Here is a 144,179-nt window from a genome sequence, read left to right as displayed (position 1 = left end):
TCAATCTGAGAGAGACCACATTACTGCCCCCAACCCTGTCACCCCACACACACACACACACAAACAAACACACACACACACACACACAATCACACGCCCACACACTCTGTCTCCCTTTCTCTGTCAAGCCTTGCCCAATCATCTCAGGCACTTTTTGCTGACCTGTATTTTCCCACACACGCATACCACGCACCTCTATTTGATATTCGTCGGCCTGTCATCACCTGTTGTGGCGGTGTCACGGTGGATGTGACAAATTGCTGGACCCCCCTGTAGAAATTCTGTTCTCTTTTTGACCTGTACTGCATGTTGTGAGCGGGGCTCTGGGCTTCCTGACAGGCTGTCACATGTTTGAGTGCAACAGATTGGCCTGCAGGTGTTTCCGTCCTGGCAGGAACCAAAAGGGAGGACAGCTGACCAAGCGGCTCCTCTATACTGTGCAAATGGACAGTAGAGGACATATTCAATTGACTCATTCACTCAAAACAACATGGCAACACGCGTGACATCTTGCCACTAATCAAATGCTCTGTGCCAGCTAGCGATTAGAGCAATATCAGTTTGCTGATATATTAAGCCAGTATTGCTTTTTATTGTTTTTTTTTTTATTTTTACTTTTTTTTTTCAATTTGTATTCATTGCAGACAGTACAAAATGCTGACAAGAATGCAGACAAGATGACATTAACACCGAGACAAAAATTACATAAACCCATTCTCAGAATGCATAAAATGTCACTACTATTAATATCCTGCTTCAGTGGAGAGATCCACTTAGTCCAGTGTAAATGGTCAAATTGAAAGAAAATGAATATGAGGACAAAGAAAAAGAGAAGGAAAAAGCAGAAAAAAGCCTTCCTGTGTGCGCCTTAAAAACCTCATGTTTGTTGAGCAACAGAGCAACAGAGCATTGTTTTTAATCCGGTTTGAGAAATGTGGAACCCACAGGCATTTGAACTACAATAACATGATGGAGAAGTTCACATGATTCTGTTTTCTGGCAAGTTCCATGAAACACCTGATGATGAAACCAACACCGTGGCCAGCGGTGTAAATGTCAGACACTGGAGTAGCACAGGCTGCCAGATGGAGATAAACTATCCTTTTCCAGTCTCCCTCTCTCTCTCGCGCGTACACACAGACACACACACACACACACACACACACATGCACGCACGCTTTGTAAGTCATCTTAGGCTTAGGTTGCTGCTGCCTTACATCATAGGGAAGAAAAGGTACGAAAAGTTCAGGACGAAAGGAGGGAAATGATGAATTACATTAGCTCTCCCTGTTATTACATTCAAGTAGCTTTTTGTGTATTTGGATTTTGTGAGGATGCTGTAAATAAAATGAATTTTACTTCTGTTTCTCTATATTGCAAATTGCAAATTGCGTCTAACAGATTACTGTAGGATCTCCATAAAAATTACCAAAGAAACTGGACCATCATGCTAATTCATGCTTTACTTGGTTGATTATTTTTCCTTTTTTTTTTTTTTTTTTTTTTTTTTGTTAGACCCTCAGTGGGTCTCTCCTCTCATTCCTTTTCATTGCACAGGAAGGCTCATGAACCCTCTTTTTTTCTGTGATAACACAGATCAAGCCATTACATGCCAGTGGATTATGCCAATATAACAAGTCCTGGTACCCACTTTTTGACTAAATTAAGCAGCCCTTTTTTCCTATTTAAATTGGAAAGTAGATACTCGCTCATGTCCCATACTGACCTTGACCTTTCACAGTGTTGAAAAAAACAGCGAAGGTCCTGATCTGACCCCCCCAACAGGTGTGACAAGGAGCAGGGGAGTTGGGGTGGGTGTGGTCTCATGGTCAATCACATGGCATCGCATCCAGTTTATTACATTCAGCCTCACTGAATAGTCGCAGTAACAGCAAAACACGCGAAAGTCAAGGCTCAATGCTAAAATGTATTGTTTTTACTCATGAACATGAAGTCAGCTGTCTGTCATTAGAAAAAAGAAACACAATGACTGTGTTGTATGCATCATTAACAGTAGCAGTAAAACACATAAAAAAAAACTCAGCAGTCAAATTTATTATTTTTGTTCATTCATGTGGGCTCTGGACATAACAGTGCCTGTCTGAGGGCAACACCAAATTAATGTTTCACAGCGATCAGTATTTAATGTTTCATTGGCCTATAACTCATCCAAACTTGGGTTTTGCATTTATTGTCTCTCTCTACTGTGACTATCAAATAAAGCAAATGCCAAAAAAAAAAAAATCATTAAAACAAACATTTTATTTCCGTGACAAAGAGGACAGGATTTGGGATTCGGGACAACTGCTCGTAATTCAGGACTGTTATGAGTTTTCTGGGACGTCTGGTCTCCCTAACTCCAGCCAACCTGCCAGGTGTGATCCGATAAAATCTGTCCAAAGTTATGTTGTGACACCCAAACTACAATGATTACGATACAGCCAGCCACTGAGCCCACTTGACATGGTGACAAAGTCTAGTAACAGGGGAAATGACAGTAACAAGGCTGAGGACAGTTGCATGCATGATGGGACACAAGTAATTAACAGAGCAGCGCCTTTCAGTGAGCCGGCCTTCACAACACCACGACCCGCGATCTGTCAGATTTAACTGGAGCAGAACTTTAAGTTATGTCAACACCTGTGTTAACCTGCTATCCATGTTAAAATGTAGGTCATTCTTTTGAACACAGGAGGATTTTATGGATGCTAACGGGCTGGTGACCCTCTTTTGCCATCTGGCCAACAAGATCACAGCACACTGTTTAAAGATCAGAAATGCTTAAAATGTATTCTACACACCGAATAGCCGTGACATCAGACTTTCAACAACAGCCACTTCCAGGTGGAAAAACGGCTATCCGTTTGAATTGCGGAGGCTTGTGACATCAGCAAATTTGATTGGTTCTTTGGTCAGAAGTCAGCCGTCATTGGTGGTCTGAAAAATCTGACATGATACAAAACATTTATATTAGTTTTGTGGTGTGGCTCTGCTCAAGTGATGCTTCAGAACGAATTTGAACAAGCATGACACAGACATAACTCCTCCAGACAGAGCCTAAGAGGGACATACTATTAAATAACAGACAAGAAGCCCCATCAAATGAACAAACATCCATCATCCTCACGGTGAAATCCTGAATGCTAATACATTAGAAGGCTCAGGAGGAGGGGGGGTTAAAATAATGGGATGTGGTAGCAACAGGCAGTGAGTGCCAACTCTGTTAATATGGACCACCCATTTGTTCGACATTGATCATGGTCATATCTGATTTTAGAAAACGTAAGTAAATGATTTCCATGCCTGCCTGAACTACTGCAATACAGTTGTCCCTCACTATAACGCGGTTCACCTTTCGTGGCCTCGCAGTTTCGCGGATTTTTTTAAATACAATTTTGCATGCTTTTTTTTTTTTTTTTTTTTAACAGTGCATTGCGTTCTGCGTCCTGATTGGCTAAGGGAGAACCTGCACATTGTATTCTGCGTCCCCATTGTCAATCAATCTCCTCCATGCCGTGTCTCCTGTACAGTACAGAATGCGTTCATTCTATAATACTGGACTAATTTTTCTACGAAGGTTTGAACTTTGAGAGTTTAAACAAGAGAGAAAAGTGAGAAAATGTTAATGCCTGTCTGAGAAAAGTGTATAAAGTTTGTAGTGAGGGGTTTTACAGCCTTTAAACATCTAGAATAATTGTAAAAAATAAAGCTGACTACTTCGCGGATTTCGCCTATTGCGGGTTATTTTTAGAATGTAACTCCTGCGATAAACGAGGGACCACTGTACTCCATATATTGTATCTTATTTTGTTCTGCTCAAGGGATTTATAAAGGTCAAACTGGCCATCATCCACATAAAGGTTGGTAAGCTTTGAAATAACATCTGCTTGGTGGAAACAGCACCATCTAATGGGGGGCGGGCTACCTGCTAGTTTAAGGTGCATTGTTTAAAGAGCAGGTTTTCTCTTCTCAGACAGAAATCAATAAAATGCGAACTCTCTCCACTCTTTACCGTACCTGATGCCCCCAAATAAAACGAGATTTCACCATTTTCCCTTGAGCTGGGATCACTTCTCAGCTAATTATTTTTTCACCCGCGTGTGCTCCGTGCCATTAAAGTTGAACGTTCGTGACGCAGAGGTTTTTCACCCTAAAGTTACTGTAAACAAACTTAGCTATTACATCTATGGAATACTATGCAAGAGGAGATGTTGGGTGAATGACAATTAGTTGCTTAATGTGCTTTTTAGTCGTTTATTTGTTGGTGCAGGTGCAAAATAATCTCGAGCCTGCAGAGAGGCTCCAGAAACAGTTATACATTTATCACGGTTGGTGTTTGCTTACTGAAACATTATCACCCTCAAATATATGACTGCCCTGCTGCCACTGTGAAATGTTATATTTAGCCCTGCATCTGTCTGTGTCTTTGTTTGCTCGCTTGCCCCATGCATGAAAGTTTGCTTTGAGATATCCATTTACTTGCTGTTCTTGAGGGAAGATGTTGCATGTGATGTATTATCATCGCATGCAACATTTTCAGAAAGTGTCATCAGACAATGAGACATGGACATTCATTTTAATTCTCTCTCAATGATCCCTGCCATATTATGCACAGGAGACAGTGGAAGTAAATCAAAAGTCAAACATAGTGGCTACATGTACAAGAACAAAACAGACGACAGAATGATTGAGCTGTTTTCCTCTGAAGCAACACTTTAACTCTTGGATTAATTTCCTTGTTTTTGCTGCCATGATAACTGATTATGTGGAAAATGATCAGTTTTTTAACTCTATGCCTTTCTGTTGTTTGTTGCTCTGCTTTAAAATTTAAGGGGCCAATCATAGGCATGATTACATGTCAAGCTAGCAAGAATGAAGTTTAATTGGAGAAAGAAAATCAGGTTTTGGTGTGAATCCCTCAGAAATCAAGAAGCAATGATGTCTTTCTAGACTCAATTCTCAGGGCAGAAGTACCAATTTTGAAGAATTTTCATGCAACTTGGTGGAAAGGCTGATCACGGGCCAGCAACAGAAGTGATTGACTTTTCAGGCCAATTGCCTTCAAGGGACCGTGGTGACTGGATTAGCACAAAGACTTTCTAAACATCATACAGCCTGGTGGGGAGGCTGATCGGGGTTCAGGCAGCACTGACTAACTTTCCATGCTGATTGGGGGTGAGGGAGGCGTGTCCTATGACAAGAGCAGTGCCGAAAAGGGGCAGGGCTAAGTACAAACACAGCTGCAACTTCCAGCTGAATGGATATCAGGGATATTTTTAGTTGGGATAGCGACCTGCATACTCTCATGGAGCGGCCAGGCTGGTAAACATGCTCTCTGCAGTTTACTGATGCAACATTACATGATTGCTGAGTACAGTTCAGCACATTTTTTGTCACTTGAATCTAAACGGTCCTCCTAAAGTTTGCATAGTGCACCTTTAAACTGGGTACATGCTCTGACTGGTCTCTATTAAAGCCAGTAAAATAAAGTAGTGTTTGTTAGAAATTGCTCTTGCTTGCTCTTACGGCTAATCTAATGGTAGTGACATAATCAGAATATAATGTTTACATGGTTAAGACCCAGTCTCTGCTGTACAGTTCATTGATCATGTGGACGATGACTGGACAGTATATGGCCTAAGGTTTGCTCAGGGATGTCCCGTCTCACAAATCAAACATGCTTCATTTCCTCCTTATTAGGGGCTATTAGTGGCCGAGGCCAGGGAGGCTGGATTTGTTGCCAGGGACAGCAGGAAGATCGATGTGCATTTCATGTTGATCCAGACAGACTAATGCTTCCCATTAACACTGAGACCTGTTTGCTCCACAGGACACCACCGCCAAAGTACACAATACTGTAGGAACAGGTGGAGGGGAAAGGTTAACTAAAATGGAAAAGGATGATCTAAGCAGGCAATGGGACTGTGAAATGAGGCCTGCCATTTAGGGATGGAGCTGATAACTTTAGAATAATGACAATAGTTAGAATTTGGAGAGCTTGGGAGAACTTTTGATTTGAATAACAGTAGCTACACAGACTTACAGTAACTGCTTCAGCATAGAGACCCCAGAGGTAACTTGTGTGATAATTTATTGTCATCCACAAAGCCCCAGGTGCACAACCATGTGTGCAGTTCCTGGAAAGAATTAGATTAATTAATAGGTAAGTACAGTGGATGAATGAATGAATGAATGAATGAATGAATGAATGAATGGAATAGAACAGACATTGAACTGTTTGTTGTGGTCATTGGCTGGTATAGAATAAAATGCCGATTTTGGTTAGTTGCTACAGTGACATCAGAAGAGCCATCAAGTGTGTCACACTAGCTTGAGAACTGAGAAGATATGCTGTGCTAGGGTTGCTTGCTGAAAGTTGTTATAAATTTAATAATCAACCACCAAATGGAATGCAGAAGTTAGCTTTGCAATGGCAATGAAGCATATAAAAATGGCCAACCATCCTATGTTGATTTGAATAGGAAATTCAGTTCTACCCCAATTTAAGTTCTGTGACTTTGAATTACCTCCTTGGTAACCTCAAGCTGAGTTCACAGTTCACAGTCCACAGTTGAGTTCTATTTTCAGAAAAGAATTAATCAACAGTTTCCCTACTTCAAACTTTATCCTCATACTACTTTGCAACACATTCTTATTCCCAGGTTGTCAAATACCACAGCTCAGTCACAAACCTTTTACATTTGATGCCGGCACCAAAGGCACCAGGCTGAGACACATCAGGCTGTCTCATTTTTATCACCGGTCACTCATGTTGTAATGTTAAGGCAACAAAACCACATGGTTAACGTTAGGGAAAGGTTTTGTTTAGTACCAACAAAATGAAAACTCGACAGTCTCAGTCACTCACAAAGTTCTCTCTGGAAATAGGAATCAACCTTTTTGCTTTAGACTACATCACCATCCCCTGCATCTCACCCTGTCACCAAAGGGTGCCTTTGCCTTCTAATTGGTGCCTTTGGTGTCAGTATCAAACACCGAGGGGCATAACAAAGATGTGGTATTTGACGCCCTGGCAATGGGAATGGCCTGCACTTTAATACTGTGTACTTTGATCTAGTTAAAATTGGTGTCAGCCTAAAGAGCTGAATAACTTTTGTTTCTGTGTTTGCCCTCCATTTCATCCCTGAATAAGTAAAACAAAAGGTGTTTTTGCATCTATATGTGCATGTATGTGCATGTATGTATTGAATTGCAGACATTTTGTTCTAACGGTCTGTACTGGACCCTGTGTGACCCCTGTCAAAGTTTCACCCACCACATTCACCCCACTGGCGTGTAAAACGTGAGCTGCGCTGTAAAGTCTTCGTCTTCATCACTTTGGTTTTATAGTGTCATCAATCTTCAGCAGGGTTTCTCTCAACACAGTGTCATCACTTTATTATGCTGCCTTGTCCTCACATTACAGAGGCCCTCTGGGCGAGGCTGTGGGGAGCGTTCGTACAACCAATCTGGGGCCATTTGTCGCCAGTATGAATTTGTGTTGCTACATCATCATTAGGGGGGCCAGGAGAAGAGATGACGAGATTTGGTAACCAATCCGGCATCCAGCGTCCACGTGAGGAGTCTCTGTGGGTGGTATGGCCATCAGCCCTTTTAACCCATATTTCACCAAGGTTATGTAACACGCTAAGGACCAAGAAAGATGAGCTAAAGTTTGACAGCCTGTGGCAGAGGCCTGTGTGGTCCAAAGGGCCACAAACCAGAAAGAGTGACAGATTGTGATGAGACTGCCTTGGAAAGCTGGGGCTACACTGTCACTGCAGTATGTAATCAGTATCAGTGGGCGTGCATGCAAAAACTGATGTACTCACTCAAACCATGTCAACTCATCAACTTGAATGCAAAATGTCACACACAATTCAGTTCTGTGCGTTTAATATTGTGGCTTGCCATGGCCAGTGTTTTAAAGGAACATTAAAGGACCGTACCAGTGATTTTGCAGGTTTAGCGCAACATCTACAAAATATGTATAGGACTCCAATATCATGTTTCTCCATTTTTTATCCAGTGATTGGTTCCCATTCATTCCACTATTCCAGTGCTATTACATTCAAAATCACTGGTATGGTCCCACTATTTAGTTTGTGACCACTAGTGGCACGACAGCGCAGGAAAACCAAGTCACTGTTTGGTTTACATAACATGCTCCTCTAGCACACCACCGTACACCTGCTGATGTAAGCAGTGCAACTTTCAAAATATTCTAAATTAAGTCTTTGCCAGTGGTGCAAATGCAACATATGTTGGGATCACTCGAATGGAAATTTCCAGGCTTATGTTTTGTTGCCAGTCTGTCTCTGCACCAAATTAGGTCTTGAATGAAATAAGGAGTTTCATCCCTTTTCTTTGCAAATGTGATTTGAGGAGGGAAATGCATCCAGCATGTTCATTAGGCCTCAAGGACGCAAACAATGTATTTTGGTGATACTTTTTTATTTATTTTTCTTTTATCCCAAACCAAGTCTGCTTAAAAGCCTTTACTAGGGGCCGTACAGTTTTGGGGCCATACATAAGCTCGCATTTTCAACTGCTCAAAGATGGAGGATCATGCTACAAGCAAGCGACTGGCCTTGCAGCACATTTTGTTTTCGGGCAATAAAGCCAATGACAAAGTTGTTTTACTACTCCAGTATTTAGCATGGTGATATATGGCCTCTTAACTAGATGTGTCTGTTGGATCTCCGCTCTATTTAGCTAGCATTCTCCCCCTTTACTTTGAAAATGTGACTTTTAGACATTTCTGTTCCTTTGCCGGCCACCAGACACCTGTTGCCCCAATCTCCGTGGTTGAAAAAAGTCATAGATTATTTAACGTCCGTCTTAGTGTGTGTGGTGACTCACAGTCACAGCTCAGCACGCTCCCAGTGCCCAGGCTAAAACAGGACCTGTGGCTATAAGTGCAACCATGTAGTTAAATCTAAATCCATGGACCTGTGTTTGCGTGGGCAGCATGTTTTATAACAAGAGGAAAGTGAAAGCATGGATTTGAGGAAAATGCCTGTTTTCGCCGGGGGAACGTTAATGATAGGCCAGCCGGTTGGAAGAGGGGATCATCCACGTTGCACGCCAACCTCAGGGACGCAGCGCGCCAGCCAAAAGTGCATGGTCAGATAAATGCGGGCCATGTAACATTACTTTGCTGTAACAAGCTTTTTTACATGCAATTACAGGCATGCTGAGTGGGTTTGCTCACTGTTAAGCGCTTTAGCAGGGTGCATTTTTAGGGCCTTATAGCATTCGGTCAAGTGACTGCCCCTGTCTTTCCTCCTAAGACTATTCTCGGGTTGGAAATGGCATTTTTCCACATAGAGCGTGACAAACGACCTCACAGCAACAGGTCTGCGTGCAGGAGAAAGGAAAATATACTGTGCATATGCTGGCATGGCCCACAATGTGCTGCGGTTAGAGAAACTTGTTTCCGGTACCTTTTGTTCTATCAGGCTGTCAGTATTTTTTTTTTTTTTTTTTTTTGCACCAGTGTATCCCTGTAAATAGCTGCATAATATCTCATAGATGGAGGTTTCAGCTGCCGGTTTTCTAGTGAAGGATATCAGGTCCTTTGGGATACAAAATCATGATTCTCTAAATTACTGAGAAACATGTTTTAGTTCAGAGTCCTTGCTTTCTTTTTTGGAATTTGGCCACAGAAATGTTACTGTTTGAATGTGGCCTTGCAGCACCCAGGTGGCGTGATCCCTCAGCTGACTGCATGTCCCTTGAGATTAGTGTTTGTCTGCTCTCATTGTACCCACTTTAATAAGGAAACAGACCACAATCAAACATCACCCTCAGGGAACAGCCTGAATTGTTTTAATTGTTTCATTTATTGGCAATTTGACCTTGGCAAGGCCAAACACCATTTATCATTCAGAATAACATCCTAGCCAACAGATGTTTCTATGCTGGCCCACGCCAACACTGAGCTGAGACATCGTATTGTGAAATCTTGACCTCCATATCTATGTGATATGATTTCAAAGCAGTTTTAAATGTTGTTTTAGCATGAATCTGTGCCGTTTTAAATTATGCGTTCGTTTGGATTGTCAAGCTCCTGCACGTCATTGTCCGTCAAATGCTTCTTAGCAGTCAATCATTATCAGCATTTTTCTCAAATGGAACATTCACTTTAACTTGCATGGTTAAACATTCTTTGTCCCTTCCGTTGCTTCTTTCTGCTGAGAGCCAGGCTCAGTTTGTCCTTTGTACAGCAAGGACCAGGCTTGGGATCATGACTCTATCAATTACCTCCACACTACTCTCATGACTGTGCTAAAATGCACTGGTTATTTTGGTTGAAGTTTTCATACCATGTGCAAGTTACCACAGTGTGGGTGGAGGCCCTGTGAGTGGATGGTCAGTCGAACAATCTCCCAAACTGAGCCACATCCCCTTTTCCATGTCCTTATGTGACCCAACGACCTCATTTGAGCCATCTTCCAGCACACACACACACACACACACACACACACACGCACACACACTCTGTCAGTCTTTCACAATGTAACACACACACCCACTGACCTCTAGCAGTTGTCCACGTCAGTCCTTGAATGTAGACAGAGTTCACTTCAGTTTAGTTAACATGAGGCGTATGCATTGTTGAAATTCAGCAGTAGGGAGAATCTGACACTATGATAAAAGCTGGATCAGACTACTTGATAGGATATCAGGTGGTACAATTAAAGAAATTAACAGGAATGTGTAGCACTTATAGGAGCAACAGATGTCTAGCTGAGCGCTGTTTGGCTTTATGAATAAATGTATGAGACATTGAATATTCCAGCATTTTTTGAGTGATTCCTTCAGTTTGGAGATTTATACATTCGTATGCATGATGCACAATGCACAGGGCAAAGCAGGCAGTAAGTGACAGGGTGCAGCCTGGATTTACTTTTAATTTGAGGCTGAAAAAGTGGCTTGTCATTCTGTTCCAGAGGAGGTAACAGAGAGAAGAAGTCATTGTTGCTGCAATGTTTTTTTTTTTTTTTTTTTTTTTTTTTCAAACTTTGTAGCTGCTTCAGTATGAGGGAAATGAGTGATGGCTGGTTGGAGCGGACTGTGCTGGAGTTCTTAAGTGAAGCTGATGGCAAACTTCAGAGTGAGTCATTTTATCTCTGCTCCCTGGGCGGTACTTTCTCACTATTGTGAACACACTGTACGAACTGCATGTACTCCATTGTACACCTGGATGATTCTGCTTGAGATCTGATCGCAGCGCCACTGCGATTCCTGCAGTGTGTGTGTTAATGCATTAACATCGATTTTTTCCACAGATAGAGCTGAGCCAAAGAACTGCGGGGTCGCTGGCAAAGACATAATGGACTAAAGGGCAATGAAAAAAGCCAACAAGCAAAAGAGGAGGTAGCTAAGTAGAAATGCACCGTGCATCCTGCAGAAGAAAATACAACATATCTGTAGTAAATGATCAAAGTTAGCTAGTTAGCCACTTCAAACTGGATAGAATTATCTTGCCCAAAATTATTTCAAGATACCAGTTGTCTCAATATGAGATTGAAACCGTAAAGAAGCACTACTGCTGGTGAACTTTCTTCTTCTCCTCTCCTGCAGTCCTGGCCATTCAGACTAACATAGCAGCAAATATGGCAACCATCCATGGCATGGGACTTGCACAGTGTAGATTAAAATATAAATTCTAAATATAAACTCTAAACCAATGCACTGAAAATGATCTAAACCATATATAAGGAGTTATTTATTTGATTTTAAGGTCTAAAAACTGCTTAGTGATACTTTAAAAACAGCACTGTAATGTGTACCAAAAAAAAAAAACAACAAAACAAAAAAAACTCATATTTGTCTATATTAGTTACTTTTTGAATATATTTTTATGTAATTCACTAGGTTATGCAACTGTAGAAGCTGAGAAGTTAGTTTCCAACCAAATTTATTTCCATTGCAGGCCACTATAACTGGTGGGCTGGCGTCATCCTTCTCTTGTTAACCTCATTAAACTAATATGTTGCAACATGTTAGTTTAATGAGGTTATTATAATGTGAATGATAGCCAGTGTTAGCAAAATCAACTGCAAGTAGCCCCTTCAGCAACAAACCAGGGGAAATTCAACCTTTGATTCATTGTTTGTTTGGAAAAAAAAAACTTCATCTACATTTTTTTTTTCAAAGTCATTATCCTTTCAAACTTGAGACCTCATTGTTTTTGATGAGTGGAATAGCTCCACTGTTGATTCGGCAGAGGATTTGACAGTGACGGTGACACTGATTTATTGCTCAGCCTGATTATCCCCAGCTTTAGCCATGACGTTCATGTGCTTATATATGACGCAGTTCACTGCCCAACAGGGGGCAGATAATAAGAAGACTCCCCCCTTTGAGAGAAAATAAAATATTAATGAGAAAGACCTGGGGCTTACATGTGTTAGTCAGCCTCTCGATAAATTACAGTGGCAGTTGTGGTGGTGTCACAGCTGCAATGTTTCAGTGTCTGCTGAGCTTCCAAGATCAACAATCCAAGCGTCATCAATGAATGGAAAACAAATTGTTGTATTTTTTTTTTTTATATTTTGACTAGAGTTTCTCTTTTGCCACTCAAGTTATCGGGTGGGGGGGTGCCTTTACTGGACAAAGCACAGTAGAGAAAGACAGGGGAGAAACTGGGAAACTAGAGTGTGTGACTTTTAACCAAGGTCCCATGCAGGCTAGATTCAAATGGAGAACATTATGGTTACATGGTATGTGCCTTAGATCACTGACTCATCAGGATGCCCAAGAGAAGCCTTTGATTAAGGCCAAGCCACATACTGTGGCTGATTTCTGGAACCAGGATTGCTTGGATCAGCCTCAGCTTCACAGAGGAGCCGCAGTGAGCTCTCTGCAAGTGAAGATGCCCAAGAACTATCATGGCTGAGGTGTTACTTGAATGGCTTACATTATAAAATGTCATGTAACATTTAGTCCAATGTGAGGCTCTCTGCTCCTGGATTCCCTCAGCTGTGGTAGCAACAACAAACAGGATGTGCCATTCAGCAGGCCCACAGCTCCTCCTTCTGGTCAACACAACAACCTAGACTGGGCTGGCTTGGTGTTGACAGGGATTTCATTGGATTTAATTACCCTCATGTTTACTGCACTTAATTTAAGCTGAAAACAACAAGCGGTCCAGAGGCACCACCAGTTGGTTGCAAAAGCTCCACCATAATTAGTGCAGAGGTTCTCCTTTTACTGGCTGCGAGCCACGGTTGGCATCAACAGGAACAGGGACCTATTCTGATCTGAGTTGTATGGGCTGGATATAAACCTAGTATGGAAGGCATGAATAACAATCCAACATGAAAACTTTAGGAAAATGAGGAATGAGGAAAATTGCCTACGCTGCAGCTGAAGGTACCCCAATGTAGATTTTTGTTTTTGTCCACTCACAAATCTGATGTTTTTTAATCAGTGTGATCAGTAAAAAAAAAAAAAAAAAAAAAACACTGGATTATTTGAGTTAATGTCAGAATCCAAGTGCATTCTGTTCGTCTGAGGTAACTGTTATAATTCAGTATAACACATATGACATCATTCAAATCTCCTGCCCCTTTTTTTTTTAAGTATTGGGTTGTGCACAGCTGATTTACTGTCTTTTTTTAAATTGTCTGTATGGTGATATTGTCAGAAAGGTGCCGATAAATAAAATATACTATTATTAATTCTGTCAGCTTGCATGAACTAACAATGAGACTGAATAATGGAAAAAAAAAAAGTGGATGGCTTCACTGGTGTTTGGGGAGATGCATCAAATCGGTCAAAAACTGACACAAACACAAAATGTGTTGGAAACAAATAGGGGAATCAATGCATAGGTACACAACAGAAGTGGCAACAATGGAGATATTACTCAATTTTATTTATTTTATTGATTTATATAGCCCAGAATCACAAATTACAAATGTGTCTCAAAGGGCTTTACAGGAAATACAACATCCTCTGTCCTTAGACCTTCACATCTGATGAGGAACAACTCCCTAAAAAAACCCTTTAACAGGGAGAAAAATAGGAAGAAACCTCAGGGGAACAACAGAGGAGGGATCCCTCCCCAGGACGGACAGATGTGCAATAGATGTTGTAAACACAGAAAACAAACAATAAAAGATATATATGTATAATGCAAAGGCACTAATGTAAAAAACAGTTGGCGGATGAGGGATGAGGATGCCAAGGGAAGCCAGATGCACCAGAGCAGCCAGGGACCCGAGCCACACAGCCACCAACACCATGAAGACCTGGATCTAAAATAGACAGAGCACGCACTCGGACAAACACATATCAACTATTCACACACACTCACACAGAGACAAAGGTGAAACATTAATTATCTGCAGAAGACTAATTGATAATTAGCTCCGAGAGAGCAATAATCTCGTCGGCAGGTGAGTGCTTGGGTTACTTCATTGAGACAGAGAACCAGCCCACCGTACCACTACCTGGCAACCAAGTTAGGCTGAAGAGATGAGTTTTTTAGCCTAGATTTAAAAGAATCAACAGATTCAGACTGCCTGACAACAGCAGGGAGGTTATTCCACAGCAGCGGAGCTCGATAGGAAAAAGCCCGGCCACCTGCTGACTTCTTCTTAACTCTAGGTAGGCAAAGCAGCCCCGCATTTTGAGAGCGGAGAGGCCTCGATGGAATGTAGGGTTTAAGGAGATCCAAAAGGTAAGATGGGGCAAACCCATTTAAGATGTTGTGTGTTAACTCGGCTTGTCTTTTCAATATCAAACACGAGGTCCTGTGGTGTGAGCTATGGCTTTATTTAGTGTTGGGGTGAGTGAATAAACATAGCCTTTGAGATCAATGTGGTTGTATTATGAATTACAGGACATTAGACAGCATTACTAAGACTGACTTTCCGTCAATCCATAGTGGGCTTTGATGGAAAATGAGCCTGACTGGCAGAAAAATCTTTGTCGATGTGGGTTGATGTGGCTAAAGAGGGAGGATCAGCAGACTGGACACTTGGTCCAACCTCGGCGAGGGGGAGGTGAGGATGTGGGAGGGTGGAATGTAACGGGATGAGACTGTGTATACGTTGGGGTCCTCTGTGGGATTACTTCAGCATTCACATACTTTGATCAGCAAGTAATCCAGCACTGGGTAGTGTTTCTTTGAAATCAACCCCAACCAGACTCAAAGGAGGTTTTACGGAGCTACAGTTTCAGAGGCGTACAGAGAGACACCAGGAGAGACACAGACACAGACAAACACAACAAAAAAAACAGAACTTTCATCAGTTCATTTATGATCAGCAAGTCTAACCATTCCCCTCCTGACAGTTTCTTGTCATACGCCTCTGTCTTCTGTATAACTGTGGATTTAAACACCATTCTGTTTCTTACTGATGCTGGGACACTTGGTGAAGAATGTGCCATAGACTGAAAAACTTACACCATCTCAAAACCAGGACAGAATTCACAGACTGAATTGCACAACAACAACCTTGAGTAATTTCTTTTTAAGGGTGATATTTTCCCCAACCGGCATCTATAATTAGTACAGTCAGATCCCGGCAGTTCCTTTATCTGGAGATTACAAGGAACCAACCGTTGTGAATGGAAACTGAATGATCGGAAAATGATCGGAAACTTCTGTACATGGAAATAGTACATTAACCTCGGAAAGAGTTCTCTTTATTTGTCATGTGTTGAACAGAACTACCTGGAAAATCAGAGATTTCCTTCTCATAATCACATGGGCTTTGAAGTATAATCCAGTTTTGCATCCAGTGATTCAAGCAATCTGACAAAAGAGTCATTGTTGTATCATCTTACATGACAATGACAGGTCAGCAGACCTGTCCTGAACTGAATTTTGTTTTGTGTTACTTTTGCTTTATTCTACATGTTATTATTCTATATGTTTTACTTTTGCTGTCAAAGGCTCTGTGTATATCATTTGAACCAAAACATCTTAATTTTGAAGACATTAGCAGGATGTCCGTAAACGAACAAAAGTAAAGTTGCTCGTCTAAACCAGCGGTTTTCAAACTGGGGTCCTTCAGGGACCTCCAGGGGTCCTCTGCAAAATGAAGAATAGTTCATTGTCACTATAATTTAATAAAACTCATGATACAAAAATGTATGAGTGATTATTTTAATATTGCATTTTAATCTTTATGACATCTAAATAATTTAATACTGAAAGGTGCACTATGGGTTGATTAACTTGAGGTCCCTTTAGACTGACCTGACAAAGAAGAAGGCAGAGACTATATGGTTCTCATCACTGTGTCAACTCCCTGATAAATTACATGCTCATTCCACAATTTTGTTTTTTTTTGTTTTTTCCCCCCTCAGTTGACATTAAAGGGTCCTTACTTAAATCACCCCTCAGAAATTTTGCAGAGGGCACTTTGGACACAAACCAAAATACCTTTCATATCAGGGTCCTTAGGGCAAAATCACTCCAAATGGTCGTCCACAGCTTAACAGACGACATGGATAAAGTGTGAAATGTATTCTACATGCGGAATGAACTGAACTGAACCACCATACTGATACCAACATATTGGTGTTGAAAGATGATTTCGGATGAAAGACGAAACATATAGGACCTTTATCGCACTCTTCAGCATCGTCATAGAGAAATGTTTTTTCTACTCTACACCGTGTCTACTCTCTACCCTTGTTGACTGCAGCACTGGGGAAATGGTCATGGAATGATTTGCAAAAAGTTTGAATTATTAAATTAGAAACATTTATGTCCATTTATGAATTTAAGGGCTTCATAAAGGATGTGGTGATGGAGGCATGTGGTTGTTTCTCTGAAAGGATACTAGGTTTGAATAGCTGTCTTTCTGTTTTGTTGTGAGTTTTTTTTTTATCTCAGTGGGAAAAAAGGTCAAATTAAATTAAACTAAATCCAATTCAATTCAATAAATAAAGAGAATTGATGCATTCCATGTTTCTGGCTTGTTTGGAATAAATGATAGAACTGGTGAGTTTACATGAGCAGTTATGGCACCATGGCTGAAAGGACTAAGAGAAGAGACCTCAAACTTAACAGAAAATCCATGGAAGAAGGCGTCCTAATATTGGATGTGCTGATGACTGACAGATGATCTCCAGGAGGTTCAGTGCAAGCTTAGCACCAAAGATGCAGCTAAAATGAATAAAAAAGAATTTTAACAGATTAGCACTTGGCTTCTGTGGGCCAAAAAATCTAACACGTGCATATTCAAACAAGACATGGGCTGACACTTTTGTGGCTGAACACAAATGGCAACAGGCACCCATTTGGTGGCAGTCATTCTTGGACTGGACCGAGAGGGAGGTGTGAGGCAGGCGACTGAGCAGATGACAACACATAAGAGATGTCTGCCTGGCTACTAATGTCAGCTGCCTCTCAATGACTTATTTTAGATGTTGTTTATCAAGGTTGGTTATTCTTGTCTCTCTCTCTCTCTCTCTCTCTCTCTCTCTCTCTCTCTCTCTCTCTCTCTCTCTCTCTCTCGCTCTCTCCCTCTCTCTCTCTCTTTCATTCCAATCTCATGCCATCTTTTCCTCAGAGGACAGGTTCTCATTTCCATGTGTCTCCACCTAGTACCGCTCCTCAGCTGAGAATGTCAGACTGCCGTCCTCTGTAGTGACATTGCCACGGCTCCTCTAGACTTCCGCAAAATACGTACGTGGAAATGTTGTTAAATTGGTAGGCAGTGGTCCAAGGTGACGTCTAGGTCATGAAAAAAAGGGCGACTGCAGCATGAACAGCTACACCTGCAGCTTTTCAAACGAGAATGAAAAGTAACACAGCGAAGGTTGACTTGACAGAGATAACAAAAAAAAAAAATGGTTTTGTAGGTTTCAAGAAAGATGGCATGTTGAAAGTCAAAGTTTAGAACATATCGCTTGATGTAAAAATATATTTAGCAAAGAGGAAAAGATTTAATTTTTGCCCAGCTGAGGTTGAGGTATCTTGCCTTTGTATGTGGAAACTGCACATTACTCTGGTTTGACAGTTCAAATCATAGATAGAGCAGTGGTTGTTTTTAGGTTCATTGGGAAATGATCCTTTGGGTTGAACTGGAGACGCTCCTGTTGGCGGTCAGAACAAAGACCCACATGGTCGTACGGGTTGGAGGCCTGGCGAACAAGACTGGCATGTTCCCCAACTCCTAACACAAAATTTAAGGATTAAAGGATGGATTTGCATGAAACTCTGTCAGCAGGTTGGTTATTGAACAAGTGGGGACTGATCAGTTTTCCACAGGGTAAGAAAAGGCCAACATTTTATTTTCAAACACATCGGGGACTCTGGAGAACTCAGCTCCAGTTTGCCAGTTTTTCCCAAACTTTGCACAGTGGTAGAGGGGCAGCCCTAGTAGCCAAGCTGAACAAATATAGTGCTGGTGCTGTGCTGTCCATGTGCTGTTGTTATAATGGCCTAAGATGCTTAAAATAACCATATCCAATTTCAGGGTGCAGTCATGAAAATGTGTGCATTTCCTGATGTTAATGAAGCTGGCAATGGGGCATGGAAGAAAATATTAACATTTTTGCTTTATTGGTTGCAAAAGGACATTTTGCTTAAAATCCACACAAGTGTTCATTAACATGTTCATTCACTCATTCTTCTTCTCCTTCTTCTTATCATTACTTCACTATTAGTAGAGGTAGCATACCGTATTTCCCCAATTAATCGCCCGGGCGTTTAATACGCAAAATCAACTTGGACCCCAGGCGTTTAAAAGAACCAGGCAGCTATTCACTGCAGGCCTTTATTTATTTTTGCACAGACCTGCACCAGGCCATTATCGTGATGACAGTTACTGTCCAACATATTTACAGTCGGTCGATTTAAGATTACGGTACACCCTTTTTTTCTAACGTTAGCTAGCTCTCTTATTTTGACAGAAAACGGAAGTGCCGCACAGTTATTGTGAAGCTAACTGTTTACTTCTGCAAAAAATAAGGTGAATAGCCTTATTTTGGGTTACCTCATTATGATGCAAATAATCGCCCCGGTGGTTATTCGGGTGGGCGTTTAATACACAAAATGGGTGCAGACCCCAGGCGTTTAAAAGAACCAGGCTGCTATTTGCGGCCGGGCTATTAATTGGTGAAATATGGTAATTATTATTACTATTAGTGTCAGCAGTGGCAGAAGTAGTGGTAGTGGTAGAGACTGTCCTATGTTGACAGGAATAAAATTCTGGGGAAACGATGAATACTTTGAAATTTCATTGTTTATTTATTGCATGAAAATGGTGATTTAAAAGGTGATTTAAATATTAGCAAAATAGGTTACTGACATTTAAGACATTTATATATGTGCCTTGGTATCAGCTATAGAATACAATATCAGTCAAATACAAGAGATTTCTGGCTTAGTCTGTAAACTGCAGTGGCCACTGCAATCAACAGAGTTAGGAGACTGGATATATGCCCTGTCTTTTAATTGTCCACAGGACCCTAATGACCGCTTGGCTGCAGTCATGTTGTGGAGATTATTTGAAATGTGAGTCATGGTAGATGGAAGCCAGATGGAGGGACACGGGGGAAAGTGCCTCTTGAAAGGACAGAGGGAACACCTTCTCCCACTGAGTTCTAACATGAATTACGTAAGACCTGTGTTTTTCCATAACAGGTCAACTGTTGATTTATTAGCCATGATTAAACTCTGCCACACCAGAGAGATTTCAGGCTCTAGGAGAATCATGTGACACACCTCCTCAGAAGTGTTTGATCTATGATGAAACAGGCCGAGGAATGCTCTCAGTAGGGCTAATTAAAAGAAAGTCAACTCTCCCATGTTACATGCATGCACAGTTTTTCAGTGTTTCACTAGATACATTTAGTTTGCATACACTCTCCATTCTCACTGCATGCTTTTGAAGTTTGCAAACTTGAGGAAAAACATTACAAGAAATTGGTTACAAAGTTAACATGACACTTTCACTTGGCAGCTAACCAGGCAATGAATACTTTTCCCATAAAGGGTTTGTGATGACTTTAATCTCACAAACATGAGCTTCAGTGTGAGCACAAAGGGCAAGTGACCACAAGATCCAAAAGTGGCTTTTGGCATGGTGCTACAGTTTGGTAGAGGTATGTCACTCTCTCTCTCTCTGGCGCTTCCAGATACCAGCAGATACCACTACTCACTAACATGCCGCTTAAAAACTGGTATGGCAATCTGTTCTACCAATGTATCATGTTAGTACCATCTAAAATTTACACCAAAAAATTAAAATTACAAACAAAAAACATCAGAAATCATAGACCTAGTGCTATTTATATGTTCAGAAAGCTAATACAACAATGTATACCAATAGCGTGATAGTGAACTTATATGGTTTGTTCAGGATTTTGGCTGAAGGAAACTTCCAAAAATTATTTCTTTCATTATTATTTTTTATCTTAATTATTAAGAAAAGCATAATGGCATGGCTTGATATTTCAAATAAAGTCTTTGTGATAGGCTGTGGCTCAGTGGCCAGCAGGCCTTATTAATGACATGTAATGTTGTATGGCATGATGGTCAGAGCGCTGTGCCACGCCACTCTGTACGTCATTGCCATTGAGCAATAATGTCAAGGCTTTACCATTTTCTGACTAGCTAAGCTACATTACCTTGTCTAAGTTAAAAAAAAAAAAAAAAAAAAAAAAATCATTTTTAATGGATTATAATCTGGCCTATATTATAACCTCTCAAAGGGGATAAGTGCCTGCAAATTGCAAAATGCCACCATGTGAAATGGTTCTCAAGTTTGCTCACGTACGCAGCGGCCACTTTGTGAAAGTTATGTTAAACATGTCCTTGTTATGCAGTTACAGTGTGCTCTAATGTAAGTATTTTTCTTCGTTTGCAAATATCTACATTTTCAATGGAGTTTCATTTAACTTGTGAGAATGACTGACCTGTAAAACTAACAACAAACTGTGTATAGGCTACACCATGTAAAATGAATTAAAAAAAAAAAAAAAAAAAAAAAAAACAGACACTAAAACATGATAAAGAGAGAGCACAGTTAAGCTGCACAACAAAATAGTTTAGGACGAGCAAACCCCCAAACCAAATGTTCATACACACAGACATGTATGAGTCTGTGCATGCACCATAAGTGTTTTCACCAGGATGGGATGAGCGCACCAATCAGCACCATGGACAGCACCCCAGCAGACGAAAAATAGTTTTGTCTCGCAAAATTCACCGAGACATATTTGTAGACTGTATAATAACACAAAACACAAGCAGTGGATTGGTGTTCATTCATTCATTCATCTTCCAGGCCGCTTGTCCTAATTGGGGATGCAGGATGCTGGAGCCTCTCCCAGTGCTCACTGGGTGGGAGGACAGGTCGCCAGTCCATCGCTGGGCAGACACACCCACAGCTCCGCACAGAGAGCACCTGGCCAGGAGCTGAACCCAGGACTTTCTTACTGCATGGTGACAGCACTAACCACCACACCCACCATACACTGGTTTAACATACACATAACATATGTATTGATCATCAGATACCTTTTAAAACAAAACACAAGATATTTCCCCTGTTTCACAAGCACAGGCTGCTGGTTAAATGGCTGACTGTGACACATTCCCTGCCAGCTATTTTTGCAACTGTATTGCCCCTGGCATAATTCCATTCAGCAGAAAACATTGAGCATTTCTGATGTATGGTATGTGTATATTCTTAATTGCAGTTGTAAATAGTGAACAGAGAGCTTGCTTAGGCTTCTGATGGTAGCTGCCGGCAAAACCTTTTTTAAACATGATGTTGCCGGTTTCAACAACTGCTACATCAAAAGTAGAAAAGGTTTGCTTTACACCTGCTAAATTCAGCAGAAGCTGCAGAATGTTTTGGTATATAATATGTGTATGTTTGGTTTGATAATCAGAACAATTTGGTTGTGAATGTTGAAAACCAGGACATTTTGGTGCTACAGATATTTGACTCAGGATACCCAGCTTGCAACCGGGACAATCTCGGACAAACCAGGACATCTGGCCACCGTATGCTACTGGGAAAGGTTGTTGAAAGTGACCTTAACCCTGGTGCTGCAGTCTGTAAGAGTCAAATTCAACCAAGACAACTAAAACTCCTGTATAGCTGGGTGCTCTAACTTCTAACTTTCTACACTTTAGCTGTGATTTTAATCATTCATAACCCTCTTTGTATGCAAATGACTTTTGATATCATGAGCAGGGTATCTCTGTATGTATGTAATAGCCCATGCTCGCTAATAAAACTGTGTTCTCCACAGGAAAAATGCAGCTAATCAAAGACACCTAATCAACTGGGGAGCCAGAGGGCTGAGACCATATTCAAAGAAAATGATCATTAATTAAACTGATTATTAATTATAACATTGCCAGAAGAGTGCTGTGGATTTACATGAAACAGAATTCGGAGAGAGAGACAGAGTGCTGAGATATTATAACGTTATAACCAGGATTGGTATGGTCCTGTGATGAGGTGGCATGATTATCTGGGAGTCTCAGGTTTCTTGTCATCACTTGTAGGTTCATGATCAGCCTTTGGGCTGGCCAGGAGGACACATCATCCTAATAGGCCTAAAGGTGGTGCATATCAGAGGTGTTAATGCGCTTACTCTTCCTCGACGCATCTCCCTGGGACTTGACATTCCCAGCCTGTCTGCGGTGGCTGCGGATGTTAACGTTGCCAGATCGGGCAGGTTGGATGGTGTTCAAGTGTCAGCTATCAAATTCTGTCATGCTTCTGTCATGCCAAGGCCTTGAACTTTAAGGGAGTCAAGTGTGTGTGAGTGTCTGGTGTGCAAATGACTTTTGTGTGAAGTGATTGTTGGGTGAAGAGCGCGTGTGGAGCAGACATCACTTTACCGTTGAATAGGTGAATAGGTCAGCCTGCTTTTAAGAGCTGCTAACCCATGTAAAGCAAGTACATTAGTCTGGGCTCCAGTGGAGAATTTTACTGTCCCGTTTTCCCACCTTGACAAGAATAGGTGTGGAATGCATTTATATATGTGTTTACAAGCACCATCCATAGAAATAATATTTAAAAACAAAAGTATAAGGGGGTGACCGCATATATTTCTATGGCCGGATACTGAAGCCAGTGTTTTTTTTTGTTTTTTTGGGCCAAATCCAACACGGTGACGTGTCATTTTATGGAACCATCAGTAGGATTATGGGAGAAAACTTACCAACAAGATTTTAACAACAAGAAAACAGTTTAGACCGATAAAATTCAAATTCATACGTTCTTAAAAGAATCTCTATCATTCAATCACATGCCGGACATGACTGTTTAGAGTTACCATGGCAACAACAGGGCTGCCATAAAAGCAGAATGTAGTAATCTTGCTTTTTCTTTGGCATGCGGGTAGCGCATGCATACCAGAACACCAGATATAGCCCACTCCCCATTCAAAGAGACTGGACTCTTATTGGTTGTGATCTCACTCCTCAAGGACATTTCAAAGACTGCAAAGAGGGGCCTTCCTCCTTTTATTATAGAAAGGTGTCTGCCCATACTAAGTGCTCATTTTAATGCTAATATATAAGAACAGACAATGCTGCACTGGCGGTCACTGCCACTTCAAGTGATGTCTTACAGTTTTTTTTGTTTTTTTTTAAATAGATTACAGAAGATTCTCTGTGATGGAGCACCAGCAACAGCCACCTCTGGATAGAAAACTGGTGGATCATTTCAATTGCAAGGCTTGTGAGATTGTCAGTTTTGATTTGATTTCTGTGGCCATTATTTAGACGCAACTTTAACATTCAAAGACATAAAGTTAAACAAGATAGTCTGAAAAAAATGCATATTTTGATGTGACTATTTTATGTTTCTGTATTGTGTGGCTGACATCTCTGATAAGCCAAAATGCACACAACAGCACCATCAGCAGTTTGCCAGCTGGGCCAACTTCTAGTTTAATGTAGTAACTCTTCACCATTACCTGACACCCTCGAACACAACAAGATGTCACCATTTTCTTTTGAGTTGAAATTTCATCTCAGCTGTGCCTTTGCCCCTGTTTGCTCCACACCATTTAACTTAAATGTGCATGATGCAGAGGTTTTCCAGCCACAAAGTATTGTAAATCAGAATTCTCAATCAGAATCAGAAATATTTTATTGATACCCGTGGAGATGCTGGGTAAACAAACATGAAGATTCAAGCCTCTTTTGGCGTCATTCCTGTCTCGCTCTGCAGGTTGATGTTGCAGTTGGATTTATATGCCATTTATAGTTTTCATGAGGTTTCTATGGCATGCACACGTGCAAACGCCCATACATGTTGCAGTGAGTGCATGTCAATCTGTCAATGACCTGAACTCTTAATCACCAAGGTCTATAGTCTGTGGAGTGGCTGTAGTTTAGCTCATCTGTCCTTGCTCTCAGTGCACTCCATGTACACTGACAGACAGGCCATGGAGGACATGGCTGCTTGTGGCCCTCTCTAGTAATATCAATCATATCTCTTTGCGGTTGGTTGATCCCTTTAAACATTAACCATGCAGCAGCTGCTTTTATCTCAAAGCCCTGTGAGGAATGTGTTGAGTGGAGTGCAGGTCAATAATGGTCCAGCGTTAGAACAATGTTAACGCCGTCGGCCTCAGTACTATGTGACACTGGAGAGTATGGTGCGCTCACGCCAACCAAAACGCGTTGCTTTCCATTTCGGTGAGTGTTGTTTTCTGTGTCACATGGTAACATAGCAGTCCAGTCAGCTCCTCCCCATTCCAGCTCCTCTGAACCAATCGCAGAGCTTTGAAGGCGCCTGTCAGGGAGGGCTGGCCAGTTAGACAGAGATGATATGGTTCATTAAGGGATGACCTTTGGGTGCCTCAAATGGAATCAGTGTCACTCCTGCTGCCCTTTAAGCCACAAAGGACTGACATGTGGGTGAAATTTCAAATGACCGACACTTGTCACTGTTTTATTGCTTAGACTGATGGTATATATAGAGTATCTCTAAAACCATTGCTGCTGTCTAAAATAAGATGCTTTATTTTGGCTGGATGGATTCCCCTTGTCCACATACAGTATACCCCATCGTGTTTGAGGCCCCTCTGACTCCAGCACTGTCATCCTGAGCCACAAGCTTTTTTATGCCTTTGTCTTCCTGTTTCTTAACTGGGACTCAAAGGACAGCTTTGGTATTTTTTAGCCTTGGCTGTACTTAAATGTTCATTCCCATCATTTATAATTGTACATAGCACAACCTCACTGACACCTTTGTTGCCAAGAAACTAACTATTCTGCTGCAGCTACTTGCTAGCCTTCAACACAGTCCAATAGGCCTTGAGACTCACAGCACAATCAGATTGTCCAACAGAAAAGAAAAGATTGCAAAACCTGCTTTTTAACAGTTTTTTTTTTTTTTTTTTTTTTTTTTTAGCTTCATATGCGCTGTTCTGCTGCTGACTCAGCTAACACTCTTCAGAGGACACACATCACGTCACAGCATCAAGCATTCATTCTACTTATTCCTTTCTACCTGTTTAATCTAATTGTCAAATACTTGATGCTGATGCTGCTTTGACCTGCTGTTGATGGAAGCACTGGTTCTATTTTTTGACACAATGCTAGAGTTTGTGGGAATTCCCACAAACCCTCAATGTTGGTTGGTTGAACAGCTGTTGGTGCTGCAATGACTAATCATACATGCAGGGGAGGCTGGAAGCTCAGACCTGACATGATGCTATATCTGAACAAGATGGAATGCTGCATTCACTTGAACTGGGATTCTGCAGAAACTGCAGCAAATTCGAAAGTTTCTTGTCGTTAAATCTAGCAGTGAGGTTATACTATGTAAGACTATAAATGATGGGAATGAACAGTTAATACAGCCTGGGTTGAAAAATACCAAATCTATCCTTCTAAACTGTGAGTGGATTTTAGACACCACCAGCTGTGTCAGACAAGTTGTCAAATGCAGAGTAAAAGATGTAAGTATGTAAGGCAATGTATAGATTATTCTGATAAACACTGCAGCAACAACAGCATTCAGACAAAGTTGCCACACCATCTGGAGCCAAAAAAGCACTTCTGCTCCTCCAGGTTTATTCATGTCAGCTTTGCGAGTTTTATTTTTACTGCATCCACTACTCGGTGGCTGCGGAGCCGCTGTCTGTTTATCTGAGTGTGTAAAGCGTCCCCCAAGCTGGCAAGAGAGATAGCTTTCCTATACTGACTCTGTCATCATGTAGACTTGTCAGACAACAAAAGTAGAGGCAAACACACTGTGGGAGGGTTTGGCCTCAGTCCACACACTGCTCCAACAGACATCGTGTCACTCACGGCCTTTGGTTTCCACACTGGGTCTCTTACTTCATGAAGGAATCATCTGAGACTTGTCCAAAAGCAAAAACATATATTGTGGTGAGCTTTCCCAACTGTAGTTGTTTCCCAACAGAGCTCAGAGAGTATGTTTGACTTGGAGAATTTGTGGATCCCTGGGAAAAAAATAAATGTCCTGAGCCTTTTTTGCAGCAGGTGAATAGAAATAGAAATCCTGACTGGATCTTGACTTTGAATAGATGTTGATTGGACAACCTGCATCAACCTTGAAAACCTGTGTAAATACAGGCTCTAAAAATCTGTCTGCTATTAGTTCAAACAGTTTCCTAAATCTGTTTTAATATGACTTTTTACTGTTCCATAATATACTGTGAGAATTTTTGTCCTCATTCGGGTTGATGGTGAACTTGCCCACCTCCTACACATCGCCATCTGTCAGACTGTTGTTCGGTGGTTATAATACTCCTTTATTCGAACGGTTCTGTGTCTGTTTGAGACCAAGTAACAGTTTTCATTTCTTGTGGAAATAGTGTAAGTGTTTTATGGTCTGGCCTCTCTTGAGTCATGACTGCATGATGAGCGGTTGGTTGGTGGACTTGTTCCTGTCTTGTGGTTCCAGTTGTGGTCACCAGGACGGAAGGATGTCATGCAGACAGACTTCAAACTAAAGATTACAGTTCACCGAATGAATAGAGGAAGAAAGCGAGTGGAAAACCTCAAAACACAATGTCTGCACACACTCACACTCACATCTGCACGTACTGACATGGAAGCATGTACACACAGGTACATTTTAACAAATGGGATATTTTTGGAAAGGCTAATGACTCTTGTTCCTTAAGCAGTTGTTTTACAGCTTACATACTGTCCTTCTAGACATGGGTGCACATTTAGGGGAGGTCAGAGGGGACAAGTCCCACCCAATATTTATAAAAGATAGATAGATATTTATAAAATTTATAATAGATATGTATAAAAATAAGAATTTCCTAGTAAACTGATGCATAAAAATGGTAAATGGGTGCATAAAAATCCACCAGAATGCAGGAAATTAAATGTAAGGGAGCCTCCAACCACCCCCTCCAATGTCTATGGGAAATTTGCGCTGTTGCTTCTAGATATCTGTGACACAGTGTTAACTAAAAAGATGGTCGACCATGGTCTCTAACTGGAGATTAACATAGCTGAGCCCAGGACATGGCGAGAGAAAATTGCTGCAACAATACTGTATGATAACAGATTCAACAGAGCGCTCCACATCAGCGACAGCCATCTTGGCTGTTTACGAAAAACAGTCATTGGTGCTGCTCTGTCAGTTACCATATCAAACCTGGACTACATCAGATAAATAGTTGTGATTGGCCTGACCCGGGCCAGATGGGGTGCAGATCTGCCTGAACGAGAGAGGGGCCAAACCAATCTGCCAGAGCAAATAAATGAAGAGCTGGCAGATTCGTCTGGCTTCCAGGCTCGCAGGCAATGAATGTTTGTTTGCAGAGGAACTGAGTAGTTAGCATGAGCAGTGACAGCCACCATGGCTGAACAGACAAAGAAAAGAGCGCCCCCTACAGAAACATGAATACAACATGAATATCTGGGAATGGTGAATTTCAACTTTGATGCATGTTATATATGTTTCTCACATTAATTGTATGTAAATTTAATTAAAATCTCAAACATATGACTGTAGGATTAAAGGCATATGTTAATGGCAAAACATTTTTTTGCCAGTGTTTGGGCTGACATTGGTCTTTAACAATTAAAAAACAAGAGAGAAGGGGTTCTGTGCGTCATCTTTGTTTCCCAGCTGGATGAGGTGCTTCAATCTAAAAACATTAGCCGTCAAAGAAGCACAACTCTACATAGCTGCCCTCTCTCCAAGACACACCAGACTGGAACAGCTACAGGCTTCTCCTACTGCTATAGGCTGTGTGGTTTCTTAATAGGCTCAGTGCGGTTCAGCTAGCATGCTTTCTGCTTTTCCCCTTAGCTGGTTTAGAGGCAGGTGGCTCTGACTTTGACCTACTCTCCACTGCCAGAAACCAGCTGATGACTTGGCATGGAGCCACCCAGAAACTTAAGCTGCTGCAACGTGCAGCCTGCCATGTAGTTCCCTGGCCACAGTCCCACAGAAGGGGCTTGGCTGGCAGACAGAGGAAGGGCCGGTGGTTGGAGGCTCCCTAAGGCTGTCGACACTGGTCAGGATCACTGCAGGTGAGCAAGCTCCTAAGCACTGAAGAGATGAGACTCGCACCAGTTTAAAGTGAAGAACTTCATGAAATAGAACAAAACAGAGGGTGAGATTGAGAAAAATAATGTTTTAAAGGACTATACCAGTGACTTTGAATGTTTGGCCTATTTATTACAATCAGCCCACATTTTACATAGGAATAAACCATTTTTCACATCATGCAGGAGTGTCAAAGACTCCACAACATACTCAAAATCCCTTGATCACTTGTACTTGTACAGCACTTTGGCCCCTGTTATAAATAAAGTTGGATTGGATTGGATAACTAAATATGAATTGTTGGTTGAAATAGCCATCTTATTGTGCTTCTGCAGCAAACAAAGTCACAGGCATTCATAAGCTACGAACACTCTGCCACATTTCAAGTCATCAAAACACAACAGTGCTGCTGCTTTTAGGAAAACTAATGGGGACGACTTTATTACAGCGATGGAATACTGGTGAGGGGAAAGCTTCAAGTCTCTGAAAGTTCATTTTCATATTGTAGTGGAATGAATGGAAACCAGTGGCTGGAGAAAAGGCAGGAAAATGATATCAGAGTTTTAAAATTGCTGCTGCAACTGCTTGCTGCATGGAAAAACTAGCAGAAATGGGAAGTTTATACATTTTGTGGATATTACGCTGAACATGCAGAATCCGGTGTGGTCCTTTAAATGATGAAGTGCCGTACCAAACTGCTCAGAGCGGTGAAAATAATATTTATAGAAAGAGCCAGCACATTTCAATCTCATGATCATTATCGGTGTCAAAACACAAAAACAATATTAACATGTGATGTAAACAAGACCAAGACCATGTGGACCAAATATTGCACTGAAGTGGGTGGGCAGCCTGAAGTAGTATTTGTAAGACTCCAGTGACAGATGCATAAAAAATGAAAATTTATTTTATAGTTTATAGTTTTCAAACTTATGTATGCTGTGTCCTTGTTGTAGCTATTGATATGCAAGACATCTAGGACACTCACATTTTGCCTCATATAAGGAGACAAGCTATGGTGTTATTAGGCATTTCAACTGGGCATGCCATGTGGTTACGTCTAGTTAAGCGTGTAAATGCATTGTGTAACCTAATTGATTATATAATGGGTCATTTGAAATGGGTAATTGGTTGGTTGTACGTGCCGACAGTCAAGTTCCAAGTGTTAGGTTGTGTCACTGGGTTCCTCTGTCAGGCCAAGTTACTGAGAAAGCATCAGACATTTGTCAAACCCAGATCACCCTGGTTGGTCTAACAGAAGGATTATGAAATATCGTCATTATCTGTTTCTGGTCGGAACAACAGAGAGCTAGCATCCAGAATGACGTCAAGATCCAAAGACCACAGATTATTCCAGCCAACAGTTAATTCCACTGATGAAAAGCACCTAAACCAACCCTCCAGCATCACGCAATACTGAACAAAAAACAAACAAATAGGCATTTCTTTTCTTTTTTTTTTTAAGCACAGAACTGCTGAAATGCATGTTGTTCTTCAGGAACAGGAACACTGAAATCATCTGCTGATGCACAAATGATGATGCAACATTTGGAGATTTGAGGAAGCTGCAGTTCCAAAAGATATGCACAAAAGTCACCACAGTTCAACACTTATAATGGTAGCATGACAATATGACTTCCCAAACATCTGAAACACCTTCAGCAGCCATTCCAGGTCCTTTCCTGTTTCACCTTTCACCTTCTTACGATGGGTAACCAGTCTGCAACAGGGCAGCCAATAACCAGGCCTCTTTAAAGTGTCCTGCGGAACGGCAGTCAGTCTTACGTGGAACTGTATGTCACGTCCGCAGCAGTGGGTCCTCGGAAAACCAGCATGAGAGCCTTTCATCTCACTGGTCCACCGTCTCATGGTGAATTTGACCCTTGACCCCCATCCCCGACGGTGGGTCAGTGGGGTCGGAGAGGGTCACAGGGTGGGGGCGCATTTGGGAGCTGCAGTATTAAGGGCAGTAAGTCAAAATAATGGGGTGGATTAGCGTGGACAGCAAGGTCACCCCCGGTAATCTCCTGCGGGAAGTTTTGGATCAGAACTCAATGATCCGGTAATCAACATTCAGCCGAGCAGACAGAGGCAGAAAGCATTAGAGTGCCACACAATGCATGAGCATGAAAACAAACAACCGCTGTGCTGCAAAAGAAATGTCCCTGTCATATAAACACCTGAGAAAAGGCCTCTCTCTCTTTGCATCAGTCTGTGTCCTCTTCAGAAGACAGCTTTGGGTTTGGGGCAACACTGCACCCCTTAGGGAGCCAGGAGCACTGCATCCATGACACTGTACTCACATCGCTTTAGATGAAAGGCAGCCTCTTGCTGCATCGAACCCCCCTAGTGTCTTGAGAAACACAGTAAACCACATGAGAAGAGGATCTTTCATTTATGATGGAGACCTCAGAAAGGATTATAGTCTTTGAAGAATATTGGATGTGATGTGGAAGCTTGAAAGCTACGGGACAAGATGAAATGCTCCCAACCCTGGAAGAAGACATGTTTATTTTCTCAAGGAGACATTCCTTATTGAAGTTGCCATTTTTCAAGACCCTTTAAACTTTAAAGGCCGAACAGTGGTCACTTGCCTACTGTTTTGAATTTTAGAACTGCGATGTTGCAAAATGTCCCTGCATGACTTTTCCTAAGTTCAGTGTTTGTACAATCCAGTGCTGTTGGATTTTCAGGATCATGTAAGAAAATGGTAATTATTGCTGTCCTCTCCTGCTGCATTTGAAGGCTTGTTTGCCCTCTCTTTAAATCGCAAACTCCAAAAGCCTTTCTAGCATTAAGGCTGTTATTTAGTTTATGCATACAAATCCATGCATGCACATGCACACACATACCCATGCAAATACCCACACAGCAATTCACTGTCTCCAGCTAAAATAACAGCAGGTTTACCCAACAGGGTATAGGAATTCCAGTAAAACAGCAGAAAGTCTTAGAAACACCCAAATCCTATTTGTGGAACAGTCTCCCAGGTTTATTTGAACAGATGACTTTCCTTTAGGGCTCTAAATAAACGCAGCACAGCATACAGTACTGTGATGCCAGACATCTGTGGGTAGCTAGCAGGAAAGGAGGCTTAGACATTGATAATAGGGTGGACTCATCTATCCTGAGTGTCTACTTACAGCATTGTAAGGATGTCTCGTTTCTATCAACACCAGCGTCGTGTGAGATTGAAAACTGGGCAGATGTTTTCATCCGCACTGTCACAGAGGACATGATTTACACGAGCCGCTTCAGTAGGTTCATGTAGAACCTGCTGCAGCTTTGCTTTCCTAGGCATATTAGTTTTTGTCAAGACCTAGCTTTTAGTTTCCACCTGGCACAGGATGAAAAAGAGAAAAAGAAAAAAGGCCAACAGGAGAGAGGGGGAGGGAGAGAGAGAGAGAGAGAGAGAGAGAGAGAGAGAGAATGAGAGCAAGTGAGAAAAGCAGCATGGGAGAGAGGCTACGTGATAACAGTCATGGATGAGTCTCTCAATCCCACTCTGTCTCGCTCCCTGACGTCTGCCATGCCCGTAGCAATCTGTCTTGTCCTCGCTGCAAATGAGACATGATGATGGGAGTATTGGTTTTCAGCACAGGGGATTGATTGCCATGTGATCGCTAATCAAATTCTCCACGTGACAAATGCCACCAGTGTGAAGTTGAGTGTGAATGCAACACACACACACACACACACACACACACATTCCTGCATCAAAGCCTCTTTATGACCTTAACAATAGCTGCTGCAACATTGAACTAGGATGCAAGATGACGCCATAGATGGGCAATCTATCTTTGAACACAATGGGAACCTCAAAGTCAAATAAATGCTCACAGAGTTTTAGTTTGCCTGGCAGCTGCATTTTGCCAAGCTCCAGTAGCTTTCTGCAGAATGACAATTGGCCCCTTCATCTGATCAGATGGGGTAGGAGGGACCATCCTCTTTCGCCAACAACAAAGCATTTCCACACAAGTCCTCAAAGCCAAATTATGTTGCCCTCCCTCTCCTGCGACATCAGCAAAATAGCTGCTCTATATTCCAGTCATTATCCAAATGCTTCTCAAGACACTGCCATGCTTGTTCCTGTCAAAACTCTTTTGGCTCCTAGTTCGTTTTTTCTTGCCGCATGGTTGGTAAACTGGGTCTGATTTGCTTTCATTTGATCTAGTGTGATCTCTTGATGCATGTCATTGAGGGCTTACACTGATCCGCTGTGCAAATGAGATGGCTCCATCAACAGAATCATCAGTGCTGTTGCGTTTGAAGCTTAGATGTTAGAGAAGCAGGTTTGAGACTGGAAGGTTGCCTGTTTGACTCCCCAGATTGTCTGGGAATATGTGGGTGGGGAAAGTAAATGACTGACACTATTCCTTCACTCAACAGACACTGTCAAGGTGCCCTGAAATCTGTGCTCAGTGGCTACCAGCGGATGATTGTAGTTGCAGCTTCCAGTGTGAATGTGTAAAACTAAATGAACATGAAGGAGGGTGTTCCTGGAAAAGAGCATGATCTCAGTTGTCTTTACCTGAAAAAATACACTGCAAAAACTCAAAATCTTACCAAGATTATTTGTCTTATTTCAAGTCAAAAATGTCTTATTCCTAGTCAAAATATCTCATTACACTTAAAATAAGACATGATCACCTCAGAAGTAACTTGTTTTTAGACAATTGTCTCTCGTTTCAAGTGAAAATTTGCTTGAAACAAGTGAAAATTTGATTGTTTCATTGGCAAAATTTGTTTCTTGTTTCTAGCTAATTTTCACTTATTTCAAGTGAATTTTCACTTTTTCCACTGGCAAATTTTCAAAGAAAACATAAATAACTCGGGGCGCCTGAGTAAACTTTTATGTGGACTCAGATGAGCCCACATAAAAATGAATTGGTTAAGAAGCTGAAAAGTTTGTGTGTATTACTCTAAAGATGGAGATGATGGGGAAATCCAAGAGCTTGCAGTGATCTGCCAAAGAAACAAAACTATTGCTTTCAATTTGGACATGAATTTCCTGAATTTCAGGTAAAGATGCAAAAAAAAAGTCAACTCGAAATTGCTGCACACTTGGTGAGGGCTGAGTTTATTAGACCCCAGGACTAAATTACACACAAGCTAAAAAAAAAAAAAAAGAAGGACCACAGAGACTCCAAAAAAGGACCCAGAGAAAAATGGGTCCGATGGGGTGATAGAGGGGAGGATTATGAACTCCTTGATGGGTCATAAACCAACAAACGAGCAGAGCCCAGCCACAGCGATGCTGGAGTGATCCAGTGGTGGCTCGGTCCAAGAATCCCGAACGGAACCAGTTCAAGAACCAGAACTGCTTTAGCTGAAAAATACTATTATTGCAGCGGCCTGCTTTTGAGTCAAGCTTGGGCCTTTTGCTGCATGTCCTTGCCCCTCTCAAAACAACCATAAACGGCTACTACCTTTTCTCACTCTTCTATCTGCCCTCACCTTGTCATAGTTTGGACTGCGCATAACCTCCTCCTGTTGGGTTTTGTCCTCTCCTGCTGGGCCCTTGTCATCCCACACAGGAACACCTTCGTGACTTCCTCGATGCAACATGAGACGTGGGAACCGCACGGCTCCTGTTTTATGGTGCTATAAAGAGCGGGCTGAGCGCGACGGGCCTCGGACCGCATGACGTTTGCTGTCATATGCTACACAGTGGCCCTGCAGCCCTGTGAGATCCAGTCCTGCTGGGAGGCATCTGCTGCATGACCTGCCGTTGTCGCTCCCTGCCAATTCAGGAGGATCTTGGTGGTGATGTATGGAGGAGCATCTGAAGGTCTTCGTCACATCCATGCTGCCATGTCCTGCAGACTGCCAATAAACCTCATCTCGTCATTGTAACTGATAGCAAGGAGGGAGAAATGTCATGAGGGACCTGTTTTTTGTGTGTGTGTGTACACAGAAAACTTAAAGGATGCAATGAATACATCTGTGAAGAGTATTTCATAACAGATCTTGAGCAGGGGAATAGTGGCTGATAAATGGAAAAATTAAGAGACCTTACCCCCTCGCCTGCATTTCCCACAGCTATTTGTGACGTTATGAAGTATACAGGATAGGGTAAATATTCTTTCTTTGGTGGTGTTTACAGTTTTCATTTGGACATTGAAAGAGGTTCTGTATGCCTGGTGTAACATTTAGGGCCACGCCAGTCAAGGAGGCCACTGAGGTTCCAGATTTGGGATGAATAGGTAAATCAAAAATTTTCCACCCCCACATTTTGATGCATGCATTATGACTCTCACTGAAGGTTTTTGTACAGGAGTTTCCTAATGTATCCAATACCCTATCATAAGCCTAGTGCTCTTCTTGGTTTGTTGATATAAAAGAGAAAAACTGCATTTGTAGAAACCAAACCCATCAAATAAAACTGTAGGCCATGAACTGAAGGCAATGAATTTGACTGTGCAATGTTTCAAAAATTGGTAAAAAAAAAAAAAAAAAAAAAAAAAAAAAAGAAGTATTTAAAGCAATTTGATGATTCTTTACAGCTACAAGGTGGGTCTAGCCATTTATAGGTTCCGTTTTAAAACGATATGTCATGGTACTGTCAATGTTAATGTGAATATGTATTAAAGTCACAACTACATCTTTTGTTTATTTACCATCTGCAGCCCACATATCATCCTGATCCTTTCCATCCTCGTCTCAGTTTCCCTATCGGTTCTGCTCAGTTACAAGCATTTCTTTGTTTCTATGTAATGCACCTGTACAGCATGCACCACATACCAGTATGCTTCCCTTAGGTGTCAAATAACATATTGAAAATAGTGTCATCATAAATAACGCAGAGAAAATTATCTGATTAACCCCCCACACCCCTTAATATTTGTGCCTCAAAATGCATTTGTTAAAAATGCAAAACGCCTGCACCCCTGCTCCTTCTACAATTTTGACTCAAAATACTTCTGTGGTTAGTGACTTGAGTAAACTCTTTTTTTGACAAGTGCTAAAAGCCTGAGCAGATCTGGGCCTCAGTCTTGTAAATATTTTTGTGTGTGTGTGAGCACACACAACATCTAAAGGACACGTGTGTGACTCTCAGCATGTTGGGTGTCTTCCTGGTGGATTCATCCGTAAGTGATGGCAGCTGGCAGAGGGGTGCTGACCCACACCGACCCCTGACTGACCAAAAGCGGGGTGCGTGGGAAAGACGTGGGTGGATATGGGCTGCTTCCCTTTGGGCTCAGTGGAGCCTGGGGCCAGAGGAAACTCCAGAGCCAGCTAGAGCCCAAGTGCAGCGCACCCACCATTCACAAACCCACCAATGATAAAAGCCACAAATGTGAATCTTTGTGTTACATAAAAACGACAGTGAATAAATCCTTTTGCATAAAATGGCTTGTCAGTGATGCAACATTTTAAGGAGTATATTATTTGCTATCAGGCATGCTGCATGGCAATGGCCAGCAGTGAGCTGACTGTGGCTATTAAAGTGAAGCTAGGAGCCACATAGCAGGCAAGTCATAACTAGAACAATGACGGAGAGGTGAAAAAAGACAAAACAGTTATGATTAACATTCAAATCACAGAGAACATCAGAGTTGCATTTTCATTGCAGATTAGCTGTGTTTGCAGTCTGCTTCTTCAGTGCCTGTTGGGGCTTTACAGATGCTGCTTACCCCAGCCTCATAATCCACAATACCACATTAGAACAAAGCAGATTATGGCAATATGAAAAATCAACAAGTCCCGGTGCCCTTTTTTCATGTAAATACGATTATTTGTGAAAGTAAGTATCAGGTCATTTCTTCATGGCACAATGCAATTTTTTTTTACACTGGCATAATCTACTTTTTTGAATACTTGTATGCTCTAAAAGTAGGCTATTATTTTGAGAGTGGTATTGGAACACAATGGAAGTGAATGGAGATACATAATACAGAAATACAACATTCTGAATTAGCATTTCAGGGGAGCAACTAATGAGGATATTTCACCACTATGTGGACTGATAACAGCTAGGAACTATAGAGCCATACACTCCAAGTTCAGATTTGCTTTAAGGAAATCTTCACACCCTCAATGTATGCTCTCAGCCTTGCTGGTCTAAGGACTTCCTTTAGGCGACATCCTGTTTTTGCAGAACAGATTGTAACATTTTAGATATTTTGCTTTTTTTCCCTATATGCTGCCTTCACATTCTTACAGACTACAAACTAAACAATTTCATCTAACAGACTGTAGTGACAGTTTGTCCATTCCTACGATCCATTGAAATGACTCTGCACCAGCTACCTTTACCTTATAGAAATGGAGTCAGAGAGTAGTAAAGGGTCAACCTGTGAAATCTCAAATTAGCCTGAGTTAGCCTTTTTATTCACTGGCATAGAACGGACCATTGATTTAGGGTGACATAAATCTTTGTAAGATTAGGGTTGTCCTAAATTTTAGAGTGTACAACATGGGAAGCAGCATCCAGATGATGTAAGTTATTGATGTATTTGTGAAAAGATTGTCACCTCATTTTATTTACCCTGACATCACTGAATAAGGTTAATCTTACCCTAATACCTACTTACACTGCAACTAATCTAAAGTCCCTGTAAAACCAGAGTATAGATTTAGAAGACTGAGCTCATGCTCCATCTGAAAACAGGCTTATGCCAATACCATACAAATGCACGGTGACCTATACTACACCATGACCTTGCACCACCCTGCACCAAAGGTGGGAGCTGCTAATCTGATCATGACTATGCTTGTCTCCACAGAAAAATATGCAGTCACAAGGTGGAATAGTTGCTTTTCAGTCTACACTGCCCCTCAGTGGCAGGCTCAAACACTACACAGCTATTGTCATCACTGTCCTTGAGATAACCAATCATCTGCAGCAGTTTAGCAGACTGAAAAAGATTTTTTTTAATGCTCAAAAGTGATTTTTTTTTCTTCAAACTTTTAAAATCCTTCAGTTGGGCTTTTTTTGTTAGATAAAGGTAAGATGGATTTTCCCTCAAATGTTTATTCTTGTCATTGTGACAAAACTCTGTAATTTTATTGAAAGATGCTGAAGCAAACTCAGATTAATAGGAATAATAAGAATGACAACATCAAGCAACAATACCACTACTACTGCTACTACTACTACTACTACTACTAATAATAATAATAATAATAATAACAATAACAGTAATAAAAAGTGCATCATATTTGCTGATGGACAACACTGACCGTCTGATTTTCAGTGAACGGCTCTTGATGTTCCTATTTATTGGTCTAACTGTATTCATCACTGCAGATTTTACAGATTACAGAAAATATTTTATTTTTCATGTTTAGTATCATGATAACATATACATCAGTGCAAAAAAGAGACATCCGTGTAGTGACAAAGAAAAATCATGTAGTAGCATTGCTTTGACTGGGGCAGTCATGCATCAAAAGATTCAATAAAATTACAGCCTGCTGTCTTTTATCCATAGCAGCTCATTCAGAGCACCTCAGGAGGCACAGCTTCCGCCTCGTCCACATGATATGTGGACAGCGTATGTTCCTTCCATGTGTTGTGGAATCTTTTGTGTTTAGTTGGATAGATGTACCACATGACCACACCAGACGGGTTGATGGAGACTTTAAGGTCTGTTGTGTGGGTCAACCCTGTCATCGTCCTGCCAGTGAACACATCATATGCCTGAGGGAGGGAAAAAAAAAAAAAAAATCACCAAGCTGATATCAAATGTAAGAGAATTCCATATGACAGTTCATTAAGATTTGTTAATTTGGCTCATATTTCAGTTCCAAGTTCCATGAAATTTGTATGTGTGCCTAACAGTGTTCATAATGCTACTAAGGTTTGACTGATATGAGTATTTTTTTGGAGTGATAATGACAATAGCTGATTTTTTTTTTTTTTTTGCCAACATTCAATGACCATTTATATATATATATATATATATATATATATATATATATATATATATATATATATATATATATATATATATATATTAGTATACATAAGCATTAGTATACATAAGCATAATACTAATACATTTATGTATACTAATCTATAGTGTTTGCCAGATTTTCTTTTTCTTGTGATATAGAAAAAACATCTAAAAAGATATTTAGATTATTTTAGGACTGTAAAACCAAAATAATGCTATTAATTTAAGGATTAATTGACTTCAAAATGTGATATTAGAGCCAATTCAGGTTGAAACAACCAGCGATGGTCAGCTCTACAATAAATACTGTATGTAAGCAAACAAGCTTCATCATAAATATCACACAGATGACACTGATATCTGATCACTTTCACCCCACACATGCTGTTCACAACTAATATCTATGAGAAATGTTCCATAATTAGCTTAGGTAACATTACACAGGACAAAGTGAAGGGGGGTGTGCAAACCTCATAGCTGCCAGGATCATAGTGGAGCTTAGCCAGAGAGGTATGGTAGAGGTATGGCATGTCCTGGCGATGACTCAGGAACACAAGAGCACTGGCTGAATTAGACAGGGGCCTCCAGTATACCTCAATATGACTCTTCTCCTATGCGACAAGAGACACAAAAACATGAAAACATAATGGAAGGTGGAAGATGGAAGGTTGTGAGGAGTCTAGAAATGACTGGCCATCATTAAGGTGCTACATGTAGCAAGGTCTTTTCAGCAATGGTCTTGTTTTTTATAGTAATTACAAGTGAGAAAATCGTTGTGGTTACATGATAACAGAAGACCAAGCAAAAGCAAGCAAAAAGAAGAGAGTTGACTGGTTGCTCTTAATAGCCAAACATAAATCACAAATACTCAGAGGGCTCTTATAAACAGGGAAGCAAAGTACTACAAACAGAAGGACATTCCCTATATAACTATTCCAGTAACCCCAATGAATAAGCACAACAACGAGGGAGGTAAATACAGGAAATCTTAAAAAGCTCTCATTTCAGTGGTGAAACCATTAAAAAGCCAAAGTGTTTTGTCCACTTCTAGATCTTTGTCAAAAACATTTGAGCTCACTGAGGAAGACTACACCTGTCTAATGCTTCAAGATGTCACAATGAAATCAACCAAGATCGGGTCCATTAAAAGCCTGCAGAAATTACAAGACAAGGAGACTATGAATAGAGAAAGGTCCTTTCTCTATTCATAGTCCTTTCATTATTCACTGGTGTAAAACACTAAATAAATGTTTATTCGTGGCACTAACAATCCAGGAAATATCATCCCAATCGGAGCAAAACCAAACCAGTGTCCAAATCAGTAAAACTTCAGCAACAACTCTTGAGTGAGTCACTAAACAAAGATGAGAATTCCTGTTTGTTAACCTTTCAATAAAGAAGAAGTTTGATCGGGATGCAAGGGACTATGAACAAGGGACAGCCTACAGGTGGCAACAAGGCTATGAATTCATACAATTGGACACCCTGACAGCTCTTCATTAGACCAAGGGGATCTAATGAAGAGCTGTTGTGCTTGAAATGTCACCTCTGTGCATTAAAGAATCTAAGGAGCCCTGGAATGTGCAAGCTATTTTTTTAACTACTGGTTCTACTGAGGATTTTCACTTCAGCACCTTCCCAAACAATGGGGTTGTATGTACATGAACCCTTTTTCTTTCCATTTGCGGTAATTACACTAATGTCTAAAAATTAATGTGGTAATGGTGGTTACCTGCAGCAGGCGTCTTCCCTGCATACCTCTGGGGTCTTGATTGATGGAGATGGCAACTTTGTTTTGCAGGATGGCCCTTGCGTCATTGCTTAGGGTTCGAAGGTCATTAGACATGATGAGAGGTGCAGCCATTATAGCCCACAGAGCCATCTGAGAGCGTGCTTGGTCAATGCTGAGGCCAAAGTTTCCAATGACAAGCTGAGGAGAGATATCAGAGAAGTGTGACAAGACTTCTGGGACCTGGCTCCTATATCTATCTCTATATCTTCTATATCAGGAACATAGTAAAGAAAGAGTAAAGACTTAGTGGGTCGAGTATGTCAAGGCTGTCTGGATTGGGTTATGCCCTCTGCCAGCTTTAGCTCATTTGGCTAAGAGAAGAAAACACCACTAAAATTCATGTTGCACCAAATAATTGCATCAAATAACTATACTTGAAAATAACTCAAAGAGAACTCTGGTACAGTTCATTAATCCAAAGGAACCACAGGAAATGATCCAAATCCAATAAATTTTATCAGCAGAAGGCAATGGATTTTGGTGAGTACAGTACTTACTCATGCTTCAAAAGCCTTAAGAAAATGAATCGAGGGCCAATTCTAATCTGGACTAATATTTCGTTCCATTTCTTAAGGTGCTCTTGAACTGGTATGACAGGTGAAGGTATATAATAACAAGAGTGCAAATCAATCATGCTTAGCTTAAGTTACAGAATTTGAGACAACCAAAGCTGTCTGATAAACAAGCTACTTGTGAGTCCATGTGACTTTGTTTACATGGTTTCCTTGTACTGTAATTGGACAGTGTGAACCTAAGATGTACCAAATGCAGAATGCAACAAAATGATCCTTTCTGGTGTGGTTTGGGTTAAGGGAAACCAGCGGTACATATGATCACATGTTGAGTGCTAACTGCTTAGGTTGGGGCTTTGATTCCCTCAAGAATCACTTCTAGTTCTGAAGGGTATAAGGGTAGACTTTGACATGTAAAGAAAACCTTCAGACCATATCCGGATCATTCCATCGTCCTGGTCCTGCAGCCGGTTGCAGAGCATCCTGGTTGTTAGAGAACCAGTCAACAATGTTTATCACACTGTCCCATGAGTCCTGAATATCATAATAATTCCTCCACAAGTGGCAAATTTCCCCCATTAGAGAGTAGTTCACCTGTTTGGAACAAAAAAAATATTAGGTGAAAGCAAAAATTTACAAAAGTGGACGATAATATCTCAAAAGCAGATGGTCAATTGACAAATCAGTTACCTTGTCTAAAATTATGTAGCTGTTGAAACATAGAGTAAAATTAAAGGCTTGGATTAGTCAATAATGTAATGATCATACTCACATTAGGTGGAAGTCCTCCAACATAGACAGGCCAACTACAGGAATAGGCTATAGGTCTACCTGTAGCATTCAAAGCCTTGGACATCCGAGGGTAACCTGTGTGACACATAATTTCCATGGATAAACTCTTTAGGTCTTCTTGCACTAAGAAACTGACATGTAAATGACTGCTTTCCATGTAAACCTGTCAACCACAATGCATTCTTACCTATCATTTGTTCTACAGGGTTTGAGTGACAACCATCAAACTTCAAATAGTCTACACCCCAGCTAGCAAAGGTTTGGGCATCAATTTCAATTTTATCCAGGGTGGTGCCGGGATAGCCCATACAGGTGTGAGTGCCCATGTCTGCATAGATGCCGAGCTTTAGTCCACGGTCATGGACGTACCTTGCCAGCTTTGCAATTCCCCCTGGGAACCTGGAAAAAAACAAGGAGAACATATTTGTTTCTGAAATAAATCCATGTACATTTATTGTTCCTGGGACAAAAAATGGTTCTGGAATAAAGGGATATTGAACCTGAGAGGGTCAGGTTGCAGCCTCCCATGTTCATCTCTCTGCTTGGACATCCAGCAATCATCTATGATTACATATTCATAGCCCAGCTCCCTCCATCCATCCTCAGCTAGTCGGTCAGCCATGTCTCTGAACAGATTCTCACTGTTGAAAACACAGAGAGTCTTTCAGCCATGCATCACATTTTTACAGAGCATCTGATTTTGGTTGTTTTAAAAGGCCATTTCACCTGTTAAAAAAAGTGATATTATTTCACTCCATCTAGCTGTTCTGTAGGACAGCAGTGGTGCTATCTTCCTCTTATTACTTACTGAGTGCTGGATACTGGCTGGAGGCTCCAGATGCTAACTGTTAGCCTCCTGCCATTGAGGTGGACTTCCCCCCAGCTAACACTCATAAAAATAACCACCTTAATTGTTCAATTTGTTAAGTTAGATGATGTATATCAGAACCATTACAGCCCAAAATGGCATAAAAAACTGTTTATCAATTATCAATGGTAGAACTATTTTCTTGCAGTGCATTCTACAATCTCTGTGCTAGTCCTCAATTACAGTGTCAAAGACAGTTAAACAGTTCTTCTTTGGATTCACATCTGTCGCACATTGTTGACCTTCTGGCAATCATCCTCATTCAGGTATTCACGATTTCTTAGTGAGCACTTGTTTCTTCCTTCTCATGAATTCCATTTTCCCCAATGTCTTTAAAATGGATAATGAGGGGTGAGCCACTGGTTTATGGTGTAAGAGGGTAGTAAAAATGTCTTTGAGTTCTGGAGCTCCTTGGAAATTTCTTTTGAGTGTGCCTGAAAGTTATCAAAGTATTCAGACAGTCAGCCTTATGATCCATTTTAAGTTGGTTAACTAAAGGGTTGATTACTTTTTTATTTGTTTATTAACACCAGAAGGCTGCATGTCTGGTCACCTGGTGTTTCGGACAAATGAGACACCAAACTTTTCCACTCAGCTAGTAAAAAAAAAAATAAATAAAAGATCTGACCAAATTCAAGGGGAAAGATGTGCAAAAATGCAGAAAATTAAAGAGAGAGCCACAACCACTGCTTTCTTAAGACAGTACAAACTCATACCATGCCACTATCAGTCACATCATTAGCAAGGAGATGAATTCCTCAGTACATCTGGATGAAGCATGTAGAGCTTTTGTGTACCTGATACAGTTCTTAGGGTCATCTTTACAGTCGACGTCACATCGAAACCGCTCCCACGCCATCCATCCCATAGGGGGCGTCCTCAGCAATCCATTGTCTAAGGCTGTAGTCACCGAGATTAAGGCCAGCAGCTGAGTTACTAGTAAGAACTCCATTTCTAAGAGGAAAACAGCAGATTTACTAAATTAACTCCACACTACTAGCATGCATGAGCAAAGAAGATTTTCAGATGAAAAGCCTGTGAAACTGACAAATGAAATTCCTTTACATGGGTTGACAGTTTGTTAAGGAAGGGTGAAGGAAATTCTAGCACACACACACACACACACACACACACACACACACACACTGACATATGCACATAAACAACAAAGCAAATACCAGCTCAAATAAAAGTATTTTTCATACATGAGTAACTTTTTTGCTTCATATTTCATAACTTCTCCTGATTTAATAGGGACAAGTGGATAAAGATAAAATTAAAATGATGATATGCTTTCAGTGTCCTGGACACATTTTGTATGCATCGTTTTTTCTTTAGGGTCAGTTTGATGCGGGCATTTTTAGCTGTAAAAAACATATAAGAAATATCATCATTTTACACAAATTAATTTTAGTTGTTTTGGATGTCTTTGATGGAACTATTATATTCCATTTAAAATCATCAAAAAAAAACTTCCCTCTGCTTTAGGGCCCTAACTGCACCAAACCATACCTGTATAATGCAAGAACCTCTGATAGTTCATATGACATTTGGGAGAGAAGTGACAGTAGTACTAACACCTGAATTTGGGTAACAATTTGTATTATAAATTACTGGGGTTAAATTGACCCTAACTGATAAAAAATGTTAGTAACTTTGAAGGTAACAGGAGACTAAAAGTATGTTTGTACAATGTTTAGACTACGACATGCCATCAAAGTATGAGGAAATAAATGAAATCAAGAAGTACGAGCATGTAAAGTTGATCCAAAGGAAACGTGTCTGTACTGCTTGTATGCAAATGCATAAAACTATCAACATGTAAACATATGTACACGTAGTTATTTTATTCATACATACTATATACACCAAAACTTACAAAAGCTCAGGCCACTATTTTTGCATATGCTTTATTATGACTGTCATCCTCGGCATTATTGTTCCTGGAGCAGCTTAGCATTAAAAACACTGTGACTGGGAGTGACTACATTCAGACTACTAGGACTGTGATAATGACCTTTTCTGAGCAAAATGAGATTCTCACCTGTTTACCTGAGGCTCCAGCTTGCAGAGGGCTGACCTAGATGATTGCCATTGTTGCTGTCACTGTTGCTGCAGGAGTACGACTGCCTCTTGCTCTTCCTGCTTCTCCTGAGCAGCAGCATTTATCTCTTCCTGGTAAGGTAAAGTGGTGTCATATGACTGCTTTTGGGTCACATGATCAGAAAACAGAAAATGCTGAAAGTACAAGTGGTAGTCGTTGAAGAGATATATTGCTATTTGTATTGTATATTTCTGTTATATGTTACCACAACAACCATCAGAAGAATATGAATAAGAATTTCCCTTATTTCATACTGGGCAGACTTTATATTGTTGGTATCAGTTACTAGTATGAAGAGAGGAACTCCCACCAGGAAATTAGGCACTATTCCTTAAAAAACAAGACAAGGCAAAGTTGATGGTCTGATGGAAGTCTTCTTATTTAATGAACATAATTGCAAAACCAAATAATGCATTGCAGGTGACAAAAAGAAAGAAAAACAAGCAAGCATTTCAGTCCCTCAGACTACCATCAGTGCTTGTGCTGTACAAACAAACAGGCTCTTTTGAAGGCAAGGGGCTGATTTGCTGTGAAGGATCAGCTGTGTCAGGTCAGGCACATGGTAACCAAGATCAAAATAATTGCATAATGTCAAGTATGACCGATTCTGAGTACAATATCATCCTGGCAAAAATAATGTGACAATCAACACAATAACAAGCTGCATGAAGAGTCGATAAGGTAAGACATCTAGAGGAAACAGTTCAGAACAATTCAAAGCTTTTTCTATGTTCTGGGGCCGTCTCCCGCGAAGGACGCCGTCTCCTCTCCTGTCCAGAGTGGGAAGAGTCAGTCTCTGTGTGTACCAACAGAATGGATGAATGAGGCACATCACACATCACATAAGAGTTCTTCACCAGCATCTGCAGACAGAATATAGGCCTACCTTTTTGCCACCTCACCTTATCTGCACATTATTTGTACACTTTTACAATTACACTACATTAAATATGAAGAGTTTCATCTAACATCAGCTCCATTCTGCCACGTTTTTTTAAATGATGACACTCATAAATATTTAAAAGGCATGACCTGTTATAAATTACTTAGAAATTTCTATCTCACAAAACATTAAAAAAGTAATGTACATCATGGTCATTGTTGTAACTAGGGTACACTTGGTGTTAGATAGCTCCAGTTGGAATGGTGAGTGAAGGTTCAGGCATGAAACAGTCATGAAAACAGGCCTTGCAGCATTGTAACTGTCACAAATACCACACATCACATGCAGGCACAGTTATCAGGCAGAAACACACACACACACACACACACGTACACAAACACACACACAGCCCCACAAAAAGTGCAAAGAAAAATATATTAATTAATGTCCATTATCTCGAGGAGTGGATTTATATACAGAATCATCTGCAAAGATAGCAATACTTTGAGAAAATGATACATTGAGAAAATGAACAAAATAATATAATGATAAAATAATAAGATAGATAGATAGATAGATATTTATAGATATTTTCTTTGCACTTAATGTGGGCTCACTTAAAGCTTTTGCAGTTGCAGCTAGCAAAGACAAAACCAGCAGGTGCTAAAGTTATGGCCACAGTAGCATCCAAACTTGAGGAGAAACACATGAGAGCAGATCATTTTCATTTTCATGAAACTTTTGAACTTTGAACTTTGAATGTCAATTTTACATGTCCTGTCCTACAGAACAGCTGGGGGAAAGTCAGATAATATCATATTTTTCAAAACACAGGTAAACTATCACTTTAAATTAGGATACCTGATACAAATAGGTATAGCTCCCATACATACTACTGCAAGCTAACAAGTTACAACTCTTCACAGTGCCTTGACAGCATGGGTTGACAGAATGCCTAAGTGTATCTGAAGCTGGTAAGTGCTCTGTTAAAATGGATTGACCATAGCAAAGACATAGGCCACAGGCACCTGCAGTCCAATGTTAACAAAATGCCACCTCCCCATGCTGAGCGCCCCCACCACCAGCCCTGTTATGGTTCCCAAAGTTCCTAACCACGAGGACCACCCTCCTGCCAGGGCTGCTGCTGCCCCGACCGATACCCCTGCTGCCCCTACTACCCCTAGCAATGCCCCAGCTTTCCCCCCATTCCCCAACACTGGGTCTAAAGCCTCCACTCCTGCTAATAAACCTCCTGCTACTAAAGCTGCCCCCACTATGACTTTCGCCTCTCCAGCTCCTCGCCTCACCAAAGGTCCCCCCACTGTAGCCCCTAAACCCAACTGGCACATCTTTGCCACAAAAAACCCTGCACTCAAGGCCTCCAGAGCTGACCGGTAGTTCATATGAGCACTGACGTCTTCTCTAGACCGGCCCTGTCCTGCTGCTCGCATTTTCATAGACGCTGCCACAACCTCCTGTCCGGCATGTAACGTGAGCACAGCGATGACAAAAGTGGCAAGCAGTCCCATGCACCCTGCCAACATCCAAAACTTAAAGTTGGTTGATTTCAATAAGATATAGGCTATGACTGTGACCAAAGCCAAAAGTGCTATGAACACAGATTGGTGGCCCCCGTAACCAAGAACCCCAAACACTGATGTGACTATGGCCAACAGTGTCATTGGTATCCCTGAAAACGCCAGGAAGTCCACGTGTTTCAGCACCACATCATTGATCCACTCTTGGATGGTTCTTTGCTCCATCTCTTCTTCTTCTTTCTCTCTCCGCTCCCTCTCTATCTCTGTTCTCAGCCTTTGCTCAGCCTTCCACATTGTGCCATCGTCCGTCCCGTATTCTGTTCCTCCCTTGTCCAGCATGAGGATCCTTTGCTCGATCTGCACAGCCACTCTTTCTCTCTGCTGCATCTCTCTGGCGTCTATCTCCTTCTGTTGTCTCTCTCTGATCAAAGCTACTGGTCTCTGAATGCAGCACGCTTCTCCTTGCTGCCAGATGATCTTAAGTAAGAAGTGGAGAGGCGGTTTGAGCATGGTGAAAATGCTCAATGCCAAAAGCAGTCCAACCATGCCAGAATTCATCACAATCCATTCAGTAGCGGCTCCCAGCGTGGCTCCACTGAGCGTGGTACCAAAGGCCCCTGCCAGTCCAGCTGACGCCCACAGTCCAATGTACTCTGTCTGGGAGGGAATGCAGCTCCTCGTGGCCACGAATATTGAAGCTACAGCTGCAGCCAGGATCACCCCAGCTACTACTGAGGTCATTGCCATGGTGAGCGCCGTGGCTCCCACCAGGGTGCCCAGTCCTAGAGCGCCCACAGTGTTGATTTCATCCGTCATTGGCTTCATCAGGCCCTGTGGCTCTGAGGTCATCACCGCCATGATCTTTTCCACTGGGTCCTCTGTGGCTCCCAGCATACAGCCTCCCACGGCTCCCAGTGCAAATCCCAGAGCTGCTTCCACTACGGGGGTCCTAGCTCCTGAAACATGTCAACAACAAAACTGCTAGAGGAATTGTTCATTGTGAAAAATGTGATATTATTTCACTTCCAGCACTCAGTAACAATGAGAGGAAGATAGCACCACTACTGTCCTACAGAACAGCTAAGGGGGAGTGAAATAATATCACTGTATTAACAGGTGAAATGTCCATTTAAAGCAACTGTAGCAACTGAATTCTATAATCTGCTTGCTTTCACAAAAGATTAGCAGAAACATCGCGTATATACATTTTGTAGATATAACGCTAAGCATGCAGAATCACTGGCATGGTCCTTGAAGACTCAATGACAAGTTACTGATTTTAGGAGGATGACTACTTTTTTGTAGAGGGATATTGGGTTCAATAAGAGTTCATGCAAAACTTTGCGAAAATGCAAAAATCAGACGCTCTGTAAAAATGTGATGCATGGCTGAAAGACTTTCTGTGTTTTCAACAGTGAGAATCTGTTCAGAGACATGGCTGAGGATGGGTGGAGGGAGCTGGGCTATGAATATGTAATGATAGATGATTGTTGGATGTCCATGCAGAGGGATGAAAAAGGGAGGCTGCAACCTGACCCTCTCAGGTTCTAAATCACTTTTTTTTCAGTAACAGCTAGGGGGGAAGTGAAATAATATCACCATTTTCAAAATGGGTGAAATATCCCTTTAATTACTAAATAAGAGGGAAAAGTGGATTTGATGCAACCACTATTTTGTAATGTGTAAAAATCTAAATGGGAATAAGTTTTACTGATTATAGTGTCAGATGCTGTAGGAGGAAGTATGACAGATAAAACACACTGTGGAAAACACACATAAAATGTTACTTTTCAAGTGTGTAGGGTCTGTAGTTTGCTTAGCACTCACTGCTGTGCTGCCTCTGCACTGCACTGCCCAGACATCACCTGTCAAAGAAGCAGTGTGTACAGTGCTGCATGTGATGTCTTTCTTCCTTGGATTTTCTCTATGTGGCCCTATTTCCTTTGCAAGAACTGCTCATGCCAGCTACCCAGGTTCTTCATCTATTTAGCCCAAACAAGCTGGACACATAAAATGGAACGGAGGAATTCTCTGAGGAAAGACTTTTAGGACATCACTATTGTGCTGTATCCACTGATGATAAACCCTTTCACCAAATGGACGTTTACTTATTTGAGAATGATTACTATGACAGCGTTCTTGTGTCCTTTGACACTGTGTTTGCTGCAGGGTTTGGATGTATAACTGAGGTGAGCCACCATGTGCTGTTTCATGCCTGAAGTCACCTGCAGCAGGTACTCACAGCAGACTGGTTGATCAGGTTCAACCAGCGGAAACAGCAAGAGACCAAGTGCAAATATTTTTCATCCTATTACTGCTCTATTCACCCGGTCAACAAATGTTTTTTTCTTCATTCTACTTTTTCATCTCGAATAATTTATGGAAATACTTATGTGGGAAAACACTTGAATGCAATTAAGTAAAAAAAGAAGTATAAACATTTCTGGTGAGTTTTGCATTGTGCAACAAAGTGCTCTCAAACAAAGTATTGACACACAACCCACCTCACATAATAACCATCAGTCATTCATACACATACGAGAGGAATAGAAAGTGGAGATGACTTTACCCAGTTTTGACCGTGCCATGTTGTTCTGTTGAGGGAAGCGGATGACAGACTCCTGTCCCACTGCAGATAAAAAGTCCTGTTTTTCCCAGGTTTGTTCCCAAGACGCTCCTCAGACTGTAAGGTGTTGTGTATCAATGAAAGGCAGTTGGAAAGGGCCTTTATATATAAAGCAGCCCTGACCGGTCACACCCGCTACCTGTTCCTCCAGATTCTATCATCCTTTCAGGTGATCCCCCAATAATCTCCTACATATCTACACCACATTGTACTCCGTGTGTCATGAGCAGCAGCGTTCCTGTATTATCTGGCATCTGCCCCGGTTCCTCCTTGTCCCGCCTTGCCTATCCCATCCTGTCAATCACTCTGCAGCACTAACTTGAGCAAGAACTGGTTTGAAGCACGTTGATGAATTATTAGACAACATTACACGCTGAGTCATACTCTCAAAGTCGATGGTACAAATCATTGTCTATATAATCAGCAAAAATATTTCACTGTTTGTTCAGAGCGATTTTAAAATGCTGGAATACTTTGAGGACATTGAGTCATGTATATGCAAATCCGCATGTCCTGTATTTAATTTATCCATGTGCTAAAACTGAATTATTAATAACTGAATACAGTGCATAAAGTGTTCATTTTTTTTTTTTTTTTTCAAATTTTGTCAAATGATCTCACCCAGGAGCTAAGAATCTCTCTGTTGCCAGATCCCTCCATTTTAGCTGCAGCCCCTGAAATTAAATGGAGCAACTTAACCTTGGGAAACTCAATATGCCTTAAAGGTGTGAACAAGACCACAAATTATCATATTTTATTTATTTTTATTTATTTATTTTGCCTTTATTTTGCCAGATAATTGTCACTGAGGTTAGGAATTTGGTTCCTGAGACACATTTGGCTTAGAAAATGGCACCCATGTTACAGAAAAACAAAAGTAATGTTTATGACATAGTTTAAATAATGAAAAGTAAAAGATGCATCACGCCAGTGTTATTACAGGTTAATAAATAAAGAGAACAAATATGACACAATGCGACATACAAATACAATAGCAGTATTTGCACATAATTCACTTTGATCCGTTTTATTTTTCCACATTAAGTTAAAATCTGTATTCATAAATGATAAGGCAGCAGATTTCCAAAGCTTTTTTTTTTTTTTTTTTTACATTGAATATATTAATTATACTTATAAAAGGACACATTTTCTTTTCTCTATATATGTGCTTGGCAACCATGCTAACTAAATAATGCCCAAGTTCTCTCATTATCTCCAATGTTCTGGGAGATAATGAACAAGATAACAATAGTGTGGACTTTTTCACTATTGAGAGATATTAATTGCTTTGATTACTGCCATGACAGCAGCTAGAATCACTCCATAAAAGCCCGCATCTCCCAGAGCAGCTGTGAGGAGGCCAGCGGCGCCCAGCACCATCGCTCCCATCATCACCACACCAAGAGCTGCGAAACTCTGAGCAGCCTCCAGTGACAAAAACACACTACTTCCGCTTTGGTGTTCGCTTGCAGCCTGTGTGCTTTTCACTGTCACAAGAGCTAACGCCAAAACCATAGACACCACAAAATTAGTGAGTGTGAATGACTCTTTGTAAAAGGCCCCAATGTCCAGTCCAAATACCAGCACTGCGTATTTCCAAAGTGAAAACGGTCCTGCTGATTGCACCGCACATCCCATAGAGACACCAGCAGCTCCAGCGAGGCCCAGCAGCAGTCCCACCTCTGCCCCTGTGCCGAGACACCGTCCAATCAGACCATGTAGTCCTGTGTCTGGCATGTCCACGTGTAGATTGTGCAGGATCACAGCTGCAGGGACAGATATCCACACAGATAACCCCTCAGCTGTGTTTTCCTGCAGTGCGCTCAGCGACATTGCCCCTAGAGCAGCACCAACCAGTCCAGTTAGAATCTCCACAATATACACCGCAGAACGAACTGAGTAAAATATTTTATAAAAGACTAGATATGGATAGTATCCTCCTTGGTACGCTCCTAGCCCGAGCAGGAGTCCTGATGCTGCTACCAGCAATCCAAAATTGCGCTGATGTTTCCCAAAGGCCTTTTCAGCCAAAGAGATCAGCACACCTGCTGCTGGCAGCAAAAGAATTACAATAAACAATAAGCTTGGGAGAATTGCTTTACAGGGACCAACGACCGTACACCCAGACATTCTCATGCCTAAAGACACACCAAGGAGCACTGTCATGAACACCAGAGCAAGAAAGGAGAGCATGGCTGTTGCAGTTGCCTTTGTTTGCTTTTGTTGCCGACTTATGAAGAGTAAGGTGAGGCTGAGGGTGAGCCCCATGACGAAGAGACCTCGAAGTCCCAATGCCACAAGGGTTACTGAGGTTGATCCAAGGAGTGCTCCTCCAAGTCCACATCCCACGAATATTGCTAGCCCAATGAAGCACCTTCCTACAACTGGTTTGACTTGTCTCTTTGTAACTATCACCACGCCACCAGATCCAGCTGCAGTTCCACAGGCTGCAGACAGGAAGGCCAGGCCAAGTCCAAAACAAGCCAAGAGAGATACCAGCCCGTCCAGTCCTGTGACGCTGACAAGGCTGTCGACTGTAGGATAGCAGGCCATCTCCACCACCTCTACTGCTTTTTCTGCAGCCAGGTTCAGGGAATAACTTGCCACAGTCATTTTCACCAGCACCCCTAAGGCTGACAATGTCTCTGTGGGGAAAAGAACAAAAATGTATCAGTAAATCCATCTCTTAATCTGTCTTTCTGTCCCCAGTCCCTCCTGGGGTGGCAGTCAGTGACCTACCCATCTCCTGTGGCTGCCAGAGGAGCTTCCGTCTGCCAGCAGTGAAGTTAAAAAGTGGCTCAACAAGTTGTAAGAAATCCAGTCAGGGCGTGGCATGATGGAAGAGAAACTGAAAGACAGGTGTTTATCTGTGACAGCTATTTTAAAGGGACATTATGAATGAAAACAAGAAACCAGATGAAGGAATGTAAGCTGAAATGTGTCGGCATTAATCCAGTGAAATGAGGGCATTTAAAAAAAATATTACAAAAATTTACTATGACAATGACTTTCTCTCTGTACTGCCACAACATTAACAAGAGGCTGTCTATCTATAGATAGATGGCTATATTTCCAGTTGATTATTTACACAAGTTTTGCAATAAATTCTAGTAGAATTGATCGTAAAACTTGTGTATCGTAAAATTCGAGTTCATTCATTTACTCATATGAATGACCGATGCGGAACTTCCCACTGTCTGGTAGTCGTTCTCTACGGAACCATTTTAGTGTTACTCCATGATGGCAGCTGTGGCAGAGACACATGTGGAGAGCCCTCCTGAGGTTTCAGGTAAAAACTACACATTCTGCGTCGTTGTCTGTGGGTTAAAAACGTTGAGACTGTTTTGCCGTCGGTGTTTCTTAGCAGAGATAGAGCTAACTCTGTGTTTTCACGCTTAACCTTAATGTGTAGCCCAGCATGCTAAGCTGAGCAGCAGTGTAATGTTAGCCAGTGTTGTATGTAGCTAGCCAACTAGAGTAAAGTTAACGGCACTCGTGTCAATTAGTGTTTGTGAGAGCAGGTTGACGTTTAGTTGTTCATGATACGAGTTAGCATAGAAAAGACACGAGGAGCTAAAATCTACTCTGGCGGAGTTAGCCTAGCCGGAAGAGGCTCCGCTCCCCAGTGTGGTGACGGTGTGCCAGACTCCGTTAAAAAAATCTGCCTCTTTCCGTTCGCTCACAGACAAAAGACACACGTTGCACAACTTGTCATAAGAAACCCTAAATAACATTATCAAATCCTCTGTATAATTCGGCGTATGTCATATATTAAAGCAATGCTTTCTTCGGTGCACTTTTCAACTTGTACGATTAGCCCCTCCGCCAAGCGTCCTCCAGCAAAATGCAGCGCTGAGAGTGGTAACACTGGCGAGCAACGTGTGCCAGTTGTGTATACGTTTATGAAATATGTTCTCCTTCATGTGCTGTATAAATGCTGAAATCACCAGAAGGCCCCACGGGTGTGTTAACAGTCTTTTCTCAACTTCTAAAAGGGTGGACGTTTGAACGATGTGGACAAAATATCTCGGTAGTGATACAGTACACTACTCACAAAAAGTTAGGGCTATTCGGCTTTCGGGTGAAATTTCAGGATGAACCTAAAATGCATTCTAACCTTTACAGGTGAACTTAATGTGACCTTCTGTAAACTTTTGAATGCACATGTCCAACTGTTCAATGTTTCAGTACTTTTTGCACAAGTTGCTGTTCTCTAACAAGGAGTTTAACGGCAAAATTCACATCAGGTGTTTGATGCTGCAGCTCATCGAGGTCGTATCATTAGGGAACAGCTGCTGGAGACTGGGGTACCTCAAATGGAGTGGCCTGCACTTTCTCAGACCTGAATCCCATAGAAAACCTATGGGATCAGCTGAGTCGCCGTGTAAAGGCTCGGAGCTCTGTACCCCAGAACCTCAATGTCCTGAGGGCCGCCCTTCAAGAAGAGTGGGATGCCATGCCTCAGCAGACAATAAGTCGACTTGTGAACAGCATGAGACGTCGTGGTCAAGCTGTAATTGATGCTCAAGGGCACATGACAAGTTATTGACACTGACATTTTTTGTTGTGGTATATCCACCACTGTTGTTGGCTTTTGTTTCAAGAAATTGTTTGAGATGAGGAAATCACCAGTGTATGCTTCTACTTAAATGCCCTACTTTCATGATATAATATCACTGTAACGTGAACTTTTTACATTTTCCATAAATTTCACCCAAAAGCCGAATATCCCTAACTTTTTGTGAGTAGTGTATATGTTATGACTACGGGTTCACACCTATTTGATAGTTTAAGTGCAGCAACAGTGAAAATTAAGCGTTCCTCAAAATTTTAATAATGATAATAATAATCCAAACTGGATGTAGAAAATACAGTCACTTCACAAAGTGTTTTATTGATCAGAACAGAGCAGTCAGTGTCTCAGGCTAACCCTAACCCTACATTGGATGGTGGTTGGGCTGCCACAGTCTAACTTGGCTCTGCACCATTTGAGAGCTAAGTGTGAGAAAGTAGTGCCAGCTGACAGAACCAATAATTTGCATTTGTCTGAATAACATGTAGGAGACGATGATGAGCCTCAGTATGACGACAGCAACGACGAGGGGGATTCTGACGGAGGCAGTGATGGAGAAGGGTCAGATGACCAAGGGAGTGACGGAGGAGAAGATGACAGGGACTCTAATGAAAGGACTGACGGGGAGGAGGCAGAGGATGAAGATGAAGGAGAGGATGGTAACGCCAACGCTGGGTGGGCAGAGGCCATGGCTAAAATTCTTGGAAAGAAAACCCCAGAAAGTAAATCCACCATACTGCTGAAGAACAAAGAGCTGGACAAGATCAAGGAGAAGGAGAAGCAGGAGCAGCTGGAGAAAAAGAAACAGGTAGTGAAAATGAAAATACTGTGAAATCATATTTATTTGACAGCTTTAAGATCACCTCACCTCATGCCTCATCAAGTCCCAATAAGAGACATCATGCCAAATTTCAAAATACTGCAGTCTTTTGTAACTACAAACATTACTTATCTTATAGAACATCAGTGAAGAGTCTCAAGGTGAAAAAATTAATAAGAAAGGAATATAAAACAGAGCAGATGCAAAAGTCTCATCACCCAAATTTTGCCTCTGCACAACAGATTGACAAGAAGCGAACATGGGAGATGATGTGCAGACAGAAACCTGACGTGGTAAAGGACCGTGAAGCTGAAAGGAATCTACAGAGGATAGCTACCAGGTATTTAGATGTATTTTCCACAAAGGTCCGTTACACGTTCGCAGAAACAAGTTGAATTTCTAACTGGTTGGTTTCATTCCCTGTTCTCTTCAGAGGGGTCGTTCAGCTGTTCAACGCCGTGAGAAAACACCAGAAAACCATAAATGACAAGGTGAAGGCAGTCGGCGGCTCAGAGAGGAAGAAAGCCAAGATCCTCTCGTCAGTCTCCAAGAAAGAATTCATTGACGTCCTGAGGAGGACAGAGGGTGGCAGCACGGTCGCCATCAAGAGCGAAAAGGAGACTGTGAGTTGCATACTGATATCATTCATGCATGAACGGTGCTCCACTGATGACACCACGGTGCTGGTTGTGCACAAGTTTTTGCAGATGTGTGTCTTTAGTGGCCAACCACAAGATGGTGAATCAAGATGTTTCTTTAAGAATGAAAAATAATAAAATATGTAGTGCACTTCACTTATAGTTCATTTGCATTGATCCAACTCAGGCGTGAAGTTTTTACTTTGTTGCATTTTTCACACGGTCGAGTTAGCATTCACAGAGCCCGGTGTTAGGATGTTTTCACACCTGCAGTTAGCTTGCTGTGGCTCCAGTCAGAATAGTTCATACTTTATCACACTGTTCATTTGGCTCAGTTTGGTTTCACTTGGCAAAAATTCACATGAACCAAAATCTATAAACAGAGGTCATATGGAGCTCATTGATAACGGTCAGATGGATATTGCTATCTTGAAAGGCAGAGAATGTAAATATTTCTTTACCTCTCATCTCATTGTAGAAACACGTTTGGCCCGTGCAGTATCAAACATGGCATGGGGTGCCATCAGCAGCTTTGGCATTTCTTACCATTGCAGAGCTTGTTTGGGCCATTTTCAGAAAGTTTCAGTGTTTTTCCTTGTTGCTCCATTCATTTTGTTCCTATGTTGCTAACTGCTTGTTGCTAATGCTGCTGAGGTGCCTCTCCCAGTTAGCAGTTGAGTCCATAATGTGCACAGGAGCTGCGTCAGCCCAAAACACATGATCGCTCAGGTAGTTGGGCTGAATCTCGCTCTGTTTATTTCCACAAAGCTTGTTTCAAAGTGTCTTAAGAGAGACCACCTCCTGAGACATGTTTTTTGATTCAGTCGGACTAAACAAAGCAGGTGTGAAAGCAAACCACAATTTGTTAACAAAGGACACACGGTCAAACAGTTCATCCACTGAACAGAAATTTTATGAGGGAAACAGAATATTGCAACAACAGAGCAGCTCCAGCTCAACATCACCTCAGTGTTTTTTATTTTTGTGTATTTTCACAAGCAATCATGACATGTTTTCGTCGGCTCATATTTGTAGAGGATCCTCACCTTTTCGTTACTCCCCGCATCATTTTGACCACACTAGCAACTTTGTCTGACAAGCAGCTCAGCGGTCAGCATCCACTTTCAACCCGCATTATACGGTGTCCTGGGTCAGTTGATGGTGATGATGATAGTTTATTTCAGTCTCAGTTACAATCAGTTGGCATTTTCAAAGACTAATAAATTAGTTCACAATGTTTGGTCTGCTGCAGAATCCAAATGTGTGTTCTCATCTCTCCAAATGAACCAAACTATCAGAGTACATGCACCATGGCTCAATTAAAACAGACTAAAACTTGTAGGTATGAAAGCCACCTCTTTGACCAGTATTCACCTGCATGGCTGCTTGGATGTTGCCCTTTGCTGTTGATATTCCAAGAACTTGATACTAAACTCCATCTAAGACACTGTTCTATCAATATTTGTCCTTTTTATCTGCCATTTCCATTGCTGCCATTTTACCATAGAACATCACACATGATATGTTAGATTAATATATTCATAGATCTTGAGAAGAAATGAACCAAGAGGCTCAAATCTAGACTTTTGTATTTTTCTGCTAGGCATTCCTTTGTCATACTTTTTTTTTTTCCCAGCTTCTGCCATATTAAGGTTATTGATTTATGAAGATCAGTGAGGGTAAAAGTACTCTCACTGAGGCTTCAGAGCTTCTAGCTGGCCTTGATTTAAAGAGGCAGTGTGGGACTGTATTTATTTTAACAAGTGAGCCAGTTACAAAAATTAGGTTTTTCTAGAAATAGGAGCTTAGTGAATTGTGTGCTAAATATACCATATATATAACCATGTATGTAATGTTACAGTTTATAGGGAGAGATTAAGGATAGGAGTAGTGGTAATGTTCTCTGTCACTGACTCTGTGGCACATGTTACTTTATACACCAAAGCAACACCTCCCTGCTACACCCAACAAAAGCAACCTGCCACATTCATGCATAAAATCAAAATGTGACAAATACACATTGAAGGTGCTGGACTGGAAAGTGTGAGTTTGTTATATGCTCACATGGTGGCACTGTTGCCCTTTTGGTGCTGTGAGACGTGAACAGGAGCTTGGATCTCAGGCTAGACCTGCCAGCACTAAGATAAAGCATGCTGAAGATCCTGTCAGCATTTAAAACCCTTATGAATCTTCAACTTTTCTGCTGGATTCTGAATTATCTTATCTATCATGTGTTTAGGCGGCTGCGGCAGAGGAGAAGCCGGCCTGGAGCGTTCTCCGAGACGACTTCATGATGGGAGCTTCAATGAAAGACTGGGACAAGGAGAGCGATGGAGAGGATGGAGAACCAGAGACGCAAGGTGGTGTTGAGGATAGTGATTCAGACTGATACCACCGCACATGATTTAGATGACTGTGTACATGTGACTGAGCCCACCGTACAGTGCCTTGAGGCTCCTGGGGATCAGTCTGGAGAATGGAGCTGGACCGTCCTGAACCATCATTGTACAAGGAAGTACAAGATGAACAGTTTCTCTGTCCTCAGGAGTCCTACAGGGTCTGGACATCTGGAGGTGAATTTGGCAATTCCCAGATTTTGATCAATTTGGGAACTATACAAAAGACACTTAAGTCTGACAAGATATTTCAATGTCCTGATATACGTACAAATTTTCTGAAATGTTAGACCGTCAACATCTCACGCTCTGATATGTTGCTGTGAAGAGTAGTCTTCCTCTATAGAAGGAAACATAAGGTAGTAGTGGGAAGGTGGCTGTAAATCACACCCCAGTCTGTACTGAATTCTAAAATCCTCAGAGCTGAGGACTGTACGTAGGTGAAATATTGAAGCTGTTGGAGCCCAGCTTCCTGTGTAAAGGCTCTCCTAGGTTCCTTAGCTCCAGAGGAACCAGAGAGGGTCTATACTGAGGTCCTACCTTCCCATCATGGATTCAATGTACATTTCTCCTGTTGCCAACTTGTCTCACTGTATAAACTCTCGGACTTCTGTGCTGAACATGTTTCTATTTTGACCTTGTAAATATGAATGCTTTGTAACTTATCTGTTTGATTAAATAGCCAGATAAAGGATCTTCTCATCGCCCATGTGCTCCATGGTTTTTGTGCAGGCTGTATTCCATTGCAGCATGCAGCCCTTTTAATATTTATGATGTAACAGATTTATTTACGACAACCTGGCCATAAATCTGCTCCAGACTGGACAGTCGTGCCCCCTAAGAAGAAATCTAAGTGAATTAGAATGTGTGTGCCAAACAGCAAGAGGTCAGCCAGTGTAACAGTGGCCTAGATATCATCCTGTACAAACCCTTTGGTCTGACAGTCCCCCTCTGAGGTGAGGTGACGTGGTGCTGACAGTTGTGTCGACTTCTCCCTTTCATTTGTTTCACTCTTCTTTCTTCCTGTGTCTGGCCCCTGCCATCGGCGGCGGCGACACCACCAGTGGAAATATTTGCAGAGAGCGTTATCGGCGGGGAGGAGGCGGGCGGTACGGCGCGGCAGAACCTGTCTGCACCTCGCTGGACGCTCGTCCATCATGGCAACACTGCGGCCTGACACTGTGGTATGCCGGCCTTTATCCTGGCCCTGTTGACACACAGCCCGGAGAATGGGCCACTCTGTCGCCTCATTTATTGCCTCTACCCGCTCTCTCTGACACCATTTCACTCTCTGCCTGTTTGCCCTGGCTCCTCCCTCTGCTCCCACGAGACCAACATGGCTCTGAGGTCTGTAACACTCTCTTAAAGCTCAGATTGTCACTTGCGGATCGTCTGTTGAATCCTGTAGTACTGAAAAATCCTCACACCTGCAGCCTCCATGGAGAAGGGCTGACAAGATTAGGGTTTGGCTGCTATCATGGCTGATATTTTTCAGTCAAACCCAATATTGTTTGTGCCCAATTCAATATTTTCATACTAAAATTCCAAACCCTAACATTCATATCAGAACACTAAAACTCTTCATTCAAAACAAGAATAATCAAAATGGGCAAACTTATGCAGAAACGATTCACTGACTGGATTAGATTTAATTTTCAATAATAAAAAAAGTCAATATCTGCCTCTTACTGGTCACACCCTAGCATGCGCCTCAAACAAGTCACATGTCTGGGTGTGTGTCTCATAGCAGTTCCATTAGCTGATCCGTCTGGCAAAACTGGATAGAGTTTCTTTGCAAGTGCACGTGGTCACAGAAATGCTGTAATAATCCCAGGGCCAGGGATGCAGGTGCACTGAAATAATGCTGCTTACATTCACTCCTAACAGAAATACACTCCCTGGGTCACATACAGTCTGCTCAGGTGCATACGTTTGCAAATAATAAAATGTTGAGTGTATGGTCTTCCTATATTCTGCTATAGCTGTTTCTCTTGTTGGGAACAGGTGTTGGACATGTAGCATGACACACACACACTCACACACACACACCTCTGCTGGCCTCACATCTGTCTGTGTGGGTACTGATTTAGTGACAACATCTGGTTTACACCAGCCGGCTGGATGCTGAGAGAGTTTCTGAGAGCCTGTCACTGCTGATGAATGGCTGGCTTGACTTGGGCAGGGCTGAGGGGGGCAGGCAAAAGGCCTTGGCAAATAATGAAAAAAGTGGGATTTTCGTTGGGGCGCAAGTGTAAATCAACCTGGCACACACAAGGCACCGAGACTGTGGGAGCAGCTAGGAGAGGAGGGAGGTAAAGGCAAGGGGGTGTCGGTGTTGTTGGGGAATATTTGACGCAATCCAATTGTGGACAGACGGGTGGAAGGAGAGGGGTAGCGTGTTTTCAGTCCCTGGTTCCCTCCTGTAAACTGGTTTGGATCTGAAGACGTGGGGGATGCTGTGGTGCACACAAGCATCTCCTGACCCCGTGCCTCCACAGACTCCAGCAGGGAATCATGTCAACATGGCTCATATACTCTTGTTCTTCCACACAAATCACATGAAGCCTGTCAGGGACACCAGAGATGCTGTCTTGTCCAATGTCTAATGAGCTGAATTGTAGATTTTCCCCACTTGCTGCTGATTTTCAGGTGATCAAACTTTCAAACAGATCTTCTGTTGCATCATAATTGCAGTTATACCCATCCTGTCAAACCATTTACCCTCCACCTAACTTGGAATGGATACGACAAGTGTAACACAATTAAATGTAGACTGGCTGAATGTTCAGATGTTTTGTAACATTTTCAGAAAATATTAGTTATTCATTTTACTCTGAAAATTTGCCCCAGTTATAAGAAAAAAAACATTTTTATATTGCTTGAGTAGGATTTGGAATAATAATAAAAAAACAATGTCCAAGGCATTCTGTCTCATTTCATAAAAGCCTTTATTAAGAATGGCACGGATTTAAAAAAAAAAATAAAAAATTGGCACACACAACCAAAGAGCACCTGTCCATTTTTTTTCTTACCCTAGTTATAATTTTTGTCTTTGAGGCATTTTGTTTTTGAGATAGTATGGTTTTGCTCACAACACCATGCTTCTATCAGAGGAGTTGCTGTAATGTGAAAGTGAATGACACATTTCATCAGAAAACCTCCTGCAGGCTGTCAGTTCTAGCATGTGAAGTGACTTAATTTTGTGAAAAGGTTTTAGGTAACTTTCGCACCACTCCCCTCTTGTCTGCAACAAAGGGGTCAGCTAACTATAATATCACACTCTCATGTTATATTGAGCCCTTATATATCAACTTTTTTGAGATGGAGAACCTGAAATAAGCTGTGGTTTTGTCCTTGACTTTCCCTGGTCTTCTGATTGAACTGATTCCTATGGAGATAATAAGAGCATGTGTTATCACAACACAATACATCTGGTCAGAGGCCTTTGTATTTACATTTGGCTGATTGGACCATGACTTTTCAGGACTTTTATTTAAAGTACTGGAGCACTAAACTCTGCAATGCACCAAAACACAATGCACTCATCATACACACTGGCCAATTTCCACTTTTTTTTTTTTTTGGCTTATATGTAAAATAAAAACATGCAGATACAAACAGAAACATAGCTGGATACATGCGGTACCATATTTCTACAGTTCTCTGTATCTGACCTTGACAAGCTTATTATGAGAGGATGATAATTTTAGATTAAACTAGTGGTTTCTAGGGGTTGCAGCAGAGGAGGATATAGGTAAAAATAGAACAAATGAGAAGTGAGGATAATATTACAACAGGAACACATGCCATCATAATATAAACAGATAGATAGATAGATAGATAGATAGATAGATAGATTCACTGATTTCCTTTATTAATTATTTTTGTACATTTCTCACAGATGTCAGAATATGAATGCTTTGTAAACCATCATAAACGCAGTCAAGCGCAGAGTATTGTGATAAATTATCAGATCGTTACATAATCAGCACAGTGTGACACGGTGTAAAACTGGATGTAATTTCCTGAGGTTTGTCTGATCGTCAGATTGTAAGAAAGCTTTATCTCTGCTTCTGATCTGCTGGGAATGAATCAAGCTGCGCTTCATGGAAAAAAACACAACTAGCAAAGACAGAGAAGCGAGACACCAAGTTTCCCTCGAAACTGGATAACCCCGTGAGCAGCCTTGGCTCCGGCTGGCTTTAGGACCCTGCGTCATGGCGCGCAAGGGGCCAGTGGGCCATTACCCGTTGAAGCGCTGTCCCAATGGGCACACTGAGCACTCATATTTACAATAAATCGTCTCGTAACGTGGAATTGAAGGGGTTTCCTGGTCTGCAAGTGATGACCACAACCTCGTTTTGAAGCAGGGGGGAGCACGTGGTAACGTTAGTCCCTTATAAATCTCCTACAAGCGGCCGAAGCTGTCCGCTTGGCACGCGTAAAGACGAGCCGTGCCCCAACTAGATGGGGTGAGGGAAGACGCGTAAAAACGCTCCGCTGTAACTGAGGGGAACCTCCGATTTGCTTGTTTTTGTTCTACCACCTTGCGTTTAAAGGAAGATCCCCTTTCACCGCAAAATCCAACTTTTGCATGGATTTTTTTCTCGCCGAAAACGCACCAGCCAAGAGTGAAAAAGTTCGCACCTTGCGCCTTGCGAGCGACAGTTTTGTTTTGTTTGTGCCTGTTTTTTCTAACGAGTTCCTGAACTGTTTGGGATGTAAATAAAGAGGCAATGAATCGCTTATCGAGACCCTGAAGCTTCACAGAGAGACATTTCGGAGCTCAGGCTGGTGTCGGGTGAAGCGCGGCGGTGCCGGCGGCCAGTTGGAGAGCTGGGAGCGCTCTGATGCGGTGGAGGTGTGCTCAGTCCCGCAGGCTACACGGCGGCGCGTCCACTTGGCCACAGTGACTTAGGTGATTCGTCGTTTTCGCAGAGATATTTGAAAACATTTTGAATGGCCGCGTGTCCGGCTTTGGTGACATTCTGCAGCACCTTTACGCACTCTTTGCGTGCGTTTATCAGACGGGCGTAGATCGGTGCGGTCCGCTCTGCCCGAATAACGGATTTTTTTCTCTGCATCGAGACAATTGAATGGATTTTCAGGTACAACTCAGAGATACTTTACTGAAACTGGGGACATAAAACATATTTTCGAACAACTCTTTTTGTTGGGGTGAAACTCGCTCATGCGCATAAATGCTTTCCCCTTCTTTTGAACCGTTTTGATATTTCCCTACGCAATGCGTTTACCCCGTCATATTTAAATTTACCCCCGGCCAACTTGTTCTCGATTTAATTTTGCTGTTTTTTTTTTTTTTTTTGTTAAATTTTTGTCACCGAGACTTCAACAAGCTGCTGGGGAAGATGAACCTGTATATTCTCAGCCTTCTCCTCACTTTGGATTTAGCCACGGTGGCGCTCAGTTTGTCCACATGCAGCACTCTGGACATGGATCAGTTCATGAAGAAGCGCATCGAGGCCATCCGGGGGCAGATCCTGAGCAAACTGAAGCTCACCAGCCCCCCGGAGGACTTCCCCGAGCCCGACGAGGTGTCCCGGGACATCATCGCCATCTACAACAGCACCCGGGACCTGCTGCAGGAGAAGGCGAACGAGCGGGCGGCGACGTGCGAGCGGCAGCGCAGCGAGGAGGAGTATTACGCCAAGGAGGTGCATAAGATCGACATGCAGCCCTCCAACCCATCTGAGAGTAAGTGTGTGTGAGTGTGTGTGTGTGTGTGCGTGAGAGAGAGAGGTGCATGAAATCATCACCCAGCCTTTAGCGCATGAACTGTGTGCGCAAGCCCCATTAGTCGCGCACGAATGTTACCTGGGTGTCAAAGTTTGCTGGCTGTGTCACACACACAGTTATGAGCAAGTGTTCTTTTTTTTTTTTTTTTTTTTTTTTTTGGTCACGTGTGTTTGTGATTGTTTTGGAAAATCCGTCCCATCATGCTCTGCTGGATCAGCACGAGGGGAAAACAGCCATAAAGCAGCAGAGAGTTGGAGCGCTCACACATCAGCAGCGCCTCAGCCTGACGTGAACTTGTGCTGCTCCTTGGAGAGATGGGGTGCTTCAAGCCCAAATTTCACCAGTGCGTCAGTGTTAGGAAAGAGGGATTTAAAAAAAATAAACATTCAATACTTTGCGCAAAAGTGTTCTGCAAGCTGAAATTGCATGTCAGCGTCGCCTCCAGAGAGTGTGAAGGTGCAGACTGGAATAGTTAACACTGCAATGTGCAGCTTCTTTCTTCCTTGGAGCAGGATGTGTTGTTAGTGCCCCACTCCTCCCCCTCATCTGGTCAAGGTCATGTTTGGACAAGCTCCACTTTTCACCCGTATGATGAACTCTGGGAGCTGATGTAGTGCTCCTAGCCAGCTATATCAAAAACACAACAGTCTACTACCTATAAAGCCCTAACAAGTCACATGCAATTTACCCACAAGGTGGAGTTCCATATCCAACACATTTTCTCCATGGGGAAAATATGTTGGCTTTTCACCAAATCATCCCTGTCTGTAATTTGAGATGCTGGGCATTTTTATCTGCATGTTTTTCTCTTAAAGAAATATTCCAACATTTTGGGCAGAACACATTTTCTCTGCCTTCCCCAGACTGAGACAAGTTGTTGGATACCATTTTCATTTCTGTCCAGTGGTTTGGTTCCTATGGGTAGCATTTTGTGTTAGCTTAGCATAAAGACTTGAAGTCTATGGGAGTCGTTAGCCTGGCTCTGTCAAAGTGAAAAAATAAACCTTTCAGCAGCTCTGAGGCTGTTGCTGAATTCTGCTGCCACTTTCAAACCAAAAGGAATTATTTTGCTAGCGAAAAGCTAACGCTGTGGCATATTAAATATGTAGCTAGCTGTCCGGTCACCAGCTTTAACCGACAAATTTATGAACAGAATCTTTCTAGCTTGCTGCTGAGCCAAAAAATGCCTATTTAACTAGCTAGCCATGTCTGTTTCTTTATCCAATCTGTTCTCCTTGTTCAAGGATGACGAGAAAAGTATTAAGAGAAGAATCTACAACTCCTTTGCGTGTAATGAGTCATTGTTTGCAATTTGTTCTTTAAAACTGCACAATAATGTTCAAATTAAAATGTTTAAAATTATTTTGAAGGAATTATGAAAACTTAATTCTCCCACAGACAATCTACTTTTTGACCCTGAAGTCTCAAAAAAGCTAACAAATCAGACACACGTGATGACATAACTTCTCAGGCTTATAGCAGTTTACAGTCCGGTCTGTTTCAGATCTTAGTCCTTATATCTCATTCAGATGGTAATCCTGATAGAGTCCGTGTTTCTTTAGAGGAAATTTGATCTTTGGCACAGTGTTGGTTGTTTAGTTATCAGGACGCAATACAAGTCCACATGGTGGTGAAATCTGAGCTCCCCTGGGCTGGTAACCCACAATACTGTGTTTGTATCTCTGCCATCCACTGCCTTAGCACAGTAAAACATCTTCCAAAATAACATGTTTAGTACATGTAAATGAATGCAAACCAAGTGGATTATTGCAGCATAAAAAACAACTAGTCCTGGTACCCACTTTTTGAGGAAATTAAATGGGCCTTGTCTTCTTATTTTCCTATTGGAAATGGAAAGTAGATCCGGCAGGTAGCACCTGCAGGAAACTTCTTCATAGTAACCTTGCACCAGGAAGAAACATCTTGATAGTACTTTCAGAAATACTTGTAATTACACTGAAAAAAAAGCTCTTTCCATTTCAATTCAGTTTGATTTTGCTTTAACATAGCTTCAGATTTCTTACTTCTATCCTCCATTTGTGTTTATGACTTCCTTTCTCTGTAGCTGATAGCTTCACCCTGATAGCCACAACCAGATCACTGGCTGCACCAATATAACAAACCTAGGCATGAACATAGAGACAAATGAAGATTATATCCTCTTTATTTACTTGTATTTTAATGTGAATAAAGTTGCATATTGCAGCTTTAAAGGAGGAAAAAGTAGTATTGGAACAGACAGAGTGTCATGTGGCTCTTGACAGTGAACTGCAGCAGTCAGAGCCTAACAACTGAAAACACAGAGCAGCATCCAACAGTCAGCACGCCTGGAACTGGATCCCAGTTCACCTGAACTTGTTGAACAACCGCTGCCAGGAGCCAAATATAGAACTATTTCACTGACAGGACTGACAAAGTCAGGCAGCCAACCTTGTTAAAATAAATTATAGTGGTTGGTCTGGGACACTGCTTTATGATTTTTCTTGTTTGCGGTGGTATTACAGTAGTATTGACTTTTTAGATTTCAAATATTATATTGGTGTTGAAGTTAAAATTGTGACATCGTGGCAGCCCCAGCCATGAGCAGTTGTTATTGTGTAGTTATGAGCAATCAGACGCAGACCACAATGAAACACTGATCCAAGACTTTTCCCTTAATTCCCTTTAAAAATGGCTGCATTGTGTGTGGGTGTGTGTGTGTGTGTGTGTGTGTGTGTGTGTGTGTGTGTGTGTAAGCAGGAAACCATCATCATCTTGAGTGAAGGATTCTTTTTTTCAGCCAGTGTGTTGTATGTTCAGGGATATAGAGGAAGGTAAACTCACCGAAGTGCAATAGAAACTGATGTAGACGACATATCTGGAGGTCGGAAGGTTGAGTGAAAAAAGCAGAAATGAATAGTTCCTGGAAATTACTATTAGTGTTGTTTATATTGGTAGTTTGTAGTTATTTACCCTCCTTTTGAACAACCACTGCCTCACTAATTGTATACATATGGATACTGTCTACAGTGATGTAGTGGAAAGTCATAAGGGAGTTAAACTATGACCTCCAGTCAGTGGTCATCATGAGCAACTAAAATGATGATAAAATATTAACTCTTTTAAGAAAAGTACTAAGCTACTCCCTTTTTGATGAATTTCGTATTACTTATTATGATAACTGTTCCTCATAAACATTTCTATCAGCCCTAAATAGACGGGTAAGTTAGGTTCAGGTGGTTTCACCCATCACAATTTCACCTTTGACTATGAGGCCCAATCCAATGGACCCTCCACCACAGTAACACATCCAACTAAAATGGGCATGTGCCACTCACAGGATGCTATCAAAAAACCTTTATCATACTTTAAAGCAAAATTGCACTTTGGTAGCGTGTTGGGTTCCCTGGGTGTGATATGAGTCCACATGGCGGTGAAATCTCCTCATTAGCTGCTCTGTGCTCCTGTCGGCTGCTAATCCACTGTACTGGATTTGTTTCTCTCCATTCACTTCCATAGAACAGCAAAAAGCACACAAAATAACACATTTAGCACATAAAGAAATGCCAGCAGAGTGGATTAGAAAACAGCAAATCATGGTACCCATTTCTTTAGATAATTAAATGGCTCTTGTTATTTTCCTTTGAGATGTAATGGAGATCCGGCAGGTAGCATCGACAGGAAACTTATTCACAGTAACCTTGCGTCAGGAAGAGAAGACCTGATAAATACACAAATAATTGTATTGACAAAAACAAAAAATGGGTACCAGGGCTTGTTGTTTTTTATATTGGCATACTGTGCTTCCTTTGTGTTTGTTTATGTAGTAAAAGTGTTATTTTTAGTCCTTTTTTGATTCAGTGTAGCAGAGAGCTGGCTACTGGTGGCTAGCAGCTATCACCTTGCCTAGTGGTTTCTAAAAGTTTAAAAAAGTATTTCTTGGTGTTTTGACTTAGCAGCTGCTTTGACTTTCCAGTTTTCACCACAGCAGCACAGCCTTAACCGAGCACTCTGCACATTCATCAACACCTACAACAAGAAATACGGGAAAAGTCACTGGCATAATCATAGTTCCTGTAGTCCCTGCTGTGGAAAATCACCCAATCTGGCAACATTGTTTGGGTGTAAATTTGTCCATCTCAGATTCAGTTATTTTCCACGTGTCAACCAATCAGGGGCCACCAGGAAAATACTGCTGTCTGGCAGGGAAAGTACGCCTTCGACACGCAAAGACTGTCCGCTGTACTTTTTCATTATTGTACATTATCAAATGTCTCTGTAATAATATCTAATGAGAGTATCAACTGAAATTTGCACACACAACAACAACGAAAATGATTTTTCACAAAAATATGTATTTCACAATCGGAACTGCAGCAAGGACACACATGCCACTGCAACCCAACACTCTACCAAAATGTCATTTTTTTACACTTTAGTGTGTAGTAAAGTGGATTGTGCTGCTGAAACCAACTATTTTCACACTTTGTTTTGTTTGTCTCCCACTTATTTAAAGTTTTATGCAGTTTTTCTCAACAGCGAACTCATTTCCAAAGGCAGTGGGATCCTTCAAGCAGAAGGTTCAGTCTCCTGCTGAAGTATTCATGAGCGAGACTCTGAATCCCTCCCAGCTCCAGGGCTGCTGCTCCGTAGCTAACCCTGACCTCTGACCTCCATGTGGAAATGATGAATTTCTCCATCAACAGATCAAAAGAATATCGCAGAAAAGGCATGGCTGTGTAAACACCAAAATAATATGAAATCAAACTACAGGGCCATTAACCCCAATATGCTTTTCCCCTTCAGATCAGAAATGTGAGTACATGCTACGAAGCAAAAATAAATTAGCAAGACATTTTGTAAGCCCCGAGGTGTATTTTGCATTAAATGTTATCCTTGGCCCTGCCTGCTGTATAAATACCCTAAATATGAATAGATCTGGCCCAGCGCCAAGTGCAGACAGGAAAGCATTTACAGGGTATAAATAATACTGAGTCAACATCCAGAGAGAAAAAAGGCCAGAATTTATTCCTATTCATCTTAACTTCTGACACTGGCCAGTTCTTTAGATGTGGAGACGGATGATGACAGGCAGCAGAGAGATGAACCACCAGTTAACCCCTCAGCTGATAGGCCTCCGCTTTTTTTTTTTTTTTTTCTCCTTCACTTGACATGTGGAGACTGTTTGTGTGTGATTCGGTGTGAAAGTGAATATCTTGCCAGCGCATGCACACACACACACACACACATACACACACACAAGGGTATCAGCCTTATTTGGTTGGGCGCCAGGAAGTCCTCGGAGGCAGCAACGCGGGGCACAACGGCACTGGAAGCCATACAAAAATGTTTCGGGGGAGGAAGGAGGGGGTTTAGGTGGGTAAGTGCGTGTGAGTGTGTGTGTGTGTGTGAGTGCGGAGGTGGGGGAGAAGGGGGCGGGGTGCAGGAGACACCGAGACAGGGCTCTGGCAGGGCCCACAGTGCACTATTTCAACCAGTAAGCTGCGAGGCATTGTGTGCAGCGGCTGCTATATGCCGCTGCTCTGTTCTGCTCTGCCACTTGCTCCATGGAAAATTCCAGCAGGAGAGCCACTGTTGCTGGGCTGTGGAGGGAGACCCCCTCCCCCTCCCCCTCCCCCTCCTCGCCTCCAAAACACACACATACGTACACACTCAAACCCCATCCCCATCCCCATCCCTCTCTTTCTCAATGCAATTCAATTCCGCTCCATTCCGTTGGAGCAACTGTGTATCGGAAACACAGCTGCCTCGGCGGTACACAAAATTGTTGATTTCTCAAAGCCGTTTATGCATTCCGATCATATTGCGATGATCGCTGATGATGGCTGACTTGGGTTTGAAAGCACGCATCGTGCATGGCGCATAATAATCGACAGGAAAAGGTTCCAAAATTGAGAACATCTAGTTATGTGAACCATTCAAATGCGAGTTAGAGCGTATCCAACACTGTGAGAACCATTATGTGTTTATCTGTGTATGTGAGGGTCATTATGCATGCATGTGTGTGTGTGTGTGTCCATGCGCGTGGAGCTCCAAACAAAATGTGGCGTCTTGGCTTGAGCTTTGTTTGAGAGAGTGTGGTTGTGTGTGTGTTTGTATATATTGATAACTCCTTGGATGGCAAGAGCTGCACTGTTTCCCTCCTCCTAGAAGCTCCATGCTCCCTGATCATCCTCTTATGTATGGATGTATGTATGGAAAGAGTGACACACCACACCCTTTTTGTGGTGGGTGCCCAGGTAGATGAGATCCAGTGGTCAGCATGGAGATGTGCACTTCCAAGTAAAAAACAGACTTATTAAGATCATAATGGTGAGGCCATGATCATGTAGCATACTCTTCTTCAAACCTGTCTTTCCTTTGGTTATCTTCTACATTTTGTTTGGAAAGGGGCATGTGCCTCATAGGCGGTTCTAGAAAAATGCCTTGCCACCCTAGTTGCCACCCCAATTTCAGTCAATTTATTTATTTATTTTTTAATTGTGGCTGTTCGGAAACTCGCTGTTACGAGACTCAAATGTCCGAGTGCAAGTAAATGCAGCAAAAGATGACACTCCCACTATTTAAGGGGTTGATAAATAAATAAATAAATAAATAAATATTTCTAATGCCACCTTTTGGTTTTCTATTCAATGCTTTACTCATGTACCACAATAATAGAATGTTTTTGAGTTAAAATATCCTCATTTGGGGGTTTTCCAAGCAAATACTGATATATGTGATCGTTTGGTATTAAATCAGCATATATATTTCTGCCACCCCTTAAAGTCTCCATGCCACCCTCTTGCCACCCCATGAATATTTGTCTAGATCCGCCCCTGATGTGCCTGCTGTTATGGAAGCAGCACATTTTCATGAACTCCTCTCCAAGTCGAACATGTCTCAGCCGTGCGTTCTGTCAGTGCCCTGAAACGGGCTCTATCCAGGCAGAGGGCTCGGGTGAGATGGGAAATCCGCACATGCTCTTTCCTCCCTGGGAGGACGCCAAGAACCCACGGCTACTGCTCATCCTCCTCTTGAAACACAAACAGAGACATTGCTCTGTTATTTTCAACAGCCATGTCCTTTGTTGCTGCAGGTTAGCAAGATAATGCTAATTGGATAGCTGGAAAATTGCTGTCTAACTTTCTGCTGCATCGCAGGAAGAATGATGCGACACATCCTTTGACCTCCTGACCTTGGCTGCTAGTCATGCTCACAGGTGTGCTCTGTGCTTGTGATCCGTTTGTTTCTTGGGAGGATTTTCTTTTGGACTATAGCCTTTGGATATACAGTATCTGCTCTAAAAAGGCCAAGGCAAAACTCAACTGGTTAGTGTTGGGCTTTATAGTTGAGTCCACCCATTTTTGAGGAGATTAAAGCACTATTTTCTTGTTATTTTCCTGTTTGAAATGGAAAGTAGATCAGGCATGTCACTTCTGCAGGTAACTTACATGAGGAAACAGGAAGCAGTCTGATTGTTCCTTCACAAATAACTGTAATTACACAGGAAAAAATGCGTACCAGGACCAGAATCTTTTTTATTTGCTCAAAGTGTTTTGTCAGCTGTGTTACCATGCTCCAAAGTGAATGGAGAGATATAAATACACTATTGTGGATTAGCAGCACGGGGGAGCACGGTGCAACAATAACACACTCATATAACACACATCCCAACACTCAACCAAGCTTCAATTTTGCTTAATGTAAATACGTACATTTTGAGTGTTGTAAAGGTCAAAGGTCATGGTTAAAGTTTATGACAATGATATACCTTCTACTTCTTTATCAGCCCTACATTTGTCAGTAATTTGAAGTGATTTTTCTCCGTTTACCCTCTGATGCAGTTACTGTTCTTTTCCTTTGTAGGACAGATATGTGTGCCTGCATGGCGTACCCCTGTCTGCCTCAGCTATAAAAGAGCCAGTCTCATGGTCTGGGCTGGTTGACACAATGTTTCCCTGTTTGCATGCCTGGTAGAAGAGCTGAGTGTACATAATTGCCTCTTTGGCGTGGCCTGTCTGCCCTCCAGGTTATTGTATGTCTCTGGTGTGCTATAGAGTTCCCTGGTTTCCCCAGCAGCCTGTGAACACACTGACCCCAGTGTGTGCTGCCTTCTGCTCTTATAGGTCTTTACTCCCCCCTCAACAGTATGTTGAAACTATGTGATGTATTCATGTTGCAACTACAAAAAGATGTCACAATTTGGCCTACTATATGAATGGTGTATGTATCTTTTTCACTTTATTTATTCAGGGAAAGTTAACTGAAATCTAGGTTGTTTGTGCAAGCAGCTTAGTATGACCTATAGTTATGTTTAAAGTCAATCATCCACTACTGTTTGTGTAAATAACAATAATGTGGTGTGACAAAATCCACACTGGGAGGTAGGTGGGGCGGTGGATGGGTCACCCCCATTAGAGAGTGGATACCTGACCGGAGCCCACTGGAACCCCTCAGGACCCGTCGGGACCTGATGGGTTGTGCGGCTTCGAACAAAAATTTATAAATTATATTCAGGTTTGGGTTGGGTTCAGTCACACAGTTATTTTAGTGAAACTCTAGTGTAAAATAAATAAAAAAGATGGACCTACTGTCTGTTCTGGGTAACTTCCTATATGGAGCTGGAGTTTACGTGATGACCCTGAAGGCAACACGTAGGCTATTTCAGGCGGTAAATGTAACCTTGTGATGGAGGACAAGCAAAATCTGGGGCTTGAGTCGGGATCAGACACAAAAAAAAGAATGTCAGGTTGGGGTCGGGCTCGGTTGCTGTGCTCTCGGGCTCAGGTTGGGTTCAGACAAAAATCTACAGCCCGATCTGCACTCTAACTTCTATACAAGACCTCCAAGCTGGATAGTGAAGTTCCAGCGTGAAGCAAGTCCGGTGTTTGTTTCTTGCTGTTTTGTTTCATTCGTTTCTGTGTGCTCATTATTGTCACCATGACGACAAAGATCCTTAACCTCAACCGTACCCTAAACTTAACCAACTTTTTTGGTGCCTAAACGTAACCAAACTGTGACTGTTTTGACACATGTGCACCGCAGCTTGTGTGATTTCTCCTGCCACTGGAAGGGGGCGCTAACTTAGAAAATGCTGCTGTTGGTCGAAGTGAAAATTCACTTGAAACAAGTGAAAATTTGCTTGTTTCATTGGCAAAATTTGCCAGTGGAAAAAGTGAAAATTCACTTGAAATAAGTGAAAATTAGCTAGAAACAAGAAACAAATTTTGCCAATGAAACAAGCAAATATTCACTTGAAACAAGAGACAATTGTCTATAAACAAGTTACTTCTGAGGCGATCATGTCTTATTTTAAGTGTAATGAGATATTTTGACTAGTAATAAGACATTTTTGACTTGAAATAAGACAAATAATCTTGGTAAGATTTTGAGTTTTTGCAGTGTGGAGGACTTGTCGAAGTTCTGCATTGGTTCAGCCACAGATTTGGAGAAAATAACTCATCTATGCTGCAACTGCAATAGAATCGTCCAATACAAGTTTATGTTTCATGCAAAGAAAAATCTGAGTTCCAAAAATTTGAGGGAGCACGTGCGCTCACTGATGGAGAGTGTTATTCATTCACTTTCCCCGCTCACATTTTCCCAGCCAGTGTGGGGATTTGAACCGTGCAAGCCTGCCTCGAGGCCACTACCACACCATCTACAGAACACTATTGTACTCAGTTTGTATAACATGTCAGGGTGCATGTTTTGCTCAGAGCATCATTCACACTCTAGCATATATTCCCGACGTTATCACACATTCTGCGAGATTTAAGCAGACCTTGATCTTTGCAGAATCTGTCAAAGTAGCAGAGCTCTGAAGTGGACGGCGGAGCACACAGCCTCACAGTGGGAGCTGTCCTTGAAAACAGACAAGCTACCCAGCAGGGCCGAACAGACTCCCGACTGTTTCGTTTAGTCGCTGATAAAACTTGCTCTTTCACCGTGAATGTTTATCTTTAATGATATGTGGCATCTGATTTGCTCGGGTGTTTGGTTTGGAGCCGCGCTGGAAACACGTGTACACACGCGCGCACGCATTGGAGCGCCGATCTACCATCAGCACATCTGACACTGACACGGAGCGCCCACCACTGTAAATCACCTGTCAAAACTCTATTAGGAGAATGTTTGGCGAGCATTTCAAACATCATTAAAGAGAGGTCATCTGTTATGGGGAGTGAACGCGGTGAGCCGAAGATTTACTTGTTATTTACAAAGTAAATGTGGACCACATGCTGCATTCTGATTTATTTAGTAATCTGAATTCAAAGGCACTAATTAGCTCACCGTCAGGCAACAGTTCACCACATAACACTTGGAACATTTTTTTAACATCAGGCATTTGTGTTGGCAAAATCACATGAAAAACTTTATGTGAGTGCTTTCTAACTGTTTGGATCCGGAGTGTTTTGTGGTGCCGTTTGCTCTCAAATAGGCACGGATCCGAACACACAAACAACCTGATAAAAATATATGAGATCAGTTGAACGTTCACAAGTGTGAGAGCTTGGGATCTGAGAGCTTAGCAAACTGTCCGTTCAGGCGTTTATCTGCTTCCCAAAGGTGAGCCGTGGCACCGGGAAGAGACATTCCTGTGGTGAGGAAAGGCTGAGGGGGCGTAAGAAAGAAGCTCTTGTTTGGCACGAGTTGCAGAGGTACAGAGCGGGCCTCTAATCAGGCCTTTAAAGTGTCTGCAGGAAGGATGTGTCACTTTTTTAATAGGAAGCAGAAAGCATTAGGCTGCAAGGAGTAGCTCACTTTATATGGAAATTTAATGCCCTGTGTCTGCAAGCATGTGTGTATATTTGTGTAAAACCCTTTGGACGGGTGGGATTGGACAGGACTTGGTGTGTTTTGAAATGAATGTGTAGGTATGAGCACCGTGCGCTTTGTTAGTTTGTATTGTGAACAGTTGTGTTTGTGTGTTCTGATGTGGCAGCTTGTTGAAAGCCCAGTGTGTGTGTGTGTGTGTGTGTTGTGCAGCCTCTGGTGCCTGCATGTGTGATGGATAGTGTTTAGTTAGTCTAAGTGAAACCTCTGGCCTATCTCCCCTGCACCTCTGTAAATAAACCGGGTCGTGTGGCGGCTGTTGGTTTGTGAAGGGAGTCTTGTAAAAACAGCCAAACACATGAACACAAACACGGCCCGCCAATCAGGCACGTTTCAGCGCCGGGGCTCAGAGCTCGCCGCCGCGATTGTGCGATGCAGATGACTTCACTCGAGCTGCTCGCGGTACCTTCACCAGCTGGCCACCAGCCCTCTGTCACCGGTGCAGGATGCTTTTCATTCTTGAACATTTATTGGTTCCCAAACCTGTCATCACATACAACATCTGCTATTTAGTGGACGCACTGAGCCCACATACAGTGCTCTGAATAATTCAGGTAACTTGGGTGAAAATATGAGTGCAAAGAACTCAACTCTACAACAGTGTGTATGGGTGTAAGAACGTAAAAAATTACAAATAGTGAATAAAAGTCTCCACGCCGTGACTTTAGAATTTAGAATATATTTTCAGAGTGCATGGATGTTTTTAGCAGAGCCCTTCTCAGCATGATTCATACATGTCAAACAACACCACACCATGTTGCAGGAGTCTGTAATTACAGCCTTTGGCAATTCACTTACAGTGCATTAAATGAGCACCCTAGTAGGGGTGGAAGACTGATATGAATGTATTGCATAAAAAGCGATAAAAAAGAATAATATAAGACGAAGAAATTCAAGATTACTTTGAGTGAAACAAACCACTGAAAAAGGTTCAACTATTGCAGGCAAGGCAATACACCTCCCAACAAGGGGAACTATACAAAGCTCAATGGCCTGCCTTGCCTCCACAAAGTGCATTAAAAGCCATTAAAACACACCTCAGGTGGCCATCCTGCCCATGGCCTGGCTAGCTGCCAACAATAAACAAGGACACACAGTGTCATGGATGCGACGCACCCTCTCGATGGCCTCTCTCTTCATTACCTCCATGCAACACCGACTAGTGATGCTGGCATCACCGAGATCAGTACACCAGACTGAGCCAGACCAAGTGTCAGCAGAACTTTCAGTGCGATACAGTTCTCTGTTAAAATGTCAGCAAAACGAGCAGGGGCATAAATAAGTAACAGGTAGAAGATAGCTGATAACTGAATGACTGGCTGCCCTCCAAAACCTGACCGGCACACACTGGTTTTGCCAGCCTGACCCTATTTTCATGCTCTGGATCCCTCCTTTTGTCCTCATGATTATAAACCAAAATAAAGTCCCTCAAGGACTCTTTTTTGGTGTCTGATATGTTGTAAAAGAACTGACGCTGATGCTGCATCACTGAGCTGATTAAATATCTAATTTTAATAATACTAAATAACATTTTCCTGTCATTTTTTTATTTTATATTTTTGCAAATTTGCATTTCTATTTTTATTTTTATTATTTATTATTTTTTCTGTGTGCAAATATTCTGAAGTTCTAGAGTTTTTTTTATGATTCATCTTTTCAATTTTCTTGATACGTATGTGTTTACAACTTATTTTATTATTTTATTATTATTATTATTATTATTATTTTTTTTTTTTTTAAATATTTTTTTTTTCTTTAATGAATTTCTTTTTAACTAATGTTCTGGTTGTTGATGAACTGGTGACTTCCCTTTTTTTTTTTTTTTTCTTAGTTGCCAAAGAATCTGCACAGGTTTTAAAGGGTTTTGTTTAGATGTCATACCTGAACCTTGACAAATCGTGGTGAGATTAAACCAAACAGAGGAAAATGTGAAAACGAGCCTTCACACATTTTCTGCCTTCTAACAATCTCCACTGAATTAAATTACAGTGAAATTAAAATGAAGTGAAATTAAACTTTTATTTTAAACTTTTTTTTTTTTTTTATTGGAAGCCCCTCAAGGACCCCTGGGGACCCCTGGACTCCACTACACTGCTGTAGCTTAATCATGATCAGATTGTGATATGATTACCATCACAATGCCCCCCCACCCCCTACTCCAAATGGAGGGCACCCATAGTTATCCATGGTCCCGTGACTTTTGCCCACAGCTCCTACAGATGCTAGAGTAAAGAGTAGTTATTTAGGGAGGGATATGTTTTGAATACTATGTTTGTTTCTCTATTACTATTCTTTTAATTACTGAGAGTGCCCGATCATTCATCATGAATGGTTCCACAGGTGGCCAGTTCCTAATGCAGTGCCAGTGGAGAGCCTAAAACGTTTGCATTGCAGTGGACGATTCAGTTCTTCCATCAAAACATACTCAAATAAGAGCAATATTCTTGGTGTCAAAAAGCCCTCAAAAGGTACAATAACACAAAAAAGCTGCTCAGCCACAGTGACGAGAGTAAACCTTCTTACCCTTGTGTTTTGACTCAGTTTATGCCGTTGTCACCATGATCAATCCTGCATTTTTCAGCGTAGCCATATGGGAATTACAGTCACGGTGTTGTTACTGCGTTGCTGCAAACAGACTGCATGGCAACTGACCATTAGTCTTTTACTTCGGTGAAGTGCCAACCTTCAGCTGCAAAGGTAGCAGCCCGGGACTGTTGTTTTTTTGTCTCTGATTCTGAACGAGGATCGTTGCGATTCAGTCATCCTCCGTGATGGAGTGATCAGAGAGAGAAACCAGCTGGAGGGAGGGCTGCAACGGCTGAAAACATAAGACCTCGGGGTATTCGCCTGAGTGACAGACCTCACCGCAGGGTTGTTGTTGAGAGCCCGGTTTCTGTTCACTTACGCAAGACCTGGACGTTGCTGCCATTTGAACTGCACAGCCACTGTGGCCAAGCGGTATTGCGTAACAGAGGGAGAGAAAGAGAGCGATTGAGTGAGAGAGCAAAAAGAATAACAACTTCTCCTCCAGCACTTTCTGTATTGTTTACAGCAACGGCACAAGTCCTGTGTAAGATGATAGTCTTAACAGGAGTGTAAAGCGAAGGGGAGTGAGATGATTGGCCGATGTGAACGCCACGCAGGTTTGGCTGCTTCAGCTCAGATGGTGGATGTGAGGTTGGACGGCGTTTTTGGCAGCCTCGCTCCCTCAGCCTGGTGTTATGTAACAGCATGGTCAAGTAGAACCTGGCGTAATTGTGGTCACGACGGTGTGTGTCATTCAGCGAGTAATGAGGCAAGGTTTGTCTGCGCTGTTGCTACTCTGCATGTGCACACACCGTGCATGTGGCTGAGTCACAGTGCGTCCGTCTCCGCCGCTGCCTCGCTGTCTAATTGCCTTGTTGCCATACAGCAAAAAAGTGGAAATGAGCCATCGCAGCAGGCATTTGACAGACTTCAACTTATAGGAGGTGGCCAAGTTCAACATCCACCGCAACAAGCACGGCACTTTCACAGTATGCTGTTACGGCACAATAAAAGTTCCTATTAAAAGAGATTTGGGAAGCTGTTTTGAACCGATACCAAGAAGATTTTTTGGTCATGATGCAAGTAACAGCTATGGATGTCTCAACTTTCATTTTGGTGCTGTATTTATATGGGTTTTCATCATCGGCGCAGGCCATCACATCAACATCGATTTGATGTCAGTTTTATTTATTTTTGCTTTTTGTCCAGTCAGAGAAGAAGGTGTGAACTGGTTTATTTATGACAACAAAGAGACTTGAGTGTCAGCGGTTTACAAAACTTTATTAATACCCCAAGGGGAAGTACATTTGCCACCTGACAAGAAATACATAAACACTCATCACACACATTAAAAATAGTTAAATACAATCAGAGACATGACATGATTATTAGCAGGAAAAGGCATCCCATCTAAAGCATCAGTCATTTATAGACTGCAACATCAAACCAGATGCAATCCAGGTTAAGTACAATTTACATTTCCCAGAAGCTACTGCTAATGTTCATTAAGGTATTTAAAGAAATTAACTGCAGCTGGAACAACTGCTAGGTCTGTGCTGGAAGAGGTTTTGCTTCAACAATGTGATTGTCAGTGGAGTGCTAAACCCAAAATCCAATGGACATATTCAAAAAATGTGAAAAGGTAGCACATCCCAAGTTTTTAAGCCAAGGAGCACAAAATATACATTTGACCCGTGTGTGTGGCTTACATCACACTAGGAAGACGTTTCCTCCTTAACTTGAAAATTTGGGATGTGCCACCTTTTCACATTTTTTGAATACGCCTCTTAAGTCTCTCTTACCTCTTTTTGACCAGAAGAGCTCTGGCTCTAGAACCAGTTCCACTCGCACTCTTGGAACCAAGGTACTGACTAACACACCTGTTGCACCAGTTTGGAGTGGAACCATTTCAGATCGCTGGGTCCCTGGCCACTGACTCCAGCACTGCTGTGTCTGAATTCAACTCAGTCTGCTGTTTGCTGCTTTAGGACCCAGCACACCGTCAAGGAGTTCATAATCCTGCCCCATATCAGCCCGTCCAGCACCAAGTTTCACCAAGTCCTTTTCTAGGGTCTCTGTACTCCTTCAGTTCTTTAACTTGTTGATAATTTGATCCTGGGCTCTAACAAACTCAGCCTTCACCCGCTCTTCAGCATTTTCAAGACACTTTTTGTAGCACTCCCTTCCATCTTTCCTTGAAATCAAGGAGATGTCCAAATTGAAAGGAATAATTTTATTTCCTCAGCAGATCACGGTTCTTTCTTCAATTTCCCTGCTGTCTCTGTCTGTCCCTGTACAATAATGCACGATCATGCTTGTTGTCATCTCGGTTCCCACTTCATCTCCAAAATATTTTTTGGTTCCAACTATTCAGCTTCTGAACCAATTTATTTTTGGTTGAACTGCTCAGAGTGGGTCACAGTCAGGTTAGCAGACCTGAACTGAACCAGCTGCATGTTGGTTGAAAAGGCCTGTCTGTAGAACATCACTGGGACATCACTTTTAAAAGCATCATAAATACAATGTAAAGAGTGGCCTGTAATGTAGAGTGGTCTAGAAAGAAGATAATCTGTATAAGACCTAGATTATACTGCACTGCAAAAATGCAAAATCTTACCAAGATTATTTGTCTTATTTCAAGTCAAAAATGTCTTATTTCTAGTCAAAAATCTCATTACACTTAAAATAAGACATGATCACCTCAGAAGTAACTTGTTTTTAGACAATTGTCTCTTGTTTCAAGTGAAAATTTGCTTGAAACAAGTGAAAATTTGCTTGTTTCATTGGCAAAATTTGTTTCTTGTTTCTAGCTAATTTTCACTTATTTCAAGTGAATTTTCACTTTTTCTACTGGCAAATTTTGCCAATGAAACAAGCAAATTTTTACTTGATTCAAGCGAATTTTCACTTGAAACAAGTGAAAATTGTCTAAAAACAATTTACTTCTGAGGTGATCCTGTCTTATTTTAAGTGTTATGAGATATTTTGACTAGAAATAAGACGTTTTTGACTTGAAATAAGACAAATAATCTTGGTAAGATTTTGAGTTTTTGCCGTGTGCACTGCAAAAACTCAAAATCTTACCAAGATTATTTGTCTTATTTCAAGTCAAAAATGTCTTATTTCTAGTCAAAATATCTCATTACACTTAAAATAAGACATGATCACCTCAGAGGTAACTTGTTTTTAGACATTTGTCTCTTGTTTCAAGTGAAAATTTGCTTGAAACAAGTGAAAATTTGCTTGTTTCATTGGCAAAATTTGTTTCTTGTTTCTAGCTAATTTTCACTTATTTCAAGTGAATTTTCGCTTTTTCCACTGGCAAATTTTGCCAATGAAACAAGCAAATTTTCACTTGTTTCAAGTGAATTTTCACTTGAAACAAGTGAAAATTGTCTAAAAACAATTTACCTCTGAGGTGATCATGTCTTATTTTAAGTGTAATGAGATATTTTGACTAGAAATAAGACATTTTGACTTGAAATAAGACAAATAATCTTGGTAAGATTTTGCGTTTTTGCAGTGTGTATATTATCAGTCAGTCAGCTCTACTAGGGAAAGTAGCTCTTGGCTGTTGAAAAGAATCGGCAGAAGTCATATTAAAATAACTGGAAACTGACTCAAGAAATTTAGGTCATGGCCCAACAGTGATATAGCCAGCAGCTATATAAGATCACTGATGTTGTCTTTACTTCAGATTTGGCACCGTCCTAACACAGGGTTTCAGCCCGTCACACCAACATCTGTCTATTCATATTGTTTGTTTGGATTTGTCTGCCGGGTGCCCCCCTCCTTACTTCACTGATCATGTCCCATCCCAGCATGCATGTGGTCTCTATAAACACGCATAAGACCATGTGCATGTGCATATCTGTGCTTCTGTTTGGGTGTTTTTATTCATGCCTGAGTGATTGCGATGTACATAAGTGCAAAAAAGAGTGCGCTTGCGTGTGCACATGTGCATCTGTGCTCTGTATATGTGTGTTTATCTGTTGCTGGGAATTGGGCCTTTGGAGACTGACAGGCCGTGGTGGATGGGGCTTCAAAGCGCCGGGTATTTTAGTTCCCAGGGATTATGTGCAGAGTTGTTTTCAATTTGCTATTGGCAGGTGAGCGGCTGGGCGGAGGCGTCTGCAGGGAACCAGACAGGCGGGAGCTCTCTTCCGTCTCACATTCCCCTGCTCTAGATCCTCTTCTTTTCTCCTCTCTGTCCCCTCTTATTCTCTGACTTTTCTTTTATTCTCTTACGCCCAACACTCGCCGCCCCCGCCGCCGTCCCCTCGCTGTTTCCTTCATTTCCTCTTTGGCCGCTGTGCGTCTGTTGCCGTCCACTCCTATCTCTTGCGCTCTTCATCATTCTTTCGTTCCTTCTCCTCTGCTTTGTCACTGTCGCTCTCTCAACTTGTCTGGGTTTCCTTTCCCATAAATCACCTTCATGGTTTCAGCTTCGGCGATGATGTGCCGTTACCACAGTGAGAATCATCCCTTCCTCCCAGATCAGTTTTCTATTAAGATTGTTTCCCTCTTTTGTCTTTTTCAGCCGTACGCACGCTCACCTTGTGTCCTAGCATTTGTCGCTGTGTGTGCTAATGCCTCTCTTTCTTCAGCTCTGCACCTCCTCAGCTCTCCACTATCCTTCTAATGCCCCATGAAAGAGAGCAGACTCTCCCTCCACAGATGAACCTCAGGGGGAATCCGAGTGCATGTCTTGCAGAAGTGAGAAATACTCAAAAGTAGGTCAAATACTTTTCCCTCAAGTCAGTCGCAGCATTTCATCCCTGCAAACCAATATTTGGTCCCTGTTTCCATTTTCAAATGGCAAATGTGATTCCGAAGTAGTAAACAGTTGCATCCGGTAATTTTACAAAGTAATAAATCAGATATTTTGGGAATTTGCACAAACAGAAATAATCATTGCACTGTTCCTGCAGTGAGAAAAAAAAAGAATATCTCCTCGTAAAATATATACCGCTTAATGTTATGTTTTATTAAAGCCACATGTAATATCATAAAGGTCTCCACGGTAACTGAAATGTTTTAATATTACACAAAACACCCCGTAATATCACCTTGTGTGTGTGTGTGTGTGTGTCTGTGAGAGAGAGATGATTATGGTGATGATGAAGGTGCCAGGGCCACTACCACTTCTGAGAGACACGTGTGTACATGTGGATTTGCTCATGCCAGTACATCTGCGAAAACAGTCGCAGCTGAATTCGTAACAGCTTGGGATCACAGTGTAATTAGTTCACAGCAAATGTTTTCGTTTAGACCGAGCGTCTCCCCCTGCCAGTTCAATCTATTATTGTTCAACTCGCGGCTGTGGCTGAATAATATGGCTTTCACCTGTTCGGGCCATGGCAGAGCTAGATTGAGGTTTGGAAAATAAAATGTGAAATGGCAAGAATCCTTTCATTGCCTAGCAAGAACAGTTGAAGTCAAAGTGTGGCAGCGTGCGTTGCCTCATTCCTCCCAAACCGACTCCAAATTAAACAGTTTTGGCTTAAATTGTTTCCCTCTGTCTCAGAGGTCAGATGTTTGCCCGCTGCAGGTGTCTCGCTCGTCCTCAGCCAAGACTATAACGACCCTTTCATGTTGCAACCTCCAACCCCCGGATGGTGTGTAAAGCAACTCTGTAAAGCAGAGGCCGGCCGCAGCTGAATCATTACATCTTTTCCTCACAAACCGTGTCCTGCAGCATGGAGTCCAGCTCCGCTCGTGTGAGAGTGGAAAGACTACAGAGTTTGGTCAGCTGCGGCCTGCAGTTAAGACCCCCTAAACTCAGGAAGTGTATTTATGGGCGGCGGGGGTCAGATGGTTGCTGGGAGGGGTGGTGTTGGCACATGGTCTTCTTCCACTGTTGTTTAGATAGTAGCAGCCGTCATGAGGTCATGACCTCAGCTCCACAAACTTGCCACATTATGATTAGTTACAATTACACTCTTAAAGGACCATACCAGTGATTTTGCATGTTTAGCTTTATATCTACAAAATGAATGTACTTCAACATTCTGCTGATCTTGTCCTGAAGCAAGCAGTCATATTTTAGTATTTGTTACCTTTTATTCAGCCACTGGTTTCCACTCATTTCACTACAATATAAAAAAACTTTCAGAGACTTCAAACTTTCTTCACAGCAGCATTCCATCACTGTAATAACGTTATCCACATTAGTTTTCCTAAAAGCAGCAGCACTGTTGTGTTTTGATGACATGAAATTGTGCAGAATGAACCACCAGAAAATAGTCCCCTGGGAAATGTTTGCTTTCCACAGCCAGTTATCAGTTCTGTGGTTTATGAATGGGGATGATTTTGTTTTCCACAGAAGCAGAACATTATAAGGTGAGTGTTCAACCTAAAATTCGAATTTGAAAATGAAGGGATTTTGATTATGTGCTGTGAAATCTTTAGTACCTCCAAATGACTTGCAAAATGGTTTGTTGTCATGTAAAATGTGGGTAAATAAATGGATGAGACATTAAAAATTACTGGTATGCTCCTTTAAGATGTAAAGTACGTAGCCACATCCAGTGTTGGGCAGTAGCGGCGTTACAAGTTTAACTTAATTTGTCAGTAGCGTGGTCGTAACGTTGCTGCTTTCTAAATCAAATAGCTTTTTAGTAGTGAAACTATTTTACTGATCAAATAGCGCAGTAGCGTCCACAGAAGCTACATTTTCCCAGGTATTTCTAAACCTTAAATGCAGCAGAGCTTTGCTGCGGTTTGAAATCTAACCGGGAGCAGCGAGTGACGTCACGCTGCTCCTGGACCTGTAGGTGCAGCTGACAGACGGACTCCTTTGTCCGTCACATACCTGTGCTAACTGTCTGCTGTACATGAGCACACAGGTGATGAAGATGACAGAGGAGGAGGAAGATGACGATGTTGTAAGACATCTCTCTCTCTCTCTCTCTCTCTCTCACGCACATACACACACACACACACACACACACCACGTTATTTTTTGCCAAGCTGTTACTGTTGGGAACACATTTCTTCTTTTGCTCCTGTGGTTTGAACCAACTTATTAAGTTTTAAGGTCATTTACACTTTGTCCTCCAAATGGGCCCTAATTTTAGTAGACATGCAAACACAGTTGCGCACGCACACACACACACACACACACACACACACACACACACTAACATATATCCACACCACCTGCTTTTTGTTCTTATGTGCAGCATGTGGTTTGTAGCAGTAAAAACACAGTTTCAACTATTGAACTGAACATTTTTTACCTGACTCTGTTTGCCTGACAGTTTTATTGATCACTAAGATAGCAGTGACTTGGAATGAAGTTGGTTCAATGTTAAAAAAAAAAAAAAAAAAAAAAAAAAAAGTAGCTTTGATGTAGTTAAGCTACATTTTGTCACTGTATTGTAGCTTAGCTTGCTGTATTTCTCTGGTGGGGAGCTTCAGTGTAGTGAAGCTTCATTTGATGTACAGTAACTGGTAGCTCAGCTCACTACATTTTCCAAAGAGCTTGCCCAACACTGGTCACATCCACCTTGAATAGGCACTGTGATGCATCAAGAAATGAAAATGGCTTAGAGGAAGGCACTCAGCTGTTCCATGGATGAAGCTGCGCTAACAGTGATAGTTCACAGTGAAGAGACTCAGAGACATGTGGGTTGACATGTAACAAGTGATTTGACCTCTGGATACAGTTATATGGTATGAAAATGTGCTGCCTCAACCACCAGGACAGCCTACATGGCAGTAACATAAATCAAAGTAATGGGTCAAGCTAGAGCGAACGATACTCTCTGTGAATAATATGCTTCAGGGACTGTAATACATCTGCTCTGGCAAAGTGCTACAATCAATATCCGTGCTGCCTCAGTGCTCTCAAAACTTTGAGGTGTTTCGGTTAAATCTGATCCCTGTTTTTGCCTGTTGAACGATGACTCATCACAGTCACTCTGAAGCAACAAAGATCTCTTTGCTGGATTCACAGTAAGGAAGAAAGCCATTCTTAGGCTTCAGTTTAATCCCAGTTTCTTTGTACATCACCACTGGAAAACGAGTAAAGCTAAATCTGCAGCAGATCCAGAGTAGACAGACATCACTCCATTTATGAGGCAGTTGCTAGGAAAGTCGGTTCCAAGGATACCTAGGGGCATCCATGAAAGGGTTTTAGTGATCCTTGCAGGGGTTCCGGGGGTCTTTGAGGAGGTTCAAATGGTATTTGGGGGGGATTCCAGTGATCTGTAAGGGGGTTCAGGACTTCTTGAGGGGGTTTCAGGGTTTCTTGAAGAGGTTACACTGATTTCTGAGAGAGTTCCAGGGGTTACTGAGCAGGTTTCAGGGGTCCTTGAAGGGGTTCCAGGACTTCTTGAGGAGGTTCCAGGAGTTTTGGAGGAGGATCCACAGGTCACAGAGTGCCATTGGTAATATCAGAGTGTTTCCTTTCACTAATATTTAATTCACTAGGAAATATCCCAATTAGCAGAAATGTAAGAATGACTTTTCTAATCTAAGAAGTAAGTGTGGACAGTTATACAATTTAACACTGTATTAGCAACGAAGATCTTCCCATAAGGGCCCCTCAGAATCAGTCCTATGCAATGGAGCTCCACAGCACAATGTGTACCTCATTTGGGGGCCTTCTAATTTTAAAATGATTATTATTAGTGTGGCATCATAATACAAACTTTAGAATTATGTGTATGCGTTATGTGTTCTGATTCAGTAGGTGAATTATGAATGAGTTTCTTTGTTCATCACCTTTTTTTTTTTTTTTTTTTTTTTTCAAAAAGAAAAAGTTAATCTGAGAAAATAGTGACAGGTTAGCCGGAGGTCCAGCACTCAAAGCGGTACTAACTCTGTCATTGGAGAGCGGAAGAGGCTCATGAAGCCAATCGTTTCTGCTGACAAAGCCTCTACTCACAGGCTATGCAGGCCAGAGAGCAGAGCGCAGCCAAGCCCAGCTCTCTAAGCCCTCTCTCCTCAGGAAGGAAGCCTGTGTTTGATGGATCCTGAGACAGGTTTCCTCCTCCGCCTATGAACTCTGAGGTCCTCCAGTCAGGAAGACGTTTGAGGTTTTATTATTTGAAATGGAATTGTCACTGACAGATGTGCCCCACTTCGCTCCTGGCTCGCTTATTTAAACTCTTCGTGATTTTTGCAAATGCCCTCCTGTGTCAAGGTCAGGTGAATGACACAAAGCATATTAGACCTTGAAAGATTTAGTGAGAAAATACTGAGAAAGTTTAACTTTTAGATGACATTGCACAAAATTACGCAACTGTTTGCACTGTGGCTAAGGAGGTAATAACAGACAGTGAAACTGATAATCAGTCATCTTCTTTACCCATTCCCTCTTGGTGCTCTCTTCTAGAGAGGAAAATGAGAGTGAAATTAAAGTATTGCTTGTTTATGCCAGTGTATGTTGACTGTACTTTGGGAACTACTTTCAGAGATGCCTTCTGTTGAGTGATAGAGAGGCTCAATGTACAACAACCTACAATATATACAGTATATATATCTATATCTACATATATCTATATATAGATATATATACACCACATTTAGCTATCTAGCTGATAAAAGTTCTCATTTTGTCACTTTTGACAATCTGCTAGTTTACTGGCATTCAACACAGTGTATGTTAAAGTGCTCCCATGAAGCCAGTGATGTCCCAGGGCCACACGGATGATTTCAGTGTGTCGGTTGTCATCACTCAGCTGAATTCACCAACGGGACAATCTCCCCCAAACCCACTCTATTCCTTTAAAGTACAACAGTGTTTTGTCCACACTGCACATGCTTTAGTGTTTTGCCATTGGCATGTGATGTAATGGGAGTGATGAGTAATGAAGTGACTGATTAGAGGGATCAGGCGCTGTGTGTCCACTGTGTGTGACAGCTCCCATGTGACATCAGCTTTCCTCTGGGAGGGAGGAAAGAGGCCTTCGTCTGCTTTCTGAGAGCACAGCACCCGCAAGTGTGTATGTGTGTGTATGGATGTGACATCACTTGCCTCACTCATGTCTTAGTTCCTTGACTGCGACAGGGTGATGCACGTGCACACACACACACACACACACACACACAGAGACCACAGCGGCGCCAGTTGTGGTAGATCATTTTCATGTCAAGTTCATATAAATCAGTGGTAATGTGGTCTGACTCTGCTTTATGCTGCCGAACCTTCAGGCAGTTTAGCAGTGGTTTGCTTATGCCCCCTCCCAGAATTCCCCAGTGGACCTTACATTACTAGAATACACAAATGTATGTATGTATGTATGTATTTGATGACAGGCAGTCTGCTTACTACACTGTTTGTAAGTATATGTGTGTGTACTGAGTATAATCTGTAATACAGTAGCATGTGCCTGTCAGTCCATAAGGGTTAGGCCATATAAAGGGCAATAATTGAATATCACATATCATTATTCCTCATTGCATTATTTCTGAGTGACCTTTATAAATGATTGATCTACATTCTTCATTATAACTATCTTCTTTTTTGTATCTGGCTTTCATTTTTATGCTTAATATCAAAAGTATAGTTTGCTCAGATATCTGTTCTTAGGAGATCAGGAGCTGTGTATCACATAGACTGGCATTTGTGTCTCTTTTTTATTCTCTGACAAATATGTCGTTCTATTTTGTTATAATTTTTGTCAACAGAGGTTCAGTTTTGTTTAGGCTTCCTCTCGTTTTCATCCAGGGACTCACTGATGAATATTTTTAGTCATAGTTGTAGGCAACAACATGAACACTGCCAATTATCCAGTCAGTGTTGTCCACTTCTAATATGATGGAGGTGCATCCTTGACCACCAGTCAATATGATTATTGTTCTTATTATTACTGTTATTGTTCACTCATTGATTTGACTTTGCTCAGCTATGCGTGCAGCTCGCCTCACTCTGCTTTAAGGAGCTGCAAAGAGAGGCTTTTCCATCCTGATGGTGAGAAACATTGAACACTGCATAAATTTTCATGCCAAAAAAATGAAAAATAGTTATTAAACATTGGCACAAAATATCAGCTGTCCAAATATCAGTATCAGCCTTCAAGAAGGCAATTTTCGCGGAACCCAAGTACTGAGCTGTATTTGTGAATGCCCAGCACTTACACTGGTTGTGTGTGTGCATGTATGTGTGTGTGTGTGTGTGTGTCCACTGTCCACAGCGTGTATCGGCTGTAGCCCTCCCCTGAACCTCTGGTCAATGCAGCCAGTGTTGTGTTCCAGCACAGCAGACTCATTCATGAGGCTGTGCAGCAGTTTGTGTAAACACTCCGCCTTAAGCTGGCCCGCTGGGAGCTGGAAGTGTGACTTTCTCTGTTGACGGATGGGAAGGAAACGAGCAAGAGCATCGTTAGTCTTGGCTCATCTGCCTCTTCTGGTCGCACTGTGCACCGGTTAGTGTTGGCCACCGGTCGCCCACCAGAGAGCAGAAAGATTAGAAGGATAATAATCAAACATATTCATGCGTCTGGAATTTGATCAAAGAACTGCATTACAGTCTATTCAGGTTAACGGCTTCCCACAGGCAACCGGTGTAGCACTGAATTGGCTTGATGCTCGCCATCAGTATCCATTTCCTGATATGCCTTATAGACTGCAGGATTTTCATGAGGTCCTTTTTGAGATTCCTGCATTAATAACTTTTCTTTACCAGCTGATGCCCCATTACGGCTCCTGCTGATACTAGTTTTCACCACAATTGTAATGGAAGGTTGAATTTTTTTTCCATTTTCTCTATAATTATGCTATGTTTTCGACTCTTTTATGCTTTTATCTTCTGTAAGGTGACCTTGGGTGACATGAAAGGCGCCTCCAAATAAAATGTATTATTATTATTATTATTATTATTATTATTATTATTATTATTATAATTCAGATAGCTTGTGTAAGTGTTTGACTGGCTAGAGCAACATTCACTTTAAATTCCCTTGGCTCCTGATAAGGTAGGTCTTGTCAGCTGACATCTGCAGATGGTTTGATTTTGAGTCTTACGTTGAGTTCTAAGTGATAGTTCATCTATTTTTAAAAGCTTTACATCATTCAACTTCCCCCCTAGCTGTTATGTAGGACAGTAGTGGTGCTGTCTTCCTTTGATTGTTACAGGAAGTGCAGAAGTTCTGTTGATAACAGGAAAAAAAACAGTTAAACAGAAACAAGAGCAAAACTGCACTTTGTGTGCACTCAGTAGTCGTATGTGCAATGGAGTTTTGTAAAGTGATATTAAACCTGCTTTGAGTGGATTAAGGTGGTTATTTTTAAGACTGTTAGCATGGGGGAAGTCCAGCTCAATGGCAGGAGGCTAACAGTTAGCATTTGGAGCATCCAGCCAGTATCCAGCACTCAGTAACAATGAGAGGAAGATAGCACCACTACTGTCCTACAGAACAGCTGAGGTGGGGAGTGAAATAGCATCACATTTTTCAGAATGGGTGAACTGTCCCTTTAAAAATTGCATATTGTTTGTTGGACGTCTTTGTTGTACGTTATCGATGTAAATTTAGTATAGTTGCCTATTATTTCCAAAGGAAATTAGCTGCTGGCTTCTCAAAAAGTTGCAGTATATTTACTTCAGTCTCCATGTGCTGTGGGGGGACAGAGCTGCAGTGCGTGTGGAAAGTGCTGTGATCATCAGACGATTTTAGATTAGACAGATTCAGCACATTAACATGGTTCGCCATCAGTCACAGAGTTGCTCGATTTGCTGATATTAACTTTTTTTTTTTTTTTTTTTTTTTTTTTTAGAAATAAAGTCATCAGTGGCCTGAAAAGTCCCAAAATATAGCAACAAATGCAGCTAGTGGCCAGGTTGCCTTGCATCATTTTATACCTTGTGTTGATGGTCACGATGTTTCTAATTTTGACACGTTGCTCCATACAGATAGATAGACAGATAGACAGACAGAGAGGCAGACAGACAGACAGAGAGGCTGCAGATGGCTGTGCTGAAACACAACACCAGCAGAGGTATTTCATAGGTGGTTGTGAGAGTCCAGAGTGTTGGCTGGACAAACAGGGTCAGAGGTTGAATTAGACACAGTAAAGCCTTCCACCGGATTTGCTTGGCTGCAGCGTGTTTCCTCTGTCTCGTCGCTCAGAATCCACTCTTCTTTTCTGTCTTTCGCTCTCCTTTGCTCTTTGGTCCAAAAAGAGGTGAAACTGGCATCGAGACACCGGCATCAGCTGTTTTCGTCGCTCTCCAAACGGCTGAGGGATACTCGCTCTGTTTCTCTCTCCCTTTTTCCCTCTCACCGTTTTCCCTCTCGCGCTCGCAAATCAACTCAATTACCAAACTGTCATGGCTGTTAATCAGAAACACTGTCACCAGAGCCATATATACAAAATACACACTCTCAAAAACACAACAAACACCAGTTTATGTATTCAAACCATATTGAGGTCATAACTTACTTGGTTTGAAAATATGCACTACACCATAAATCTCTCTCTCTCTCCCTCTCTCTCTCTCTCTCTCTCTCTCTCTCAGCTGGTCTCAGTCCATCTGTCTTGATGGTTGCTGTGGTTGTATACTCTCTCTAAACAAACCACGGTGTCTTGCTAATCCTGGGCTTCTGCCTTACGTTACAGCCATCAATTTAAGACCTCCGGGCCTCCTAATGCACCGTGGTGTGGGACACTGTCAAACACTGCTCCACCGCACACATGGTTTCCAGTATTACGTTTTGCATGTGTGTGTGTGTGTGTGTGTGTGTGTGTGCGCGAGTCTGTCAGACATGGCAACACACATAGCTGTCAGTGCTGAGTGTGTCACCCCAGTCCTACAGTGTAAGCTTCTGTCAAACACTTTCACACACATGGTTCTTGGTAGTGTGTGAGGATGACTTGTGCTGCTGCTACTGTGCATGGCGCTCGCTTCCACACTAAACACACTGCGAGAGTGTGTGGTCATTAGGGACTGGCAAAGGCTGATAGCACTGGGAATGTTTTGGGTTAAAGTGCCGGTAACAGCTGATACACTTGGCGGTAATCTTCAATCTCTTTAAATTAGATTCTTTTTACTTGCAAGTAAACAATATTTTTCCTCTTAGGAAACTCCTGCAATTCCTGTATCATTCCGCTTATTCTGAGGAGTGCTAGCTGGGGGGCAGCACATAACAGTTGGGGAGGAACTTTTCAAACGGGGTGGACTATCACTTTAAAGTTTAAAAAGAGACAAATATTGTTACGATACATTGGTCTAACCCTAATGCCTGTGTGAGTACACAATATTTCAAATGAGGTCATTATTACCACAGCTTTGCTGGCAAACAGAGTGAAATCAGTGTCTTTGTGTGGCTCTGAAATGACTGTTTTCACTTCTTGCGGCGAGTTACAGAGAATCCCTTCTTTCTCCCTCTCTCACATGATCTGTGGTTCCAGGAGTGCTGTTACGATCAGTCAGTAACTTTAACGATAAGTAAATTCATTAATCTACTAAGCAAATGTTTGCTTATGGAATGCAAAGACCAAATGTATTTTTTCCCCTATCAAAGCTTTTGTTTTTAACATTTCAGATAGATAGATAGATAGATAGATACTTTATTCATCCCGAAGGAAATTCACAGTTTTCAGCAGTATCCACAGAGTACAAGATTAAGTAAATCAAAAATAAAGAATAAGTAAATCAAAAATAAAGAATAAAAGATGACCCTCGAGATCTAAAGATCTAAGTACCCAATGTGCAAAAAAACAATGTGCAAAAAAACCAATAAAACCAGTGTGCATCGATGTATACAATGTGCATAGATGAAGGCAATGTGCAAATTTACAGTATAAACAGATGATAAATACATAAATAGCACCCAGATGATAAATAGATGATAAAAAACCCAAAAAAACAGTGTGCATCGATGTATACAATGTGCATAGATGAGGGCAATGTGCAAATTTACAGTATAAACAGATGATAAATAAATAGCACCCAGATGATAAACAGATGATAAAAAAAGGTATAGTTGGACATATGACATAGAGTAGGCATGACAGTTTCTTGACATGAAGGGCCCAGGACCTTCAGATTTATGCTCATCTACTGTAATGTGCCCATAATAAAATACATGATAAAAGAAACCCCACAAAAGTGAAAAGATGAAAAGTAGAGGAAATAGACAATTTCTGCATAATAAAATCATTATTAACATGACTTGATCAAATTCATAGTGATGATCCATCAGTTGTGATCAGTCAACCTTTGCACTACCCATGTTTGGTTTGGTTTCAGCTGGTGATAAATTCAAAATCCATCCCTCTACGGCGTGATCGCTTCCTGTCTGTGTCTCTTTCTCTCCCATTTATGTATGTACCTGGAGATGAACCAGTCTCCTTCCTTTGTTTCAGATGTCATCAACCCTACCCAGTACAACCCGTACTTCAGGCGGCTGACGTTCGACGTGTCCTCCATGGAGAAGAACGCCTCAAACCTGGTGAAGGCAGAGCTCAGGATCTTCCGTCTCCAAAACACCAAGGCCCAAGTGTCTGAGCAGCGCATTGAGCTCTACCAGGCAAGTACCCTTTCACCTGGACCTGCATCACCTTAAAAAAAAAAAAAACATGGAGGAATTACCAATTGGAGTCATTCTATGGATTTCCTTTGAGTCCCATACCCTTGAATTGTGTCATAGTAGTGCTGTATCCCTTTGAAATTTCACCTCATTCACCACTGAAACACGGGGGAAAGGCAATGAGCAAATTGAATGAAAAAAAGAAAAATAATGAAAAAAAAATTGTATAAAATTAGTAAAAAGGTACATGAAAACTAGCAAAACATTAGTTAAAAATGACATGAGAATTGTATTTATTATTATAAATATGCATTTAAATTAAATTGCAAAAAATATGATAAAACTAACCCAGAAAGCAAAAAACAGTAAAATTACCACGTATTACCACAAAATTACAGACATCTGTGAAAACATTTTTTAAAAAATTAAAAATTGTAAGAAAATTACAACAACAACAATAAAAAAAAATGTAAAGAAAAAAATATTGTTCACAGGGTGAAATACAACATTTCAAAGTAAAAATCTGATCATTGACTCCAGGGACTCAAAGGGTTAAATGTACAGAGGAAGCAGCTGACAGACTTTAAAGGCAGAGTCAGCGATTCTAGAGAAAGATTGCTGATATTTGAAATCAACGAATTCGTCTCCTCATGGTTCGCCATCTGTTCGCTGTGTGTCCGCTGAAAAAAATTAAAAACGGTGTTCGTTCAGAGCCCTCGGACCGGGCCGCACCACACTATTCCAGCCAGTCAGCAACAGGGGGCGCTGGTGGTCGTGCACAGGACAAGGGGAAGGGTAGAGGGCAGGGAGATGGGGGGAAAGAGGCGTTTCAAATGAGAGGAACACTAAATCTGGCTGGTGATCTCTCCAAAATCACCGACTCCACCCTTTAAATGGTGATTTGTAACAGTGCCATTTTAATAAATCTTCTTATAGCTGCCCTCTATTAACAGATGATGTAACAGAGCAGTGATACAGCCCGTAGACGGCTCATAGAAGCTCTGAATACTCAGTGACTCGTAGCTTCTTCTCAGGAAAAATGTTCTGGCGTACTGGAGGTGATATGTTTTACATTTCCGACAACAGCAGCAGCGGTTTGAAATAAACAGAAGAGGAAGTGGATGGTTCGCATCAGCAGTGGCCGCCAGCGAGGCTGAACAGACCTACAGAAGCCCAGACTTCAGACTCCATGGAAAAAGACATTGCAGTAGGACTGAACACTGTCTGGGTGACAAAGGTGATCTCTGGGAGGGGCAGGTCCAAAATAACAATGACAGCAATGGCCGCTTGGCACTGACGATTGACACAGAATCAAAAAGACAAGGATTTTGAGGATTTACTACTTTAATGCACACTCAAACACAGACACAGAGCCAGTCAAAGATTAATAGTTCATGTGAGCAGTCGTGGTGGGTGCTGTGGATCGAATCTGTGTTATTTGTTAGTGTAAAAGAGTGAAGAATTCAGGCTAGAGATTTATCCCTGTAGTCGCCCCGGGCTGTCTGTCTGTCAGCCTGTCCGCACCAGCCAGTTCCCATGCTGTGTTTACATCCAGACCAGGGGATGACAGCTGGGCTAAACACAGCTCCAAACAGGGGGATTTTCTCACGCAAACACAACGGCTATAAATGTGTGAGGGAGGCTGGACGGGCCGGTACAGAGAGGAAAGAGTTTGCTCGGAGGAGATGAAGACCTGATAACATCCACCTTGTAAACATCCATCACCTAGATGTCGCATTCACTCATTCGCATGTATACACAGCAAAACTTCACACCTCATATAAAAACGTCCAAACATTTCAGCTGTCGAGGATGATTCTGTTCCTTGCCGTAATGAATATCCTCAAAATTCACCTAAAGATTTTACCCTGAAACGATTTAATGGGGCATTAAAGGGCTAGCTCACCTTAAAAAATGATTTCACTTCATAGTGGTGCTATCTTCCTCTCATTGTTACTGAGTGCTGGATACTGGCTGGATGCTCCAAATGCTAACTGTTAGCCTCCTGACACTGAGGTGAACTTTCCCCCCAGCTAACACTCTCAAAAATAACCACCTTAATCCATTCAAAGATGCATATACGAGTCCACATGGATGATTACATTAGACTGCAGAAGAAAATAGTTTGCCATTGATCATTGTTTTAGTTCTGTCCTATATAACAGCTAGTGGGGTAGTGACATCATATCACATTTTTCAAAATGGGTGAACTATTCCTTTAAAGGGGAAATAACCAACAAATCGTCTTGGGACATGAGTAACTTGCTTTGAGTACTGTGCCACTGAAGAGCAGTTGAAAGTTTTCCAAAACAGAGTATGTCTTGGAAAGTTACCATATTTCCTCAAATAATCCGGTACACCAGGTCTCCAATAATGTCCTAGAGTGATGTTGACTCGAACAAATAAAGGCCTATACAGCCCTACAGGTGCTTACTGTATAATGTGTATGCCAGGTAAGCATAATGTGGTGAGCTAGGTTATCTATGGAACGATGACACTGCTTTCGCTGCTTTGGCATTAAGTCTTTTATTTTGAAGCAGTGCAAACCAGTAAATAACAACAAAAAAACTGTCTCAGCAGGAAAGAACTACACCATTCACAAAAGACACTCACGTGGCCCAGATAATTATTCTATTACTAGAATGAATAACACAACACACATACTAAATGATGAGCAATGCACATGCGAGTCTACTTGACACAATGCGAAAACAAACCACAATGAACTGGGGCTAGGCAACAGGCCATCGCCCGCAGGCATGCTAGGTAGCTCCGCCCACCTACCCCCAACATACTACAATAATGTACATTTCCAACTGCTTTAATCAAATTAACTCAACAGTATAGCCATGCTTTTTTTTTTTTTTTTTTTTTTTTTTTTTAACATGTTCTTGCTAAGTCGCTGCAGCTGTCTCGGTCAAACTGTATTTTGGAGTAACATACGAGTGCCACAAGATGGCACTAATTTTATTTGAAGTACTGTAAGGAGCCGTGAACGTCACTGAATTTTCCACAACACGTCTTCACAAATATTTCACAATAAAGGCATTTTCAAGAAATGAAGGGATTCTCTCTGAAGAGACACTACAGGGTTTTTAATTTGAAATGGATACATGAAGTGTTGAATTTGTATTAACAGCACAATGCAGTTACAGGGCTTTAACAGGGCAAACGGGAGTGGATCAGGAGGTATCGTACTAAAATATGAGCAAATATACTTCAAAGAGAGGGAATTAGAAATAAAGGCCTCTCTCAAATAAAGGTTTGTCTCCAAGAAAGGCCTGGTACCCTCTGCAGCCGAGGTAAAGGCCCCAGCCACTATTTGAGGAAATACAGTAATTCTGGAAACAAGAACTGTGATCAGCACCTGGCTAAATAATCAGTCACAAGTATTGATCAACAAAGCTATCGACCCTCCACAGATCTATTGATGTGATTTTGTGCTACAGGGTCATAAAAAAAAACTAATTTATTGCAACTTTAAAACTGCACTATGGAAGATTTTTTATGTAGAAATACTGTCATTATGCCAGTCTAAAACACAAAGTGGAGCTGGAATCCCAACCAGCAGAGTCTCACCCTGTTTGCCCATATAGCCTTGGCGTCTGGTTTGGTCACCAGTGGATAATCTTCACCACACAGAAAGTGAAACTTCAGACTTCCCAGGTGTCTCCTACACAGCAGTGAACAGCTCCATTCAGAGAACACTGGTCTCACCAACATTAGATCTTTTGCCACTCCTGTCCCTTTGGTTTCCTTTGGTATAAAGTGTCGTGGGCCGGCTCATGTTTACCCAGTAGGTAAACATGTGCATGCTTTGCGCAGTTTACTGTCGTCACCTCACAGGATTTATGGGTGTTGAATTTGGAACACTTTTCAAACACTGCCATCTCGAACTGCCAGCGTCTAGATTCCTAGTACAGCTTTAAAATATCATGAGAGTTGTGAAGTAATGGTGACCCCTATGCGTCAACGATTACAGCAGTGACCGTGGGCCTATGCTCCACGCCTCAGTACCGGCACTAGGGGTGTCCTCCAAGTTTCAGAATCTGTCCAAGCTATCATCACCAGCCTCTGTTTCCCTTAACTCCAACAATGTCTACCTCCACTCCTATCGCTCTTTTTTCCTTATTTTCTCTTTGTCAGATTTCCCACACAAACCCTAGCTGCAGATCTCAGTAAAAGCAGCAGGAGTAGTGTTTTACACATTAGGCAGAGATGAGCCAACATAAACACATGGCTATGAAGGACAGCAGAATAACAGCGATCTGTCCGGCATCTGTTTCCGCTCCCAGTGCTCCTCCCAGACCTGGCCAATCGATCAGGGAGACGAAAGCGAGACTTCTAGACCTGAACAGTTCAACCAGGAAGGTCTCTCCAGGTTGCCGTTATTGCGTTACTTCTTGTTTTTATGTTGATATAAAAACACACCGAGATTCTTGGAGACCACGTCTCCCTTCGCTTCCAAGAGAACTGTGGTGCAGTTTGTTAGGAGGGGTGAAAATGTTATATTTTTTCCTCTCATCCTATGCACAGATTTTGGGACACAAAGACCTGACGTCCCCAACACAGCGCTATATTGACAGCAAGGTGGTGCAAACCCAGACAGAAGGGGAGTGGCTGTCGTTTGATGTCACGGAGGCGGTCAGCGAATGGCTGAATCACAGAGGTAAGTGTATATCACATCCATAATATACCGCAGAATATTAACAATCACTTATCAAAAAGAATCTTCTGCTCATATGACCTTGTTATGTGACTCTTATCATCTCACAGACAGAAACAGCGGATTTAAGATCAGCTTGCACTGTCCATGCTGCACGTTCGTACCATCAAACAACTACATTATTCCCAACAAGAGTGAGGAGCTGGAGGCACGATTTGCAGGTTATTTGATTCACTAAAGTTTATATGTAAGATGTTTATATGTGTATGACTTGACTCTGGATAGTAATACCCCATTTCGTATGCATACATTAGATGAAGTTTATCTCTAATCTTTAACAAAGTGTTTTAACATGTGATTTCCTGTGATTCTAGACTATATTCTAGACTGTATTAAAGGAGGATTCAGCCATAAAAGACAGTGTTTAAACAAAAATGTGCCCATTTTACCTTGCAGTTGTTGTTTTCTATCTTAATTTCCTTACAAATTTAAGTTCCTGTTAGTGCACCAGAATTCATTCTGAGGAGGTGGAACCTGAAGAGACTACAGGGGGATTGAGGGGGACTTCCACAAACAGCACAACCTTTGAGTGCTGTTGTTGCGTTGTGTTGTCACTCTAACCCCTAACATATTCTGCAGCGACAGAGCTAGCCATCCAAGTACATGTGTCTCTGGCCACTGGTGCTGTAGAGAATTTTGATTAACTTTGAGCCGAACTACACATGCAGTATACAGTCGCACACCTGCTGGCCAATCAGAAAAGAGTATTCACTGAGACCATGGTATAATTGTAATCAGTATTTGGTTACATCTACATACGCCTGCAAAGCTATCAGGGTTGAAACTTCCTTTAAGTAACGTGTTTATCAGATGAGAAGTAGTACAACATTTATGCCATTTTTTTTCTTTTGCCATTATTGCAAAAGCATGCACACTGCATGTGCAGCCTGCTTTTTCAACTTTTTGCCAATTTTCCAGGTATTGATGACAGCTTTATCCATGGTGGGCAAGTGAAGATGTTTAATAAGCGGATACACAGCGCTCAGGCTCCACACCTGCTCCTCATGCTGCTGCCTTCATACCGGCTGGAGTCCCAGTCGCAGTCCCAGCACAAGAGCCACCGATCCAAGAGAGCCCTGGACGCTGCCTATTGCTCCAGGTATTGGATCACACTGATTAGCTGGTCCCGGGGGATTTCTTTGATGAAGACCAAAACATAAAGAGTATGGTTTAACTAATACAGCTTTTTGAAAGCAAAGCGATTTTTGGGCCAATATTTAGTTCTCAAATTTGACCATTTTCTTGTCTGAAAAAAAAACAAAAACATCCAGAATGTCATTCGTATTAGGAACAAGAAGCTTTCGGACCATTATGAGACCCCAAAACATTCCACTGAAGGCCATACTAACAAAAAATCTTTGAATACAGTTGTCCCTCGCTATAACGCAGTTCACCTTTCGCGGCCTCGCAGTTTCGCAGATTTTTTTTAGTGCAATCTTGCATGTTTTTTTTTTTTTTTTTTTAAAGCACACTGTGTTCTGCATCCTGATTGGCTAAGGGAGAGCCCGTGCATTGTGTTCTGCGTCCTGTACAGTACAGAATGCGTTCATTCTATAATACTGGACTTCTTTTTCTACGAAGGTTTGAACTTTGAGAGTGTTTAAACAAGAGAGAAAAGTGAGAAAATGTTAATGCCTGTCTGACAAAAGTGTATAAAGTGTGTAGTGAGGGGTTTTACAGCCTTAAAACATCTATAATAATTGTAAAAAATAAAGCTGACTACTTCGCGGATTTCGCCTATTGCGGGTTATTTTTAGAACGCAACTCCCGCAATTAACAAGGGACCACTGTAGCTTGAAATCCTCATACCACACTGAGATGATTTCCTTGAGATGAAGATAAAAAGATTACCTTCTTGTGTTGAGTCTGGTCAAATTACCACATTCGAATCAATTCAGTCTAAGGGCCTCTAACAGACAACAAATGTCGTGTTGTTCACGCGGTTGCAGATTGACTTGGACTAGTAAGAAGTGTGAGACACTGAGTGAAAAAGGCCAGGCTACGGATGCTTCACTCAGATACAGTTTCTACAGTAGTTTGAAAATGTACATAAGACTCAGATATTACACAACATGTAAGGACACCAAAAACATTGTCTCCCTCACAGTGCCCATGGCTACTTTTTACTGCGGAGCCAGAACAAGGCTTTGCTTCGTCGCTTGCATTTGTTTTTGGATTGTTTTGGATTTGTTTCTGGTCTCTAACAGCAACATCCCTTTGTTGCGTCTCGAATATTGCACTTGTCACACAAAATGTCATGCAGGATGAAAAGCCCAGGGGAGTTTTGAAAGGCAGAAGCTTCCACATTTTGCCAAGTGATACAGTAGCTGAGCCACTGGTGTTGATTAACAGCCCCGTCCAAACTCCACAGACATATTATGGTCATTATGGATATTTTGTGTTCCGGGGAAAGGAAAAGTTTGTCAAGCACAGATATATCCACAGCACTTGGTTCTGTTTCAGATTGGGTTCATGCTGCTCCACAGTTCACATCTCTCCTTCTGCACTCACCCACAGAAATGTCCAGGACAACTGCTGCTTACGATCGCTCTACATCGATTTCAAGAAGGACCTTGGCTGGAGGTGGATCCATGAACCCAAAGGCTACAATGCGAACTTCTGCGCCGGGGCTTGCCCATATCTGTGGAGCGCCGACACCCAGCATTCCAAGGTAAAAGGGAACGGGGTCAAAGGTTAAAATGTGAGTTTCGAAAGGTCACAGCAGCAGAGGCAACAACAGTGGTGTTTGATTGCAGCTGTGAGCCACTGTACAGCTTTGACTCCACTTTCTGAGACATCGAATGCTTTATGCACAGAACTTGAAGGGAGTAGAATGATCTTTCTCTTTCAAGTAAGCATTCAAGGATGGTCAGAGCAGCAGCCATTTTGACGGCATGGGGCTTCCACATAAGCAACTTAGAGCAGGTCAGGTTTTGCAGCAAGGACCAAACTAGTGGAGAGGAATCTTGAACTGATTGCCAGCTAGGTTTGCTAGTTAGTCTTTGGTAATGTACTAATCTTGTGGCTAATGTCCGATTTTGGTTTTTGACAGTTGTCTAAGCACTCATGTAACACAACAGGACACACAAATTATTTTACTAATTTCCACTTTCTCAATCCTGATCATTTCTGTGTCCTTGAGCATGATTGCCATTTCATGCTGTACTATCCAACTGACCATGGCAAACAGTGACTGTTGTACTCCACTGAAGTTCTGTGTGTTTATTCTTTATTCTTCATTCTTTATTATTTAATATCCAATTGCTAGAAATTGTTACAATTGCTACATTTCATTGCACTAGGAACAGATTGCAATAGGAAAAGATCCTGATTGGGAATGTGCAACATAATAGTCACTCAAATTCCGAGTCAGAAATTCAGGCGAGGTCAATGTGGTACGAGTTCACTGCCATCAATAAAGATGACATCACATCAGCATGGCAACACACCAGACAGACAGATGTTGGACGTAACTTTTTAGAGCAAAGACAAGAAAGAGAGTTGGCCTACCTCATGAACAGGTTCTTTTCACTTACGGCACTGTATTAATGCATGTATGTCCTCTTAAGATGCTTTTCACAGTTAACAACATACCGTGTGAACATGAGACTTTTACAGGCATTCATATTTGCCAGGCAAATTCATTATATTTATATAAGAACACAGGCACACTGAATCAGAACTTTCAAAGTTCTGAGTGCCAAATGTTAGCACAAGAACTGGACAGTTTTTATGGCCACTGTATAGACATTAAGTTGTTATACAGCAGATAAGAAACTATTAGAAATATGCATTTGCTGATTGGAAAGTTAGTATAACAATTACGAAACTCCGATTAAAGCATCTCATCATTTCAGGGTCTTATAATGTGATGCAGACAAAGAAGTGTTGGCTCTTGATGTGATGCTTGTGCTTCCTGTCTTGCCAGGTCTTAGGCCTGTACAACACCATTAATCCTGAAGCATCGGCGTCACCCTGCTGTGTCTCCCAGGACCTGGAGCCTCTCACCATCCTCTACTACATTGGCAAGACCCCCAAAATAGAGCAGCTCTCCAATATGATCGTCAAGTCCTGCAAGTGCAGCTAGGAGTCATTACAAGCCAGCACAAACACTCTCCTGTCCTTCACACAAACACACACTTGGGCATACATACAGTCAAACTGCAACCGTACTATTTCTTACATGCACTATTATACAAGCATATTCAATCTCTCCACACAGGCACAAACATCCAGTGTGGCGTGTTGGAGAATATAGGTACAGAACAAGAGTGTGCTAATGCAACCCACGCAGCAAGACACGCACAGTACAACACATACACACCACAGGACTAGTGTTGTCACCATACCAGAATTTTTACTTCGGTACTGTTGCAGTTAGTAAAGTTGCAGTTACACCTGCAGGATCTTCTTTGATCAGTACCAGGGTGGAAAAGTTAAAGGGATAGTTCATCCATTTTGAAAAATGGCATATTTGGAGCATCCAGCCAAGCACTCAGTAACAATGAGAGGAACATAGCACAGCTACTGTCCTGCATAATAGTTAGGGGGTAAGTGAAATAATATAATTTTTTCCCAAATGAGTGAACTATCCCTTTAGCTTTGTGGCATTTTTGAATTTGGTTCATTCAGGTTCACACTGCCCAGCTACTAGTGAGCCAAGGCTTTTAAACAAAAGCCATATGGACTCAAAAGTAGCTTGTTTATTGGACATCATTTTGTCATCTTGGCAGGTTAAAGAGTTTGAGGGGTGGGGGTCAAAATAAATTCAATTCCAGTCTCTGAAATGTTAGTGCTTGTTGTTGGTGCTTGTTGTTGGTGCTTGTTGTTGGTGCTTGTTTGCACTCTTTTGTTGTACTTTACCTTCGCTGGTGCTCATACCACATGAAGAGCACATGAAGAAACAGCTGAATACGGGCAGCAGGCCAGTCTTCATTTTGTTATGCTCGGCTTTCCAAGTATGAGGATCTGCTGGCTATCAGATGTCGACATCTGTCTCTTTATACCCATAAACCCTTGCATTTTGGGGCTGTTCCTGTCACTGGGTTGGATTACATTCTCACTCCTAACTGACTACACCACAGTTTTCTTGGAAGAAGACCAAGGGCAAAATATTTTCAGGCGTCTCGGTGCAGCTATTTGGTGGCACCAGAGGTTGAGCGGCCTTGTCCCCACTTGGCCAAGGAAACCGAACCGAAGGAGAAAAATTTTGATTATTGTGACAACACTATACAGGACACATAATGGTACATATAACATACACAAAACACACACACGCACACATACACACTCAAAGTGACGCAGGTATGGCTTTTGTACAGGCATGTCTGGTTTTTGTTTTTTTTGTTTTTTTGTTGTTTTGTTTTTTTGCATTTCGAAGGCCCTGTCAACATGCATCACCTCACACACTTGTCACACAAAGACGCGAGAGTACAGCAAACACTGGAAGTATAAGTGATAAGTGTCTATATGTGAAATAAGTCCTGAAAGTCAAATAGCCTTCGCCTCATTACTCCCCCTACTTCACCACCCCTCTAGGCACCCCGTTCCTGGTTTCAGCATTTGAATCTCGCCACGTCCTCCTCTCTGTGTTTTGTCTTCGTTTTGTATCCTTTACCATGTTTTATTTCCAGTAACTGTATTGCTATTTAAGGTGTTTTCATGGTTAATGATTCGGCACCCAGCGATTGGATAGCGTCGACCTCCCACTGGTGATGTAATGATGATAATGTCCAGTCCTAATTGCAGTTTACAGTGTCATTTCCATTAAATGCTTGAAAGAAAGAAAGATATCAGAGCAGGCAAAGGTCAGGTAAAAGGTAGTTACTGTCATCCACAAATTCATGCTCACATATTTAGAAACAACCCGTAGAGTAATTTTTTTTTTTTTCGCAGGCAGAATTGCAGTCACTGAACAGCTCGTTTTGTGTCTTTACATTTGGCTCTGCTTAGCTTTTGCACTGACTCACACCCTGCTTAAGCCCAAGCCATGATGAATTGTGACCAATTAGCTTTCCACACTTACAGGAAAAGAAAAGAGCAAAAGAAGCGATGAAATTTTGTGAACTTGAGAATAACAGTGATGTCATCTCATGCGCTCACCACATCCAGAAGTTCAGTTGATAACCAACTGTGAAAGGTCTGAGTTCAGAGAGGAAATGTTGTCTTTTGTTAAGTGTTGATATGGCTGTGTTTGGGTACTTAGTGTGTTGAGGGATTATCGAAGGTTGTAATGGAGAGTGCATATGACCTTAGTTTTAATTTTTAAAAAAATGCTCTTAAAGCCAGGAATATTACCGTTATTATCCAATGAAGCTGGTCAAGTCTGTCAACTCTGTGTCTGTGGTTGTTGCTGTAGTAGTTTATTGCCATCAGTGTGTCGTCTTCATGCCAACATGAACCTTTCTTTGTACCCATTAACTTCACACAAAAGTGTAAAAGCTGTCTGCCAGTCATTGCCTTTTTTGTTTCCTTAATTAATTGCACTGATGCTATTTTAATGTTGCTTTTTTAAATATCTTTTTTTTTTTTTAGTTAGTCATCGCCCCACCCTTCCCCTTATCAAATGAGGAGTTTTAATGTAGGTGACCTGACCCCGGCCCCTTTGGGCACAAGCGCCAGTGGATTTCCTGAATAGCAGGGAAAGAGAGCGAGGCACCAACTTTGTCACGATAGAGCTGTTATTTTTGATGTTCATTTGTTGTTGTTTATGATGATGATGATGTTGTTGTTGACCCACTATGATGTATCGTAACACAGTATTGTTGTGGTGCTCTGGTGGTAAATAAATTATTTAAGTTACAAGGGAACTTGGCGTTGCATGTCTGTTCTTTTTGACGCCGACTCGGGCTTGCCTGAAGTGTTATCTAATCTGACTGCTCTGCTCTGTCGCAACACATTCCTTGGGTCTTCTCAGGAAAGAAGCGATGTTGTGCTATGACTTTGATCTCCCTCTAATTTGTCCCTACACTTGTTGTTTTCTAGCTGTGCAAAACCGCAAAGCATTTTTGTAATGCATTCATGCGTCATACCATGATATTTGATCAAAGGAGCAACCAGGAGATACTCTTATAAGAGGGTAAAAAACAAAACAACTGCAGTTCATATGAGATAAAAGGAGGGGCTGTGGATGCCCGTGTGTATATGTATAATTGTTACATAGTGGTAAATAATAATCTTGGTAAGATATGGCCTCCAGGGGCCTGTCTCTCAAAGCAGGTTCTACATGGAGCGTCTCTATAGTCGCTGGCTTCAAACCAAACAATGTCAATCCTGGCCAACTGCTCTCATGTTGGTGGCTGTACACTGCCTTTGCCAACTGAGGATTTTCCAATCCAGCTATAAGTGCATTCACATGAAAGAGGCATGGGCTTTAATATATACAACATGTTTAGGCAGGGCAGCATGTTTAAAATAAGATTAGATGACGCCATTGATCCCTGTGGAGAAATTAGATCTTTATAGTGGCAAAAGCAACATGATTCAGCAGGCTGAATGAAACAGAACGGAAGTAAATAATGAAACCATGAAAACATTTATGTTCCCTCAAAAAGAATAAACTACCATAAGAAATAGGCCAGTGACAAGTAAGTGCCGCTGCTGCCAAGGCCAGGGAGGACTTATGCAGAAATGTTTCAGATAGGGTAGATGATGAGTGAATACATTTATCACTGTCCCCACATTAACCTCTTCACTTTTGCCGCTCCCACGGGAGGGTTCGTCATTGCTACGTGGCCAAGCTTTGTTCAAACCCACAGAAGTTTCTTTTAATTACAGTGGCGATCCCAAGGTTTCCAAAGATACCAACCATGTCCTGCTGAATTACAGGGAAATGTGTATCAAAGGATGCACTAGACATGTAGATATTTTTGATTTGATCTGATGTTGCAGCTATGAAACAATGATATCTTGGGTTGGAATATTGCAATACAGATTTGAAACCTAGGCCTTATTTACAGACTGTCATTTCACTGGTCGCTTCAGTACTGATCCTGACATCAATCTGCTGCAGGCTCCCATTCGGCTACAACAGTAGTCAACTGGGCAATAATAAATGAGTCTGAAAAACTAAGATGACGTTACTTTTCCGAAACAGGAAGATCAGTGTGTACTCTTACCAATCTCAGAATGTTCTCAAGCATTTTGTCAATAGTTATGGGCTTAGACAGTAGTGTTCATTTGGGACTTGTTTTGGCTGCTTCCAACATGAGACTGTTGAAAGGCAGTGCTTGGTTTGTGAAAGAAAATAGTTCTGTTCCAAACGGAGCAGTTCTGTTGATTTAATGATCAGTTTCTGAGAGTGTACACCAAGCTTCCCATTTCGATCTTCGAATGCCCCCCTCCAGTTAGTGATCATCATGATGCTAACAAGCACCAATATAAACAAAAACAAATGTTCAGCAAAGTCTCATGTAAAAAATCACATCATCAAAATCACAGCAGAAAGCCCTCATTGCAAAGCCCAATGCACATTTAAGAGTTCAGTGGTGCGAAGAACATAGGTACTGGTCTACAGAGATGTGGATGAGTCATTCATCACTATATTCTGGACAAGTGGGGGAGTGCATGTGTGGTGTGCACCAAGAAAACATTACAGAATGCTGGACCCCTACAGTTATTTTGAGATATCACCTTTAGCTTATTATCACAGATGGCCCAAACCACATAAAAACAGAGAGTTTGCTGCCATTCACATTTGAATGGGTCTGAGTCTAACAGAGCCAGGGTCCTGCTATTGTTCATGGTGGCTCACTGGAAAGACTGTGGTCATTAGTAACACTGGTGTTTACCCTGCTATTTTGTTTCAAAATGGCTGCTGTTGAAAACGTCTACTGGGACTCTGCCCAATGAAATTATTTCTTTCTCAATCAGTCAGATGATTTCTGCCTCTACAACAGCTCAGGTTCCAAGAAATGTTTGTAAACCTTCGAGACCTCATAACCTGCATTAGATTGATACTAGTAAATATAATGTACATTGTGTATTTATGTTCTGAAGAGTTATGCTGATCATCTGTATTCTACAAAGAAAAAGGTGGATAAATCATGTTTAGCGTGGTTAACCCTGCACAACATCCCTGATACAGGCAGCATGAAAAAGAAAGAGCGGGCGGAGGGAACAGTGAGGGGAGTGAAAGCCGCATTAAAAGAGTGTGGGAGGTTTTTGTCAGCTCTGGAATGAGGCTTTCCACCGGGCTCTGTATGAGGGATTAGGTGTACGTGGTGGACCGGTGATAAATAAAGACCGTGTGGTCCCGGGCTCCGTGTGGTTCCTATCCAGGGGAGAAGACCAGTGGAGAGCCTGGCACTGGCTTACAGTCATAATCTGGACCTCCATGAAATATAACTCAACATCTCAGCTGGAAACAATTGAAGTGTGTCATCATCTGGGTCATCTGCGATCATGCTGAGCAAGACTGCACAATCAAAGTCAGAACTTGTGATTTGTGTTAGACCGATATATCAAGCTGCTGATCAGGCTGATACTGCTTCTGTTTAAAAAATAAATGAATATTAGCCTGAAGTGTTGTGATATGATTCATGCCGTTTGATTTCTTACATATTTACCTCTAACTGACTCTCTTTTTTGATAGGTCTTTGAAGCACCTTTGGGCACTCTTTGAAGAACCATTTAAAAACAGTGGTCTGAAAGGTTCTTTATGGAATCAGAAACAACTCTCCCACAGCACCACTATGAAGAACTCTTTACCTTTACCTCACCTTTATATTTTATGTTAAGAAATGGCAATTAACTGCTATTTTGATGTACCTGTTCTCCATCTTTGAAAAACCATTGCTGGATCATGGATCAAAGGTGCCTCAAAGAGCCAACAGTTCTTTGAGGAACCTTTGATCCATTTAGAAAATGGTTCTTTAAAGAACTGTGGTCTGAAAGGTTCTTGATGGAATCAGAAAAGGTTCTCACATGGGATTACTCTAAAAAATTGTATTCTCTTCCAGTTGGCACCTTCAGTTTTCGGTGTGTGCAGTGGTTATGATTATGTATGGAAGCTCTTAATCTGAGATTCTAAAAATGCATTTTGATCAGAATCCAAAGAATGCATGAATATGTTTACCACTGTGATTATTTTACAGGGTTTCAGAGTTTGGTCTAAACGCTGTCAGCTTAAAATATCAAGCACTGCCAGCTTTGATATAAAAAAAAAAAAAAAAAAAAAAATACTGGTATTGTATCAGCCTTTAAATCTCCTATAAACCAAATAAAAGATCACTACAGACATAATAACCATTTGAACAGAGAATTACTCCAAGAGTACAAAGTTAGAAAAATGAGTCATCCAGTAACATTTGTAATGGGATCACTGTTTACCACAGTGTGACAGTCAATGGAGTGTATCAGCAGTTCCCCTCCCCAGGTCTCTGCTCCAATTAGCATCAGGAACCAAGATGGCATCTTAATTGCTTCTAGGAAGTCTTCTTAATCTGAGGACAACAGAGTTCCTCAAAGCTATATAAACCAGAGATTAGGGCATGATTCTATTCAATTACCGTGTGATAGCTATAAAATAAACATGGAGAAATGGTGACTTGCTGTTTGAAATGTTAATTTACCATACTTACTTGTGATATTAACAGTAATTACTTATTTGTGGTTGTGATATGATAACTGTGTATTTACTGGTACATTTGGGGATGTAGTGGAGAGTAAACCTCCCTAAACTCAATTTAGGTGCCACTTAATATAATGTAGTGTACTCTGTCTTATCTGTTAAAGGAATGAGACTGTCAGGGAGGCTGCCACTGGAGCACTGGAGCTGAACAGAGTCAAATTGGGTTGTTGCCTTGTCTTTGGTTTGAGACTTCACGTGTCTCCATCTCTGCGTCTTCCATTCAGATCCCTGAGACTGGTGGAAAACTTGAAAACATATTGAATATCTTGCTCACATTAGCACCACAAATGGCAATTGAATATGACAAGATGTGGCACGCATCATAAGTCCAAATTTGAAGTTTTATTATTCTAATGGCGAGGAAAGATCAAGCCAAAACCATCCAGAGATTATTTGGAAACCATATCTAGAAAAAGCATCGCAGTCAACACTGAGGATCCCTGTCCCCGGTGAGCTGACGTCTTGGTTATCTATGAACAATATTGGAAACTCGCCACACTTTGCAGTTAAATGAGTTGATATCCTGCTTCTCTGTCTGTCTCTCTCTCACACACACACATCCTGTTGAATGTGCAGAGAGCCTCTGAAGAGCCCTCTTTCCTCAGCATTCATGCATAAGCACACAGCTACAGTTAAAAGGCTGGGCGTCTGCAGCACATGAGCGTGAGGGTTTGGGGGGTGAAAGGGCTCGCTGTCTCCAGGGAGAAAAGCGATTTGGAGATTTTGGTGATTCAGCTGCAGCTGGCGGCGCACAATAATACAAAATCAGAGAAAGGCACTCGCGCTGTGACATCAGCACCGAGCAATGTGCTGGCTCCCATCAGCAAAGACAAAAATCTCAGAGGCTACTTGACAGAGAAGAAACGTCTCACTGCGTTATGTGTGTGGAGCGTGTTTGTGTGCTCAGCTGCACGCTGCCAAGGCATGCCTTTAATAGCAATTAGACCGAACTCAACACCAGTTTGGTTTCGTTCACTCCGCGCACCCACCCCACCTCCGACTCCCCTGGCCCTGCGTCTCGTGTGGCGGCGGTAATAGCCCAGAAGACAGAGTGTTGTATTGCGGCTGTAATTACACAGGAAGGCCAGCTCTCTTTGAGCTCCGGATTAGCGACTCTCTTTGTGTTTTGTTCAGAAAGGGGGGGGCACATGCAGTATCGCACACAATCCCGGTAAAAAGTGTTTTTTTCTCCCCCCTTTTTTCTTTGCTTCCCACTGCTGCCTTCCTCTTAAGTTTGACAGGCGTCTTGGAGATATCACGATAGAGAGAGAAGCAGGAAGGCAGCCCCGGAGCCCCGGACATTCAATCCCTCCAGCGCCAGTCTGCCTGCCTGCCTGCCTGTCTGCCTGACAGGCTGTCAAGGCAAGCTGACTTTGTTCATATACAGTAGTCCCTTAAACACAAAACCACACTTCATACAGTTCAAAGAAAAAGATAAAAGCCCCCCCCCCCCCCCCCCCCCCCCCAAACACACACACACACACACACACACACACACACCCCAAAGGAAAAGAAAAAAAACAGGTGAAAACTACCTTAAAGTGAGCATCTTGGCAAATCACCAATAATAGCTTACTCATGCAATTATATCTGCACCTGCTAATATCTCAGCCGCAAAATTTAAAATTGATAGGTACTTTAAAGGTCAAGTTTTGAAAAGTTTGATATTATTAGGACAGTGGGTGCTGGATACTGGCTGGATGCTCCAAATGCTAACTGTTAGCCTCCTGCCATTGACGTGGACTTCCCCCCAGCTAACACTCTTAAAAATTACTGCCTTAATGCTTTTAAAGAAGGTTTATCATCACTTTATTGTCACTTTATTCTTATTGCTGCTGTTTTTTTTTTTAATATGTCCTGATGTTTTTAAATGTGTTCTGATGTTTTTTAAATGTGTCCTGTACGGCGACCTTGAGTGCCAAGAAAGGCGCCTTTAAATAAAATGTATTATTATTATTATTATTATTACTTTCCAAAACTCAAATGCACATACAATTACCAAGTGTGTGCAGATGATAGTTTTGCTCAAATAACTGAATCTTTCCTGGTATCAACATCTGTTTTATGAGTTTTTAGTGTTTTTCGCTAGCTGTTTGAACGTGGGAAAAGAAGCTACTACGAGACAACATGTGGCGGGAGCCAGCGGTGATGTTACATCGGCAGAGTGAAACCAAGTTGGAGTTTGTTTTGGATTAACTTAGGTTTCTGCCTAGAATTACATATCTGCCAAGGGAACCCAAGGTCAAAGTAACTTCTCAGTTGGCCTACAAAAAACACATCACGAGAAAACTCCACTGCTAGCATACACTTAGCAAGGCCTGCTATGATGAAGTGAAATATTCAGCAAAGGAGTAAGCCCACTTCCAACTGCAAAACCAAGATCAAAGCATGCTGTAACATGATGATGTTCAAGGGCCTCCCTCATTGGCTGACTGAGCAGCCCTTGACCAATGAATAAAACTCCTGAGAGACCTTTCATTGAATAACTCCACTAGTGATTCAGCAGTCATTTTTATTGAGCCTTGAATAAAGACTTTTGATTGGCTGTGGGGGTGTCCGGGAGAGACAAGGCCCCAGGCTTTGTGCCCAATCTCCCTTGTGGCATAAATAGTGCCAGGAGCTTACCGAGGTTGCTGGAAAAAAACTCCAGAAAAACTCCAAGTACTCCACAGAGTAAAGGTAGAAGTTTCGGTACTGTGTACTGGTGAGTACTCAGCACTGGATATGGCAGAAAATCTGCTTGGATTGCAATTATCAAGCAACAGGGCTTCTGGGAAATTAAGTCTTAATTTTGAGAAATAGTAGCACAAACAATACACTAATGAAAAACTGACTCTACCATTCATCTCACCCATGGTCTCAAGAGTTCATGGTAACTCTATTGCAGCTACTTTGCAATTAACTCTTTCACCACACATACTTTTTGTGTGTCACTTTTATAATCTGTCTGTCTGCCTACCTGTGTCTGTCTGTCTGGCAATGTTCCTCCATGTTTTGGTCGCTTGTTTGTCTGCCCTCCCACCGTCTCTAGGTCAAACAACCCAGGCACCCATGGCCAGACCCAGCACCCCAACTACCCCCACCCCCGACGGAGCTACTGCATCCTCCTGTTCCTCCTCCTTCATCCCTTTTCTCAAATACATATTCGTTCACCTGTGTACAAATAAAACTCACTTACAACCCCCAAACACATACGAACACTCTTTTTTTTTTTTACTCTTTGACATTTTAACACATATGCAGCGCTTCACAGTTATCCTCATTGTTGTGGCCCGAGTCCCCCACCTTGACACGCACGCCGTTTATTGCTGAAGTGAGTTATGGCTGTGAGAAATTGAAGTATGGTTGCTGAGTGCTCAGTGGGGTCTGCTATAGAGTTTAGATTTCTCTTCTCCCATAGAGAGCAAGTGTGTAACGGGAGGACCCATGTGGATGTGGCGTGGGTGGGCCATGGGAGAGAAGCTTTGCCCCAGGCTGGATGTACACACACACACACACACACACACACACACACACACACAGACATGTATATATGTGTGTGTGTGTGTGTGTGTGTATCTATCTATCTATCTATCTATCTATATCTATCTATCTATCTATATATATATATATATATATATATATATATATAGATACACACACACACACACACACACACACACACACGTGTATATATATATACACGTGTGTGTGTGCGCGCGTGTGTGAGGTGAGGGATGAGAACATGCAGATTGAGTAACCACTATTCCGTGTCGGTTCAGTGACCCCCATGCAACATTAGAGCTGTGCGTGTAAAATCCCACTTATGATAATAACCAATAATAATTAAAAGGAAATCTCGGCTGAAATAGAGCTACATTCCCATTGGTGACGGAGCGGGGTGAGGTGCATGGGGGAATAGAATAGTGTGTGTATGTGTGTGTGTGGAGGGTGTAGGGGAGGGGGGGTCTACCCCGAATTGGGCACTCATACTATTACCCCTGATAATAGCGATCTGGTATTGTCATTATGGGGAGGCGGCCAAGACATCCACAGAAAACCACGGTATGGTTTTAACTCTTAGTTTGCACCAAGCCGAGTTTTTACTACACCAAAGTACACACTCAGTCCTGCTCAAATGAGTAACACATTTTCATTCTTTTGTCGAACCACATCAGTGCACAGCCAAGTGGTCTAGGTGTCTGCATGTGTAACACACACACACACACACACACACACCCCGACAGATACACACCAGGATACAACCTGGTTCCATACTAAGCGGTTCACTGCCACTGGACAAGCAGAATGCAGGGTGGACAAGAGAGAGACTGAAGTGAACATTAAATGGATAGCGACATGCAGAAAACAGAAACATATAAGTACAAAAAAGTACAAAATTTGATAATATCTCACAGCATGGTTAAAAAAAAAACATATTAAAATAGCACCATAAACTGTACTGAACTGATTTCAGTGAGATATTTAGTTCCTGATTACACATGCAGGTTGCAGATATGGATGCAAGTGCACACACTGTCTCCACTTTAAGGCATCAGTAAAATGTGCAGTAGAGTTAAAGGACCTTACCGGTGATTCTGCACAATTAGCATAATATCTACAAAAATGTATAAACTTCATATTTCTGCTGTTCTTTCCCCAAAGCAAGCAGTGATATTTTTGAACTGCGATATGACTTTTCCTCCCTTTTATCCAGCCATTGGGTTCTATTCATTCCACTAGGATATGAAAATGAACTTTCAGAGACTTCAGACTTTCTTTACATGATATTCCATAAGGTTGGCAGTTTCCATCAAAAATTCATATTTAAAAATGGGGGGATTTTGATTACATGTTTTCAAATTTTTTTGGATCCCTATATGATTGGTAAAATGGTTTGTGATGCAAAATGCTGTCCACTCAAAGATTGGTATGGTCCTTTGATAATGGTGCTATATTTACACAGTTGTTTTGTTTTTTGTTTTTTTGTTTTTTTACAGCGTAGTGCAGGACATAATATCAGCATCCATTCTGTCAAAATGTCTCGTGGGACAGACTGATAAGGACGATGAAGGAAAGGTAGGAAAGTATGTCACAGCCCAGGAGAGTGTGGGCCAGTGTGAGCGAGCAGCAGTGTGAGAAAGAGGACCTTTGGAAAGACAGAGTGTGTTGGGGAATATGACATGGCTGAATGGAAACTCCACAAGGCTGGCGTCTCCCTCTCTCTCTCTCTCTCTCTCTCTCCCTCTCTCCCTCACGTGCTTTCGTTTCACCAACACACACTGCAACTGCACTGCTCTGCTACATTCTGCTCTGCCCTGGTCTTAGACCGATACATCAGGTTGTGGATATCTCCGAGCTCTTTCCATACCAAGAACAAAATCCAGGGGGAAAAAATATTTTTGGAATGTTTTGCGATGAAAACAATCCGGTTTAAAGATCTGTAACGCTGGTGTAAAATGCTGGCTGTGTCCAGGTATTATCCAGAAGTATCAGCATCAGTATCGGCTTTCAATATCGGCCAAGCCATACCCTGCCTCCCCCAACACACACATACACAGACCTTCCTCCTTTTCCAAGCAAATGACTTTGCCAGTGTTTCTGGATCCTTGGTAAAACATCTGGGGCTGTAGTGGCGCAGGACTCAGGACGCAGTCAAAGTCCTGCAGATAGTATTATGTTTTACACAGTCACATTACAGTGCTGGGAATTTCCCATAGTTTTATGGATTTTTTTTTCTTGGAGGGGGTGGGGGGTCTTTGAGACAAAGCAGGGGGGTGGAGAGAGGTAATGTTCTGCCTTTTCAACAGCAACAGAGCCCTCGCCCAGGGTCCAAGCCTTTCCCAGGTGTGGGGCCACGACCCCATCCAGTCCTCCCATTAATCCCTTGCATAATGCAGTGCACGATGCTCGCTTTGTAGATTCGGCTGTGAGGTCACCCTGCCATGCAATCGGTGCATGCAACCTAGTCTCGAGATTCCGCTTTCTGCATACCTGGAAAAGAATGGGATACTGAGAAGGGACACGAAAAGAAAATACCCTAAGCCCTGCTGAATTTGTGCCCCAAAAGAATTTTTTCCCCCTGGTGTGTATTTGCCTCAATTTCATGCCAGGGAAGAAAATAGGAAAATCATTTAAATTTTTGTGGATGGAACATTATTTATTAGGCGCATTTCAACCACAACAATTTCACTGAATAGTAACACAGGCTGAGGACAAAAAGAGCACTCACACTGCCAGGGAAAGACATTTTTAGGGGATACAAATTTAGGCACAACAAGAGTCTGAGAGTAAAGTGAAGTGCCGTGGCTGTACGATTAACCCCTTTGACATCTTGACCGTGCAAGGAAACAATTACCCACCAAAGTGTCTTTGTGTTGCGGCTGGTGATGAATGCTCCGTGTTTCAGATGTCTGACCTGCACAGCAACTCTGCGAGTGGTCTCCGAGAGCACTACCCCCTCCTGTGCCCCCTCCCATGCCCCCTTTGCCCCACGGCCAGCGGGTAGAGATTAATGACACATAATAACTCACACCCCACTCATGTTAGATGAATGGCCTGCAGTGACTTCGAGCCATCCTGCAAGATTAATAGCGCTTAATGGTTTGTAATGTTGCCCGTAATCGAGCTGTCACTGGTCCAGTTTGAGGAATAGCATCATTACATCATTTCTCATTCACGCCCCCCCGTCTCTCAGTCCCAAGAGACAAATTTCCTTTTGGTCCAATATTGGCCTTTTTTGACTCACCCTGGAAGATTGACACAAAGAGCCTCTGAAGCATTTCTTTGACACAATAACTGAGAACTTACATATATTTAACATTTATCGTATTCATTTGTCATCTCAAGGACAACAATTGCAACAACACAGAACTGAGTGGAGGTTAGCTAGCTAGCTTACTGGTTAACAAACTACTAACTAGCTGAAGTTGGTAGACCTGGGCAGGGTTGCCAAGTCCGCGTTTTTTCCGCCAAATTGGGCTACTTTATAAGTGTTGCCGTGGGTAATAAATTTTGTCCGCGGGTTGGGCTTGGGCAGACATGAATAAAGATTCATATTTTGAATGACCAATGTTTATACCCAAATCCTGTCAAACTGACTCCGGGCCAGATCAGTATATAAACTATCCACATATGTCACATGCTCCATAGACAAATAATATGCCAATGCTGTGTGAGGCCACTCAGCACATGACCAATCACATCATCAGCACCACTCGTGCCGAGTGCCTGTCAGCTGAAGTAAGGTATCCCATATTATATTTTAAGTTCTGATATACTGTAAATTAAATAGGTGAAAGAACTGCCTTTAATGTTTATGGTGTTATTTTATAGATATTATAGTGCATTTTGCAATTATAGCAATGCTGTTGGACTTTAAAAGCAACATATATGGATTTATATGGGCATATTTTGAGTTCTGGTATTGGGCTGATTTTTGGGCCCTTTTTATACCAGGTTGGGCGGGTTTTGGGCTGGTTTTGAGTTGCTGTTTGGCTGCTTTTGTCTCACAGACCTGGCAACCCTGGACCTGGGTAGCACTAATGGGCCTAATGTATGAAAGTGTGCAGTGATAGGGTAGAGATAGGCATGTCCCCCATCCCCTTAACTCATCTTGAACGGCTGTAAGAGACTTGGACATTAATGGACTAATGGACCATTGCTTGTCCCTGTCAAAACAATACACCACACAGTACAAATTTAATGTTTACACCTTATTTTGCTGCTAGTTTTTATCAGCTAGCTTAATATCTGATATCAACCCAGCACAAGTTCTTATTGGTAATAATATTTTATTGTTTCCCCTCCAATAGCAGTTAAACAAAAATATTAATAGCATTATTAAGCAAAGAAACACAAGTTCTATTTCAGTTTTAAGTATTAATTCATGGTTTCACGTCCGTTTAAATTTCTGTTTATCCATTTGGGAAGCAATGTGATGATAATGATATGAATCATTTTTTTTTTTTTTTTTTTTTTAATTCTGTAATTTACCTCAGTCATCAACTACCCACCTTCTGGACAGCACAACTTTTGTAGACATTTTTAACTTTTATCAATCTGGAAGAAAGTTGATCCAGTGTTGTGTGAACAAATTGTGTTGTTTGTATGAAAACTAAAACCTCTCCCGGTTTCTGTTCTCAGGGAGGTGAGTAGCTGATGACTGAAGTTTAGTTTTAGGGGTGAACCATCCCTTTAAAGGGTCAACAAAAACATAGCCTTTTAAGTCAACATCACTACTATGCTCTCAAAATCCTGTGAATGTGAACTTGACATCTGAGTAAAGCTTCAATGAGTCACTGAATATTATGAAAAAGAAACATGATGTTGTCGGCCTTTTCTTGATTATTGCACAGGTCTGGCACTGGTTATTCAACAGTAATGCAGAAAATATTTCTGCATGAAATTTCTCTCAAATGAGATGATTGCATCATTATGCAGATAAATAGCTGCTGCCAAAGTGGATGGAGGATTTCTGGAACTGAGGGAGTGTGTGTCTTCCTTGGTGAACCCAGTTGCAGAGCTGTTTATTGTTTTAGGATCCCGATACTCATCTAAATGAGATAGATGAAAACCCAGATCATGGTCACATATGAGATCTTTGTAGTTTGGCCAATTTCCATTTTACTTGATCTTGATCTGTGTGTAATGTGCGTGCATCAGTGTTGCTATATGGCTTTGTGTAACAGTGTGACTTTCTCCCCCCACTCTCTTTCTCTATGTGTGTGTGTGTATGTGTGTTGTTTGGGCAGGGCCATGTGAGAGAGACAGCAGTGTATTGAATAACTCCCAGCTCTCCCCTGTGGAATGGACCCCCTTATTGAATGGAGCGTTGTCTCCCAGGCCAAGCGCCGACCTTGATTTGGAGCCAGGAAACCCAACTGTCCCTGTCCATCAGTATGACGAGTCCAGCCGGGGATAAACCCAACGACCTGGTGAGGGGGGTACAGGGGTGCGCGTTGCGGGGTTGGGTTAGTTTGGGACTGGGCAGAGGGTAGTGGGGTACAGCGGGGTAAAAGGGGAAGCAGGCAAGAAGAGGGGTGAGCATACCAAGAAGTATGTAGTATAGGCTATTAAGATAAGATGAATAAATGAATGAAGATGAAACTTTACTGATCCCATGAAGGGAAACTTGGTCATTAGGAAAACACATTAAACATACAACATAATGGAACTGATAGCGCGAGTGAAAAACAAACCAGGACAAAGTGAACAAAGTGGAAATGAATGAAAAAAATGAACAGTATGACAAAAATGTTACTGTGAGGGTGTGAAAAATAACAGCAGAAGACCATACTGAGACAATAATCATGCATGAAAATGATGTGAAAATATAGGCCTACCGCAAAATGAAACCTATGGAATGTGAAAAGAGGAGAGAAATTATTTTTTAACAATGGAGATACTGTTTATGGAATATGAAAGAGATTATGTAGACCACATTATGTGCAGTATGTGCAGCAAATGTTGGGAAATTGTCCCCTTTGATCAACCTATCTGTCAAGCGATGAAAACATAGACACCACAATCATCCATTTGTCCTCAGTAGTTAAGAACAGAGCTCTGGCGCTCCATGCTAACACTTTAGCATACACTATGTTGAATAATCGGAGGTTCCATGCTAACACTTTAGGCTCCATGCCTATTATAGGAGCTTTCCACTGAACTCAGACCTGAGATAAATCTGACTTTTTATCTGACTTCTTACATAGAAAAGTGCAAAGGAACATAAGTTAAGTCAGAACTCCAACTCAGTATTACAAAGATCTGAAAGCTGACTTTGCCGAAATACCAATGACTTGATATGACTTCACAACAAAATTGCAGACAACACAATCAGCAATAAACAATTTTTTGTCTTACTGGATTTTTATTTAAAAACACGTTCAACTTTAATCTAGAGTTCTCTGTGGCTTTATTTTACAATGGTTGAGATTTATAGCAGTGAGTGGATTCTTTCATTTTGATGAATGGACCCACACCATATAGACAAAAGTATTAGGACACACCTCCTCAGCACTGAATTCAGGTGTTTCATTCAGTCCCATTGCCACAGGTGTTTAAAATTTAGTAATGTAACAGGATGCCACCGCTGCAACAAGTCAATTGGGGAAGTTTCTTCCCTCCTAGATATTCCACCATCAGTAAGACTCAGCCACCAGGTGGCAGCACCACGTAAAGTCACAGAGCGGGGGCGCCGAGCGGGGGCGCTAAGGCTCATAGTGCATAAAAGTGCCCGACGCTCTGCTGACTCAGTAACTGCAGAGCTCCAAGCCTCCTCTGGCATCAACATCAGCACAGAAACTGAGCGCCGGGAGTTTCATGCCCAAGTGGCCGCACGCAAACCTTATATCACCAAGCTCAACGCCAAGCGCCAGATGGAGTGGTGTAAAGCACGCCGCCACTGGACTCTGGAGTGGAGGAAACAAGTTCTGTGGAGTTACCAATGCCGCTTCTCTATCTGGAGGTCTGATGGACGAGTCTGGGTTTGGTGAATGCCAGGAGAACGTTCCCTGCCTGACTGCACTGTGCCGACTGTAAAGTTTGCTGGAGGGATAACGCTATGGGCTGGTTTTTCTGGGGTCAAAGGGAAATCTTAACGCTTCAGCTCACCAAGACATTTTGGACAATTCTCTGCTTCCAGCTTTGTGGGAACAGTTTGGGGAAGGCCCTTTTCTGTCCCAGCATGATTGAGCCCCAGTGCACAAAGCAGCTCCATAAAGGCATGGCTGGCTGAGTTTGGTGTGGAAGAACTTGACTGGCCCACACAGAGCCCTGACCTCAACCCCATCGAGCACCTTTGGGATGAACTCGAACAGAGACTGCGAGCCAGGCCCTCTGGTCCAACATCAGTGTCTGACCTCACAAATGCTCTTCTGGATGATTGGGCCAAAATTCCCACAGACACAGAAAGCCTTCCCAGAAGAGTAGACGCTGTTGTAGCTGCAAAGGGCGACCAACTTCATATTAATACATATGGATTTAGAATGGGATGCCAGAAAAGCTCCAGTAGGTGTATCATGTGGAGGTGGCTCAATGCTTTTGTCTATATAGTGTCACACTAGCAGTAAAGATGACTAGCTGTGGCTAGCCTAGCTAACGTTGGCGGGTGACTTTGGCTCTCATTAGCGAGTCATTTGTTGTTAGTGGACAGATCAAAAATGTTCTATGTTCTCGCGGACGTCCATGTCTGTTGCAATGAAACGTATTGAGCACAGAGGTTTCAACTTGTAAACTGGAATATCCCATAGTAAAATGGAAAGCTCTGATATAGGCTCAATTCAATACTAGCACACACTATGAACTTGGTAAGCATGTTGTTTAGATACTGGTCAATATCTATACCACTGAGGCAGAAAGTAGCATTTCAATAATAAAAAGAAAAAGAAATGCTTTCTTGAACATTTGCTCTTTATTTTTATGACAATAGTGTGTTACTGCTATTTTTTTTTTTTTTTTTTTTTTTAAGCAATAGGTCACTTCAGGTCACATAAAAACCTCCTTGCTGTTGCCAGTTCTCTGTAAATCACAACCTGCCTTGGCTTTTTGTTTAGATATAACAAACCAGTTATACCAGTGCACTTAGACAGTTTACTAAAAGGGGAGCTGGCCAGCAAGTTGCAGTTTCAACTTGGGTGGGGAGGAGGCATTTAACTCGAAAAGACTGATTTACTCCCGAATCACTGCTTTATCTCCAAAAAGGGACCTAAAAATTAAACAAACTCTAAAGCCATTGCAAGTTATTAGGCATTTTGTGTGTGAGTGTGTGTGTGTGTGTGTGTGTGGGAGAGTATGGGAGAATGTGTGATAGACACCATGTGTGGGTGTCTGTTTGTGCAGAGCTGCTGGTGTATGTCTGCTTTACTGTCAGCAGGCAGGCATTCTCTCTGTGTGAAGGCTAAGCAGAGCAGCATCATGGGAACCAGAAGTCCTCCTCACACACACACACACACACACACACACACATGCACACTCTCACACACAGCAGCCACCACCACCCACCTTCTGTCCTGGTGTTCACTATAATAACACTATATATTTTATTCTTGTTACACTTGTCTCCCCCACACCCAGGAGTTGTCAGGACAGCTGAGGGGTCTGAAACGATTAGCACGTCCCTAGAAGTCCATTCATTTCCTGCAGTCCTTCCTTTGCTCTCACGATTAACATGCAATGTTATAAAAAGGCGCGCACACACACACACATACACACCCACAGCCCCACTCACTGTCCAGCACAGTCCAGACTAGACCAGACCCACAGACCCAGTGTCAAGATCAACAGAGTCTCTGCAGCTCAGCTCTTAACAGGAAATGAAGGGTCAAAGGTTATCCTTGTGCACCACCAGAGATGATACACAGACCCCCCGAAACACAGACTGAGGGCAAGGGCTGCTGCTTATCATAGCAGCCAAATTAATAGGACTACAGTAGACACACACACACACACAGGCATATACAAACATTCTCACAAATGTTGCAGCATACACATGCACACTAAGTTTTATGAGGCCAAAGAGTACTGAATATCCATCTGTTTGGACATCCCACAGTTGAAGCTTGGTATTTGAATAGACACATAAGGTACTTTGTAATTTCATTTATCGTTTGGTGTGCATGTTTTCTTGCATGTACAGATGGGTGGTGATGTACTCATTAATGAAGGGCCTGATCAGCTTGTTACGGGTTAATATCTTGAGCTGTCATTAATTTGCACTTACAGTCTAACTAGCCAGCTAATCGGGGGGCATTGTAGGCAGAGCCAAGCCAAACGCTCGTTAAAAACAGTGTTACTTCCAAACTGAAAAGCTCTTATTTAAATAGCTGCAGAAAGGCTGTTTAGTGGCTAAAGTGATCAGACTGACAGATAGTAGGAAATGTGGCCTCTGTCCCGTGCTCAATCTTGTGGAATTCTGTGATGATGCACACGAACACGCACGCTAGGAATGTAGATTCAAGCTGCACTGGCAGTCTGGCTTCAACTAGGCTTGCCTCGTCATGTTTTGGATTGTAGCTGCTGATAGCTCACGTCTTGTGCCAGGATTCAATATCTTCAGATTTGATGACTCTGCCTTGCTGTGCTATTCGTCACCGCGTTGGTCGGTCTGTTGGTCGGCAGTTAGGTCCAGAGAAAATGATCTAAAAATCTTTTTGGTGGATCGCAATGAAGAGTCATGTTACCTAGAGCATAAAATGTGTCTGTTTTGGTGACCCTGTGACCTTCAGCTTAGCGCCACCAACAGATGAAATTTTTTATCTTGCACACTGATAATCTTAACAACAATTTTTTGAATTCCATGAACTGTTGTGACAGGATTGGCTAAATGATACTACTTGTAAACTTTGATGACACGATGACCTTCCCTCTAGCACCACCCTCAGGCCAAAATGGAACAATAGCAGTAGTGGGAGTTATGCTTGTAGAAGTTAAAAATTTGATACAAGTATGAAACTATGAAATTTTGGTGACCCCATGACCTTCCCTCTAGCCCCTCCAGTAGGCCTAGAGGAGCATCTGCATGATAAATAATATTCTTTTTCTAAATCTGTACTGAGTGACATCTGACCACTGGATGGCATTGTCTGTTTTTGAACGCAACAAACTGTACCTCACCCCAGCAGATTGCTTGTAGAAACTGAAAGTAAAAAAAAAACAAAAAAAAAAAAAAAAACATGATTTTTTTTCTTGATAAAAATTATGAATATGTATGTTATTCTATAGGCTCTTGTTGGATTTCTTTGTCTGTGAGCTTCAACTTGAACTTGGTGAAACTGCAGATTTTTAGTGTACAAGGTAACCTGCTTTGAATGAACTTTTTCTATCACTGCCTTAATGATTTATGAGGCAGTGCTGTCAGTGATCTGAAATTGGACACCCATATCTGCAGATGTTTCAGAGACGCTAGTGCGGGGGTGAAAAGGAGGACAGAGGAGGAGCTTATTGTGAGGCTGATACAGAAATTTAGAAAGCTGAAACCAGGAGGTGGTGTCCGCTGCAAATCTCAGAAACTTCGGGCCTTATCACACTCATATTTTTATGCACAGTTATGACTGTATGATGACCACGGATTCAAAAACCTTTTGCAAAAAGTTGCTATGTTGCTATAAAAGTTGCTACCAGGGTTGCTATGTAGCATTTCCTCGCTACTACTCACTGTCTACCTCGCTCAACCATGCAACTATCCTCTTCTCTCTGTATGCTCTTTCTCCTGCCTCGCTAGGTCACTTTCTTACCACATTCACTATATAGTTCACTGATTTTTGTATTCTGCTGTGACCATGTTGGCATTGATCACAGGAGACAAAATCTTGACGTGCGTTGCATTTTTTGGTGTTTGGTTTCATTTCTTGGAGTTTACCCACTGCAAGTCTGCAGATCTGACACTAGAGAAGCCCAACACTGTAAAAAAAAAAAAAAAAAAAAAAAAAAACACTGTAAAAACACTGTAAAAAAAAAAATGAATATCTGAACCAAAGACCCAAAGTGGAAAATCGAATACCTACCCAACTAATGATTATCTGAAATGATGAATATTCAGGTCTAGCCCTAGCATACTGAAACGTCACGTTTTGGCTCCAATCCTAAAGCGACCTTACCAATACCAGACCAGTAGGACTGATCACTTCTTCAGTAAATCCTGTATGTAACCAGTCATTCCACCCGTCACATCATGGGACAAAGATACTGACTGGACCAGATCCGATTTTAATTACAAGGCCAGTATCCTGCTCACACACAAGTTGATGTTGTGTATAAAGCTCCCATCTGTCTATAGTGTAGCCTACGTGTGACCTGAGGATCCCTCCTCAGCAGTGGGTTTGTGGCTCTGCTGTGTTGTTATGCTGAAGGCCCTGGGATGATGGTGACCCAGCAACAGAATCCCTTTCAATGCCTCATGCTTGTTAGGAGCGCTTCCCTCCCCTGTTTGTTATTGCTATTGTTTTTTCCAGCGTTGTAGCTTGATAAACTGTCCTCATGGTGCATCTCAGGCCAGGGTTGTAATCATTCCCTGGCTTGCCAATGTATATACTGCACTCTCTCCAGTGCAGTACACACAAACACACATTGGCTCTTGCCCTTATCCTCTCTCTCAAGTGAGCCTTAAATCTCTCCAGATTCCCTCCCGTTTTTCCTTTCTTCCTACTCAATATTACACACATAAATGCTATTTATAATACGCACACGCACGTGCACACCTCACACAAACGCAAAGCCATATGCAGGGAGAGAAAGAGACAGAGAAGGAAACTGTGAAAGGGAGAAATTCCCATATCCAGCGGCTGGTTCCCAGCAGCAGTCCCTGTATTCCAGCCTTCGCTTCCAGGCTCCTTTTCCGGAGCCCTATGAAAACAGGGGGGGTGAAGGGGGGAGAATGTGAAAAATCTGCAGCATTCATAGTGAAGACAATAATCTAGCAGGTATGAGAAGGGCGGGGAGAAAAAAAATAAGACGAAGACCTTCTACGGAGGAGGAATTCATAGTATGCGTGCTCTTTAAAGTGGGTGCTGGGTGCCATAACTTCTCTGGCACATTGTCTCCCTGTCTGAGAACAGAAGAGGGTGGGAGCGTGGGGGCTGCTGCGTGGGAGGAAATAGGTGGCAGACGGGCAGGCAGGGGGTGTGGGGTGCTTGCGGCGGCAAAATGTCCATTCCTGTAATGGGGAGCCAGAAAAAAACAGAACAGACAAAGAACAACAAGGAAGCGCAGGAGTCATGGCACAGGCAGCGGTCCCTATGGATGACCAGTGTTGTGACTGAGCTGACATTTAACACACACACACACACACACACATACACATGCACACACTCTAATGACTTTCTCCTTTCTCCTTGTCTGGCTCATTCTCTCTCTCTCTCTCTCTCATTCTCTCTCTCAGAACAGAAAGAGAGACAGGCTCATTAGCTACGTTTCCGTCCAACTGTCAAATCAATTTTCAGCGAAATTATGCACAGCATAAAATATGCTTTAGGTATGTTTCCATCAACGGGGTTAAAGCAAATAAACTGGCTTCCTGAAAGCAGAACCAGAAACATTTAACGACTTCATTTGTAGTGGGTAAATAATTATTGCTCTTTGGCATTGTTGGCCACATTTCATGCCCAGGATGAAAACAAACAAATGGACGTGGTAATGCCCTAATACATCAACTAATGCTCGCACAACCATAGAGCCAGCCATGCATCTTGGCACGTATGATCATGGAGAACACTTATGCACTGACAGCAGTTCAGGGTGTCCACTTCTCATTTGTGACGAGACAGGACAAAGGTGTGACTGGTGTGTTCGCAACGCCATTTCTCACACAATTTCATACTGACACAAAATATTTCTGCCTGAAGCTAATGTGATGTTGAGGAAATTCTAGACAAATTCTGCCATTTCCAATCAGCTTTCCGAAGCCGCTACATCATAATTCTCATAAAAGTGTGTTGGATGGAAACCCGGTTAGTGGCAGCGCACATAAATAGAAAAGCGTGAGCACTCAGTAGCCCAAAGAGTCAGATTCCCTCAGCTGAGGCCTGGATGTGTTGACACAAGTGTGCCCTGCTCTACTTTCTATGAATGAGGCAATCCCTTCACCTGCCATTTTGTAGACATTTATCCCATCATATGTGCCTTAAAGAATAAGCTGGGTATTCTTCAACCCAGGCCACATTAAAATTTTGATCCCCATCATTTATAATCATACCAAGCATAACTTCAGCACTAACTTAAGTGACAAGAAACATACTTTACTGCAGCTTCTTGTTAGCCTTCAACAGTCCAGTAGACATGAAGTAGCAGGGTGAGGCCAGGTGATAGCAGTCACATGAATTAAGGCTCTGACAGAGCCAGGCTCCTGGTATTGTACATGCTCACTCACTGGGAACTGCTTCCTACACATTTTCCAGTTCGAAATTTCAAACTTTTCCAGACATCTCGGTTTATTTTTTATTTTTTATTTAAAAAAACAAAACAAAACAAAAAAAAACATATGCATCTCAGACTGCTAATACTGATCAACTGTCCCATGTGATATTCTGTTTCTGCCCTCGCCTGTGTTTGTCAAACACTCACAGTTTACACCATGCTCTTTTCTCTCTCTTACAGGGTCCTTCACCAAACATTTTAATATTTTGAACAGGTAAGCCATTTCTCAGAAACCTTGCATTTTCCCATCTTGTGGTCTTGAATGGGAAGTGCCACCGTTGATTTGGGCATCATTATATGGACAGGTGTTCCAGCTGCTCTGCCCCCTACCCAATGGTAAACATATTCAGCTGGCTGCTTCAAATGTGAACAAAATCAACTTACACAGCTTACATGATTCACTTCTTATTGTCATTTCTGAACTGCATGTTTTAGAGAACTGATTTTTAGAAGGCTGTAAGTACAGACAATAGTCTAGACACTTAAATATTACTCACTCCTGTTTTACCACATGTAACCAGAGCTGGAAATGATCAAAGCCAATTGCATACGTGTTCATACTTTTCCAGACAATTAGCATCATTAGTAACACCTGTGTTTACCCTGCTAAAATGGCTGCTGTGAGAAAGGTCGACAGGGCATTCAAAAACCATTAAACATGTCTGTTATGAAAACAGTAAGCTCACAGTATGGCTGTGTGTGTCTATTGGATTGTGAAGTTGAAGTCCCACAGTAGTTAGCGTAACGTAGCCTAGCCAGCAGCAGAACAGCACAGGTGTACAGTGTTAGTGTTACATCTTAAACGCTATGGAAAGCGCTGTTTGCAACTTTTGCAGAGGACACTTTCAAGATGTCTTTGGCTATATACTGTTAGTTTCCCAGTTTTTTGAGAATCTGTCTAGCATGGAGCTAGCATTAAACTAAAAGCACTGAGTTTCCTATCACTAATGCCACATTCATGACATGTAGTACTTACTGTAACCCTCAAATCTAGCTTGTAATTGGCGGTTACATCAACATATAACTTATAATTGCAACTTGGAATTTTGTATTTTATTTTCTTGCTACCTCTATAAGTACATGCTAAACCAACTAACCAATTTTGTCAATCATTAAACTGCAAATATTAGGGGAGACTGGGGTAAGTTGAGCCAAAGGGTAAGATGAGCCACCCCTGTTGCTAGGACATGGTAAAAAACATTGATCATTTGACCAAATATTTAAGAGGAAGGTATCATTTCATGGAGTCTGTGAAGGTAAGGACCACATGGGTAAAGTGGTTAGACATTTATTTCCAAAAAAAACATTTTTTACTCTTGAAAGTGAATTCCCCCAACTTACCCCATACATGGGGTAAGTTGTGCCACGAGACCACTTTTTTTGGACATGCTATATTATACAAACAGTTATGTTTACACTCATTCTGTTTGTTTGAAGAAATGCACAACATCCTGAAATATATGCAGATATATTAGTTAGTGACAAAACTATGATTGCCTTGATGTAGTGATCATAAATATGAAAAATGGCTCATCTTACCCCAGTCTCCCCTATATTAAATAAAAAGTGTTACCTTTCTGAAGAATTGTAATGTTAGCTTACTTTACTTTCCTGCTCACTTTACAACTGACAGCTGAGTCATATATATGGAAACCTTCTACCCTCCTTCCTACATGAGGTGAACCAGAATAATACTAGCAGTGAGCTGTGTATAATTAGAAATCAGAATCAGAAATACTTTGTTGACCCCTGAGGGGAAATTGGGTTCAGGAACCAGGAATCAACATTTTGATACAGGCTGGGTTGAAAATGCTAGCTTTTAAGGTACCATGTTTGGTAACCTGTGTTTATTAAAACATCTCAAAGCTTCACTTTTGACATTTGCTCTGTTATGTTTGAACATTTGAAAGGCCAAGCTGTGGTCAGTGGACTTCTGTTTTGAATGAAAGGTCAAAAATAGCTCCTTGGTGACTTCTCCTAGATCCAATTACTTTGAGGCTCATTGTTATTAAATTTTCAAAGTGACATAGAAATCGTAAAAAATGTATTTAACCCCTTAAAATGTAGACTCTACCACATGACTACCTCTAAGAAGAACCTTCATCCAGGTTATGTCTCCAGCCTTTCAGGAGATGAAAAAAATAGCCTTTTATTGTTTTGTTTTGTTTTGTTTTGTTTTTTGTTAGCTTGCTGACCTTGAACTTCTAAGTTTATTTCATGGGATTTACCCAAGATTTGCAGAATTTTCTCAACCCACATGGAAACCGCCAAATTGCAGTTACGAGGTGTTCAACATGACAAATAAACAATTTTCTTGAACCGAGCTAAGTGCCTGTAGTCTGCCCTAAGAAAAGGCTGTCAAGGGTCAAAGGAGTACAACAATACATACTCTCTGCCCCCTAAAAAAGCTCATAAAGGCAGTTATATTAACAAGAGTTTCCTGTCTCAAGTACAAAAGTTTCCCTCGCTGAGCCACAATGGTTTCCTGGCCTGTAGCCTTTCCTCCACTGCAGCTCTGTTTATCAGTGAAAGACAGAACAAAGAAAGAGAGGAAGGGAGGAGGAAGACACGGTTTAGGAGAGATAGAGCTGGAGAGAGCACAAGAAAACGAGTGAAAAGGCAATGAAAATAAGAGTATGTTAAAAAGAAAGAAAAGCACAGGAAAAGATATATCCAGTCCAGGTGAAATGGGCCATATCACTCAGACTTGTGTAAAATCATCGGAGATATGCACATACATGTACACCCAAGTTCACTGCTGTCGTACTTTTGTCAGTCATGGCACTCATGGCATTGATTCCGGTAGATTTTTCACAGGAAAGACCAGGAGTTTATAACAGAAAATGTAAGGCTATTTTACAATCAGATGGCGAGTTTCAAAACTTTATGAAAATGGCTTTAGGTTCAATCCAGCACTATTGGTATTGATCTTTAAAAACATATGGAACCCTGTTGGACAAACAGACAGACAGACTGACTGACTGACTGACTGACTGCAGAGTCAGAGAAAAACAGCAAAGCCGATGGAACGCAAGAGAACGGCGCCTCCACAGAAAGAGGATCCAGCATTGTAGCATGTAAAGCATATCTCATCCCACATCTGAAATAGCAGCCAGCGCTGGACGTGCAGACACCTGCTTCAGTATGAACCCAATACCACCCTGCCTTGTCTCCGGGCCCACGAGCGTCAAGGAATCCTCCCCTGCAGCCTGCACGGCACATGGTAGGAGCAAAGTGTTCTGTTCTGCAGGCTTGGGCTCCTTTGAAAAGGAAACCACCACTCTATTGTCTGATAATTTGCTCACAAAATACAAAAGGGTGTGAGCGTCATGTGGCAATAACACTAAGTGTGGTGGTGGTGTCGGCGGGTGTCAGAGAGCTCGCTATTTGTCTGAAACTGGCAGCTGTCTCGACATCTTACATCTTCTTTAGACTTATGATCTCAGCAAGCGTTTGATAGCTAAAGTGCACCATCAACCCTAAAATTTCCACAAAGTGATTCCACAGAGCAGAAGAAAAAGAAAACCTTAAAAAAGCTTTGGACACTGTTTTGTACGACAGTGTATTAGGGCCATTACAGGGAAAAAGAATTACAGAGCCGGGGGCGGAGACAGGGTAATATTCTGAGAAAAAAAAAAAAAAAATCAAGATTCCCAACATTAGTGAGGAGTGAGGAGAGAAGGAAGTTTCAGGAGAAATGGAGCAAAATGTATTTCATTGTACCTCATTGTACATCACCATAAAGTGATGTGTCTTATCTGCAAGCAGATAAACGCAATGCACAAGGAGTTTAACATAAAACGTTCACGGGCAAGGAGCGCACAGCTAAACTTGAACAATGTCAGACTGTTTTACTCTTATTAATTACAAATTGTGTTTATATTACATTACTGGCTGCAAACCATTTGTAAAGCATACATTGTAGAAAGTAGACACATCTACTCACTGAATAAAGGGAATTTTTCAGCTCTAGAAAACACAACATACATTTCTCACATGATTCACAATTGGCATGACTTTTACTCTAGAATAGGTTATTAAAGAAAAGATTTGTTTTGGAATTCTTTTGTGTACCATTTTTACATAGGCAGCCCTCAATCCACAGTTGGGTCCTTAAATTGGCCCTCAGTCATCTTCTTACCATTATAGCTCTTTGCCCGCTCACTTCCTCCTCTACAATCTGCCTCTCTAAGCCTTTGTTTCTTAAAATACCTCCCCACTTGCATGTGCTCTCACCAGTGAGGTAAACAAGAATTTACACTGCCTGGACTGTCGCTTTGACAGCATACCACCAATCTCACTTGTGGAAAGTATGACAATGCCATTCTGGGAAAAGTGTGGGCTCCAAAAATTACCATCTAACATTACAGTCGTATGGGTTTTTAATAGGGTACTAGTTTCAGTAGAAGCAGCCCTCCTTGGCTGCGGCGTTACTACAGGGAGGGACACACTTGTTAGTTATAAATTCTAATAAGGCCATATAAACCACATGGAGCAGGAATTAGAGACATGCAGTGTGGAATGTAATCCACAAAGAGAAGAACATGAGTGGGGATGGAGGGAGAGGAGGAACAGGAGAGAATGATGTACTTACTGCAGGACCTCACTTTGAATTCAAATGAAAAAAAAAAAAAAAAAAAAAAAAAAACGTGGCATCCTCCAGTCCCCCCTTAAACCCCAGCAGACATCCTTACTGTAAGTCCCAGCAACTCCACTGTGCTCTCTCTCTCGCTCGACATTACTGTATGGACTCCTAGTTCACCGAGGCTGAGGTCAATGTAATGACAGAATGGAAAAACTGACTGGTCCCTTTCATTCTCTCTCATTCTTTCTTTCATTTTAACTATGATGAATTTAACATGTTGAAGATCATGAAATCCAACCGAACATGAAAAGCCTGCCCACAATTGCCATAGTTTCCAGGTTTGTTAACGCAGTTGAGTAACTTTCCCAAAGCGTTTGAAATGCATCCATCTGTGATAAGTGTAGCTGCACTTCCTCTTGCAATCTGATGACCGTGGCCGCTCCGCCACACTTCTGCACTTTCCATTTCCTGTCAAACTCGGCCTACATTCCCACCAATAATGAAAAGAAAACTTCCATCCTGGATTGGTGAGGCAGTTTCCCACACTGAAATGATTGTATCCATTCATTCTCTGTTACAGTGAAGCAAGACACCACTTACACGTGAGTTAGTCAAGTGTGTTTGGTGATCTGGATGTTGGCTCAGTTTCTCATCACTAATATGTTCCATCTCAATGCTCTGTCCTTTTCAATGTGAGGCAGATCCTTACTGTGTTTGACCAAGATGGGTTTTTGAAGTCCATTGCTGATGCCAACTCTTTTGGACTGAAACGACCGATAGCTGACATTCAATATCTTTACATTTAAAGCTTAAAACTCCAAGCATTCAATCTTTTCCCCCCTCAAGTTTATTCTTGTCAGGGGGAAAAGGCCTCTAGAACCCAGTGGATAATGGAGTTCTTGTAGGTGCAGGGTTAGCAGCTCCTCTTTGCAGGTTTTGCAAACTGTTTGCCCAAAGAAGGGAAGCGGAAAACCAGAAAGGCACCGCCTCACTGGTTGCCTCAAGATATTAGTTAGTTATAAATGATGAAACAAACAAGTTCTGATGGGGTGCAGTCCCACTACACCTAGCCAGGCGTGCAGCTTCAACTTGCTCCATCATTCACCAGCATGCTGTCAGGAGGGATCGATTAGCTGATGGATCACCTGTGCAGAACGTGCATGGAGTAGAGCAGTCATTTCTACACTCTGTTTGCCACAGTCATCTGGCTGGTACAAAATTAAAATGCTGATCATAGTTCTTTGCTATGGTGACAACTAGGGCCTTAAAGTGTGTGGCACTTTCTTGAGCACTGTGCAGATATGTTGGCTGTAGCCTAACAAGAGAAATTATGAAAAAAAAAGTTGTTTCTTTGTGTAATCCATGTGTCCCCGTTGTTACATGAGTGCTTAGACAGCTGCCAAAATTCAACTGAAATCACTGGTGATGAGTTTGCATAACAGTAGCAAAGATTGTCCTCCTGTTAACCTAGTTCCTGTCCAGTCAACATCTGCAAATTCACAAACCTAGCTGGTAAGTAAGCAACAAGCATTTTGCCTGATATAACATCTTAATGCAATTACCTCTGGGGGGCACTGACTGAGCTAAATTAAGTACTGTACACTGACGATGTACAGAGTGGTGGTGTCTTTGCTCTCTGTTCTCATTAGGCCGCTTCTGAGAAGTTTCTCACATTCATACCTTCAACAAGACACAACATTTGTGCCATCAACCCCACAGGGAATCTGGGCCTTATAGAAAAATGGTCACTTCAGAGCTGTGTTTGCAATCATCATGTAGTCAAATTGGGCAACTGTGACAAGTTCAAGTTGAACTTGACAGCATTCCAACCAGATTATCCACCGTTTAGGATACTGGCTACCACCTGAATGTGTCCAAAGAAAGAAGTCAATTCCCACACACACTTTTTTTTAACTTTCTCAAGACTTGAGAAAGGTTTCTGTGACTGAAACATCAGCTAACTCCCTGAATTAAATCAATGCAGAGGTGAAAAAGTGTGTGCGGAAATTGACTTCCTTCACTGGAAATGGATCTTTGGGGATTTTGATTCCCTGCACTACAAAAGAGACAAAGCAAGTGGTATTGTCTTGAACCCATCTACCACCTGAGTGTGACCACATGAGCATCATACAAAAGTTCTTTTGAAATTTCCTGTTTTCCCCACCTACACTACAACGTTGGACAGGCGAGTTACAATTTCTCAACTTTCAAGGAAAAATGTAAATTTTTGGTGTTAATGAATACACAGTGTTAGTGTGGATGGAAGGGCAAAACACAGGGAAAAAAAAGTTGTGTTTTCAAGTTTTTCCCAGCTTAGTGTAGAAGAGGTCTTAACAAGACCAGAATCAGCAAACCAGTGTAATGGCCTAAGCCTACACAACTACATCCTGACCTCTTAGTACGTCTCAATGACTGCCTCTATTAGGGTGGCCCTGGTAATTTGCTTCTTTAAGTCGAGGATTACCAGTGTCTCATTGCTTTTCAAACTGAGGCTAATTCTTTTCCAGTACCCCTCAAGTGCATTCTCTGTCATTTGGCACGTCCCTGCACGATTCCTTCATTTCCATTCAGCTGCTGCCTCGGCTTCCCTAGGCTCAGGTGTGCCCCCGCTTGCATGCCAATCCAGCCGCCTGAGGGTGTTCCACTTGACAACCCATCCCCACCTCCCCCCCAGCAGTCACCCATGGGTGTCCTTGTTTCTCCTCATATAGCCTCCCTTGGCACCTTCACACCCTGTTTGAATACAAATCTGAGCTGACTGGACAGATGGGAGCCGCGGGGCTTGTTGTCTGTGTGATTGTCTGCTCAGCCCCTTTCATAGACGATTAGTGTAAAACCCGTCATTACACAGAAAAGGATTAGGTTGCCCCTGGGGGTGGGGGGGGGGATAGGGGGTGGAAAGGTGCGGGTTTTATTTGTGACCAAAGGCATGATGGGATGAGACACATTGAGAGGGAGCCAAGAGGTGCTGAAATGAAGGGGAGGAACAGGAGGAGGGGGTGGAAGTAGAGAGGGAGGAGGAGGAGGAGTAGGTGTTGGGAGGATGAAGAGTAGTGACATGAGGTGGAGGAAGAGCGGGAGGTGCAGAGGAGGATGAGGAGGAACTAGAGGAGGAAGAGGGGGGGGGTGGAAGAGGAGGCGGGTGCACTGAGTCTGACACTTGCGTAGACCACCGTAGGAATCATGCAGTTGGTGTTGGGCAGGAAAAAAAGTCATTTTGATCACCATGATGAGATCTGTGATGATTAGTGGGTTTTGCAACAGGACACGCATGTTTAAATAAGATGGTGGTTTGATTTGGAAGGGTGGGGTACTGAAGTGAAAAGAGATATGTGGACCTCATGCCGGGACTTGATCCTGGTCTTATCTGATGCTGGAGTGAGATCACATGAGCTGTTTTACATCTGTTTGACATTCAGCTAAGCTCTGTTACGGTGGCGAACAACTAACAACCGAATCAAACTCGCCTGAAATAGAAACACAGTTGAAAACAGTGATGTGCACAAATTTGTGTATACACGCCACATCTTTGCGTTACTGATTTATTTACTCTCCACATCAGCGGAGGCACAAGAGTCACTATCTGCTCAACCACAAATCAATCAAAAGTCCTGCAGCCGATACTTTTACAGCTCTAAAAAAAAAAAAAAAAAAAACATCAGCTCATGCAGTATAATTCAGGTTTTCCTGGTAGCCTGACAATTGTACTAAGGAGTCCTCAGCTCTGGTAGAATTTAATTTTATTTTACATACCAGTGAGTCAGAGACCTGGCCAAGAGAGCAACACATGGGAAGTAATAAACATAATTCAGTAAATGAAACAGTAAGGCAAAACACAGAGACAGAGCATTAAGGGATCAACTTCAGAAGAGCAAGAAAACATCGTCACTGAGGAGATAAAAAGGAGATAATGAGGTAAATATTGGGCATTTGGACACACGCTAAGATTGTTTAGCTATACAATGCTTGGATTATGCTGTGCAAGTTGTTTGATTAAATTTGGACATTTCATCCCTGATAGCAGTTGGTCATCACACTCTCACCGGCCCTACGTCTCTGACATCAACCTGATGAATGCTTAGACTGCAGTATGTTTCTAATGTCTTCCCTACATCTTCCCACTGTACTCTGTAGATTAAGGCTATAGCAAACACCATTTTGTGGCCTCTGGACCTTTTTTGGAATTCAACAGTGAATATCTGAAGCTTCTTCCTGGGAGTGGGGGTGGGGATCTGGAGCTCATCTTGGAAATAACTGGCCCTCTCGTCACAAACTTTTATGCACAGTTATGACTGTGTGACGAACAACCTCCCATGGTTGCGGAGATTGAACACCTTTGCAAAACATTTCTTTTGCCTAATTCCGCTCTCTCCATTCACTGTCAGCCTTGCTTTGTATCCTGCTGTGGCCATGTTCACTCTAATCGTGGGTGAAAAAATCTAACATGAGTTGGGTTTTGGAATTGTTGTTTTTTTGAGTTTACCCACTGCATGCCAACTGCCTACAGCTCTGACACTGGGGAAACACAACAATGTAAAAAATGTCAGAACCTGGTATTTTGCCACTGTAAAAAATGTTGAGTAAAGTCAAAGGACAGCAGTTCTATAAATACATATATGTCTATATATACAGTATCTGCATACTGTGTGTGCATATATCTATCTATATGTATCTATATCTATATATCTATATCCATATTTTTATCTGTATGTATACATCAGAATCCCAGAATTGAAACCTGAATACCTAGTGGTCCATTAAATCCTTCACAGTCACCAAGAGCTTCACTGGGAGTATATGGGAGTATACAGCTCTATAATGAAAGAAGTAGAATGAAGCTTTCATTCTCATGACAGGGAGGGAGTTAACGGACCAGGCTCAGTGGATGTATCACACACACATAGAGCAGTAAATACCGCTATATGAGTAAGAATCCAAACTGTCACTTTAAAGCAAATAATAGAAGTTTTCAGTGAAACCACAGAGTTTCAGCTGGATCAGGATGAGTAGAATTAGACAAAATTTTCATTTGGGGGGACATTGTTCCATTAAAGTGACAACCATAACCTGGGGAAAATAGCACTAATAGTTGAAAAAATTAAGAGAACAACTACATCGGCTGTGGTGAAAGAGTAACAAAAGTGTTTGAGGGAATCTGCAGATTCAGAGGTTGTTTCGTGGGAAGAATTCAACCAGCCAATACGTTGGCTCTTGCTGTGGAATCTCACAGTAAAATGTTCGGGTGTCCTTGTCCATGTTCTCTAACAACATGCTTAAGTTCACTTTGATGGAAGTATCCCATGGCCTTCACTGTGCGGTGGAGGCCACAGCTACTCCCTCAGATGTCACCCTATACAAACCTTGGTGACTCATTAGCTCTTTAACATATTCTCTTATCTTGTAAATGCAGCTAATGGAGGGGGACAGATAGAAAAAAAACAGACATGTTTCCCTCAGCTGACAGCCACATTCCCCCTCAGACGTTGACATCACTGTTTATTTGAACTGACAAAATAATGGCAGACCCTAACCACTTACAACTGGAGTTAATACACCCCTGCTTTAAAAATAATTTCACACATTGCACTTAATGGTGCGATGTCTGTCTAAGTGACAGCTATATTATCCCAGAAAACTTTTTGATGTTCAAGACATGTTGCTCCAACAGCCTCCACCAGTGTTATAAACCTGTTTAAATACATCTCCTAAATGAAAACTTCTAAGCGCCTAACAGTACCACTTTATGAAATCAAGACCTTTCTGATGTAAGTTCAAAATGACTTTCAGTGCTATTTAGTAGTAGTAGTATAGGTTTACCACACCATCAGTGGGGTCAATGGCAAGCTCTTAAGTCTTTTTACTTTTTATGTCATTTGCCTCACTGGCAGTTGGGGCCGAAGGATGACCAGGTTGGTATGTCCATCTGTTTAAACACTTTAATCCAAGGGCAACATATGAGATTTTCTAGGTGGATTGCCTTAAAATTTGAACACATTTATGCTCCGCAGAGGATGAATCCTCTTAATTTTGGGGACCGTGTGACCTTTCCTGTGGCCCTAATCTCAGGCCAAACTACCAGATTTGCACACAAGGTCAAAAGGTCAAATATTATATCTCAAAATCTATTGGGCGGATTGCCATGAAATGTGGAAAGCATTTTCATTCAAAGCTACTCAGAGGATGAACCATGTCAACTTTGGTGACCTCATCCTCTAGTGTCAGGCCAAACCTTACACATTTTGTTGTCCTACGAGTTGCAATCCCCTGATATGCATTAAGCCAGGCACCACACTAGTTCCCTGTTTAATTTTTGTCAATAGTACCTAATTAACCCTTGCCAGATGTCTTAATAACTCATCATAATAATGTGACATTGTGAGAGACAACACCCAAGCAGTAAAAACTGCATGATGTACCTGCCCACAATCAGTCAAAACAGAGTGACTCATCAGTCAAAACACTGTGTGAGCATCCTGTGACGTTTGCTTTTTGCTGAAAGAGTGTGGTCATCTTGTGTGTGCCTCTTGATTTTGACAGAAAAATTTTGGCAATTCTTCATTGTTTTCATGTCTGTGGAAGCCGAAGGGGGTCATTCACCCTCGTGTTTAGCCTCTATTCATTTCATGCACAATGTGGCCCCTGTGCACAGAATCAAGCCCTTATATCTCTCAAACATACACAGAGATTACATCACTGCAGGCCATGGCACAGAACCGCCCTGTTTTTCTGCAGACCATAAACACACACTCTTTCAGCCATCAAACGCGCACAGGGCTTTTCAAGGGGAAGAGCCGGGGCCAAACGGGCTTGGGGTTAGGCCGGGGGAAGGGGCGGGTCTCTGAGGGGTCTCCACTCACTAAAATGTGCAGTAGAGTTAAAGGACCTTACCAGTGATTCTGCATGTTTAGCATGATATCTATAAAATGTATACTTCATGTTATCTTTTCCCAAAGCAAGCAGCAGCATTTTAGAGCTGCCATATCAATTTTCCTCCTTTTTATCCAGCTGTTGGTTTCCATTCATTCCACTAGGATATGAAAATGAACTTTTGGAGGCTTCAAACTTTCTTCATACCAGTATTCCATCACCGTAATAAAGTCCTCCACATTAGTTTTCCTAAAAGCTGTTGTTTTGATGACTTTTTGAAATTGTGCGTGAAACGAAGTGAAACGGTCCCTCCGCCAGGGAAAATAGACCGCGGGGAAACATTTGCTTTACACAGCCAATTATCAGTCCTGTGGCTCGTGAATGCTGACGACGTTGTTAGCAGAGCGTTTGATATGATTTTGATTGCATTTTGTGAACTCTTTTGTAATGATTTTCAAAATAGTTGGGCCAAACATTCAAAACCACTGGTATGGTCCTTTAAGGGTCTCCGACCCCCGACACCCTCTACCTCAACCCCCCCGTCCAGGGGCTGAATGTGGTAGTATCCTTGGAGTCCGTACACAGTGGCAGTCTGTTCATTCAAGTAATATCAACAAAGAGAGGGCTACCGTGCACACACATACACACACGCTTACGTAAATATGCCCACACACACAAAAGTTCCCAAAAGTGCAAATAGCTTTGGCCCAAAGCACAGTAAAGCACAGTGCTAGCTCTGAGCAAACACGTTCCCTCTCATGCAATCTCTCATTGCGTTACACACTATATGTATGCCCACACACACACACACACACACACACACTGCCTCTCTGAGCTGCTGTGACATGTTGCGTCACAGATTCTCTCTTCCTACACATATTGGCCAGCGAAGAAAGGACTGTGACCACTACACACACACACACACACATTCACACACACGCTCATCCCAACGTGCGTTGTGTTGTCTCTGGATCAGACCTGTAGAGTCTGAGGCAATCGCTGAAGGAAAAAAAACAGCAAAGGAGAAAAAAAAAAAAATGTAGAAATCATTAGAGCCTCTCAACAGCCTGCTTGGCAGAGCTCGTTCCGGTTAGCCATAAATCATTACACCAGTCATTAGTGTGAAAGGAACTTTTTAATAACCACTAATTAAGTTGATTTGAAAATAACATGTTTATTATTATTGGTTGCGGCTGCGAGGCTGTTTCGACAGGGCCGAGGAGCTTTTTTTGATTTAAGGCTTCGCTCTGTGTCGTGACGGGGAAGGAGGCGATGAGGAGACAGTGACGTCAGTGTTCCCGTGCACGCCGATATTAGCCAGCTGAACGCTCGCTTTCCCTTCACTTTCCAACTTGTTAACAGGACTTCGTTTATGCGGCTGTCATTTACTGTACATAAGTCATTACACTCTCTCTACCATATACATTCATGACATAAACAGATGTTGAGAAAAATCTCGGTGATTTATTAGGGGGGAAAAAGAGCATATTTTTCTATGCACATAGGTTTAGTTACTTTTTCCCCATGGTTGAATTGGACTGTAAATATATTCACACTAAAGCCCATCAGTCATTGTCGTTATTTCAGTAACACTCCTCCCAAATAACTGCACAGCAAAAACGCCAACATCTCATTAATACATCCACCACTCTCGAGTTTGAAATAAAGCAATATGTCGCTCTGTAATGAGGCAATATTTATTTCTCCAGTGGAAAGCCGCTGCAGATAAAACTGTTGATGCTGTGCTGATAGCCTGAGGTGGGCCTCGCATTTGGCATGAGCGGGACTGTTTGTTATTGTTGAGCCTTGGCTTTAATAATTTTCTCTGTTGTCTTCTCCTTCACGGATGTTCATGCTGCAGTTGTTTGCGTGTGTGTGTCCCCACAGTGTGCAGCCTGGGTGGGCATGTGCATTGGAGCGGAGGGGGGGGCTGGTCGCCAGGTCCATACAAGAAACCTACAGAATATGTTATACAGGAAGTAGGATCAAACTGATGTATTGTGTTGTATGTTTTATGTTTTGTTTTGTTTTTTTTGCTTTTCTGTTTTATTTGATAGAGATGGTAGAAAGAGACCAAAGCATAGGGCCTAAGCCGGACTCGAACCCAAGCTGCTGCAGTCAGGACTCGGCCTTGATATTTGGTACGTGCTGTTTTGCTGATTTTATGATAATTTTCTTGTAATTTGTGTCAATATTTACTATGTTATTTATTTGTTTGTTTGTTTGCCAATTTTCTGTCCTTATTTTGGTCATTTTCTTTTTTCTACTTAATTTGTGTTCATATTTACTATGTTATTTATTTATTTGTTTGTTTGTTTAGCCATTTATTAAGCCATTTATTAGTCTTTATTTTGGTCATTTTCTTTTTGTTCGTTGCAGATTCACAGTAATTTTCTTGCATTGTTTTGTGGTATTTTTTATTTTATTTTATTTGTTTTCAGTCAACATTTACAGTATTTTTGTGGCATTTTCATGGTAATTTTCTTGCATTTGTTTTTGGGTAACTTTTTGGGTAACCTGGTATCGTTCTTGCAATTTAATTTTAAACATGTTTTTGAAAGAAACCCCGTGAATTTGCTCAGACTTCACAGGGTTATAACTGCTGTAAACAATATTTTGATGTTCAAATACAGCTATTTTATCGGTTCAAATCACAGAGGGGGGGGTTGCGGTGGAGAGAAGCGGCCCGTGCTGACCGGTTGAGACCGTGTAGATTCACACTATTTGGCCCAATAAAACTCTGCAATGAATCAGAGCTTCGGTGTGAATTCCAAACTGTCTCCTAAAGTGCAGTGAGCGCTCCGTCCACAGGCAGCTGGGACGGAACCACTACGACAACTTTTCTATCTCTTGTCCTTTTGGTATCTATCTGTCTACGTTTTGGTCGAATAAGATATTACATAAAAAAACAGGTCATTTCCTCCTCATCTGAAGGCTTCCCAGTGAAGAGAACCAGCACAGATTATGAGAGGGGGGTGAGGCATGGTGCACGCTCACAGTCCTCAGCATAAATCAGTGTTTTTTTGTTTATGGAGGCAGCTGTTCGCCTGATGTTGATCACCAACTGGAGGCTATGGTAATACTGCAATTGGTTTCACATTGCTACCCTTTTAAAAATGTAACAGATAATATAACTATTTTGTTTGGTTAATTATGTAACACAATCACATGTAGCCCACCACTCCCCGGCCCTGCTTAGAATTTGGCCCTCTTGTGATTTACCTGATTACAAATTTTGTACATCAAAAATAGTTCCATTATTTGTTACATTTTTGCATGAGGAAGTAAAAGTGACGGTCAAAGCATGCTGTTTTTTTTTTGTGATGTTCGCTGTTGCAACACCCAGCATCATGTTCTCACCACGGCATGGCCAGCATTACAGCGGCCCGCCTGCACGTCTTCCTTTTAGCTGAGGGCATCTGCTGTTTCCTTTTTGCCAGGGAATAATGGCGTGTTGTTCCCCCTGCACCGGGGAGGGAGATAAACAAGATGAAGCGATTAGGAAGGCCTTGCTTACCTGAGCGTGCTGTTGCCGCGGGGCGTCCGTCACTACTTAACTACTGGGAAAATAAACACACGCTGCGGATGGTTGACATGATACATTTCAGAGATCGGAGTTAGCCCAGTTCCTCTCAGCACCGCACACCGGAGAAATATGATTTCCACGCACAAATGCCCAAAGGTAAGCCCCCAGTGACTATTTTGTGTCCTTCCAGTGGAGGCTTTACAACTGTGGTAAAACACCAGGTTTCCCTTTAAGCGGCGTTGGAAGTGTAACGTTGAGTTTCCCAAATATACTACGGGGAGCCTTTTTCACAACCTCACAACAAACAATCCAACATTCCTGGAGTTGCTGGCAGGAGCTGGTCCTCTGTGGAGCACTGCTGGGGTCGGGGCGAGCTGGGGGATGACATGATGGATGTTGGGAAACATTTCAAGAAGGGGGGCTATCACCTCAGTGTTTTGAAGCCAGAGGGTCACCGTTTCAATAGCTAGGGCTTTCTGTTGGAAGTTTGCGTGCTCACCCCATGTTCTCCTGGTATCTTCCCATAGTCAGATGGATTAGAGACTCTGTATTGCTGATAGGTGTGCTGGACACGGGCCCCAGAGCCCAGACCAATAGGGGCCGTCAGTTACTGGAGGCTCTTATCGTTCATTTTCTGGGTGGTGGTCATTAGGGGTGGGCGGAAAAGATCATCTCTTAAGTATCATGATTTTTTTTTTAACAGATTTTTTTTTGTTACTTAATCAATCATGCTTGACTGTCAACAAGCAGGCTAAATATCGCTCCAAAGTTTGGCTCAATTTTGGCGAGGGAAAACTAGCATGGTCATTTTCAGCAAGGTCCCTTGACCTCTGACCTCCAGATCTCAGATTGAAAACGGGTTCTCTGGGCAGCCACGGCTCTCCCATTTGCAGACATGCCCACCTCATGCTAATCCCATGCAGTTTGGGCCACAAACCCTGCAGTCCACATGTGTTCTCGTGGCCTGTTGTAAAATAGTGTGTTTGTGCAGACTGGGGCCTAAACAGTCTTGGAGCTGCATCAGTTGGCTTTGACTGGAAAGCGGAGACTCTTGTGGATTCAATGAGCCACATTTGATTCATGTGTGATGATGGTGGCCCCCATAGCAGCCATTTCGCTGGAGTTCAGAGCATTTTTGAAAACTTGTATAAAATGACCCATTGTGACCTTTAACATAATCACACCCTCATGGAACTTGACGTCCACAAACTAGAGGAGAATTCAAACAACAGAAATTGCAAAAAATCACAATACTTCAGAATCGCATGTCAAATTGGCACCCAAGTATTGTCACAGTATTGAACTGGGAGGTAGACATATAGTCCCAGCCTTAGTGGTTATGCATAAATCATAAATGCAAAGTCAAGTCATTAAACAATATCCAGGCCCAGACTGATCTTCCTTGCGATGTTTGTTTCATTGTCTCTTCAGTCTTTTTAAAATTTGGCTTATTCAGTCAGTATGTGGTCGTATCCTGGTGTGGTGTCCCTGTGTGACGCAGAGCAGGACATCAAACATGTTACAGAATTGTCTCATCACAGAGGCGGATGCTTTGCTGTTATATGTTAACCACCAAGCATCAAGCAGCATTTCATTCCTGATGGAGCTGGGACAGTTGTATGAATGTTTGGAGAAAATTTCTAGAGAATTTCTAGAGAGTGTATGTGAGTTTTCAGTTGTTCTTTCTTTCATGCATTCCATGCATGAAGCAGGGACAAATTTTTGATATTTTTTTTTCCAATTTTTTTTTTTTTATCACTCTTTCATTTCTGGACAAATTTACACTCTACTTTCATTTGTGTACGGGTGGTTGACGTTTCAGCCTGAATAAAAGTTTGTTGAAAACTTCAGATATTAGGCATGAAAATTATTGAATTGTGCTGTACTGACTCGTAGATTTCCTAAAATATATGTGGTCCTTTAGATCTTGTATTACAATCTGATTTTTTTCACCAGTTTGCTGTATCCGTGCCTAAAATTGGGTTAGGGTTAGGGTTAGTATGGTGTGATAATATGGTGTGACATGAAAGTTAGTGCATATAAAATGAAAGTGGGGCATATTTGCCTCAAGTAACTCAATTTATCATAATTCTTTATCATTACAATCCTGAGATCCTGCATTCAAATCCACTGCAATTTATTATTATTATTTCTCTTATTAATGAAGACACAAAGTATGACTATCCTCAGTCTTTCAATATATTTTAGATTAATTCTGACAAACCCTGTTCTAAATCTAACAACATGCTTGTGACTCTGGATGATATCATTTTCCATGTGTTCCACTGAGATTTTTAGGATTCATCCCTAACAGCCTTTTTAGTGTCACAATTTGGAATATCACCCCAAATGATACTGTGTCACACCATCGGAGGAGTCACACCACACCACAGTTTGTCAGTGCAAAGCCACGTATTATATGAATTTAATATTCATAAACAGTTAAAGTTGACAAGCTGCACCAACTGAGCCAGAGTCTGTACACCCCCCCCCCCCCCCCCCCACACACACACACACTTTTCTTCTTGTCACTGTCTGTTCTTTTCCTTTTTCCTTCTCCTCTCCATCCCTCTCCTCTCCTCCATCACTCCTCCCCTTGCTCCTCCTCCTCTCCTCTCTTCTCTCCCCCTCTCCTTTCCTTCTCTCCTCTCCTGTCCTCCCCACCTATCCTCTCATCTTCATCTTCATAACTGAAGCTGTCATGTTTTAAGAGCGTGGCAAACCGACTGCATAGCACAGGCTCTGATATTCCACAGACAGTTTGATTGAGTTGACAGAAAATGCAATCTGATTGGTTTGGTCAGACAAAGGCATTTTTCTTTCCAAGTTGATGCGTGCAGTTCACCTGCAGCTCCTCCGCATCATATAGCCCTATGGTCTGTTCAGTGTATTTTTACTGTTCATCTGAACTTGTCTCACGGTCAAATTCACAGGACGTGACATGTTGGGACTGGACTTGGGGCTCTCCAGTGGGAGACTGGGACAAAACATGCATTAAACTTAGGTATCAAACTAAATATGAGAATAAATTGTTCGCGAAAATGAATAATTATTATTATTTCTGTATGAAAATATGGTTCATATCATATGGAGAGACAAGCAAAACCTGTCACACCACATGATGCAGTGTCACAGCATATGAGGTTTCATGCACTGGCCTTGAGGTTACATGCTAGCATGCCAACAGCATATCCATCAGCATATGGAAACTTAGATTAAAATGTAACAATGACAAGAACGTCATTTATCATTTTTATATAAACAGCATCACAACAAAAGACACTGGAAGAGGGGACTGAAGTGGGAGTGCCAAAAACATTTGATGTATTGAAAAAATGACAAGAGACAAGTAACCTCTCTATAGGTCCATGTGTACGTTTTCTGTACGTCCATGTTGAACAAGGACCCCTCCTCCCCAAGGGTTTCCAAACAAATGCCTGAAAAATATCACAAAACAGTGTCACACCATGTCATATCGATTTCTGGGACAAAATCTTTTTGATCAGAGCTGCCTCAAAATATTATGCCTGGACTTGGGAAAGACCAGACTCACAAATACACATCTGTATTATTACTTTATTGAGGAGAGTTGCATTTATTTTTCTTAGTTTTATTCAAGTTTAAACTTTTTGAAACGTGCTTGCCATATGAGCTTTTTCATGTTTGGTTGCAAATTGTGAAAAAGTGAGTGATGAACTGCATGACTGTTCAGTAGGTACACATAAAACAGCATGTTCTGATGCTGTGGACCACAGGAAGGCCATGTCACGTCAACCACCCGCACATCTCACCCTCAGTGTGAGCGTGGTGAAGGGAGGCCCATGTGAGGTTTGTGCCCCAAAGCCTCATGGTCCTATGATCCGACCCTGTATGTGTTTATGTGAGTGTGTGTCTGTCTGTGTTAGCCTTGTGATGGACAGGACCTGTCCAGGCTGTCTCAAATGCTGGGATAGGCTCTAGACCCTGATGAGCCTGAGGAGAGGAAAGCAGCTTCAAAATGTATGAATGAATTAGTAAGTGAATGGATGTATAAATGTATGAAGGCAAACAAAAAAAAAAAAAAAAAACTCTGTATTTGGATTAAGTAAGTAAGTAAGTTACACTTTATTAATCCCACAAGGGGAAATACCAGATTACAGGTTAAATATAAAAGGAATACTTCTAGGAATACTTAAAAAATGAGCGAGAAGGTTGTTTGAATAGTTCAGTGGTTTTGCATCTTTATATATATATATTTTTAAAAAAAAGCACAGAATAAAACCTGAATCAGCACCTTAGGCTCAAATATGGCAACGAAACTGACAATAATCAGAATAAGTGGATGTAGGCCTGGGGAATGTAACGGATATTTGTTGAAAACAGCAAGCCTTACTATCACAGTTGTATCCCAGCGCTGAGCAGCTGCTCTCAGTAGACACTGTGAATAAACAGA

The 144,179-nt window shown here is 41.9% G+C and overlaps 4 protein-coding genes across 5 annotated transcripts; 2 read left to right on the top strand and 2 right to left on the bottom strand.

Annotated features, from left to right (window-relative positions):
• Positions 1–37,545: 37,545 nt before the first annotated feature.
• Positions 37,546–44,554, bottom strand: LOC115374133 (alpha-N-acetylgalactosaminidase-like). Of its 2 annotated transcripts, none has more exons than XM_030072902.1 (9): positions 44,418–44,536; positions 43,163–43,319; positions 41,998–42,138; positions 41,685–41,896; positions 41,478–41,572; positions 41,138–41,299; positions 40,134–40,331; positions 38,872–39,012; positions 37,546–38,145 (listed from the first exon to the last, which is right to left on the bottom strand). In XM_030072902.1, exons 2-9 carry the CDS (start codon positions 43,315–43,317, stop codon positions 37,945–37,947), a joined length of 1,305 nt encoding a protein of 434 aa, XP_029928762.1. In that variant the 5' UTR covers positions 43,318–43,319; positions 44,418–44,536; the 3' UTR covers positions 37,546–37,944. The 2 variants fall into 2 exon arrangements, with proteins under 2 accessions (XP_029928762.1, XP_029928760.1); XM_030072900.1 differs by having other exon boundaries at positions 37,547–38,145; positions 44,410–44,554.
• Positions 44,555–45,967: 1,413 nt separating this feature from the next.
• On the bottom strand, positions 45,968–49,742 carry LOC115374132 (uncharacterized). Its single transcript, XM_030072899.1, has 2 exons — positions 49,460–49,742; positions 45,968–47,846 (listed from the first exon to the last, which is right to left on the bottom strand). The coding sequence occupies exons 1-2, from the start codon at positions 49,476–49,478 to the stop codon at positions 46,339–46,341; spliced, it is 1,527 nt and encodes a 508-aa protein (XP_029928759.1). The 5' UTR covers positions 49,479–49,742; the 3' UTR covers positions 45,968–46,338.
• Positions 49,743–52,709: 2,967 nt separating this feature from the next.
• Positions 52,710–58,647, top strand: rrp15 (ribosomal RNA processing 15 homolog). Its single transcript, XM_030073501.1, has 5 exons — positions 52,710–52,805; positions 54,578–54,897; positions 55,152–55,249; positions 55,343–55,532; positions 57,787–58,647. Exons 1-5 carry the CDS (start codon positions 52,754–52,756, stop codon positions 57,934–57,936), a joined length of 810 nt encoding a protein of 269 aa, XP_029929361.1. The 5' UTR covers positions 52,710–52,753; the 3' UTR covers positions 57,937–58,647.
• Positions 58,648–62,859: 4,212 nt separating this feature from the next.
• tgfb2 (transforming growth factor, beta 2) lies at positions 62,860–104,045 on the top strand. Its single transcript, XM_030072906.1, has 7 exons — positions 62,860–63,658; positions 92,360–92,523; positions 97,060–97,192; positions 97,300–97,410; positions 98,168–98,348; positions 99,767–99,920; positions 101,178–104,045. Exons 1-7 carry the CDS (start codon positions 63,313–63,315, stop codon positions 101,334–101,336), a joined length of 1,248 nt encoding a protein of 415 aa, XP_029928766.1. The 5' UTR covers positions 62,860–63,312; the 3' UTR covers positions 101,337–104,045.
• The last annotated feature ends 40,134 nt before the right edge of the window (positions 104,046–144,179 follow it).

Source organism: Myripristis murdjan, chromosome 16 (assembly GCF_902150065.1).
Source record: "Myripristis murdjan chromosome 16, fMyrMur1.1, whole genome shotgun sequence".
NCBI lineage: Eukaryota > Metazoa > Chordata > Actinopteri > Holocentriformes > Holocentridae > Myripristis > Myripristis murdjan.
Note: the sequence above shows the minus strand (reverse complement) of the source record. Positions and strands in the feature narration are given on the sequence as shown.

Bases quoted from the DNA above. Each gene is read 5' to 3' on its own strand.
- LOC115374133 (XM_030072900.1), bottom strand. From the start codon at position 43,317: ATGGAGTTCTTACTAGTAACTCAGCTGCTGGCCTTAATCTCGGTGACT. The intron at 41,897-41,997 runs GTTCAATATCCC...GTTTTTTTCCAG, and splicing joins CTGCAACCTGACCCTCTCAG to GTTCCCAGGGGGAATTGCAA. The intron at 39,013-40,133 runs GTAACCACCATT...CTTGTCGCATAG, and splicing joins AGGGAAGACGCCTGCTGCAG to GAGAAGAGTCATATTGAGGT.
- rrp15 (XM_030073501.1), top strand. From the start codon at position 52,754: ATGATGGCAGCTGTGGCAGAGACACATGTGGAGAGCCCTCCTGAGGTT. The intron at 52,806-54,577 runs GTAAAAACTACA...AATAACATGTAG, and splicing joins GAGCCCTCCTGAGGTTTCAG to GAGACGATGATGAGCCTCAG. The intron at 55,533-57,786 runs GTGAGTTGCATA...TCATGTGTTTAG, and splicing joins TCAAGAGCGAAAAGGAGACT to GCGGCTGCGGCAGAGGAGAA.
- tgfb2 (XM_030072906.1), top strand. From the start codon at position 63,313: ATGAACCTGTATATTCTCAGCCTTCTCCTCACTTTGGATTTAGCCACG. The intron at 63,659-92,359 runs GTAAGTGTGTGT...CCTTTGTTTCAG, and splicing joins GCCCTCCAACCCATCTGAGA to ATGTCATCAACCCTACCCAG. The intron at 92,524-97,059 runs GCAAGTACCCTT...TCCTATGCACAG, and splicing joins AGCGCATTGAGCTCTACCAG to ATTTTGGGACACAAAGACCT.